At 36.2% G+C, this 130,639-nt stretch overlaps 1 protein-coding gene and 1 non-coding gene across 3 annotated transcripts; both read left to right on the top strand.

Moving 5' to 3' along the window:
* The first annotated feature begins 12,771 nt into the window (after positions 1-12,771).
* Positions 12,772-12,877, top strand: LOC128247151 (U6 spliceosomal RNA). The gene has a single exon (XR_008263564.2). It is a non-coding gene; the product is annotated as a U6 spliceosomal RNA (small nuclear RNA).
* Positions 12,878-26,104: 13,227 nt separating this feature from the next.
* On the top strand, positions 26,105-112,471 carry LOC106875975 (ribonuclease H2 subunit A). Of its 2 annotated transcripts, none has more exons than XM_089347357.1 (8): positions 26,105-27,027; positions 89,159-89,230; positions 91,582-91,711; positions 99,402-99,489; positions 105,109-105,246; positions 108,742-108,829; positions 110,746-110,869; positions 112,215-112,471. In XM_089347357.1, exons 2-8 carry the CDS (start codon positions 89,164-89,166, stop codon positions 112,366-112,368), a joined length of 789 nt encoding a protein of 262 aa, XP_089203483.1. In that variant the 5' UTR covers positions 26,105-27,027; positions 89,159-89,163; the 3' UTR covers positions 112,369-112,471. The 2 variants fall into 2 exon arrangements, with proteins under 2 accessions (XP_089203483.1, XP_089203482.1); XM_089347356.1 differs by lacking the exon at positions 26,105-27,027 and adding an exon at positions 29,477-29,912.
* Positions 112,472-130,639: the final 18,168 nt, after the last annotated feature.

The following is a 130,639-nucleotide window of genomic DNA, read 5'->3' on the forward strand; positions in this document are numbered from 1 at the left end:
CAGATATATGTATTTATATCTATCTATCTAAATATATATATATATATATATATATATATATATACCTGTGTGTGTGTATGTGTGTTTGTGTGCATATCTATCTATCTATCTATCTATCTATCTATCTATATATATATATATATATATATATATATATATATGCAATTTAGGAACCAATGATATAAGGTGAGCTGGCAGAATCATTAGCATGCAGGACAAAATGCTGAGCAATATTCTGTACATCTTTTATGTCCTAAGTTCAAATACCACTGTAGTCAACATGACCTTTCATCCTTTCAGGGTCAATAAAATAGGTACTAGTTGAGTACCAGGGTCAATGATCACCTTCTCTAAAATTTCAGGCTTTGAGCCTATAGTAGAAAGCATAATTCGTAAATGTTGAAGTGGTTTAGATGGGTCAAAAGAATATCTTGTTACAAGACCTTTTGCTTCAACAATTCATGTACAAAGTATAGATGCATGAAAAGAAAATAATCTCATTTATCCAACATAAATGAATAAATGAATGCCAAAACTATTAAGTATATGTGTAGGTGTATGAATGCATATGTGCATGCTTCTGAACAGGTGAACATGTCATGTGGAAACTGTTACACCTAATTCTTCCACCTTTCTGAATGTATCACATATACACTAATTTATTTTTGCAAGCCTTATCTATTCTTTGCATTCTCATGCATCATTATTATTGTCCTGTTTCTAGTCATGCATGACATTTCCTCACTCTCAACTTACAGGCAACACTATAGCCCAGTTTGTTTAGTTTGTGTCACACTAAATATACAATAATCTAAATAAAAAATTTTTTTCTTACAAATTTTTAAGTATATAAAGAAGAATATAATAGACAGGTAATAGAGGTGGGAGTATTAGCATGGGGATGTATGTGTGTCTTTGTGTCACTGCAGTTAATCAGTAGGTGGAGTGAGGTTCAGCTATGAATATGGCATATAATCAACGGTAAAACAAGTTTGATATGTAGTTACTAAAGTAGTTATTATTGTTGCAGTAGTTGTTTATTGTCAAATCAATTCTGATTGAGCAAACCTAATACTATTTAAAAATATCCAAATTGTAATGATAATAGAATTTCGAACTGAAAATCTGTCAATGTTGAAGCACCCCAGGGCAAACAATAATCATGGTGTAATTTTGTGTCGGTGTCGAAATGAATACATTGTTGCTGCTTCCAACTTGCAAGCAAGCCACATAGAGCTGGCTGTGGGACAAGCATGTAGTAGAGAGATCAAGTCCAACAATCTTGAGGGATTGACCCTGAGATTTGTTAACTGAAATACCAAAACTTAGTTTGACTGGAAACTGAAGCATCTTAAATTCAAATGGAATATTAGTAGGTTTGAGATGAATTTTTGGAATAAAGACATTTTCTCCTTTGTGACTACCTATTATGATTGTTGCTTGTAGGACATGGTGCTTCATGGAAGTAACAATTAAGTGACTTCCATTACACAGGTGAGATGGGTCAAGATTCCGAAATAACATAATGGAAGCACCTAGTTTTAGTGCCAAGTTATGTGGTGGCATTCCAGTAGGTTTAAGTGTGTTCAGAGATTCAACAAGGTATTGAACAACCTGATCTTGATCAACTGTTGTCAATTGATCAAAAAGCCATTTCTGATGTATCTGTTAACTTTTGAAGAAGTTCATGATTGAGTTTATCAACCATTTCATTAGTTGGAGCCAGTATAGCTCTTTCACACAGCCAGTTTACATCAGTATAATTGACAGATAAATTAGAAAATACTTTATCCATAAGATCCCTAAGAGAAAGTATCATATGATTGCATGTAATTTCATGTAGTTGAAGTCTTGAGTTGAATGTTAATATCCCATTACCAATCTTAAGAAGCTCGTATGATCACCTTGTAGAAGTACTCTCATGTTGCTTGTAAGATGAAGTTTTTTCAAATGTCTGCAATGGTACGATTTTTGTAAGCATGCATTGACCTCATCAGCATTTGACCCTTTGGGAATAACTGGCAACTCTTGATGAAAATCTCCTGCAAGAAGAACTGTTACTTCTCCCATGAGCATGCTATTGTTTTTTTTATGTCTTGGAGGGTACAGTCAAGTACCTCTAGAGCTCCATGATGTGACATAGTGCACTCATCCCAAACAATGAGGCAAGTTTGTTGGAGAACTGTTGCCATTGCAGAGTTTTGGGAAATGTTGCACATCTGAGATTCTTTATTGCAAGGTTCAGAGGGAGCTTGAGCATGGAATGAGCAGTTTTCTCCCACTGAGGAGGGTAGCTGCAATACCAGAAGATGCAACACTGGAAGAAGGACTGCAGGTGAAAGTAGCAAAAAGATCTGATTTTCCTCGCAAGGAATGAAGCCAGTATGCTCCGTTGGATGTGTAATGTCAATGTGAATACCCGTCAGAGTGTAAGTATCTTGAGAGAAAAGCTGAACATTAGAAGCATCAGTTGTGGCGTGCAAGAGAGACGATTGCGCTGGTATGGACATGTGGTGAGAATGGAGGAGGATAGCTGCGTGAAAAAGTGCCACACCCTAACAGTTGAGGGAACCCGTGGAAGAGGTAGGCCCAGGAAGACCTGGGCTGAGGTGGTGAGGCAAGACCTTCGTACATTGGGCCTCACCGAGGCGATGACTACGGACCGAGACCTTTGGAAATGGGCTGTGCGTGAGAAGACCCGGCAAGCCAAGTAAGATCGTTGCCAGTGCCCCTGGACTGGTTCTTGTGCGGGTGGCACATGAGATGCACCATTTTGAGCGTGGCTGTTGCCAGTACCGCCTGACTGGCTCCTGTAGGATTTTCGAGCGAGATCGTTGCCAGTGCCCCTGGACTGGCTTGTGCGGGTGGCACATAAAAGACACCATTTCGAGCGTGGCCGTTTTCGTGCGGGTGACACGTAAAAGCACCCACTACACTCTCTGAGTGGTTGGCGTTAGGAAGGGCATCCAGCTGTAGAAACTCTGCCAAATCAGACTGGAGCCTGGTGTTGCCATCCGGTTTCACCAGTCCTCAGTCAAATCGTCCAACCCATGCTAGCATGGAAAGCGGACGTTAAACGATGATGATGATGATGATGATATATGTTATAGCATCTTGTATTCATTTGTACATATAACAAGGACCATCTGTGAATGTAATGGGAGGATTAAAAGTTGCCCCATGTTTTGAATATCACTATCTGTCCTCAGAGCATCTAGGAAATGAACATAATTTTTAGCCCCTAACTTTTTGGATTGTTTCAAATGTAGAGGAGATGCTTACTCTCAACTTTAGCATACATATCAACCAGATATTGCCGAAATAGATCACGATACATGTGTAATTGATTTGATTGTTCTGGTCTCTTTAGATGTGTGAGTGTGTGTGTGTGTGTGTGCATGTGTGTGCATGTGCATGTGTGTGTGTGTGTCATCACAAAAATGTATGTATATTCACACACATATATACTCACACACATATACTTCTCAGTCATTGGCCTAAAATGTGTAATGAATGCGCAAACACACACACACACTCATGTAGAAAATGTCATGTTGTCATTGTGGTATAAAATGTTGTTTGCAATAGCTGACTTATAGAAAGATCATAATGTTAAATTTTTGTAATGCAAATATATAAATGAAAATAAAGTTTATTTGGTAGCCGAAAGATTAATCTTTTGATACCCCATATGTCACATACATATACTAATATATGTTTTTAATACATATACTAAGACAGACGCAGAGAAACATACATTCACGCACACCTCAGGTGTATCTCTGTCCCTCTGTATGTCTCTCTCTCTCTTTAGATATATGTGTGTGTGTGTGTGTGTGTGTGTCAGTCGTCACAAAAATGTATGTATACATCGTCAAACTCACACACATATACTTCTTAGTCATCAGCTTAAAGTATGTAATGAATGCACAAACACACACATTCAGAGACACATACAAAACTCATATAGAAAATGTGATATTGTCAATGTGGTATAAAATGTTGTTCACGATAGTTGACTAAAAGAAAGATTATAATGTTAAATTTTTGTAATACAAATATGTAAATGAAAATAAAGCTTATTTGGTAACTAAAAGATTACAGAACCTTTTGATACCCCATATTTCAAAATCGGCAACTAAGTTTTCGAATGCATAAGGAACATATGCACACACACACACACAAATTCTGCTTCATATTCTTTTATTCTTTTACTTGTTTCAGTCATTTGACTGCAGCCATGCTAGAGCCCCACCTTTAGTCGAACAAATCGACCCCAGGACTTATTCTTTGTAAGCCTAGTACTTATTCTATTGGTCTCTTTTGCTGAACTGCTAAGTTATGGTGAGATAAGCACACCATCATCAGTTGTCAAGTGATGGTAAGGAGACAAATACAAACACAAAAATGCATACATATGAATAAATATATAATCACTGCCAGCCGGTGTAGCACAAATTTTCAAATCAGACATGAACTTGGTACTCAAGATTTACAGACCTATCAAACCTAACAACTGAGCTAATTGTTTAGCAATTTAGATTATGTTAATTTCTGCATTGCCATAATTGAGTGTAATTATTTTTAGGTCATCTACTATGACATATCTCAAGCCGCCTGACCAATAGAAACTATTATATTTCAATTAGGATACAAATTCTTGAAGAATGTTAATTAGTTTATCAATGTTTTATGCGCAATGACTTTAGAGGGTTTGAAGTTATCTGTTTGTTTCTAATCTCACAGAGATTAAACATGTATGATTTACTACTACAAGTATCACCACCACTACCACTAGTACTACTGCTATGAGGATGCTGTATGACCAAATGGTTAACTCTTTTATTATCATATTTTTGTTGAAAAACACTGCCATTACGTCAATTTTTCAGGCAGTGAGCTGGTTAAATCATTAACATGCTGGACAAAATACCAAGCAGCATTTTGTCTGCCTTTACATTCTAATTCAAACGTCACTGAGGTTGACTTTGCTTTTCATCCTTTCAGGGCCAATGAAATAAGTACCAGTTGAACATTGAGGTCAACTAGCCCCTACCTGATAAAATATCAGGCCTTGTGCCTATAGTAAAAAGGATTATGTCAATTAAGTTTGAAAATAAGGAAGAGTTTAGTAAAATAGCATCATGATTAGCTGGTGTTGGGAATGTAAATCACAATGAAATTTTGATTGAAGGTTTTAATTTAGATCACTTAAATCAGGGGTTGCCAAACTTTTTCAACCATTGACCACCCCCTTTAGCCACTTCTTCTTCCGCATCAACCACCCTCCTCATTTAAAATATCTTAATACCCTACCCTACTGTACCATAATGATGGCAATTAATATGTTAGCTAAAATATATATGTACGACAAATTAAGAAATTCTATTGAAGATGACACACTTTTTTACGTTTAAAACTACGTGTACCAGTATACAGTATTAAACTTTCAATTTTTATGAAACTGTTTTCATGGTTAGAAAATGTGAAAAGCACATCATATTACTGGAATATCTTTTATTGAAACTGACAACATCAATGTGAGGGATGAGCATGGTGATCCTGAATCTAGGCATTGATATCAGGCTGAATGTTGGTCATTTTCAGTCTCAAATCACTTCGTTCCTCCAGGTTCAGGCAATTTCTCTGTTTGCTGAGGATTGCATTTGCACGGCTGAAGCCAGTTTCCACCATGTAAGAGCTGAGAAATGCCACAAGGAATGGCTCAGCTGCTGATCTCAAAAAAGTTTTCATCACAATATTGAAACTGAAATCAGACAGTTCACTGATAGAGAGACAACCATAGCATAAAGGACAGCATAGCATTCAAGTGATCAACATTCCTGCTTCACAAATCCAACACCTACAATGACTTACTAACAAAAACATTTATGAGATATATATTTAATATCTTATCTCTCCTAGCAGGCCTAGTCATTTCCATAAGCAAACACTTGACAGTCCGCATCCCCTCAATCACGCCTCTCAATCTTCAATTACAATACAGATTACAACATCAGGTCTCAAACGTTAGCAACAGCAGACTTCTCGCTGCAGTAAAAATTTATCATGCTTTCCTACATTTCATGGCGCTAAGTATTTCAAGCAGTTCATCTGGGTGAGCTGGTTTTTTGGAGACCAACCCCTTGGCTATCATTGACCCCTGTAATTCCTCGCCAAACTCTAGGGAGTTCCTCGGACCCCCTTTGGTGACCCCTGCTTTAAATCATGAAATTGGTACCATAGAACCAGGGGCAGTTTTGGGCAGGTTGTTATCAAATGAGTTAAGAAGTTTACTTCATAACCATGAAGTTCCAGGTTAGATTCTACTTGGTGGCATCTTGAGCAAGTTTCTTTTACCCTGGCTTCAGCTAGACTCAAGTTTTGGGTAGAAGAAAATTGAGTGGAATCCATTTGAATGGATTGATCCTGTAATTTAAGGTCTGGATTTGTCATGTGTCACATTGATCCTGCTTGAGTATTACCTTCAGAACATATGCGTCTGTAGAATGACCAACCACTTATCTGTTAATTCAATGTGCAAAAAGTACAGTTGGTTGAACAATGAAAATAATCAAAAATGATGAAGATCCATTTATTGTTGTTAGTTGTAATAGTGCAATGCAATAACAAGAGTTAGAACGCTGGACTAAATACATAGAGGTGTTTACAAAATAAATCACTGAAGGGAAATTACTCAGCAACACCAACCATTAAGTTGCGTTAACATATTTTAATACAGCGAGCATAGAAAATAGTTAATAATGATTATCATGCATAAGCAGATAGTGTCACCATCATCATTTAGCATCCACTTCTCCAAGCTTGCATGGGTCAGCTGGAATTTAACGAAGTGGATTTTCTACAGTCAGATATCCTTCCGGTTATAATATTATTTAATGCTAAACTGCTCACTTACATAACTAAAGGAGTTTTATTCAACTTTGAAAGATTATAGTATTAACATATCCTTATTATGTTCATGCTTCCTTTTGATCATCTTATTAAATCTCTGTCACTGTATTTCATATTGCCAGTGAGATAAGCTAGAGATAGCTTCCGTTATCTAGGTGACCAAGCCATTAGTGGAAGTGGATCCTCTGAGAGCATAGCTGTGAGAATAAGAATAGGCTGGGAAAAGTTCAGAGAGCCCCTACCATTGCTGGCAACAAAAGGCCTCTCTCTCAGGGTGAAAGGCAGATTGTATGATGCCTGTGTGCAAACAGCTATGCTACATGACAGTGAAACATGGGCTATGACAGCCAAGGACAGCTGTGTAAAGAAGTGCCGATCTCTAACTGTGGAGGGAACTTATGGTAGAGGTAGACCCAGGAAGACATGGGACAAGGTGGTGAAGCATGATCTTCGAACTTTGGGCCTCACAGAGGCAATGACTAGTGACCGAGACCTTTGGTGATATTCTGTGCTTGAGAAGATTTGACAAGCCAGGTGAAGTAGAAACCTTTGACATTATATTGTGCTTGAGAAGAAGACCTATCAAGCCAAGTAAAATCATAGTTGTAGCAACTACTGATGTCACGCAAATGGCACCCATGCTGGTGGCACACAAAAGCACCCATTACACTCTCAGAGTGGTTGCTGTTGGGAAGGGCATCCAGCATAGAAACCATGCCAAATCAGCCTGGAGTCTGGTGCAGCCTTCCAGCACTTGCTCAATGTGCCATGCAGCAGGAATGAACCCAGACAAATGTGGTTGGGAAATAAGCTTCTTACCACACAGTCACATATATTGTCAAGAAATATATTACTGGTTATGGCATATAGGCCTGGCCGGAATATTACTGTTCATTTTAAGCTGACTATTGCACTTGGCAATATTGATCACACACACACACATAATGAATTTGTGAGCAATAGTGTCATTAGTTATAGGTTTCCAATGAACCGATCAATGGTCCATTACATTTGGTGATGTCTGTACAATTCAGGATAAATATCAGAAAGTATTTTTTGTTCAATGCACTGATTTATTGACAATTTGTTACTGATGTGTATATCATTTATTGATATACACACATATGGATACAATGAGCTTCTACATAATTTTTAACTACCAAATTCCACTCAAAAGGCATTGGTAAGTACAAGACTATGGTATGAGGCACTTTTCCATGTCACTTTATACTGAGGCTGAGCCCAGAACAACACAGTTGCAAAACAAACTTCTTAACCACACAGCTATGCTTTCACCTAGGTATTTACTTTATTGGCAATCAAGATGTCATACTAAACTTGATTCTCAAAATAATTTACTTTATTCATTATATAAGGAGAGCATAAATGACCAAATTAATAGCGTACGAACAACCAACCAAAAAGTTAGTAATTTGTATCTTGTCGCAGCCATTGCCATGACACTTAGCATTTAACAGCAGAGTTCGTTTATCTCATAGTAAATACAGCAAAGTAATATATTGGGTCACCCCATAAATAATGCAGTTTTCTTATACTTCCTTTTATTTTTCAAAATTAAGATAAACAGTTATTTTTAAATCTAAAATATACTCTCCTTCATTTTCTACAATGTTCTTCCATCTATCTGGTAGACTTGCAAGGCCCCTCTTCCAAAATTCATTTGTCGGTGATGAAAAATACTCCTCCAGTACTGTTCTGACCTTGTCTACAGAATTCATATTTTTTCTGTCCAAATGATTCTGAAGACTGCAGAATAAATGATAATCAAATGGGGAAATGTCTGGCAAATATGGTGGGTGGGGTATCATTTCCCATTTAAACTGCTCCAGCCTTTGGAATGTCATCCTTGCTGTATGTAGTCAAGCATTATCCTGATGGAAGAACACCTTTCATCTTGAAAGCAAATATGGTCGTTTTTCTTCTAGCGCTGACTTAGGCCATTCAAGCTGCTTGCAGTAGATCTCCTTTGTTATCATTTGGTTTGGGTTTAAAAGTTCAAAGTGGACTTAACCTTTCATATCCCATCAAACAAATAACAACACCTTATGTGCTTGAATACCTTCTTTAGCTTGGGGTGCCTGTGTTTCTCCTTTTCCCTACCCACTGTCTTTGGCACTTGACATTTTTATAGAGAACTCATTTCTTGTCACCAGTCTCTATTCAGCCCAAGAAAGGTTCATTCGTGAGACGTGACAGCAAAGAAGAGCATACATTCACTCACTGTGTGCGATTAGACTTGGAAAGCTTGTGACTTTCTGATGACACACAGGTGTTGATGAAAGGGTGAATAATCAAATCCAAGCTTCTCTGCTAGTTCCTCAACAGTTACAATGGGATTTTGTTCCACGAGGGTTTACAGGACATCCTTGTTGAGTGCTACAGATCTTCCAGGACAAGGCTCATCTTCTAGGCTGTAGTTTCCAGCTCGGAATTTCTGGAACCATTGTTGACACTGGTTTATACTTATTGTCCAGTCCCCATATACTGCATATATTCCTTGCACTTTCTGTTGTTGCTTTATTGATCTCATAACGCAAAATATGCCAAATATGCTCCTTAATGATAACTAAATTCTTTGTTATATCTAAAATTAATTGAAAGAAACACAGCAGCTCAACAGAAATATGGTAACAAAAGGGTTAAAAACCAGTCTATTTGATTGTATGGACTATTTAAAATAATTTATCTCCAATTTATTTTTTCTCTTATAATGGATTGAATCCTAACATTAAAAGAAACAGTGTTTATATGTATAGAAATGTGTGTGTGTGTGAGAGAGAGAGAGAGCTTTCTGCAGTGTATTATGTTAAGGTTGAAACTTTATTTCTAAATAAACACAAGGAATATTGGTGTGACACAACTCTCCTCCAGACTAACATTATATCAACACTCCTATATCAACCATGTAACCTGCTCTAAACATGTTAAAGTTTATGCAAATAAAATATACAAATATTAGCTGAGTAGCCTGTTGTTATCAAGTTATTTTCACAATAAAATGCTTGTATTGCAATTATTTTTTTCCATACCAGACCATGTCTTTCCTGATGGATAGGTCTCTCAATCAGGATATATTTCTGCATTATTTTGTTTTTCCACTTGGTGCATAGATATAAAGATTTTTCTTGCTTCACACTTTTGAACATTCATTGTTAAGGTGACCATGGGTGAAACAGGGCTCTTCAGGGTGTAAACCGACAACCAAAAATGTTTGCCCTTGTGATTTGTTGATGGTCATGGTAAAACTAAGACTCACTGGAAATTGAAGTCGTTTGAAATGAAATGGGACAATGTCTCTTGAGTCTGTGTGATAGAGGCTTTTGTGCACTTTCCATCTAATCAACGCATCCTATGCTCAGGTCTCTTCTGTGTACATGTAATGGAGGCCCATGTTTGCATATCATCAAGTCTATTCCTTCTCTGTTCTGATATCACCTGAGCTCACCACTGATGCTTTGCAGAGGTCTTTCAACTGTCACCCTGATTTAGGTACAAAGCCAACAGTTTCAAGCGATGCACTCAGTCAATACTGGTGACCAGTACTTCATTTTATCAAATCCAAAAGGATGAAAGGCAAAATTGACTGTATTAGCATTTGAACTCAGAATGTAAAGTGCCAGAACAAATATCCAATGCATTTTTACCAACACTCTAGAAATTCTGCCAGTTCACAGCCTTGAGCCTTAATATAATGACTACAGCAAAATATTCATAATTTTACAGGTAGTAAGCAGTTTGTTTTTTAACATAAGTTAGAGGAGGAAGGGTAACTCCCATAACTTTTAACAGGGTTTTAATGATACGAGGGAAGAAGTTATCCTCATAATGGAGGCTTGATTCAAATGTTTGCAACAGGGTGGCTTCTACTAAAGGTATTTCAAAGGTCAAATGGTGGTATTAAACTAGGTAACAGATTAAGTCTATCTGTCAATCAAACTTCACTCACAAACTTGTAGTTGATTCAAAGCTATAGTAGAAAATACTTGCCCAATGTGCTATACAGTGTGATTGAACCTGAAGCCACATAGCAATAAAGCAAACTACTGAGCCATGCCTATATCCATCTTAGTCTGACAACCTTTTATCAATAAAGTTAGAAAGTATAATCAAGCAAATTATATTATGAAACTAATGAAATAATTCTTTTTTTTTTTTTATTAAATAATGTGAGTCATAGAATGTCATGAGTAAACAACTTGACAGAATACATAGGTAAATGAATAAATAAAAGAATAACTTGAGAACTGCTAAATGTTGATTTATTTTGACTAGTTACAAATACCAATTTTTGTAGGGGAAGGTATAGTTGACTTAGTAAATGTTACAGGTTATTATTTTGTTGACTCAGTGGTCAGGGGAATGAAAGACAAAGTCAATCTCAGTAGAATTTAAATTCAATAGAAAAAGAAATACATGCAATCCATTGAATGTATAATGTGGATTTATGTGGGACAAAAAAAAAAAGGCTTTAGATGATCATTTCATAGTAAAGTAATGTTATTATACTCAACATAAGTAAGCAAAAAAAAAACCAAAAAAAACCTGATTCAATTAAAATTACAAACTTAGTCATGAGACTAGTTATTTCATAATTTTTAATTCTGAAGAGGAAAAAAAGCAGAAATGGCAAGAGGACAAACCTGAAATTTTAATTAATTCTTTCAAATATTGGTACAACATTGATAATTTTAAGAGGAGGGAGTTAGTCGATTACAGTGACCTCAGTGCTTGACTGAGATTTATTAATAGCGAAAATTATAAAAGCAATGCCACTAAGTATTTTGTTTGATGTGCTAATGATTCTGCCAGCTTAACGCCTTGAAAATTCTAATTAAAATACATTAAAGAGTGAGTTTGATTTTTAGCAGTACAGTAACAATTCTGCACATGTTTTGGTCTTATTAAGTCTCATCAGTGAAGAATAACTTAACCATAACTGCTAGATCTTAGAATGACTAAAAAAAAATTGTGTGTGTGTGTGTGTGTGTGTGTGTGAATTAGCTGATGAATGCAGGATAAATGATCAGAAGTAATGAGCCTTCTTAATATTAGTTTCAAACTTTTGCACAAGTGCAGCAATTTTACGGAAGGGGCTAAGTTGATTACATTGATCCCAGTGTTCAGCTGGTACTTATTTTATTGACCTCAAAAGGATGAAAGGCAAAGTCAACTTCTGCAGAATTTGAACTCAGAACATGAAGACAAACAAAGTGCTATTAAGAAACTGTCCTTTACAAATCAGACATGATCTTGCAGTACAAGCCCATCCATCTCACACCAGTGTACAAGAGGTGAGAACATTAAAATGAGTGATGATAATAATAATTTTATAAGTAGTCAGATGCTCACAACTTGTTTTCAATTATTTCAGAAAAAATATGAGTGTCATAACTTCTTCTTTCAATTCCAATATGAAATAAGAAAAAAAATTTTTTTGCTCTAATTGTAGATTGAGAAATTGATTTCATAATAACATTTCTAAAATATTACGGAGATGTACTTGCATAGCAAGTGATTTGATCTGCGGTCGTGTGCTGAAACAAAAACAATCGCAGTGTGGAAGGTGTTTATAAGCCATTTAAAAACACACAAAAAACCGTTAGATTCACTTCAACATTTTTTTTACCTTTTACTCGATTTAGTCATAGGACTGTGGTCATGCTGGGGCATCATCCTGAAGGTTTTAGGCAAACAAACTGACCCCAGTACTTATTTCTAAAGTCAGTAACTAATTCTTTCGGTCTCTCTTTTGCCAAATTGCTAAGTTACAAGGATGTAAACAAACCAGCACAGGTTGTCAAGCGATGGGAGAGGAACAAACATAAACACTGACACACACACAAATTGCGGTACATATTCTAAAATTGGAACGATACAGAGAAGATTAGCATGGCCCCTGCGCAAGGATGACACGCAAATTCGTGAAGCGTTCCATATTTTCAAATCACGGTGGTGCACCAGCATGACCGCAGCCACTTGGCTGAAACACATAAATAAATATATATATATATATATATATATATATATATATATATATATATATATATATATATATATATATATAGGTGAGAAAGTTGGTATGTGAAAGCACGTGGTTGGATGTATAAAAGATAATAAGAGTGAAAAAACTACAGAAGGCTTGTGTTACTTGGTTAAAGTATATATCTAAATTATGTCAGAAAAATGTTAGAAAAATGTTAGAAAAAAGTTATAAAATCTTTTTGGTATATAAACATTGTATATATATATTACCCCGTCTCCATGTTTTGTCGTAAGGTCGCATTAGGTTCACCACGGGCTTCCACACAGTTTCCATTCATCAAATTCACTAACAAGGCATTGGTCAGCCTGGGGCTATAATAGAAGACACTTGCCTAAGGTACTGCAATGAAACTGAACTCGAAACCAAGTGGTTGCAAAGCGAGCTTCTTTACCACACAGCCATGGGCACTTCTTACATATGCATGATTCGCACTTTGATACCCTCATTATTACATAGCATAATGAATGACTCTGAATTCAATCCAAACCAAATCATTTTGTGTTTTAAATTTATTTGGTTATTGTTCTTTAGCCCTGAATTAAGCATTGCAGACCTATAATCAAAGATATTCTAGCGGTGACCACCCTTATAAATCTAAGCCGACATTGTCCAATGTGTTTCCTTTTTCGGATGTGATTTGAGGGAGATTTGGCTGCTATTTCTAACAGATCGAAAGTATAACAGCTCTTTCGTTGGCTCATACCTGTAAGGTATTTCAAGATGGATATCAACAGGAATAAAATCTGAATAAAAAATACAAAAGAAGTTAATAATCCAATAAATACCGAATACTTTTATAATAATTCTTTTTAAAAATATAGAAATATTTGAAACACCATAAAAACTGACAAATTCGTATTGGTGTGGGACGTTAGCCGACTAATAACTAAAAATTCATAGCGTGTTGAAATGACAGTATTAAAGATATTGATATTTTTTTCAACTATCTGTCTCACCTGTTAATACGGTTTTGGAAAAAGATATTTTCATTTTCCTTTTATATATATATATATATATATATATATATATATATATATATATATATATATATATATATATATATATATTATTTTGGAAATTATGTACGTTCTAACTTCATTTATGACAATTTTTAAAAAAATCTATCCCATACTTTAGATACTTGAAATATATAAGTAGGCATAATGATTTTGTGTTTCATGATTAAATATTGAAACTAATTATATAATTGCATAAACAATTACATGGTACGCAAATTACGCTTCAAATATTTCTTGCAATTAGACATACCGCTTTTTAGCTTAGAAGACATTTACTTTCATGTGTAATATTTTTCTAATTATAATTTGTTTTTATCTGATATTCAAAATATTTGGTCAAGGTCACTGACATGTTAAGAAGAATTGCAGTATTGCATATGTCCGAAGGGAAAAAGTAATCGATATAAAGAGAAAGTTTTAGAAATTATGTAGTAATTTTTGACGTAGGGGTGAAGTCTTAGACTTACAGAAAGAGAGGTGATAAGGAAATCGTGAAGTTTATGCCCTTGAAACATATCAACATTGATAAATTTGGTTTAGTTAAGGAAGTTAGTCGAGAAAGTCTACTTATAGATTTCGTAGTTGTCAAATTTATAACAGCAGCGCAATTGCGACATATTCCAGATTCCTTGAACAGGTGCCAATAAGTAGAGTTTCTAAGTATGAATTTCTAAATTACTGATATTTTCATTTCTTACCGTGATACATACATACATATGTATTATACACACACATATATATTATATATTACATATATGTATTTCATATATATATATATATATATATATATATATATTATACACACACACAAACATATATATATATATATATATATATATATATATATATATATATAGAGAGAGAGAGAGAGAGAGAGAGAGAGAAATATTATATATATATATATATATATATATATATATATATATATATATATATTGTGGTGCGGCCCTGAAAAGGGCTAAGTACCCGTTTCCCAGATGGAAACGGGTACTTGGCCATTTTCAGGGCTGCAGCACACGTCACATCGGTGCTAGAAACCAGAGAAACCAATCCCACCTAAGGCGTACTAAAATGGACAGCAGGTGGACTTCCGAGAGTCATGACACGGATGTGATCCGACCCCCACCTATAGTGTCAGGAGTTAGGGCCGAAACACTTTCTTAAAGGGAGTTTCTCCTCTGAGGAGCACCTGCTGTTACGCTCTCCCCGAGTTTCTTTCCACTGTAAATATTGTATTTATTTATAAATATTGTTTATATATATATATACTTTATTTAAAAGCAGCAGAAATATAACAAAAAAACCGTTACTCTGAGTTTCACGTTCCCGTTCATCGATGAACGGGAACGTGAAACTCAGAGTAACGGTTTTTTTGTTATATTTCTGCTGCTTTTAAATAAAGCATATTACTCTACCTCTGGTATTTGAGTACTCTTTTTTCCACCTTGTTGCACATTTCATGTGCTTACTCCGGTATATATATATATATATATATATATATATATATATATATATATATATATATATATAAAATACAAAATGGGACAAGAAGGCAAAACATCCGGACAGTTTGGTGATACAAAAAAACATCCAGATAGACGATACAAAGAAAACAAGGACGGCTCATTCGAAGTTTTCTTTCCTCGGTCGAGTACCAGATTATATATATAGATATCTTAAATTCACCCTTAATTTATATGGACTCGCCTAAACTGAAAAAATCAGTCACGTGTTTTTTAAGAAAATATACTAACAAACGATATTTCTAATAATAGGCAGACACATTCGTGTTTTAAATACTTGATGAAATACGTCATCTAATTATATAACGATATAAACAATTTCATTAACTTAAAAAAGCAACCCCTATTTGTTATTAAATACATATTTATTAATTAGACTGTCTTGTGTTTTAAAGAAGCCGTTAGTAATTTTTTTGTTATTAATTATTACTAATTGATTCTCTAAATATTTTGAAGTTACATAGTGCCTCTAATAAATTATACATTTACCATATGATTGTGATCAAATGTTTCACCACGTTAAATATTACCATATTTACTGAATAGCATGTCTTCAGTGATTTAACCGAAGTTTCACCTGTTACTGATAGATGTTTATCATCTACTTAAAATCACTTAATAAAATCACCTCTTATATAACGGGTTTTACTTCCGATAGTGTCTACATATTTTTCGTCGACCAACTACAGAAAATCCATTATTTTAATTTTAATCTTAATCTTTGTTTTAATCCCAGACCTTGTCATTATTATCGTAAATGTTTAGAGTCGATTTAGAAATAAACACCTATTTAAACGTATATACAATACCAATATAAATATATCACATTTTTGTAATATAATTTTATGAATGTGCGAAAAATATTTCGTAAATAATCTCTATAAAATGTAATTGCGAAACAAACGGAAAACCTGACCGTTTGGGCCTTAAGTTTTTTACATCAATTTTAAACCGGTGGAATACACTTTTGAAATACTGACAAATTGTTGGCATAACATTTATAGAAATACGGTTTCGTACATTATATAAAATCATTTAAAATTTTCGGTGTTCACAAATTTTGTTATGAAAAGCTTTATTTCTTAATCATTTGAATGTGAGTCTGCTTTTTTTAAAGTCGTTTTGGAAGAAAACTGCACCATGTAGTGTAATTACTTATTTTCGAAGCACTCTATCGACAAAAGAGAAATGAAACTGAGTCACTGACTCAGCTAAGACCCATATTGGTTATCTGAAAGAAAAAGAAAAAAACTTACACCACTTAGGGTTTGCAAGGTCACCTAGATACGAATCACATGTTACTGAGCGAAAACCGGTGTTTTCGACTTAACGAGTCGTTATTCCTAATACAAATGATTTCTTTTGACTAAGCGTACACATACATTAAAAACAATGCCTCTCATTTACGGAGATGTGAAAACAGAATGCTGTGGCATTCATGCTTTTCACAATTTCACCGAGATCTACTGCTTCCTCTATGGTGTTGTCCATCGTTGTTATTATAACACTATGTACCTCTGTTAGAAACTGATTTTGATGCTTAAAAAGTTGTGCAATACCACAAATTACATAATTACATGAAGTAATCGTTAAAGCGATATTTGGTTACTACCCTTTTGTTCCACCAGGGTGAACTTTTACCTTTTTTGAGGTCGATAAAATAAAATACCAGTCAGGTACTTGGGATCAATTTAATATTCCTATTAAGCAACCAAGATGTGAATGGAATTATAATAAAAGGTGCAAACATAATTTGTAATTAAGAAATTTGCTTCATGGAAATATAGTTTGGGGTTCAGCCTCTCTACATAGCACCTTGATCAACTGTCTTCTAATATAGCATTTCGTCGACCAAAGGCAGTGAGTAGACTTGATACATAAAAACTGCCGATCGCATACATCATACATATATACATACATCTATGTATGTATATATATGATTGTTTGTGCATGTGCGTGTCTGTGGTTGTTAATATATTTGTGCTTTTCCAAAGATTGTCTGCTGATTGTGTTCCTTCAAAGACGTGTGAAGGAAAAGATCTCTTACGTCAAAAACGAGTAAGAGTTAGTGACAGGAGTGGTTTAAAGCTACACTATCACCAGTAGTTTATTTTTATTTGGAAATCTTGAGATGTGAAATTTTAAAAAATGGCAGTTATACTTATAAGAAATAGATGATGATGACGATGATATCATTTCATGTCAGCTTTCTATGCTAGCATGAGTTGGATGGGTTGTCACACCCCTAGTCACTTTCCATTGGGAGTTACTGCTTCCAAAGTCTAGACAACCATTCATGTCATATGGGTTGGTTTCTAGAATTGGGTGTCCTTAATACCAACCACTTTATGGTGTAATGGGTGCATTTATTCATGATATAAACACTAGAGACGTTGAATAGTCCTCAACGAGAGAAAATTAGAAGGATCTCATAACTATTCTTTCTCTCCTCATACAGAAAACCATGTAACAGTATGAACTGTGGAAGGATCAATGATAACAGAAATGAACAACTGAAAAGGGAAAAGCAATGACATTAGGAAGAAACACATGTGTATACATATTTTCTATGTTTCCTAAAATTTCACAGTCTTAAGATTTATGACTTCGGATGGTACTGCTAGTGATTATGAGGTTTTAAACTAATAGTTCTCAAACTGGCATATGTGAACCCACAGAAGTATGCATATGAAATTATTGGGGTATTCCGATGAAATTGTTGGGGTAGGCAAGGTTTGTGGAATCAACTATATGCAACTCATGTCAAAAAAAAAAAAAAATGTGCAGAGTGTCTTTTATTGTTCCCATTCGTTTATTGTTGTGAATAGGGGCTTTTTGCAGTTTTTATAATGAAAAACAAATTTTGTTCAAGACTATCAATTGAGAATAATTTGTGTGCCACTGAAATTGTGCTGAGAATTGAATTACAAAATGACAAGGCACTTTATCCATGGTACAAGCAGTTCTGCCATTCACTGTCCTAATAATATCATGTTTCTAATTTAGGCCAGTACTTTTTTAAGAGGAGAGTGGGATGTTAGTAGACTTTATCAAGCCAAAGTAATCCTTCTTATTGAGGATATAAACTTTGAATTAAATTAAATTGGTTTCTTAAAATTGGCACAGGATTAAAAATTTTGGGTGAGTGAACAAACAATTATATCCCATTATTTTGCAGGTACTATATTTTATCCTCCTTCAAAGAAAGAAAGGCAAAGTTGACAACAGGATATGAACTTGTTAAGTTAATAAATAACACATGTTTATTGTTTGGTCTATGACGTCTGTATACTATATTATCTATATATAGTATGCTAGTGCTACAAGACATGATGAAGAGACATACCCAAAGAAAAAGTTTGACGAACCCTGGTTTAAACAAGTAGACATAATTAAGTATATAACTGTACTGAATCTATACTTTATACATACACACACACACACACACACATACATACATAAATACATACATACATACATACATATATATATATATATATATATATATATATATATATATATATATATATATATATATAATAAATAATAGGTGTGGTAAGTAGTTTCCTTACCAACCACATGGTTCCAGGTTCAATCCCACTGCGTGCACTTTGGGCAAGTGTCTTCTACTACAACCTTGGGCCAACCAAAGCCTTGTGAGTGGATTTGGTAGACAGAAACTGAAAGAAGCCTGTTGTGTGTATATATATATATATATATATATATATATATATATATATATATATGCATATGTTTGCGTGTCTGTGTTTGTCTCCCCACCATCACTTGACAACCGATGTTGGTATATTTACGTACCCGTAACTTAGTGGTTCAGCAAAAGTAGCCAATAGAATAAGTACTAGGCTTACAAAGAATAAGTCCTGGGGTTGATTTCTTTGACTAAAGGCGGTGCTCCAGCGCAACCGCAGTCAAATGACTTGGCCTTCGTAGGATTTTCGAGCGAGATCGTTGCCAGTGCCCCTGGACTGGCTCTTGTGCGGGTGGCACATAAAATACACCATTATGAGCGTGGCCATTGCCAGTACCGCCTGACTGGCCTTCGTGTGGGTGACACGTAAAAGCACCCACTACACTCTCTGAGTGGTTGGCGTTAGGAAGGGCATCCAGCTGCAGAAACTCTGCCAAATCAGATTGGAGCCTGGTGTTGCCATCTGGTTTCACCAGTCCTCAGTCAAATCGTCCAACCCATGCTAGCATGGAAAGCAGACGTTAAACGATGATGATATATATATATATATATATATGTAATACAAATAATAAATGAATATATGCATATATATGTACATGTATGTACATACTTACATCTACCTCTATATATAGATGCATATCTGGGTACAGGACATTGCAAACAAAGCGTAGACAAAATGATAAACGAGTACAGAAAACACACAGACCACATAGGGAACATCTCCTTCATCAGCTGCCCCCATTCCAACACAGGCGTTTCGAAGATATATATACATACATATATGGGTACAAGACATCACCAATGGTGCATATAACATAAAATATGCAAACAAATGAGGGGAAAATGAGTGAAATACATAAACAACAAGAAAAAAATGGAAATCAGGATGAGTAAACACAGAGAGAGGAGCCTTCATCAGTTGTCGGCTGTCTATCCTCTCCTCATTTCAAGTATTCAACAACAATATCAGTCTTTAGAGACAGTTGCTCCCATAAATTCTAAAATAGAATTTAGGATTTATGGAGGGTCAAATTTGGGAACAAAAAAAAAAAATGACAGTGGAAACATACAAGGAAACCAAATGAAAAAAAAACATGGAGAGTCATTAGACCAGAACAAGAGGAAAATAGTGAACGCTAAAGCGAAAAAATAGAAGAGAGAGAGATAAGCACGCCTGTGCAGGAAAAGAAAGATGAACAATGGTCACATGTGAGCAATGAGAGAGAGAGAGAGCTGAAGAGTCATTTCTCTGCGTTTACTTGTCCTGTTTTCCATTTTTTTCTTGTTGTTTATGTATTTCATGTTATTTGCACTGTTGGTGATGTCCTGTACTCATATATGCATGTATATATATACACACACACACACACACACATATATATATAGATATATTATTGTTAAAGAGGACAACAAATATTAAGGCAAGACAAACATTTCAAGTCATATACAATATTATTATTGGAAAAAATTCAAAGTCTTACAGCTGTTTCTGGGATATTCCGTCATCAGAGACAAATAGGGAAAAAATAGGGAAAAAAATAGGGAAACAACAGGGAAAATGAGAATAGTATATATTGAGATGACAACATAGAGGAAGGGAGTAAAAGAATAAGAAGATGGAAAGAAAGAAGAAAATAGAAGCATAAAAAGTTCATAGTTCAACTTTCTGAAGTTATAGAAACAAGAGCATGAGTCCTTAGGTGCAATCCTGTGTAGATCCATGAGCATAACTCCTTAGGTGCAATCCTGCATAGATTCATGTGGGTTAAAATTCTGATATAGTAGACATCTCGAGAAAAAAGACGTGAACATATCAACGTTCAATAACAGAATGGTAGAAGGGGTGGCTATTAAGTGGTAAAAGTAAAGAAAAGAAAAGAAATAGAAAGAGAGGTAGATAGACTGAGGGGAGGAGATTTTAAGGATTGGTTATCCGCTGCATTGGAAATCTACAATGGCTCCATAACTACCGACTTGGCTATATATATATTATATTATTCATTAGTTAATTGAACGCAACACATCCATTTCCAAGTATGTGTATGTATATATATATATAAATATATATATATATATATATATATATATATATATATATATATATATGTGTGTGTGTGTGTGTGTGTGTGTGTGTGTGTGTGTATGTATGTATGTATGTGTATATATGCATCCAACATTTTTGTGGCAACCTCTTCTGCACTATGTCTGAAACAGCTGTAAGGGTATTATATGCATAAATTTTTTGTTTCTTCTCTTTCAATTACAAGGTTTTACCTGTGAGTCTACCTGTTTATATCACAACTATTATGAACCTAACATAGTGGAACTTTCACTGATCTTCTGTAATTGATACTCCTTTATGGATTTGTTTTTTCTCTAAGTGTTGTTAATATGTCATAATCTGACCCAATATCTGATTTACCTGTCTATCCTTTTGTTCTGTTATACATACATTTATGTGTGTGTGTGCGTGTGTGTAGGTGTAGTGGGAATGGAGAGTCTTGAAGATGACCCAATGTCTGGATGACCTGCAACTGCCACTACTAAGGAAAACATTGACAACATATAGTGATGGAGGACAGGTAACAGACTATAAATCAGTCAATGCTATTTAGTATATCCCATGTGAGAGTTTAGAATATTCTGCAACATGAACTTAACATGACACAGGTTTCCGCTTGGTGGGTGCCATGGCTTCTGACACTTGATCATAAGCACTCCAGGCTGATCACATCACGGAAGAATCTGACATTGTTTGAGGCAAATCTAGCTTTTTTCTTTGAATGTTTCTTAACCCAGGATAAATGTTGGGTTTATCACTTTGAGCTACAGACAAAGAGACAATCCATGCAGTAGAAACATACCTCCTCACCTGCTCTAAAGAAGGTCATGGTCATTTAATCTGCAGCGAAGGTGCTGGCTTCAGGTTTTTATGATACAAAAGGCACAGTGTTTATTGAATATCTTCAAAAGGGCCACACAATCAATGGCGAGTACTGTACCAACTTGCTGGGGCAGTTACAAAAGCTATCAAGATCAAATGAAAGGAGTCTTGTTTCATCAGAACAATGCTCCAGCACATAAGCCCTTGGATTAAATGGTTGCTGTGCGTGACTGTGGTTTCCCAATTTTCCTGATTTGGCCCAATTTGACTATGATTTGTTCACCAACATGAAAAACACCTGGCTGGGAACCAGTATCACTGAGATAATGATGTCATATCTGCTGTTGATGACTTTTTTGACCAACAGAATGAAAGCTTCTTCACCAATGGGATTCAAGCACTGCAACACCAATGAAAGAAGTGCGTGGACCGCAAAGGGGACTATACTGAAAAATAAACCTCATTTGGTCACATTCCATGAGAGTATTGCGGTCAGCCTATGAACTTTGCAGCTAACCTGAAAGACGGAAGATGGAATATACGAGAATTTATTATTAATCATGACAATTGTTTTGACACATTATATAGATAATAATAATAAGCAGAAAATAGGTACGGCAATCAAAGACCTATAGGACATAAACACATTTCAGTAAAATGCTGAAATAATTACATAGTCAATAAATGCCTATTTATTGCAGGACACTGATGAAATGAAGATAAGATAGCATAACTCTTATGCAATTATTTTGACATTTTGCTGAAACACATGTGTGTCCTATAAAGCAATGAATCCCATGCTTATTTTCTAGTTGTTATTATTATCATTTCTATTATTTGGTTCATATTCCAAACACTAGCCTATCCTGAGGTTGATTCTCCACATTATACTACACTGGATACTGGAGTGAAATGTGGAACCCACTATTGAGGTTGATCTTTGACTATGTGTTGCACTTTACTGTGCCTTTTTATATGTGTGTGTGTGTGTGTGCATATACACTTGGGAAAGTTTATACAGACACATACACACATATCATCCTCACCATTGTGATCATTATTTAATGACTATCTTCCACGCTGGAATGGGGTTGATGGTTTGGTAGAATTCAATAAGTCAGCATTGAATTCCAATGTTTACTCTGGCATGGTTTCTACATTTGGATGTCTGTCTTAAGCCAACCACTTTCACACTATGAATATATATATATATATATATATATATATATATATATATATATATATATATATATATATATATGTATGTATATATATATATATATATATATATATATATATATGTATATATATATATATATATATATATATATATATATATATATATATATATATATATATATATATATGTATATATATATATATATGTATGTAGGGGAGAATTCACGAAAAAAACAACACACGAAGACAGGTGGTGTAAACAACAAATAGATGTATTAGTTTAACGCTCAGGAATAGAGAAAGTCTTTGACATTTCGAGCTACGCTCTTCAACTGAAAGGAACATAAAGAAATAAGGAGAGAAACAAGGAGAAAAAAATATAAATGTAGTGGTCAGCAATCTATCATGGTGAAAAATATATATGTATGTATATGTTTATAAATGAAATGTTTTAAGAGGAAAATTAGGTGTAAGAAGCATCAGATGTTGTATGCAAGAGAGATGACTGTGCTGGTATGGCTATGTGGTGTGTATGGAGGACAGCTGCTTAAAAAAATGCCGATCTCTAATTGTGGAAAGAGTAGACCCAGGAAGATGTGGAACGAAGTGGTGAGAAAGGATCTTCAGAAGCTGGGCTTCACTGAGGAAATGACAAGGGAGTTGTAGTGATTTGCTGTACTGGAGAAGACACATCAAGCTAAATAAAATAGTGGCCATTCCTACATATAGACATGTCCTTTGCAGGTGCTGGTACCATGTAAAATACACTCATGTCAGTGTTATGTAAATGCACCTGTACCAGTGGCACATATGAAGCACCCGGCACATTCTGTAAAGTGGTTGAGGGCATCCAGCTGTAGAAACCATGCCAAAACAGACAATTCTCCAGTTAGCCATCTCCTGTCAAACTACCCAACACATATCATGATGATAATGATGATCTGTATATATATTTATTAATTCATAAAAGAATATAAGGATAAAAAATCATGATTTTTATCAAGTAGTCAGCATGCTCTGTGTATTGTGTTGATAAAAGAAAAAAGTTTATTTTTTGCTTTAATCCAGAAATTAGAACCAATTCACAATTAATGTGTGGTCTTTTTAATTTTCTCTCACTAGCCCGCTTTCAGCCATGTGTATATTTAGCTGGAGTTTTTGAAGGTATTGGCACTTCAAGCATGCTGGAGACAGGTCGTTTTCACACTATCTCCCTTGATATAATTAAATAAATAAATATATATATATATATATATATATATATATATATATATATAATAAATGCTTGTTCTTGTGTATAGTTATATATAAAACAGTAAAACATTAACCTTTTTCTTCCTATATTTCTATTGAAATACAGTACTTCATTTCAACTAATTTTGAAAAATAATGAAGTATGTTGTAAAACAGTTCAAATGCTTTTGATCTGTGTCAGCATAATATAATAAAGTATTCCCCTGAAAAATCATTGCGGATCTGTACCTAACATCCACTGCAGCAGATGCAAATATCCACAATAATAAAACATGTAGGGAACAAGTGATATAAATTGCACCTTATGTTTATATTTTTTCTTATATTTGCTTTGAATACCATAACTGGTAATACTACTAAGCACAGTAGTAGCTACACCACTTTGCTTAAAGTGAGCTGGATGATGATACTCTACACAGAGCTCTTTGATTTGGTTCTGTTTGATCAAATATACTAGCTTGGTGCTCTTAAATTGGATTAAGTGTACTATCCAAGAGTTCAGACCATAGAGAACTAGAACAAATACATGCGGCATCTTTTCCAATTCTGCCAATCACTCTAGATCTTAAATTTGATACAGTATACTGTCTTTAAGTAGAATGAAGAACTATAACATGATTATAAACTTGCATTACATTGGCAAACTTTTGGATCATGCACTAGCCTATTATTATTAATATTATTATTATTATTATTATTATTATTATTATTATTATTATTATTATTATTATACTGCATTTCATTTTATGATTAGTTTTCTGATTTTTATATTTTGAACAACAGAATCTGTAAAAAAAAAATTTTGGCCAAAACGTATTTCATGATATTTTCTTCAGCAAAAAAACTTTTCAAAATCTATCGTTTTGTCTGAACTGTTTTGTAACAATTCAAAATGGCTACCTAATGAATGGCAATATTAAACGAACGTTGTTATGTAGTTTTAACGACAGAATTGTATTATAGCCTAATGACAAGCTGCGTATGTGTGTGTGTGTGTTCATTTCGTCTGTCTTTACATTCTGATTTCAAATTCCGCCGAGGTCGATAAATTAAGTACTAGTTGCGTACTGGAGATCGATCTAATCGACTGACCCCTCCCCACAAATTTCAGGCCTTGTGCTTAGCGTAGAAAAGATTATTATTATTAATAATCGGCTGAAGTGATAGAGTGACTCAAGGGGGGGGGGGAGAGCTTCGTGCATTGACACTTGTTAGACACAAAGCCTGAAATTCTGCAAGGTGAGGGTAGGTCGATTACATCAACCTCAGTGCTCAACTGGTACTTATTTTATCGACCCCGAAAAAATGAAAGGCAAAGTCGACTTCGACGGAATTTGAACTCAGTACATAAAGCCGGATCACGATTATTATCTTTTTTTTTTTTTTACAGGAAAAGAGCATTATTTTATTAAACATTATTTTCTTTTCATAATTTTCTTTTATACATCGATTGTTGCATATTCAAAAGCATACTTAATTACATAAATATTCCACATTAAAATGTATATCCTAAACAGAAGAAAATGTAATCATGAACGAAGAAAGAAAAGAAAAGAAAAAAATCTCCACACTAAGTGCACGCGCACTATAAGGATCAACGAGATTTATTGAACACACTCGCGGTATTACCGTGGACGATGTAAGGTTAACGCATTGGAACAGACAAGCATTCTAACTGGTATTAATAATTAAAGAATATATTCAGTATATATAATACTCATGTTTCGGGTTATATTTTCCTGTTTGTATCATCAAACTGACGGTGTTATTAGAGATATTCTAATGGTAAAAAAAAAGACAATGTCTACAATATGCGTTTGTCTAACTCTCTAAAAATCATTCATTGTCGAGAATGGGTGTTACTCTGTCTCCCTAAATGCCATTGCCTAATAAGCAGTCGTAAATCCTCAAACCTCAATCAGCTTTTGATTAAAAAAAATTCTTCGTAGTTGCAAAAGGCTTGTTCTATAGTAAATACAAAAAAAATCAACATTTACACACAAAAAAAAAAGCTTATTTTGATTATGAAGAAATGATATTTTCCTATTATCAAATCCTGAACATAAACCGATTTGACTTGAAACGAAAATGTTTGTAGAGTTGCTGGAAGTTTATCTTATCGTGCAGTACCCACCGAATTGTTTTTTTTTCTTCAGTATGTAGTAAATATAATCAACTTCAGATGGAAAGTATACATTTGCGAATGTATGGCGGGCTTTGAACACATAAGTGTAGGCTCAAAATTAAATAGATAACTTACCCACCCCCTTAGGACATAACTTATAGGACTACGAGAGATTTATGATCCCTAATTTCTATCTCGAAAACGACTGGTAGAAATAACAGCAAAATCCCTATAAATCGCATCAAGCCGTCTAAACGAAGGACATAGATAACGAGCCTTAGACATGTCGGATAAAAGACGAAGTGGTTAGACTTGGCAGAATCAAGAAAAACACAAAAAAAAACCACATGGAAACGTAATAGATTTAATATTTTTTGTTTCATTGTTTTATTTAAAGAAGGAAACGTAATTTTTTCGCATACGAATGCCATTATGTAAATTGTATTGTCACCGTATCTAAGTCATGTATTCAAAATATCTGTTTAATGTTTGAAAAATCTAAAAGAACAATCTTTTTCCCGAATCACAAGAGTCAATCGTGGTCAGTGCTTATTCCCGGTGCTCATAATATTAAACGGATGGCAAGCATTGCTTTGTATAGGATTCTTGTCTACCACCGCTAGATTTTTTTCTGTGAAGAAGGCGGGTTTGAACTCATCAATTCTACAGAGAAATACCTATTGTTGTAACCCATTTAAGTATACTGAAAAAATTCAAGTGTCATGACCTCGGGTGATGCATTTGCGGTAACATGATCCTAATCTTTGATCTAGTTTATTTTCTCTGCTACACGAACAAATTAACTTCAAAATTTCCCCTCTAATAAAGAAACTCGAGTCTCATGCCTATACAGAATAGAAGGTAGTTGTAAAGCCCAGACCAAGCCTGATCGACGGATTCGTGTAAGATGAAGGCAAAAATAGTTACAAAAAGGTTAAAGAACATCGTTACATTTCATGTACATATCAAATAATGAAATAATTAATTTACCGTAAATTATTGTATGAGTAGTTATAAATATATACGGAAATTTTACGGCAAACTATTATTTGTTTAATTATTTCATTATTTGACATGTATATGAAATGTAACGATTTTCTCTAACCCGTATTATGCCTTTTTGTAACATTATTTTTGCCTTCGTCCAACACTATCTGCTTGATCAGGGGTTTACAACTGCTTACAGGCATGAGACTCGAGTTTCTTTATTAGAGGGGGAAATGTGAAGTTAATTTGTTCATGTAGCAAAGTAAAGGAATTAGATCGAAGAGTTGTTTCACTTAACTTTTAATAGTAGTCTACTTAAATAGGTTACTACAAGAGGTATTTCTCTGCCGCAAGCAGTGATAACATTGTACAATTGATGAGTAATTCGTTAGTTTATGTACTAAGTTCAAACCCGCCACCTTCGTAGAAAAAAAAACATCTATTGGTGATAGACCAGAATCCTGTACAAAGCAATACTTGCCATCCATGTAATATTATGAGCACCGGGAATAAGCACTGACCACTATTGACTCTTGTGATTCGAGAAAAAGATTGTTCTTTTAGCAATGGAAACTGGTTTCAATCTGATAAAGTAATGAATCAAATATCTATAATTGGTTAACACAATGTAACTTCACCAATTATAGATATTCAGTTCATTACTTTAAATGAATTAAAATTCGAAATTCTTCTTATCAAACCCCAGCTTAATTGTAAACACAATATTTTGACAGACAGGTAACCGTCGAAGGGTTAAAATAATTTCTCGATGATAATTCAGAACTCGATTCCAGTTTCTGTTTGGAAATATTCTGTATCTCTTATGTCCCTGAAAAATGCAAGAATATCATTATATTCCATTCTCTTTTCCTTAAATTATTTACCCAAGCCAGGAAAAACATCTGGGTTGTCATTTCATGGATGATGGGAAAAGGCGCGATAGACTCTCACTTCGCTCTTGGGCTTGAGGCAGATGCCTAGTATGGGACACCACTTCGCTTCGTCTTGTAATGGAGGTGGGCGTCACTGCAGTCATAAATGAGCGAAAGAAAGTACTCAAATACTATAATCTGTCGATAGAACTCATAGCTTTTTAAACAATGGTGGATTTGGAGGAGGTTTTTTTTCTTTTTTTTTTGACATTGTTTTAGTGTCCGCCTCATTGAAACATCAAATGATGTCCGGAATGTGTCTGGATGTACCAGCATCTCAACGTGGCGATTACCTGCAGTTAGTTATACTGCCAGTTTTCCCTGGCGTAATGTGCAATGAATTCGAGTGTGCATGCTTCTATTTTGATCATTTATGGAGATCCTTTTTCTTTCTTTAGTTTCAGGATAATATTCATTTAATCACTTGGATCCCATTTACTTAGAACTCTTTCAGAATAAATTAAATAAATAATATTTTATATATTGTGAAAGATAAAATGTTTAACATTTTATTTTATTTGTCTTGTTAGTGTCAAATATATAAGTTTGCCTCGTCGCTTATTCCGATTGTTTACAAAATAAACCTCTCCGAAACCTCGTGGTTGATTGGCGCGAACATTAAGCCGGCGCACAATCAGCTGTCTACTATTTAGTTTGATCCTACGGTTCAAATTGATATAATTGAAATAAAAAAAAGAAAAGATTTTTAAAAATCTGTTCTTGATACAAGAGGGTACTTTGAACTGATATAGCTACAGAAATGCAACAGTATATTCTTCGATCTAGAAAGTATTTTAACTACAAGCTATGCTGATAGTTGAAATAAAAACAATATTATGAATATAGCCTGACGTAACTGGTCGATAAAAATCGTTGCGTTGGCATTAACTCCGTGCAGCTGTGCAGTTCTTATTGATATATTGAGTTGTTTTATCGTTAAAATAATATGTAATCATCAGGAGTTTGAAAAAACAGATTTAGAAATAAAATTAGTTATTTGAATTTGCTTGGATGCATTATTTTCATGTCTTTATTTAAATCCATACAAGCACAGAATTTTTTTTGTAGACAAGTTTTAAGTTTACACCGCTCTAATTTCCTCAGTTGCAATTTTCAGGCGGGAAATTGAAAAGAAAAAGTGATATTAAAACTTTAAGAATTAATTCGTCATAAGGTATTAACATACACGCAGCAATGGATCACTCTGGATTTAGAAAAAACAATCAAAAGAACTTTGTAATTAGCTCTAAAGTACCTGATGTAACGAAAGAAAAACCGTGTTGGCTTGGAATAGATGAAGCTGGGAGAGGCCCGGTTCTAGGTATGTCAGCACAACAGTTGTTTGATGTCATTCTTATTAACGTTTTCTTCGTCTTATTTGGTCATAGTTCTGTTGGAACATATATGTGTTGTGATTTAGATACTCTTTATAATATTTAGAAATTTTCTTCGTAAATTATGTGATTAAATTTTTCGTTGTATATAAATCGAATTGAGCATTGATTTATAAATTGGAGCCCTCTCCCCCCCGTTTTTACAAACTGGATAGGGGAAAAGATAAATCAATTGGTTAGACTTTTATGTATTAACGGCATTTACTTTGTTACTACAAGAGGTATTTCTCTGCTGCAAGCAGTGATAACATTGTCCAATTGATGAGTAATTCGTTAGTTTATGTGCTAAGTTCAAGCTCGCCACCTTCCTAGAAAAAAATATCTATTGGCCGTAATCAGAATCCTGTACAAAGCAATACTTGCCATCCATGTAATATTATGAGCACCGGGAATAAGCACTGACCACTATTGACTCTTGTGATTCGAGAAAAAGATTGTTCTTTTAGCAATGGAAACTGGTTTCAATCTGATAAAATTTACTTTGGAAAAGTCAATAAATAACGCATTTGTCTGGAATAAAAAGGCGAAGTAAAAACAATGTTGAAACTACAGTACGTAATGCACAAAAAACAAACAAACAAACAAAACTGTTGAAATGCATTTTCTAACTGCGAATAGATTTTCACTTAATTGCAAGTATCTGCAGTTTTTCACTCTTATTTTAATGGGTTGAAGTAAATAAGCAGAAACAGTATTTAAATATTTAAAAACAAATATATAAAATTCTTGAATACTAAGTCGCATATCCTCAATTTTTGTAAAGGTTGACCATAAAAACATGTACCTGATAAAATGAAAATTTAATTTTAATAGCGGGTGTGCGAGCGTCGTTTTGGAAAACCAAACAAGTCACTCTATCTTAGGATACTTTATGCATGGAGAACATGTAGTCAAATAGGATAATGTAGTGAGTTGAAAAATTTTGTTAAAATTATACTACGAGAAAAATAGAGAAATAATGGCTGGGGTAGTTGAGGCTGGGAACGCAGATAACCAGTTATGCCTACTGCATAAAAAGTTAATAAGAAAGTATATTTTGGCATAGTTGATGTAGTAAACTAAGAATTATAAACTTTCACTCTTAGCGACAAGAACACTTATTATCTGATTGATTCTGGTCAAAACAAGTAAGGGAGACAGGCATAACTACAGGGACATCCCGGTATATGAATTAGGCTGCTGTTGGAAGTGAGTCTTATCTTTAGCAATGTGGTGACAGTTCTAAGCCCTGTCAGCAAAGTATAATCAATCAGTTTTAATGATTAATTCTTATCAAGAAAGACAAGGGAACAACTACAAAATTCATCTTAAAAACTGAATGAAGTCCTGCTGGATGTAACAAATCTGATATCTGGTAAGTGTGGTGATAAATTCTGGACATGTTTCATCTAATCAGAGCTTCCTTCAACAAAGCATAATTTAACCAGTACTTGGCAGTTCCTGGACGACTGAGAGAATAAAGATTTTAAGTGATTAAACATTCACTGAATAGGCAATCTGAAATAATGACTGGGGGAAATTTTCCATGGATGTTTTCTGTATTAAGAACATATAGTTGGATTGGTGTAAGTAAGTACTATCTTCAGTTCTAGGACTCTTTGGGCTAGTTACCATGGTATATAAGTGACCAAGATCTCAGCATTTCCTCTGAATAGGACCCCAGTCCATTACAAGGTTATTTATTTACAGCTGAGTGGACTGGAGTAATGTGAAATGAAGTGTTTTGCTCAAGAACACAATACTCCCCAATTCAGGAAGCAAAACCATGTTCTTGTGATTGTGAGTGTAGCACCCTAACCACAAACCACATGCCTTCACTTGGGTGTTAACATACATAATTAATTTGGCACAGTAACATTAGCTAACTGTTTCAAAGATAATTCATGACTAATTTGTTAGCTTGCTGTCTTATTAGCTGTTGATGTGGTATTATAGTTTAGAGAAGAGTAGGCATTGCCACTCTGATTTGTCTTTGATATCCTGCATAGAAATGAAGTTTTGAATGATGCTTACAACCCAATGCTTTAAGTAACTCCTCACAAAAATGAAATTGATATCAAATTTATGTCTGGTAAATATTCTCTTTGAGTGAAGAAAAATGTCTTAATTTTTTTCTCTGAATCCTCAGAGTTGACTACATTTTCTAATTTGAAAACAGCAGTAGATATTTTGGTCCATAATTTTGTTTTTTCAGCAATTTGTTGCAATGATTTGAACTAGCTAAAGAATATACTTTACTGCACTATTTGTATAAGCACATCAGCACCACCACTCAGGGCTGTTTCCTGTCCCCTAAACTACTGGCAAGACACAGCTTTTTGACATCCTTAGGACTGCATCCAGGAAAACACTGGTGATTTCAATTACTCAGAGATTGATTGGGAATCCTTTCACTGGCTGCAAAGCACAAATGATTTTCTTGACATAGTACTGGATTCATACAGGTCTCAAGCAGTCACCTCCACCACAAGAGGTAACATCACTTTGGATCTGTTCACCATTGCTCCTGAAGCTGTTATCAGCATAACTGTCAGAAAACTTTTAGGCAACTCTGACTGCACTATGATCATTGCCAATCAGTCTCTTGTGGGTAGAAAGAAATCCACCATCCCTCTAGACTGCTTGCTTTTATAGGAAGCCTTAATGTACTGAATTACGCACCCAAACTGCTTGCATTTCATGATTCTAGAGATATCAGCACACCCTTAATTTAATCTGAGTCGTATGCAGAATATCTACTGCTTAAACACATTAGAGACCCCAAACATGCAATATGGGAGATCGCAGCAGTCCATCTTGACAGGAAAGAATAAAGGATGCTGAACATGAATTCAGATTACACAGAACAAGATAATAGAAGGTGCAACAGAGTGTCCAACCATATTAAGCAGGTGACTAAAAAAGGCAATACTTGAACAACATATAGCAATCTATCCAGATAATAAAGTGTTTTGGAAATGTGTGCATTCAGAAGAGAGGCCTCATTCTCTAGTTGGCCCTTTTTGTAATCCCCACACAGGTCAGATTAATGGTCCCAAAGAATGTGCAGAACTTATTGGCTGAATGTTATACTGGCATTTTTATTGTTTAAAATTCAAATTCCAAAACATTTGTTGCATTTACTCCTGCAATACTGCACAAATGTATGCACAACTATGCCTCCCCTGGTTTTGATGGGCACTTCCTGCTAACTAGCTTTCACTACTTTTCAACTTCACTTTCATAGCTGTGTTACCCTGGAACAGTGGAAAATTACCAGTATTATTTATCCCCCTGTTCTAAAACTGAGCACAAATCACCTGTTAAGTACCATCCAGTCAGTCTCACAATCTATATTGCCAAGTTAATGGAGTCCTGTATTCGGATGACTCTTGAATCTCTGGAACTCTCATAACCTTATTCATCCCTCATTGAATTTATCTCCAACTTCATCTGCTGCAGCCAACTCAACAAATTTCTTGAAAACATCACCTGAATAATAGTTGGCAGCTCATGGATGGATGTTATCTGTCTCCACTTCACCAAAACCTTATTGGGAAATTTTCTGCAGTGGGTAAGGAAGGCCAATCTTTATAACTGGTCGAAATCCTTCGTTCTAGGTTGAAAAGAGGTAGTCATTATACTAGGACGACATTCTACAGCTTTTGTGATGACATACGGTTTCCTCACAGAGTCCTGTCTCTGTTGCCTGTTATTTGTTGCATACATTAATCAAATAGATGCTGATTTGAAACATGTTACTGTGTTAAAATATGCAGATAATATTAAGCTGTACCTTGCAGCAACAAGAACAAATCTTTCCTGCTGTCTTACCTGGACACAGTGCAGCAATGAATTACTGACTGGCATCTCAAGTTCGCTGTAGTGTATAGTGCCCCACTATAGATTTTTGGAGGAAAATCCTAGAATCTACTTACTCCCTCTACAATGCCAATCTTAAACAGTCTGCTGGTGAACATGACCTAGGCATTATTATCATTAATAATCTGTGTTGGACAAACCACGTTTCTAAAATTGAGTGACTCATCAGCTGCCTATTTATCATCATCATCATTGTTGTCGTTTAACGTCCACTTTCCATGCTGGCATGGGTTGGATGGTTTGACTGAGGACTGGCAAACCAGAAGTGGGTGCTTTTTATGTGCCACTGGCATGAGGACCAGTCAGGCGATACTGGCATTAACCACACTTGAATGGTGCTTTTTATGTGCCACTGGCACGGGAGCCAGTCAAGCGGTACTGGCATCGGCCACGACAATGACTTCACTTGACTCAACAGGTCTTCGCAAGCACAGTTTATTGCCCACTGATTGAAAGGTGCTCTTAAATGGGCTGGTTATGTTGCACTGGCATATTTAAAGCTATATATTTATATATGGATATGGTACGTCCACATTTAGAATTTGCATCTCCACTCTGGAATCCTGACCTTGTGCAGAGTATTGGTCTATTTGAAGCTGTGCAACCAGATGAATACTCTCTGTCAGTCACTTAAAATATCTTGAATGTATTGCTTCTCTGTGCATTGATGTCCTAATGTTTGACATTAGCTGCTGACTTGGTAGAAGGCTATAAGATTATTCACCATCTTTCTGACAACTTTGGCCATCTTTTTGAATTCAGTATCTCTATACTTATGGACATGCTTATAAAATCCCCAAATCTCAGTACCCATGACTTTTGGAAATGTTTTTTTCTTGCTCAGAATTGTTGAAGCATGGAATAAACTACCTGTGTCAGTATTTAGCTGTCAGGACACAGCATCCATCTAAAATTCCATGCTTCCTTAAATTTGCTGGCTCTCCCCTTGACGTGCCTATGCAACCCTTTCCTCTTGTTGGCTCTTTTGCTATTCACTTTTCTGTCTTTTAGTACTTTGTTCTGTATTCAGTACATGTACTTCTGGCTTTCATTGTTGTCTTTCTTTGCTTGACTTATATGTTTACCTTCTCTCTTCTCTTTTAACCTTTTCCTACAGTTTGTAGTGCACATGAGCACAGTATACAATAAGCTCATTATTATTATTATGGTTAAGGTGGTGACCTGGCAGAATTGTCAGCATGCTGGACGAAATGCTTAGCAGTATTTCGCCTGTTGCTATATCTGAGTTCAAATTCCATTGAGGTCAGCTTTGCCTTTCATCCTTTCGGGGTTGATAAATTAAATACCATTTGAGTACTGGGGTTGATGTAATCAACTATCTCCCTCCCCCAAATTTCAGGCCTTGTGCCTATAATAGAAATGATTATTATTATGATTTAACACCACCACCACCACCATCTGTTCTAGCTCTTTGCAGTCTAATAGCTACAGTTGCATGACACTGGTGCCAATCAATATTGGCCAAAGTCAGTAGCCTTTGTCTTGAATAAACCTCAGTGTCATAGAAAGGACTGATTTGCATGCATGAGCAACTTGTCTTCTGGATTTTTTCACTTTGCCCAGGTTTGCATATTTACAGTGTTTGGGCTAAATTTGATAGTTTGCATGAAAGAAAAAGAAAACAATATTTCATCCAAAAATCAAAGTATTTTTAAAAAATCAAAAAATATCAAATACATCATGGCTGAGAATTGACAGTTTACCCAGATTAGCTACTCTTGGCCTTGGTGTTGCAGGCAGAGCAGTTGGTGTGTTTCTCAACTGTACCCCACACATAGTATTCTACAGGAATAAAATTGGGGGAATTAACAGACCAGAAATTGGGGCTGGTGAAGTCATAGAATTTCTCTATCAACCACTTCTGACTCTTTCTGGTGGTCTGGCAAGGAGCTGAATCCTGCTGCCACACATATGACTGTCCAGCAGCAACTGTCTCCAGTTAGGTTTTGATCACAATCTCCAGCAGCTTCACATAGCTATCTAACTTGAGCTTTAAGGCTCTGTACAAAGATGTGGAGTGGCATGATGCCACCCACACTGGAGACACACCCAAAAACCATCACAGTTTGGGCAAACTTGGTTTTCATATGTGGGGCAAGCCACCTGCTGTTCAAGGTGTTGTGCAACTGGTCCTGGTAGACGTTATTTCCATCTGTGAAGAACCATATCATCCTCAGCTCATCTGGATGCTTCAACTTGTTCAGGAGCTTTTTTACTTTCATAAAGCAGATCTCTTCCAAAATTCAGATGGCTTCCAGTTCTCTATGTCAGCTAACTTTTTCTCAACTATAATTTTCATCTTTATGCTCTCCAATGCCTTTGATGGTTGACCAATACATCAAGCTGTTCCTGAGAAAAAGGAGACATAAAAAAAATCTCAGACTTAACCCAAACACCCTGTATATGCAGATGCATGGTTAGTCTTGAAGTTCCCTAAGAAGACATCTGTAAATAATGTGTGAAAAAATACCCCCCCCCCCCATGAACTGTTGTGCATTTGATCTAATATTTTTGATATGCTCTCTTGTGTCTTAATCTAGTGGAAAGCAGGAAAACTAGGTGATCATTTATGACCTTTTTGTGTTGTTGAAGCCATGAGAGTGGTAAAAAAAAATATTTGATCAAAGTTGGAGCAATGTATTCTGTGAGTGTGTATAGCAAGTGCTGTGTTTAGTTTTCTGTTTTTGTTATAGTTAGTCTTTGAAACAATTACAAAGGAATTCAAGATTGGGTGCTCATGAGAATCCATGTGTGCCAATGATCTGCTTCCTACAGCAAAATCACTGAAGCTCATCATCTATAGTATTTTATGTCCACTTTTCCATGCTGGCATGGGTTGGATAGTTTCTCTGAGGTTGTGTTTTACAGCTGAATGCCCTTCCTGTCACAAACCCTTTCAGTTGATTCTTATGAAACAGGAATGTGGTGTACCTACTCTAAAACAGGGATACACATGGTAAAGTCAGTGAAGCTAATGTAGAAGAAACTTGGAAATGGCAAGAAAGAATTTGAGTCAAGGAAATATGAACAAGACTAAATATTTATTAAAAATAGGCCAACTTATGCTAGCATGGAAAAACAGACATTAAATGAGTAAAAAAAAGCCATATTTTGCAGCAGAGTTTTTGTATGTTCTTAAATATATCTCCCACCAGACATACATTATATTTATGTGCAGAGATCTTGAAGGCAATTTTCTGTGAAGGTATGATAACCTAGTTCAGGGCCATCTTCACAGCATTATAGGTCCCCAAGCAATGTATTGCACTGGGATTCTTGCATTCACAATCACAGTATACATAGATTAGCATCAGGTTCCGTAATCTTACAAGATCCCCAGTGTGTGTCTTATACTGACATAGATGCATTTAACAACATAAAAACAATCACTTTCTGTAAGTGTATCTCACCTTCCATGTTTTACACTAAATGCACTCTCTTCTCCAGAATGCAGCCCTTTAGAACAATCTGCCAAATTTTTTCCTATTTACAGATATTCAAACAGAACATACCCTGCCAATTTAACATTACCTGTTTGAGAGGACATGTAAAGACCATAAGAATTGCTTTTATTTTGCGTAATTTTCTATAAACACTAAACTTCACCGTCTTAGATGACCTTTCATAGCAATTGCACATTTATAACAATGAACACTTAATCTCAGTGATTGGGCTTCTTCAGAACAAAAAAATATTGATGCTCTGATCACTTTCTGACTTTTTACAAGGCACATATACACCCAGCATTAAGTTAGGAAGTCATGTAGCTGAGATGGTGTAGCTATTACACAAGCACACACAAATATTCTAGGTTATGAGCCCAAATGCATCTCAGTGAAAGACAAACTTTCACTGAAAACATGCTACAAACCCTACCCTCACTAATATGTTGTGAATTGGTGTTTGTTTTACTTAATTTGACTATTTCTAATTGTCTCTGGAGAGTGATATTGAAATTCTAACAGATTATATGTTTCCTTGTTTTGAAAATTTTCAGTCTTTTCCAAAGGTACTTTTCAAAGATATTTCAACAGTTGTTTTTTTCTATATAAACCTGTGCTTCTGTAATGAATTCTAGAACTGAGCTAATGCTGTATGCAAAGAGTGTGAGGTTATCCATCTTGGCATTGAGCAAAACAATGCAAAGAGTGTGAAGTTATCCGTCTTGGTATTGAGCAAAACAAGGTTAATTTTTATCCTGATTTATTTTACTTCAGTATATTCAATGCAATAGGTTTCATTTCTAGTATTAGCAATGCTGCTATTGTATAGCATTTTGTTGGTGATGATTCTTACCTATTCCTTGGTCCTTGTTTCATTGAAGGTATTTGGCCTAGTGAGTAGAGTGTTTGGCTCATGATAATAAGATTGTGGGTTCTATTCCTGGATCAGGCAACATATTGTGTCATTGAGCAAGGCATTTCATTTCATATTGCTCCAATCTACTCAGCTGAAGTGTGCTAGTGCAACCCTCTCTCCCTTCAGCTGTCACATCCCTGATGTTCTGTTGGGTCAAAAGTGAGAGGGCTCAGAGGGTATGTATCTATGTTCATACACTAGACACCGAAAGTGAGAGTATGCTACCTGCTACCAAGTCATACTTTTTTTATAAGTGAAGGCTTTGGCGTTTGGTTTTTGGCTCATTCACACTCTTAACCCTTTAGCATTCAGTTTACTCTATCAAATGTAATGCTTATTTATTCTCATTGCTTTAAATTTATCATTCATTATCTTGTAGCTTCAAGATTTTAATGATGTGATTGTTTATTTGAAGAATATCATTGTAGGTAGGGTACATGTGAGAAGCCAGATCTGGTCTGACCAAGTAGAATATTTGGGCTGGATATGGCCAGGTTAAATGCTAAATGTATAAAGACACTTGATCTTAGTGTAATGTCTTTAATACATTCCTTACTTTTACATTCTCAGAAGGGTGTTGCCTGATGGAAAGTGATGTTGCCCAGCATATATTTTCATTAGCAATGCTGCTATTCTTGTATAGCATTTTGTTGATGATTCTTACCTATTCCTTGGCCCTTGTTTCATTGAAGATATTTGGTCTAGTGAGTAGAGTGTTTGGCTCATGATGATAAGATTGTGGGTTCTATTCCTGGACCAGGCAACATATTGTGTCATTGAGCAAGGCATTTCATTCCATATTGCTCCAATCTACTCAGCTACTATCTTTTATTTTATCTTTAACCATTTAAGTGAATTTGTTGGTATTGCTGTAGTTGTTAATACATTTTCTCTTCTTGGTAAAACTTTGTATTGGATGACAATAAGTTTCTCCTTCAATGTAGCACTTGTTATAAGTTGCATTGGTAGTACACTTACACACACATGTTATTGTAAGTGGTTCAAACCATTGTGGTTCTGATGCATTATTCTTACATCTTTCTTTTATTGGATGCCCTTCCTAATACCAACCACTCCGAGAGAGTAGTGGGTGCTTTTTACTTGCCACCTGCACGGGAGCCAGTTAGACGGCACTGGCATCGACCACGCTTGAATGGTGCCTTTTATGTGTCATGGACATGGGTCCCAGTCAGGTAACACTGGCATCAGTCATGCTTGAATGAATGATGTTTTTTACGTGCCAGTCAGGCAGCACTGGCATCAGCCATGCTTGAATGGTGCTCTTTATGTGTCACCTTGCTATCATAGTTGGAGAGAGAAAGATGATGGAGATGTATGTGTGTGTATATATATATATATATATATGTGTGTGTGTGTGTCTTTTATTTCAATTATTAGCCTGCAGCCATGCTGGGGCACAGCCTTAAACTTTTAGTCAAATGAATCAACCTCAGTATTTATTTTTTAAACCTGGTACTTATTCTACCAGTCTCTTTTACAGGTACTCAAACACACCAAAATTGGTTGTCAAGTGGTGGTGGTGGGACAAACATGCATAGATATATATATACATGACAGGCTCCTTTCAGTTTCTGTCTTACCAAATCCACTCACAGCGCTTTGGTTGCATGAGACTATAGTAGAAGATACTTGTTCAAGGTGCCACATAGTGGGACTGAACCTAAAACCATGCGGTTGGGAAGCAAGCTTCTTACCTCACAACCATGCCTGCACCTTGACTTTCCATGATTTTTTGAGTTTTAATCCAAAATGGAGACGTATACCAATGTTCCATGTGATAGAGTTGATAATTGTTGAGGGACTTCTCTTAACATGAAACCAATGGTAGCCTTAATACACAAATAAAAAATCTTTATCCACCAATACGGTGTTGAGCACTCATTGTTTAATATTTATGTGTATATGTATAAATATATCTATCTTTCCATCCTCTCCACCAACTATTTCTGGGAGGTTCTTGGGTGGTACCTCTATAGAGCCCTAGTAGAAGCAACTGTCACTACACTTTGGTTGAATTCTTAAGCATGACCATCTGAGACTATGGATATTACCTAACTATTTCGTTCTTAGTTCTATCCCTTAATCTTTTGCTGGTTACCTTGGCTTGAAGAATCTGTCTTGCAACTCTTTCCTGGGGCTATAATAGAAGACACTTACCTAAGGTGCTGTGCAGTAGGACAGAAACCAGAGGTACATGATTGGGAAGCAAGCTTCTCAACCACACAGTTATAATTGTGCCCGTAGTCATCCCTGTGCCATGTGTAAAGCTCATGATTTTCAGGTCTGATGGGATCAGTCTTTAAAGGTAAAACATTCTCACAAACCTACAAATATGAATGGTTAATAAGTACCTCGATACAGTTGGTCATTGTGATGTGATAGTTTATTGGAGATAGTAGATAACTTTCCGCGTGTGTGTATATGCAAGAGTTAACGAATGGAGTCCATAAGATCCGGGCGACATATGCTTCATAGCGAGCGGAACCTCAGAAGTCTTTATGTTCTGAGTTCAAATTCCGCCGAGGTCGACTTTGCCTTTCATCCTTTCAGGGTCGAGAAATTAAGTACCAGTTACGCACTGGAGTCCATGTAATCGACTTAATCCCTTTGCCTGTCATTGTTTGTCCCCTCTATGTTTAGCTCCTTGTTGGCAATAAAGAAATAAGAATCGTTAGCGTGTCGGACAGAATGCTTCGCAACATATTTCCGAGTTATTACGTTCTTGTGTTTAAATTCCGCCGAGATAGACTCTGCCTTTCATCCTTTCGGGGTCGATAACATAAATATTAGTCGACCCCTGGAGTCGCTGTCATCATTGACTAACACCCTCCCACTAAAAGATTGCTGGCCTTGCGCCAAAATTTGGAACCATTTATTATATATAGGATATGTTCTCTAAGTTAACAATAAAAATCTGTAAGAAATTGATTTATGAAGGAAAAAGAAAACAATCCCTGTAAACAAAGATATATAATTAAAATGGTAGAAAGGGTATTTTATCTTGTATTTTGTTGTAATCCTTACCTTCTGCGTTTAGTTTTTGTTAAGATTGACTTTGCTTTTCCTCTTTCCTCAGTTGATAAAATAAGTTCCCGTCAAGCACTGGGATGTGGTGATCGATTTAATATAATCGACATCTAAATACCAATTGATAGAGTTCTGATGGTTTCCAGTGATGAACTGTTCCTATGCATGGTATCTATTATACTCTAGATCAGGGGTTTTCAAACTGTGGTCCGCGGACCACAGGGGATCCGTGGACAGCAAATACTTTTTATGGGCAATTTGATTTTATATATGGTTTTTAATCGAAATCTTTTAATTGACAATAAACCTATTTGTTAAATACTGTTAAATAAATAAATGTAAAAATATGTTATTTTAAGCAAATATTTATGTATAAATTTCATAAGTGTTTATAAGGGTAAAGCCTGAAATATAAGGTAAAGCCTGAAATATAAAGGGGTCCGCAGGTCAAAAAGTTTGAAAACCCCTGCTCTAGATGAATCGAGTCAAAGAAAGTTAAGTGCTTTAGCCACAACCACAATACAGCATTAATAACACAATATTAGACGTTTACCATTTAATTAGTAGGATGTTTACACCAGTTTAAAACTGATAATGCACGTAACATCATACGTAGTGAAACGAAAACCTGTAGAAACTCTTCCGAAAACCAGGATGCTGAAACTGAAACAAAATTACCACGAAACAATAAATGATATGTCGTGGTTGTACGAAAAGGTTCTAGTGCTTCTTCCTGAAAAATATTCCCCCCCCCCCCCCCCAATCTAGTTTTTAAAAGGAGTTATTCAACTTTTATGTACACATTCAGAATAGCTTTCATTTCATTTTCTGCTGTATTGTAGCTACATAACATTACACTTAAATTTCAGTATATCATATAATAAAAACAGAAACTTTAAGTGGAAAAATAATATGTACATGTAAATTAATTTTTTAGGGTTTTTTTAATACGCATATCAGTAGAGGGTTTTGTTTACATCTAATCGGCTAACCCTAACCCTAACAGGCCGTTAGATGTAAACAAAACCCATGTGCCTTTACCTGACGTTTCTTCACATCAAATCGAAACAGCCCAGTAGAATGACATGTCAATTTAAACTATAATCTACTTTTATTGTTTTGGACAGTAATCGTTGAGCAGCCCTTGCTTTTACGCCTTTTAGTACTTACTTTTTCGTGTAATCTGATTAATATTTGTGATTAGAATCGGATATTCAGAAGAAAGTCATTAGTTATATTGATAGAATTGCTTTTAGTATTTTCAGAATTTGCTAATACTTCACCTTTACACATATCTCTTGTAACGTTTGATAAAGCATTATGTACTGTTTATCATACCTAAGAAATATCTTTGTGGAAACTTTCTTTGCATCCCTACAATACAGTAACGTTCACCTTTCAAACTCTAGAAGCTAGATAGAAACCTTGTGGCCGTTCGACATGCTAGAAATAACAACCGGATCTCCTTCAGCTCATCCTAATCATTTTACAAAAGAAGCGACGTACATTTAGTGATATAATTCTGAATATTCAATACTTTAAACAGAGAGAGGATGTTCCCAGCTCGAATGCCTTCGATCATAGGTCTGCCTAATTAGGTCTTACCATGTGCTAAACAATAACTCTCCCGTTCCTCATCAACAGCATGACTCATCTTCACTGTTTTGTTGACATGATAAATCTATCTTACTTAGTTGACAATGCATTTCATTTTCAGACATGGAAGAATACAGAAAAAATTACCAAAACAAAACAAAACAAGAAACCCCATTCAACTACGAATGCATTAAGAGTTGTAACTTAATATCTTTTAAAGTCAAACCATGACCCGATTTTTTAAAAAATTCAAAACATTTTCTTAGATAATGTTTAAATGTGCCTATCTTCATCTCGGATACCTTATTTTAAAAGAGTTTATGCAGCTATTATTTCGTGCTAATCTTAGATTGGAGAACTATAATCATTTATATTATGGATATTAATGCAAAATTTTATGAAATTGGTATTTTCATAGATGGTTCCCTATTGAAATGTTAATCATTCGAACTAGGCAGACAATATTTAAAAAGGGAACTTGATAAACACTTACTCTCAGAAAGTAAAATGTTCTTAAGGTAAATTTTGACTTAATTTAAATGATAGTCTACAATATCTATAATAATATTGAAAATGTTATGTAGATACGGATTCTATGTGGCACATTTGGTCGAAAACTTAAAGTATTCCGCTACAAAATCACTATTGTCAGAGGAAAAGGGATTTCTGGTTTCAGATGCTAGGTTGTTGTTCAGTTCCAGGCCAGTCATATGACCTTTGTAGGTTTTTGTATATCCAAGGTGACATTGTCCAGCCTGTTTCCCATAATTTGAAGGTAATTTGACTGCCATTTTTAGCAAACGAGCTACTACTAAGCCGTTCCCTCAGAGTTCATTTGAATTTGAAACCTATTATTTCTTTATTAATGAGTTTATTCCTTAACCGAAGTTTTAAATGCTAGGTTGCTGTTCAGTTCCAGGTTAGTCTTCTGACCATTCCATCTTTTTGTATGCTTAAGGTGGCATTGCTCAATGTCTCCCATTTGCCAAACCAATTGGATATGATTTGAAGGTGATTTGACTGCTGTTTCTAGCAGATAAGCTACTACCTAGTTCTTCGCTCGTTGGTTCAGCTGCTAAGTTTAACATCTAGGCCATACAAATATGTTTAAATTTATACAAGACATTGTTCTCGGCGTCGGTAGCCATTTTGTTTTTTCGCTGTTATCTGTAACACTGGCATCTCAGATATATACGTGCTTCAGCGGTACATATGCCTAATAAAGTTTTAATGTCAATTCTCATTCCCCCGAATGAAAAGTTTCTAAAGTAAAATATTGTAAATTTTGTTAATTACAAAAGTGGGAAAAATAAAGGTAAAAAGAGAGAGGGAGAAATTTGACAAGATTTTAACTGTAATTTTTATTAGCACAAGTTATAAAAAAAAAATGCGTTTGTCATTTAAAGTATATTATATGACATATGTTAAACAGATTCAAGTAGATTAATAAATTGTTTATTAAAGCCAAATGTAGAAACATCACGTGTTTTCAAAAAAAAAACAACCCCACACTAACCACTCCATGGAATGTTAAATTACAAGTTGAATATATTTCAGTAAATTAATTTAGAACTAGCATATATTAATATAGATATTAAACAATTTATTTAGCATTAGACTCAGTAACTGAAGAAACGAAATATTAATGGGAATTTTACTTGTTCTTAAAGAGGCTAAGTTAATTTAAGGCGGCATGCTGGCAGAATCGTTATCACGACCAGCAAAATGCTTAGCAGTATTTCACCCGTCTTTGTCCCGAGTTCAAGTTCCGCAGAGGTCGACTTTGAAGTACCAATTCAGCACTGCGGTCGATGTAATCGACTTACCCCCACTCCTTAACTTGCTGGTATTGTGCCAAAATCTGAAACCAATATTTTTGGTTAACTAAATTCGTCTTTTTTCTCAGTAAAATTTACCACATTCGCTTCTATTTTGTTATTTTTATTGTCATGCATAAATTGTTCCTTATTTTCTATAAAGTTCATTTCCAATTCGCTTTCTTTAATAAGGTGTTGATTTTCAATACGAAATATTCTTAAACCGTTATTATAAATTTACATGACATAAATTAAGATGTTATTTCTGGGAGGTTTATTTCGAAAACTTTTTCTACTTGTCATTACAAAGTGGAAATGTTCGTTTCAAACTTTGGCACAAGGCCAGTAAGCTCGACAATGGGTGGGGGCTAAGTCGATTATATCGACTCCAGTGTTCAACTGGTACTTATTTTATCGAGCTCGAAAGTATGAAGGAAAAGTCGGCCTCGGCGGAATTTCAACTCAGAATATGAAGACGGACGCTAACGATTCCGCCTGCTTGCTGCCCCCCAAAGTGGAAATACTGACACTATTCGACAATACCTAAGTGCACATGTCGAATAGCGCCTTCTTGTATGCAACTAAAATACAAGGCCTTGTATTTTTTTTTCTCACCCCAAATTTCCTCCTGTTTTCAACAATAGAGATTTCTATAAAAAAAAAAACTTTAACAATTTTGAATTATCGCATAGAATAAAATTTTCCGAAGACAAAACAAAGAAAAAACGAAGAAAAAAGAAAATTTTGATTCGACGTTTAAAAATTCTGTGTTTCAGAATTTCAATGCCAGTTGTTTACAATAGTTTTCCACTTTGAATTTGTGATCATAAACCGAAAGAATACCCCGTATACATCAAGGTATATTTGTAGAAAATTTCACGAAAAAATATTAATTTTCCTGGAAGTTCAGAAGAATTTAAGTGGACTCTGTTGGAATTTCCGAAAATTGTCCCCCACCCCCATTCCAAAACACTTTCGGATTCTACATAGTAAATACTATATGCATAGAAAATTTCATTAAAAAATATTCATTTTTCTGAAAGTTATGACCTCCCAAAGTCTGGGGGGTAAAACCCTGTAGTTATGCCTTAAGATTACTTTGAAAAGCTATTTGTTTCCGTTTTGAATCAATGAAAAAAAAAAAAAAAAAAGGGGAAGATAAACCTTAAGAGTTTTAAATGCAATATAACGCATAGAAAATTCATTTTAAGACACACATTATATATACTACTATAAAAAAAAGTATTTTTAATCATTGAATTATGTCCAGCCTGTTTTTGATCGTTAGATTGTTTCGTAGTGTACTTAGCTTTTATCAGTTAACTTTATTTATACTTAAATATATTGTTGTTGTTGGCACTCCGTCGCTTACGATGTCGAGGGTTCCAGTTGATCCGATCAACGGAACAGCCTGCTCGTGAAATTAACGTGCAAGTGGCTGAGCACTCCACACGGGGATATTCAGCGTGACACAGTGTGACAAGGCTGACCCTTTGAATTACAGACACAACAGAAACAGGAAGTAAGAGTGAGAGAAAGTTGTGGTGAAAGAGTACAGCAGGGTCAGTGGTCCGGGAACAAAATTTGCTTAGGGGGTGCAAACTCAGTTTCAAAATTTGGCACTACTGGAGAAGTGTGGATCCGAGTTCTGGGAGTGTGCATGTCACAAATTTGCGCATGCGCCCGTGTTAGTCGTAAGTAGTCAAATTTAGCACACAGGTAAAAAAACGAGACGCTCGCTACTTGCTGTAAATGGAGGGTGGGTTATCCATCTAATACAAGAAGAAAATTGCAGATTAATTGAATAAAAACATGAAAAATAACAAAATGACATTTCATTGAAAAGTAAACCATTCTGAAAGATAGTTCAGAATGTTTTCAAAACATTCATCTCCAGCTTTTCCCATATTTTATTAAGGGTTAGAGGGTTTAAAGTTAGGGGAGGTGAATGTTTTTTCAGTATTCAATGATTATTTTTCACTTTTATATTCAACTTATTTGCAATTTTCTTTTTGTATTACATGGATAACCTCGCTCCTTTTACAACAAGTAGCACGCGTCCGTGCGTCTCGTTGTTTACCTCTGTGTTAAAATCAACTAGTAGCGCGAATCCGCGCGTCTCGTCATTTGCCTTGTGAGCTAAAATCGACTACTTACAACTAATGCGCGTGCACGCGCAAATTTGTGATATGCGCACTCTCAGAACGCAGGTCCACACTTCTCCTGTAGTACCCAAAATTTTTACAAACAAGGTGAAGTTTTCTAATTTGGGTATCAAAACAAACAAATGTTCAATAATAATAACTTTTATTATTATGCGGATCGACTGGAAAGTTAACAGGCTGACCATTATATTGTCATAGAATGTGACCAAATGAAGTTCATTTTTAAATATTAGGATCTTTTCTGCTTGATTTCACCTTCTGAAATTTTAAAATTAAGCGAAAATTTTCAAATTTGATATATTGGTGTAATTTTTCCCGTTGAATCTGATGCTATTCACTTATTCCAGAAAAACTTTAGAAAACTGTAACAGAGGTTTAAAGTTTGATCATTTTCCCCTCCATCAGAGAACAGGATGTGGAAGCTGGTATTTTGTACAAGGTGACAACATTACAATGTTAAAACATTCAACGATGGAAGTTTTAATAAAGTTTTGGTTTAGTTCATGTGAACAATACACATTTTTGAAATTGGAATAAAATTGACGCAATTGAAAAGTGAAAATCAAACAGAAAGGATCATCTGCATACTTCTTTCAGCGATTCATTGCTTCGATTGCCTTGGAAAAGAAGCTATCCTGTTAGTTAAACAAGTTTTCAACAGCTGATAAGACATCATCACTATGATATTGGTTCCAAACCGAGGATTTTTTTTTATATATGTAGGGAATATAGATAATAAGATGAGGTCAAATCACTAAAGTAGGGAGGGTGGCTTAGCAGTCCAAAGCCAATCACACACAGCAGCCATCGAAACCAATTACTTGTGCACTGGAGTATTTGTTTCGATGAAAGAACAACATACTCGACAGTTTTCCTTGCGTTTGGCCTTGATAACCTTTCGCAACTGCCTTAGAAAGGTGGCACAGTACAGCACTCTCCATTGATGGTAGCCTTTGAAAGTAGTCAATAAACACGATGCTTTTTGCAATCCAAAATACTGAGGCCATCACCTTCCCTGCAGATTAAACGATCTTGATGACCTTCTTTAGAGTAAGTGTTGAGGAGTGTCTCCACTGTTAGATTATCTCTTATTCTCTAACTCAAAATGATAAACCCAACACATTTAAGGAAACTGGATTTGCCTCAAGCAATGTCAGATATCATCGAAATGTGATCAGCCTGGTGCCCTTTTAATCAGGTGTCAGAAGAAGCAACATCCACCAAGCAGAAACTTTCATCATGCCAAATTTATTGTGTAGAATATTCTCAGCTCTCACACGTGATATGCTAATAACATTGGCAATTTATTATTTTTTTTTTGTCCAGTGGAGGCAGTTGCAGACTGTTCAGATCATTAGTCTTCTCAAAATTATCTCTGCTCAAATCAGTTAATCAGTTTTGCACTGTTGATAAAACTGGAGCATCATCCTCCGATATATCAACATGTTCTTGGGGACTAAATCCTTTTTCTGCAGGTACTTGATAACAGCATGATGTCAAATTTTGTTCATCTTGAAGAGAAGTCACTAATAGTTACTTTTGAAGTTTTCTCTGAACATTCAAATGTCAGTTTACCAAGAAAGAAATAATAAAGCTATAAGTAGTGTTAAAATGGAAGTAAGCTGAGTTTTTGCATCACTCCATAATTCACACGTATATGAAAAAAACTGTATCAACATATTCCAAAAGTTTTCCTACGCTCACACGTTTTGTTAATGAAACGTTTCATGAGGATGTGCAAAGTGTTTTCATTGTATATTTTTTTATGTACATGCATTATGGCACAATGTGTAAGACGGTGCTGTGTCATTGTGGTACGGAGCCAGGTCTTCAAACGGCGAAGTGCACTGAATGTTCTTTCGCTTGATGCAACAGATACAGGTGAAGACAAGACAAGCTGCATTAACGCCAACACTTGTGGCATACTAGAACGAAAAATAGCATCAGACGCTCTCCATTTTTCAACTATGTCATTAAATGATTTAGGCAAATTTTCCCTTTCCGTCCATAGGCCAGCAAGAAGTTTGATTTGAGATGACAGTAAGAGCAAATCAAAAGAAGCAGGTAGATGTGCATTTTCAAAGTTAAATACTCCACATTTGACTGCTGACAATAGCAACTCCTCTTGCTCAGAGCATACACATATTCCCTGTTGCTGAAACCGGCGAGTCAATTCTTTTTCAATGACAGCCACTATAGAGAAAAATTGCCGATGCCAGAAAGAGCAACTTCTTCAGTAGTTGTTGTGTGCCTAAAGCGCAGTGATGTATTTTTAGATCGCGAAATGTTGGGCATTTTCACCAAGTCAGAAGAGGATACTTCATCAAAATATTTTTCAAAAACCTTCTCACTTCTCATTTTTGAAAGAGAGTTTTTCAACTTTTCAATCAATTTCAAGCAATCACCGGCTGTCGTGCCTGGACGCTGTAAGCTACGTGCCACTGGCTCACATACCCCAAATATATCCCCAGCGATTTTAATGCCGAACAAAATGGAAGCTTTGCCAGATTGTTTTAGCAGCCCTTTAACAGTAGCCTTTGTTGTTGCTCTTAACGACAAGTCATTAAGAAAGTCAAGCAAAACAATTTTGAATATTCTTATAATTGTTTTCTGCTTGTTTCAGTGCTGTTGCTCTAATGCACCACCGAGTTGGACACACTGCTTGCAACACAAAGATTTTTCCATTGTGCTTTTCTTTTTGGTGACTCTTTTACAAGAATGGCGCATTGATGAACAAAGTTCAGTGCATCAGCTACAAAGGTAACCTTAAAACTAACTTCTTGGAGGACAAGGTCGAGAGAGTGGTTTCCACAGTGTACAAAATATGTACCTGGGAACAAATTTTTCAATCGCATTTGTACACCTGAAATGTTTCCACTCATGGTACTTGTACCATCAAATGAAAAACAGCATAACTTTGAGCCAAGTGAAATGTTTAGGTGACAAAAAACATCTAGAATAATCTTAGTCAGTGTCTTCGAAGAGCAGTCAGGGGGATTATAAAAACCTAGAAAATCCTCATTGACATTCAGGTCTTCAGAAATGTACCGGACAGTGATTGATACTTGTTCCATGCCAGAGCAATTAGTGGTACCATCACATATAATGCCAATAAATCTGGAATTTTCTACTTTTATTTTGATCTCATGTAAAATGTTATGAGCATATGCCTCTAAAATTTCATTTTGAATTGTATCAGAGAGGAAATTGTTCCGACGCTTAAACCACTGGCTTACTTCTGCACTGCATTCTTCAGCAAGTTCCCTTACAAGATTTACGAAGTTTCCCATAAGATTTTGAATTTCTGTTGAATACAATATGGCAGATGATTAAAAAGGGCAGACACAAGAAAGAAAAAATAAGTAAAGAACCACGTATAAGGCCACTGAATTGTAACGAAAGAACTCTGGTCGAACAAAAACCTGAAAAACAAATAGCGAACATCACATAAATAGTGCTTGTTTTTATTGGCAAAACCAGCAACATGACCTCCCATCCAATATGCTTCAAAAGACGATAGGCCATACTAGAGCACCGTCTTTTATTTGAAGAAATCAACGCCAGGAATTATTCTTTGGAAGCCTCGTATTAATTCTATCGCCTCTTTTTTCAAACTGCCAAGTTACAGGGGCATAATCGCATCAACATCAGTTATCAGTCGATGGTGGGGTGACATACAGACACACAAATACATACATTTGTATGTATATGCATGCGTGTATGTGTGCTTGCATATGTACCTACCTAACTCTCTCTCTCTCTCTTTTCTCTCTCTCTCTCTCTCTCTCTATATATATATATATATATATATATATATATATATACACACACACACATTGTGATAATATACGGTAAAACTATATAACCGGAGGAGAGCTTACTCTACAAGTAGAGAAGTGGGTAAATATAAATAGACCTCGTAACGATACCAGCTACCAAATGGTTTCACGGCGAACTGGGGCCCCAAGTGACCTTTGTAAAGTCATTGGGGAGAATCCCGAGCCGATTATCGAGGTCTATTTATATTTATATATATATCGTATATTTATAAAGAGGGCAAATTTAGCCATTTCTCCGTAGATTGAAAAAAAAAGATGAACAACTTTAATTGATTTCCGAACATTATTGGATTCTCATCAGAGGCGTAGTGGTTCAAACAAGAAAAATAGAACTTATGTTGAGTCAGTCTCAATAAGTATAGATTTATTCATTAGAGAAAGTTACATAGTGACTGAAGGTTTGAGAGTTTCGTGCAGAGGCACTTATCAAACTAATTAAATCAATGTTTTCTATATAAAACGAAAAAGCAGGACACTATCGGAAACAGATATGACGCAGATACTATTTTATATATAGGCAGGAAGACTTTTGGTTAATAATATGACAGAATTAAGGCAAGATAAAAAAATGAAAGTCATCTATATATAAGGCATTCTGCCTAAACTACGTCTTTAAGATATGATTTGTTAGTAGTAACGCTAAAAAGAAACTATTTCCTAAGGAACTCAAGAGAAGGATAAAAAGAGCAGATAGAGAGGAATAAAGACAAAAAGGACAGTAAAGATTGACTGTAAAGGTGAATCAAGACTAAAGTTGGAGTTGAAAAAAAAGGCACTTACCCAGGCAGTGGTCAAGCAAATAATGGTCGTTTTGTATTAAAAGAATTCTGAAGGGGCTTTATTTTTAGACTGGGGTCGAATCTATTCAACCATGTTTTAAGTCTTTAGCAACACCAATTACAAAGAACTTGGGAGTGGTACTAAAAGATGGAGAGAAGTATTGACAGGCAGAAACTGGGTGGGAGCTGTCTTCAATAATTCAAGTAATGCTATATGTTCAAAATTAACCATACATGCTGGTTTTGTTGTTATTGTTGCTGCTACTGTTGTTATTGTCACTTACTTTTTTGTATTTTGACGCTACTTGCCTTCAGAACTCCATAGGGAATTTTATGCTAGCTTCATCACTTTTATTTATTTATATATTTATTTTTTTCTTTGTTTTGAAACGAGATCGAACTTCAGCATTTTATACCGATAGATTTTAGACACTTTTTTTCTGCAACTGGTAAGATTATGTAGGGGGTGCAAATTTTGATCTTGCACCCCCTGAAAATTCTAGTGGGGTGCGGGTGCACCCCCTGTTCCCGGGCCCTTGAACAGGGTTCGCCACTATCTCTTGCCGAAGCCTCGTGGAGCTTTAGGTGTTTTCGCTCAATAAACACTCACAACGCCCGGTCTGGGAATCGAAACCGCGATCCTATGACCGCGAGTCCGCAGCCCTAACCACTGGGCCATTACGCCTCCACACTTAAATATATACATAAGAGTGAGCAGGAAAAAAGAAAAAAAAAATTCACCACCTTAGGTTGAAAATTCAGTCAGAAAAATAATTACGTTTCAATATCATTTGGAATGAAATAATATTTTACGCATTGACGCTTTATTCAGTATCTCCGAACGATGAATAGAAATAAATCTATTCTATAACTAGGTTTTCTTTTTTTTAACCTCAATGGCGGGAGATTTTCATTACATAACTTGCACTTTGAATAAACAAATTTAATTGAGCGTTATGTAATAAATTTTGCTATGAAACGTCAACAAAAGATTATTATTTAGTCATATTTTGCTTTTCATTATATAAATGGCTATTTCTTTTCATGTTATACACGAAACCTCCTTAACGAAATTTTATTTAACATTTTAAAAAAACTTTGGGAACATGGCTGTTTCTGCGTCTCAGCAATGTCATCGTTCGCGGTAATCACCTCATCTCTTGGCTTCTCGTTGATAAAGTGGAAAAAGAAAAATAATGTAAAAATATATTTACGAGTAATTCTATGCAGTTTAATAAATAACATTGATTTCCAACGACTAATGAATTCGATCTCAAGAAGGACACTAACTGTAACTACACACATACACATATATATATATATATATATATATATATATATATATATATATATATATATATATATATATATACGTCTCTTTTGAATATATATATATACGTCTCTTTTGAATATGAAAATATAAAAGTTTAAAAACCTTATGATACTTTTATATATATATATATATATATATATATATATATATATATATATATATATATATAATGTATTTATATATATGTATTTATATATATATATATATATATATGTATTTATATATATATATATATATGTATTTATATATATATATATATATGTATTTATATATATATATATATGTATTTATATATATATATATATGTATTTATATATATATATATATATATATATGTATTTATATATATATATATATATATATATATGTATTTATATATATATATATATATATATATGTATTTATATATATATATATATATATATATATATGTATTTATATATATATATATATATATATATGTATTTATATATATATATATATATATGTATTTATATATATATATATATATATGTATTTATATATATATATATATATATATATGTATTTATATATATATATATATATATATATGTATTTATATATATATATATATATATATATATATATATATATATATATATATGTATATATATATATATATATATGGTTTGTAGACAATTTGGTATACAAGGTTTAACACCACCTGCCCCCACCCCGGTCCCTTAGCGGAGTTCAACGCTTTTGCAAGTATTCGTTCGGGTCAGGGCTTCGGTTTAAGGGCGCTTTCCTCCCTCCCACCCACACACCATGCTGGATGATTACTTTTGATTAAGCAAATCACACAGCCACTGAGTACATCTTAATTATTTAGAGTACATAGTGTGTAGCGCTTCTTGCTTACTAAAAACTGGTTGTAATCAATGTTATGAACCAGTTCATCTTAAAAAATAGTGGGTGTCCTACGCAATGATTAAAAATAAATATTCGGACTTACTCTTTTACTCGTTTCAAGTATTTTGACTGCGGCCATGCTGGAACACCGCCTTTAGTCGAGCAAATCGACCCCAGGACTTATTCTTTCTAAGCCTAGTACTTATTTTATCGATATATTTTGCCGAACCGCTAAGTTACGGGGACGTAAACACACCAACATCGGTTGTCAAGCGATGTTGAAGGGACAAACGCACACACATATATATACATATACATATATGCGACTTGTATGTTTTAAACATAAAACATCATGATTATACCCCCCCCCCCCCCCAATAATAAACGCTTTAAATTTTGTTCTTCATAAATTTTCCATTTGGCATTTGGTTTTAAACTTCGGAAATTAAATATACGGAAATATTTTTTTGTTTTACAAATTCGGTTATTTGACCGAGTTTCATTGCGAATTTTTTTCTCAAAGAAGTTTCTTAGCAAAATGCCTGACGAAGAAATGTATTGAAAGAATTTTTTTTCGGACTATTTTGTAGAGTAAAATTATCAAGTCATAATTAATGTATAGTCTACGTTTCGAATTTAGGCGTAAGGCCAGCAGTTTTAAGAAGGGAAGAGAGTCGGTTACATCGACTTCAGCACTAGTCTCATACTTTACTTTATCGACCTCCAGAGGGATAAAATGTAATGTTGACCTCTGCAGATTTTGAACTCAGAAAGTAAAGAGCCAGAACAAATACAATACCCATAATGTATATTAAAAAAATGAAAGCATAGTACGGTCTTTGACTTCCTGTAATGAAAGTAATCTTATAATGTTTATCACAAATATATTTTTCAAAAATAAACTTTAAAAAATTAATTTTCGCGTAGGAGTGGCTGTGTTGGTAAGTAAGCTTGCTTACCAACCACATGGTATATATATATATATACGACGGGCTTCTTTCAGTTTCGGTCTACCAAATTCACTCACAAGGCTTTGGTCGCCCCGACTATAATAAAAGACACTTGCCCAAGGTGCCACGCAGTAGGACTGAACCCGGAACCATGTGGTTGGTAAGCAAGCTTACTTACCAACACAGCCACTCCTACGCGAAAATTAATTTTTTAAAGTTTATTTTTGAAAAAAAAAAAAAAAAAATATATATATATATGAGTGTGTGTGTGTGTTTATGTGTCTGTTTGTCCTCATACCCTCGCTTGAAAACCGATGTTGGTGTGTTTGTCTCCGTAACTTTGCGGTTCGGCAAAATTTACCGATAGAATAAGTACTAGGCTTACAAAGAAGGAGTCCTGGGGTCGATTTGTTCGACTAAAGGCGGTGCTCCAGCATGACCGCAGTCAAATGATTGAAACGATCGTAAACTCCGATATTCTTAAAAGAAAAAAAACAACAAAAAAATGTAGAAGTTACGGAATGAGAGGGAGGGGAAAATCTCTTTTCAGAATAGTAATCTCCGATAATTAAGACATACAATTCCAAAGAAATTACAGATTTTGCCCCCCATCTCATCCCGATAATTTCCGACGCTATTGTATAAGATTACCTTTTATTATTTACAAACCACCTGCTTGTTCTATTTATTCTTATTTTAATTATTGTAATGTAACAGGATATAAAGAGGTCATGGATTGGCGGAATCAGTGGAGTGACTGACAAAAGGTCTTATATTTTTGTTGCATATTTTTGCGTTCAAAGTTCGAATCCTGCTGAGGTTGACCTTTATCCTTTCGGAGTAGATAAAATAAGAATACTTACTCGTTTAAGCCTGTCTCCCCCTTTTGCATAAGAAAAGCATGAGTTGTTGTATAAATGTATTTATAAATAATCTGAATGAAGAACATGAACATTTTGTACTTGCTGTGTTTTCAAAATAATGCGTATGGATTAAACAATCCTTTCAAATTTGGGCACAAGACCAGAATTTTAGGGGAGAGTCAACTGGTCAATGAAACTTCGGCGGCATTTGATCTCAGAACGTCAAGACAGAAGAAATACCTAAATGTTTTTATTCAAATTTAAAATGCCCTTGTTTCAAATTACTAAGGGCAAAAAGTATATATATTTATACGAAAAGGTGATTTATTTTGTAATCCATTAACCATAGTTAGTTTTTGGCTAAAAGAAAAAATATGCAAATTCCGAGTTAAAAAAAAATCCTCAGAATTAAGTTCAAATCAAAAACTCGAAGTGCGTTTTAAAAAATAGCGTGATAAGAAAATAGATTTCATCGACTTTGACTTGTACCCTTCTAAAATAAAATCAATATTTAATGAACAAACTTCAAATTTGCAAGAAAACCGTGCTTGGTTAATATTTTTTTTCTCGATAATGTTAGCAATCGTTGCGTCTTTGATTTTCTTTTTTGTAGCTGGTTCTTCTTTTCTGCTTCAGTTGCTACCCGTGCTTTCATAAATTGTATTTAATTTGTTTCACTCATTGATAGACTGATCCTTTTAAGACGGTATTCCATGTTAGGATACCGTCTTAAAGGGATCAGTCTATCAAACCGTCCCAGTGCTATTTTTTAAAAGCCTAGTACTTATTCTATCTGTTACATTTTCTGGACTGCTAAGTTACGGGGGACGTAAACAAACCAACACCATCTGCCAAGCAGTTGTGGGTGGAGGGCAAACACAAATTATAGGTCATACATACATAAATGCATGCATTCATGCATACATGAATGTCCAGCTCAGTATGGTGTCTTTATTATAGCATTTCGTTAAAAAAAAAGGCTTTGTTTTAAATGATTCGTTTTTATAATTTTCAATTTACATTTTATAAATTCATTTACAACTCTTTCTGTGAGAAAATAATCAGTACTTATTGTTTTAATAAATACATAGTCATATAATAACACTCTACGTAAATAACCCTTAATAAGACTCAACTGTTACTGACTCTTGCAAATACTTCTCTATTCACCTGTAGAAATAATTTGATGGTTGCGTGCCCAAAGGAATAGTATTTCAAGCTTTACGGTTTCTTGAAGTAATAAAGACATAGAGAATCGAGAATCCCCTAAACGATTCAAATCTTTCAAATGACATTTTTTCTGAAATATAGACGTATTTATTGGTTTCAGATTTTGGCACGAGGCCAGAAATTTCGGGGGACGGGTAAGTCGATTACATTGACCTTAGTGCTCAACTGGTATTTATTTTATCAACCCCCGAAACTATGAAAGGCAAATTCGACCTCAGAACTTAACGACAGACGAAATGTTGCTAAACATTTTGCCCGGCGTGCTAACGAGTTTGCCAGTTCGCCGCCTTAAGGCATATTTATTACTCCTGTTTACCCATCATTAACAAGTTTGATGAAACGACTTTTTCAAATTCCCGGCTAGTATCAGTATTTACAGCTAGGATCTATTTAATTTCCTATTACAATAAACAATGTAAAATATATTAGCGTTTTTTATTTTATTTTGATTTAATAGTTTTCATCTTTTACCAAAGTTCTAAATCTTCGAAAAAGTATTAATAAACTTATTGTCAATTAAGCCCAGTATGTATTTCGCCATATTTGTTCAAGCTATGGCCAATATTTTTTATTACGTTTGTAGATGGAGCCGGTCATTTAGTTGAAATGACTTCCACTTTTAAATTAAGGGGTGTGTGTAACTCCAGGAAAAACCTATCTACGTCACTGCTTCCTGTTATTACTTCTCTTGAAAAAATTGAGTTTAATATCAGTCTCAAATTCAACGGGAAATTCACGCCATCGAAAATTTCCCCTTGAAACAATGACATCAACGAACTGCGTCTTCAAATTCTTTTGACCAAATTTGCGGAAATGAATGAAAAGAGAAAGTGAAATAAAAATAAAAAGGAACAAAAAAAAAATCAAGGAGAGGATTCCCCCCACCTCCGTAGTAGTTTGAAATTGCTCTTCTGTTGTTTCAAATACTTGCTTCTTTTAATTTTGGTACAATATTGGACTTTTTGAAATCGGCTCCTCTGGATAGATGATGATGCTGATGACTGCCATTTGGGTAAATTTTTACAAGTGCTCCCCCCACCATGCGGTTAGGTGGGGGAGAATGGCCGAGGAAATTGAGTCAGCGTATAAATGATTTTTTTTTATCTAATTGCAAATCAGTTTCGAAGTTTAAAAACATTTATCTTATATATTTCAAAAAAATTATTACCAACACTACGTCATCGAATACTGCGCATTTTGGGGTTAGTTTGTACCTCATTACTGGCAATGACATTTGCTCATAAAGAGGTATTATATAATATTACAAGTAGATGAAATTCCCAGACATTCTGACTGTAGATAGGATTGCTGTGTGTGTGTGTGTGTAACTTTTACGTTTAAAATATGAAGCCTTTCTGAGGAGTTTTGCTGTCAGTTCTTGTATTGTCTCAGGTCAGCTATTATCAAGCAGATCTATAATTAAAAGCGTTCCAGCCGCGACCATCCCAACATCTTTGTACGTTAGGGACAATTTATCGTGATTAATGTATTCTTCAGCATACCTGTGTCCCCCTCCTACAAACTTTGTTTCTTTATGACTTTCAGAAAACTTGGTATTTTTCTATGAAATTTTCTTTAAGTTCCTTTCAGATGGTGTAGATTATTATATTGGATTTTGTTACACTATATATATATATATATATATATATATATATATATATGGTGGGCACACACACATACATACTGATTGACATGGATCACAATTTTAACATAATTTCAGGTTTCATTATGTATGTGCGAGAGTCTACCATTTTTTCCACGTTAAATTTCGATATAATCGTAATCTACACCATTTGAAAAGTATTAACTCAAAATTTCATTAAAAAATATCCACTTTTCCTAAAGTTACGGGGAAACGAATTTTGGGGTGGGGTACATTTGTGTATGTATGCCTATCCTTCTTTATTTGAAATAATAGCGTGTAATTTGAAAGAGATTTGGTTACTATTGCAGACAAACAGACGGCTTGACCGCGTAGAGATTCCCTCGCTGACTCATGTTTCCCATTCTTGAATACGTTACGTATTGAATGTAAAACGTGTCAATTGTCCCAATTATTTTATTCCACACGTGTTTAGATGAGTTGTCTTAAACATACTGCGTAGAAATATATATTTACGACTTCTCTTTTGGAATTCCCAGTCAACGCTCGTTTTATTCCACTTTCTATTTTCATTTCTCATATTCCTCTCCCCTACCATGATAATTCTTTAAGATCACTATGAGCCGAACCCTTTCTTTACAAAACAATAGCTCTCGAAAACGATTAGATAAAGATTATGATAAAAAGAAAATGTACTTAGATACATATATATTTGATATATATATATATATATATATATATATATATATATATACTCTTTTACTTGTTTCAGTCATTTGACTGTGGCCATGCTGGAGCACCGCCTTTAGTCGAGCAAATCGATCCCAGGACTTATTCTTTGGAAGCCTAGTACTTATTCTATTGGTCTCTTTTGCCGAACCGCTACGTTACGGGGATATAAACATACCAGCATCGGTTGTCAAGTGATGTTTGGGGGGGGGGGGAAACACAGACTCACAAACATACACACACACACACATATATATATAGGTACTACTAAAGCAGCATAGTCCCGAACGCGCAGTCGCACGTCCGCGCTAGCTAGTCGTGAGTGGTCGATCGTAACCCTAACCCTAACCCTAAACACGTATTCATTTGCACATGCGGGTTAGAGATAGGGTTAGGGAGAGGGACAGGGACAGGGATAGGGTTAGGATCGACCACTCATGACTAGCTATCGCGGACGCGCGACTGCGTGTTCGGGGACCATGCTGCTTTAGTAGTACCATATATATAGGCGTAGGAGTGACTGTGTGGTAAGTAGCTTGCTTACCAACCACATGGTTCCGGGTTCAGTCCCACTGCGTGGCACCTTGGGCAAGTGTCTTCTACTATAACCTCGGGCCAACTAAAGCTTTGTGAGTGGATTTGGTAGACGGAAACTGAAAGAAGCCCGTCGTATATACATGTATATGTATATATATTTGAGTGTGTGTGTTTTGTATTTGTGTTTGTCTCCCCAACATCACTTGACAACTGATGCTGGTGTATTTACGTTCCTGTAACTTAGCTGTTCAGCATAAGAGACCGTTAGAATAAGTACTTGGCTTATTTGCTCGACTAAAGGTGGTACTCCATCATGGCCAAATGACTGAAACAAGTAAAAGAGAGTAAAGAGAATATCATATATATATATATGTGATATAATATATATGTATATACATACATATATATATATATATATATATATATATATATGTATATGTTTGCTTTCCATGCTAGCATGGGTTGGACGATTTGACTGATGACTGACGAACCAGGCTACAATCTGATTTGACAGAGTTTCTACAGCTGGATGCCCTTCCTAACGCCAACCACTTCGAGAGTGTAGTGAGTGCTTTTACATGCCACCGGCATGAGGGCCAGTCTCGCGGTACTGGCAATGGTCACGCTCAAATGGTGTTTTTTATGTGCCACCTGCACGGGAGTCAGTCCAGCGGCACTGGCAACGACCTCGCTCGAATGCTTTGTGCCAGTAAGGCGATGCTGGTAACGATCATGCTCGAATGGTACTTTTTACGTGCCACCAGCATGGAAGCCAGACGGCTGCTCTGGCAGTGATCCCACTCAGATGGTGCTGTTTGTGCTCCACTGGTGTGTTTACGTTCCCGTAACTTAGCAGTTCAGCAAACGAGACCGATAGAATAAGTCCTGGGGTTGATTTGTTCGACTAAACGCGGTGCCCCAGCATGGCCGCAGTCAAATGACTGAAACAAGTAAAAGAGTATATATACACACACACACACACACACACACACACACACACACACATGATATCATCAGCATTTCTACTTGGAGAGTTTAAATGTAGTTATAAAAATATGTCCTTCTGTTGAAATGAAAATTCAGTAAATTTCTATATCTTTCTGCAGCTGAGGATTGCTCTGCATTTTACATTTGATATAATGTTCACATTGCTTAAATAAATGAAGTCGCATGAAACAATCGTACTGCATTAACTTTGGATATCCTTGTTGCTTGATGATTTGCTACACTAACTTCAGGAAATCAGCCAGCCTGTTAGCTGATCAATTATCTATATGGTGGGCACACAAGCCAGATAGACTGCTTTCCCACTATAAAATGGAACAGACTGATGCTTGTAAATGCAAAGTTATTCTCATGGGAAGAATGTACAACTCAACATAGGTTAGTGATTAGTGGCTTCAGAATAGAAGGACTTAGAGAAACAAGCCAGTTTGGAAAAGGAAGATATGGAAGTTTAAAGACTCAGCAAACAGCGTGAAATTTAAAGAAATTCTGATTAAAACATTTGATAAAAAAGTGGAGATGTATACTGTAGTGGACAACTGGAGTTTTCTATATGGCAATCTACTGAGGGTTACAGACCATGTTTGTAGCTAGTGCTAAGTCCTGGCCAGATTGAGGGTGATGTGATAGTAGAACAGCTAGTAGATAGTGTATAAAAGCAGAAAGACAGACCTGGAAAGACTGGATAAATGGAAGTAGCTGAGATCTATATCGGAAGAGAAACTAAGTGACAGGTTTACATAGCAAAGAGAGAATCAGAAAGTAGATTTGCCAATGTACAACAGTATGAGGATCAAAGGCATGAGGTGATCTGAATTGCAAGACAGTTGTGGGTGAACGTGTGTGCAGATGGATAATGATACACTTGCACTTAGTGATTCTGAAAGGAAAGAGGCATGGAAGTGTTACTATTAAATGTGGAGAATGCATGGGAGAAAATTGATTTTCTCAATGTGGGACCAGTTATCCTAGTTGGTAGCAATTAAGGATATGAAAGCAGGTAAAGCTCCTGGCCCATCAGGAATCACCACTAAAATACTTAAAATATCTGGCAAAGCAGGATGTGGCTTGTGAGAGCCATGTACAGGGTGTTGTTGTTAACGTGAAAGTTAGCCACAAGCACAGCGAGAAACTTAGAGTACAGGATGGAGTTCACCAGGTTGGTTCTTAGTCCCCTTTATTCATCATAGTCCTCCAGGCCATAATAGGAATTTAAGACTGGCTACTTTTGGGAACTACTATATGCTTGGGTAAGAGTAAAGATCCCTTTCAGTCATGAATGACCATGAGATTGCACCTAGAAAGTTACCCTCCAAGGCATAAGTCTGGGCAAGGTTGTTTACAGAAGACCAGCAGTTGCCCATGCATACTAGTTACCCCTCTTCATGCCACCGATGTTATCCAAGGGAAAGGCAAAGGTCAATACAGCTTAGCACCAGTGATATCACAACTCATTTCTACAGCTGAGTATCAGCAAAACCTCAAATCAGCTGTGTATCAGCAAAACCTTGAATCAAAGGGTTTTTAAGTTAACTTAGAAAAGACTAAAGTTCTAGTAAGCAGAAAATAAACAGGACTCTACCCGCTTCTGGTAAATGACCATGCTTGATATGTGGGAAATGTGTAGGGAGGAATTCTATATAGTGTACTCAGTGCAAATTATGCACACACAAGAGTTGCAATAGAATCACAGAAAAGTTAACACAGAAAGTACTGTTTGTATGTGAAAGATGCACAAGTGCCATAAAATTTAAGGATGCATGGGAAATTGATTTTTTTCAAATACTCTGGAGGATTCCTAGAGGTAGTAGATAATTTCTATTACCTAGGCAACCTACGAGGTAGTATCACACAGTTCTTGGACTAGTTCAGTAGCATGCCAACTGATGGCAGCACATGGTTGCATGTGTAGTAAGAGCTAGCAGCGAACTTCATGAGGCAGTGTGCTGAGTGACATTGCTGTGTTTACTTTGCAAGTTGTAAAATTTGTGTTTTTGTTATCATGTGTATGCTGTAGTCTATGATTTTGTCATGGACAGGAAGTTGGAACAAAGAGCCAAGGTGAAATTTTGCATTAAACTTGGGAAGTTTGCTACAGAGACATTGAGCATACTTTGGCAAGCTTACAGCAATGAGGCAATGAGTTGTACACAATGTTTAGAGTGGCACAGGTGCTTCAAAAGCAGAAAAATGTCCTTGGAAGACAATGAGCAATCTGGAAGACAATGAGCAATCTGGAAGACCTGTCACGCATGCATCACCCCTGGAAATGTGTAGAAAATTCCTCAGCTTGTGCATGAGGATTGTTTGAGGACAACCAATGACATTGCTGATGTTGCTGGTTTGTGATATGGGTCCATGCAGACAATCCTAATGTCTGAATTGAACATGCGGTGTGTTTCTGCCAAGTTTGTCCTCCACCTGCTGGCCACTTAGCAGAAAGAACATCACTTTGAAGTCTGTCAAAATCTCTGTCAGCATGCTGCTGATGATCCATCCTTCATGTCAGTGATCATCACTGGTGATGAGTGTTGGGTCTACAGGTATGACCCTGAGATGATGCAGCAGTTTTCACAGTAGAAGAGCCCTTCATCTCCATGACCAAAGAAAGTTTGACAGAGCCACAGCTCAATCAAAAATATGATCGTCATTTTTTCGACATCTGTAATATTGTGCATTGATAATTCGTTCCCTAGGGCCAGACCCTCAATCGAGAGTTCTGTGACATTTTGAAGTGTTTGATGGAAGATGTTCATCAAAAGTGACCAGATCTGTGGAGTGCAAAGAATTGGATTCTTCACAACAACAGTGCACCATCACTGAGCTCTCCTCACTCGTGAGCTTCTTGTCAAAAACAATGTGATGTTGCTTCTGCACCCACCCTATTTGCCAGATTTAGCACCTGTGGACTTACATTTCTTTCCCAAAATGAAAAGGCAGTTCAGAGGTCACCATTTTAACACTGTTGTCAAGATCCAGAGTGAATCGCAGAAGGTCCTTGACTTGCTTACGGAAAACAACTTCTAGGCTGGATTCCAAAAGTGGTAGAAATGCTGGGACTGGTGTATTGCTGCACAAGATGACTATTTTGAAGGAGATGATGTTAATTATTATTTTATAACTACAAAACATTTCATGAAACATTTTGGGTCACAGCTCATTTCTTCATTGTTATAATATTTTGTGGTGAATTGTTAGTTCATGCATTAATAAAGTTTCTTTTCAAAAATTTAACAGATAGTTATATTTTGAGGCTTACTTCAGGTATAATGCTTGCTCTATGATGAATAACTCTGGTTCCTTTTGAATAAGCTAAAATTACTTTCTCCTATATTATGGGAGATGGAGAGAAAAAATGTGATGCTTATGCTTTTCTCAAGTTATTTCTTTACTACCCACAAGGGGCTACACACAGAGGGGACAAACAAGGACAGACAAACGGATTAAGTTGATTATATCGACCCCAGTGCGTACCTGGTACTTATTTAATTGACCCCGAAAGGACGAAAGGCAAAATCAACCTCGGCGGAATTAGAACTCAGAACGTAGTGGCAGACGAAATACTGCTAAGCATTTCGCCTGGCGTGCTAACGTTTCTGCCAGCTCGCCGCCTTTAACCATTCAAGTAATGAGTGCCAAATAAAATGCCTTAAATCACAAATGTTTTTTAAAAGTTAGAGATGGAAGGGCAACCATTGAAGCATAATGTCCATTGTTGAAAATCTGGAAAGTGAAGGCAGCAAGGGTCTGGTTTCCAATGCTTACAATAAAATGAACTTGTGCTAAACAGCCCAGAATGGATGTTAATGTTAAACCATTTGATACCAAGCCGGCTGAAACTACCTCTGGCTCTAGTAAAAATGTCTTGTTTTCAAAAGTTCTGAATTAAAATCTTCCACCAAACTTTATTCACTATTTATGTTCTTAACACTAACTTAATGATGACTAAGTTATTTTACTAAATTCTTTGTTATATTTAAAATTAATTGAAAGAAATACGGAGCATGTCTTGATAAGTTTCAATCTGTAATTGAAACCGTATCTAAGTCTTAACATGGTTATTGTTTACCTCCTATTCTGTGATGTTTGTCACTTTACAGTGAATGATTTTGTACAAACATGTTTTCTCTCATTAAAAATTAATAATAGAAAATATAAAAATATATTAGATATGCTATTTTCATATTAGTAGTTGTCAAACCTGCATCATAGAATTCAAATTTGCTGTTACATAACAATTTAACCCTGTCTAACAATTATGTCCACACACAATACACTTACACAGATGCAATTGTACATTCTCATGTATGTATACACATAAACACAGACACACATGCACAGACAGACACACACACACAGACAGACACACACACACAGACACACAGACAGACACACACACACACACTTGTAATACTGCTTTCGAATTTTGACACAAGGCCAGCAATTTTGGGGAAATGGGTAAGTGGATTACATTGACGCTAGTGCTCAACATACATTTATAATATCACTGTATTCCTGTACTCTCTACTCCCATATACAGTGTGTGTGTGTGTGTGTGTGTGTGTGTGTGTGTGCGCGTGTGTGTATGTGTGTGTGTGTGTGGTTTCCCCATAATTTTCTCAGCCTGTCTGCCTGTTTTTCTGTTTGTCAATCTCCATGCCCTAAACATCCACATGTTATGTTAATATATTGTCCAACATCATATGGATTTAATAATAACTAGTTGTATCTGGCCTTTCTTAGGTTTATTAATACCTAAAAGACATACAATCATATGGATTTACTATATTTTAGATAAATTGCTTTAAAAAAACGCTGATAGGTACAGGTTTATCTATGTGGTAAGATGTTTACTTCCCAACTACTTGGTTCAAGGCTCAGTGTTCAGTCCCACAGTGCAGCAGTTTGTGCAAGTGTCTTCTACAATAGCCCTAGGCCTACAAAAGCCTTGTGAGTGGATTTGATAGACAGAAACTGGAAGAAGCCTGTTGTGTGTGTAAGTGCATGTGTGAATGCATATGTGTGTGTATGTATCTATGTTTGTGCTGGTTTGTTTATACCCCTATAACTTAGCTGTTCAGCAAAAGATACCAATAGAATAAGTACCAGGCTTTGAAAACATTTGTACTGAGTTGATTGGTTTGACTAAAATACTTCAAAGCAGTGCCCCAGCATGGCTGCAGTCCAATGAGTGAAATATGTAAACGATAAAAAACAATCTTTAGTTGGTCTGGGAATGTCAGTTTACTCAGAACTGTTTGCATCCAAGCAATTCAGAAGAATGTTCAAGTTGAGCTTTATAAAACATAAATATTAAACAAAATAATAAACAGTCATCATCATCATCATCATCATCATCATCATCATCATCATCATCATCATCATCATCATCATCATTTAATGTCTGTTTTCAATGCTGGTATGGGTTGGATGGCTTGACAGGAATTGGCAATGCCAGGGGCCACACCAGGTTCTATTGTCTGTTTTGGTTTGGTTTTAACTGCTGGATACCCTTCCTAATGTCAAGCACTTCACAGAGTGTTTTGGGTGCTTTTTTATGTGTCACCATCCCCAGTTTTTTTTAAGGGGCACCAGCACTAGTGCTTTTTACATGGCACCAGTACCCACACCAATGCTTTTAATGTGGCACCTTGGTTTTAGGATCTAAGTCTGTTGTGATGGGTAGGTCTTCTTGAGTACAGCAATATAGAAATTAAAAATCGATACAGTTTCTGACCTTCTCCTTGGAAAGATGTGCCTTTCTCCCAATGCTAAATTTCAGTTACCTAGGTGGAAAACTGGCCCTAAAACACAGAATTTACAAACATTCATCACTATCATCAGTTATTATCCACTTTTCCATGCATACATGGGTCAGAATTGTAGTGACGTCATTTTGAGGGTCTCCAGCAAGCATGTGCAGAGTTGGAACTTTCTGGAAGGCCTGCCGAAAGGTCCTTGGATGACGTCAATTTTATTGGGACAGATTTTCTACAGTTGAATGTTCGTCCTGTCAGCAATCCTCACCTGTTTCCATCATCATCATCGTTTAACATCCGCTTTCCATGCTTGCATGGGTTGGACGATTTGACTGAGGACTGGTGAAACCAGATGGCTACACCAGGCTCCAATCTGATTTGGCAGAGTTTCTACAGCTGGATGCCCTTCCTAACGCCAACCACTCCGAGAGTGAGGTAATATTTCTCATGGCTTGATATGCTTTTTTATAAATGACAATAATTGCTTGTATGATGGCGATGCTTGTTCTGACAACCACATGGTGGTGTCAGAACAAGGGTACTCACATATACACCCACACATATTTATATGCACATGTATGTGTATATATATTATCATCATCCTTTAACATCCATTTTCCATATTGGCATGGGTTAGATGGTTTGACTGGAATTGGTAAGCTGGAGAGCTTGACCAGGCTCCAGTCTGTTTTGGCCTGGGTTCTATAGCTGGATGCCCTTCCTAACACCAACTGCTCTACAAAGTGCACTGCATGTCTTTTACTTGTCACCGGCATGGGTACTTTTTATGTGTCAGTGATACAAGCGCCAGTCTTCTTTCAGTTCCTGAACAACAGGCTTCTTTCAGTTTCTGTCTACCAAATCCACTCACAAGGTTTTAATTAACCCAGGTCTGTAGTAGAAGACACTTGCTAAAGGTAGCACATTGTAGGACTGAACCCTAAATAACACAGTTGGGAAGCAAGCTTTTTAACCACACAGCCACTTTTCTATAATCAGATTACATACACTTGTTTTGCTACAATGCATATATCCACCATGTTTATTCTTTAGTCTGTTTCAGTTACCATGGCCAAAGCCATGCTGGTGCACTGCCTTTGTGTATCTGTATATGCAATGTTAAGCTGGGTAGCTAGTGAAAGCATGCTGTGTATTTGGATTGAGATTTGAGAGGTGTTTCAACCAGAATTCTCACAGGCAAATAATACAAGTAGAAATTCTAGGTGGGTAACAACTATAGCATAGGTGTAGAGCAGAGGTTCTCAGCCAGCGTCCCTATGGCCCCTGAGGGTCCACATAAGATTTTTGGGGGTCTACGCAACAAAATAGTAAATTGTGAATCCATAATAGTATTTCAAGGGCCTCTGAAAAATTTTGTTTTAGATGTATGCATTGGTATGTACTGCAAGAAACTGCTTGGTTTCTTTCTCTAACATTTTACATAGTTCAACTTATGCAAGTTAATGTGTGAAAAACAAAATAGGAATTTTGAAATAAATTTCTATAAAACTAGTTTTTAAACATCAAATGGTTGTTGGGGGTCAACCTGAATAAAATAGTAATGAAAGGGGTCCGTAGGTAAAAAATGGATGAGAACCCCTGGAGTAGTTTACTTTTTGTAAAGAATGGATGGATGAGCAATGTAGAGGCTTCCTCATTGATTTGGAGTAGGTTGTTGTTTAGCCTCAGGTATGATCAAAAATATTCCAGACATGACCAACTTCTCATTTTATGTCTAGGCACATGAAAGGTGCAGGCATATCCTGTGGTTAAGAAGTTTGCTTGTTTCATGGTTTTGAGTTCAGCCCCCCCTGTTTGGCACCCCAGGCTGTTCAATGCCTTGTGAGTGGATTTGGTTGACAAAAACTGAAAGAAGTCTGTCTTACACACACCATGATGTATTTGCATTAAGTATGATATACAGTTGGCTATACATATATAGATACTCATATATATATATATATATATATATATATATATATATATAACGGTTATAAGATTGTACGATGAAGATCATTTTTTATAAGAAAATATTTATTTATGCCGTTACATTCAATGTTGCCATACCACGACAGGTAGGCCAGTGTAATAGTATATAAAACATGCAAGGTTGAGAATTTAGGCCTGTATCTGTATGTTCCTTTTTTTATAGCAGTAATTGTATAGAGGGAGAGATGGTAGGGTTATAATGTGGGCGCCGTTGTCTGACAGTGGCTGACAGTAAAGTTATTTCTCCCTCTGCCAAGTTGTAGCTGATCAGCCAGGCATCATTCTCCATGAGAGACTACTGGTCACTAGAAAGAGAAAAAAGGAAGTTTTCTTGGAGTGTCCTGTTTATATAGCCATGAAGCAGGGCAGTGAGTGCAAAGGATTTAGCTTGTTTACCTCTATTCTAGATGGAGTAGAAGAGGTCAGAAAAGTGTCAAGTGGTGGAGACCGCTTTGGCCTAGCTATTCAAATATGGGTAAAGTGAATCAATCCACTTCACGCCTGCCAGGTTCCTATATATATATATATATATATATATATATATATATATATATATATATATATATATATATATATATATATATATATATTTATATAAGGGCATTACTATACAAGAATGCCTCATGCTAAGAGGTAAAAATGTGTTTATTATGGTAGTTTGACCTTAGAGTCCCTTTTAGCGTGAGGCATTCTTGTATAGTAATGCCCTTATATAAATAAATATATTTTGGGGAATAAATGATGGATTTTTTCCCTTATGAGGTTTTTTTCACGCTAGCTACTTGATAAATTCTTATAAAAGAATTCATCCTATTATTGAAATTAAATATATATATATATATACATACATACACATATGTATGTATTTATGAGTGAGATTTTTTTCCTTGTGTTTATGTGTATTTGCTGGTTGTTAACAGTGGCATTACTCAGAATGTTGTTATCTAGCTGTCTGTTGTGTAAACATATATGGGTTTCTTGACTTGTTTTGGCATGTTGCATGACCTTTGTAAAGAAAAGTCCAATTTGTTTTATGTTGCTTATTTCCGTTTCTCCATGTAAACATGTCCAAACTGTTTGTTTAGTCAATGGACTGACTGATTATTATCTTGCGTGGAAGCAAATGAGAACTCATGATAGGAAGGTCTAAAGAAAACTCATCTGACTCATGCAAGCATGGAAAAGAGGATGTATCCTTTTTTTATAAGATTGTGGAGTGTGATTTGAGAGAATTTGGTTTCTATTTCAAGCAAGTTGAGCCCCTACATAGAGCTTTTATTGAGAAGGTTCTCTCTCTCTCTCACACACACACACACATACATACATACATACATACATACATACATACATACATATATATATATATATATAATCTGTGTATGTGCATCCTTGTGTTTACTCTCCACCCCCATCATTTAATAACTAGTATTAGTTTGTTTATGTTCCCTTGATTTAGTGGTTCAGCAAAAAATAATGGAAAAGTACCAGACTTCAAAATAATATATATATTGCTGGAGTTGATTTGTTTGACTTAACCTTTGAAGGTGGTGCCCAAGTCCAGTGACTGAAACAAATAAATGAAGAAATTGAAAGAAATCATTTGCTACACAAACTTCAGGAAGTCAATCAGTGACTTGGTTTCCTATCACTCAAGTGGACAAGAGAGTCAGATTGATTTGTATTTCAAAGCAAATTAAACAATCTGGTTCTGAATAAAACCCTTTCCTGATGAGAAATGTACTTTTTCAGCATAGGTTACACATTAGTGACTTTAGGTTGAGGGAGAAAGGAATTGGAAACACAAAGCAATTAGGGGAGTATGGATGTAACAGCATGTTTTACTCTAGTGCAGGAGAAAATTGAGAACTATAACATGGAAAATAGTTGGGCATTCCTAAGGCGTACTCTGCTGAAAGCTGCTATCTGATCTTTTGGATGGAGCAATATCTAAGGTAGTCAGCCAGTAATATGGTGATGGAATGAATACTGCATTGTGCTCCAGTGTCTGTTCTGGCATGGTTTCTATTACTAGATTCCTTCCTAATACTAACCACTTTACAAAGTGTACTTAAGTGCTTTTTCATGGAATTAGCACTAGTGAGGTTGTTATGCTGCTTGCAAGACTAAAATCTTCATCATCATCATTTAGCATCTGATACACAATGTTTTTGGTTTTGCCATTGGGTGCATAAATGAATAAATTTTCCGGATTTCCAACTCTAGAGCGTCAGACAAGAGCTGTCCGTGAGACAAAGCAGATTCTGCAAGATTAAGGCCTACCACTTCCAATGTCTGATCCTGTGCTTTGTTGATGCTCATTGCAAAGCTCAATCTCAGTGGGAATTGTAGCTTTTTGAAATCAATTTGTGTGTCGGAAGGAATCAGAGGAATCTTTGGAATGAAAACATCTTCACCACTTACTCTCCAAGTCAGTATTGTTGCCTCCAACACTGTCTGCACCAATTTTTGTAATAATAAGTCTCGTGCTGTTGCATAATTTTGTGGGATTAAGGTTTCTTAAAAGCATAACTGGGGCTCCAACCTTTAGATGCAATTCATGTGATGGTAGACCTGAAGGTGCAAGGCTATTGAGGAATTCAACGGGGTAATGAACAGTGTGATTGTTGTGGAGCACAGTATCAATTGACTTGTATGTCTGACGATCACCAAGCATTTGTTCCAGAAGGTGATTGTTTATGCCATTGAGTGTGACATTTTTGGCACCAAAATTGCACGTTTTCTCAGCCAACAATGCTCTCTGAATTGTGTGTTCAGATTGGGGAAAATTCTCGCCAATAGTTCGTGTATATCTGACACCAAATTGCCAAAGGGTAAACACATCTTCCCATCCTGCTCAACAATTACAGCACCGTTTCCAATATCCATTAATTACCTGCAGAACTTCTCCATGTGCGCATCACCACCTAACTGCACTCTCATGTTTGTTGTGAGTTACAACTTTTTAACTTTGCTCCAAAAGTATGAAGATCTGATGCTCGCATTTACGTCATCTGCTCTTGTTCCCTTTGGAATGACTGGGAGCGTTTGTCGAAAGTCACCTGCAAGGAGTACTGTTAGGCCACCCATTAGGCTTGTGTTGCACCTCAGATCTTGAAGTAATCTGTCAAGAGCCTCAATAGCTCCCTTATGACTCATTGTCGCTTCATCCCAAGTGATCAGTTTGCACTCGGTGAGAATTTTTGATTTTGTAGTGCCACGACTGATATTGCAGGTTACTATCTCTTTTTTCACAAGGTCCAGAGGCAATTTGAAACATGAATGAGCTGTGTGTCCGCTTTTTAACAGAGTTGCAGCTATTCCACTTGATGTCACGGCAAGGGCTATCTGTTTATTTTGTCACAGTTTCGCCAAAATAAGATTGATAATGAATGTTTTGCTAGTTCCACCTGGAGAATCGAGAAAGAAGAGATTACCAGTCTTGCTATGAGTGGATGAAATAATGGATTTGAAGGCAGTTTTTTGATCTTCGTTCAATTTGTGTTCGTTGTCAGCCACAAACACTGCCATTTCTTCAACGTCATAATTGATCTCCCTTACATATTCGATTTCAAGGGTTTTAGGTGATATATCTGGTTGAGGCAGACCAAAAGCAGCAACTCCACTGCCACCCACGGATTTCACTCGGTTGTGTAGGTCATTGAATGCCTCATTGAATTCAACAGTTTCTGATGGGTTCTGCCTTTGAATTCTGCATAGTATATCTTCTGACATGCTTTCTCTGTAATTCTCCAAAAGCATTACAGGATCACTGAAGGTTTATGTCATAAGCATGATGGAGTTGAGTTGGCATTTTAGCGACAGAAGCCTCATCAAGTGTTTGGTGCCAGTGAGCATCATCTTCAAGTAGTCCATGTTTGGCACAGAGCTCTCCATTAAACATTCGCAGATCTTCAAAATATGTGGGACCTCTGTAGGAGGAGACATAAAAAGATGCACTCTTGTTGATTTGGATGAACTGTGTAAACTCTCCCAATAGCGTTGCTTTTAAATATCTTTTCTGCCTCATAGGCGATAACTGGAATTCCATGTATACGTTTTACCCATTTTTTCCTGACCAGGTGTAATGGACAGGTACTTCAAAGCAGGGATCGGGCAAAATTGTCTGTTTTGCATAGGTCAAAGAAAGCTGTAAGAGTTGTTTTTGGGGGATATTGAAATTGCTGTTGAGCATTATCTTCCGTGAAATAGACATGCTCTCCGTTTTCAAGATGAACAGCTAGATTCACAACTGTTAGATACTGTCTGTGAAGTGGGATGCCAAATATACGCCAAATTGCCTTGTTTGATGATATATATCTTCCCAATAGATAGGGGTAATTTCCCTTGGGTGTTTAAATGAAAAATATTAGTTATATGTAGTAGATGTAAGGATCCCTTCTAGGGGCCCTATTATCGATTTTGTTCAACAATCTAAGTATGTCACGAGGTTTCCAGACATGAGTTCTACTCACGTGTCAAGTTTCATCAAAATAGATAAAACGATGTAGGAGGTGTTTGGTAACAAACCCATAAACAAACACACCCACAGACAGAATTTTCCACATTTGTAGTGGATATATATATATATATATATATATATATATATATATATATGTGTGAGAAAGGTGGAGTCCAATTTCATCCTTTTACTTGGGGGGGGGGTTCCAAAGTTAGATTTCTAATAAAATTCTTCATATTAAATTTGTAGCTTACTATTGTAAGTATTTTAAAAGAAAATATGAAAATTTTACAAGTATAAGGTGTGTTTTGAGCATTTATAGAACACGTATCCTATATAAACAATTCAAGATGGAGAAGAGAAGATGTTAAAAGTTTTATAAAATTTTAATCTATGCATATGATTGTTTCGAATGGTAACACCAACATGTAAGAAACATGGAAAAAAATTAAATTAATTATAATTAAATTAATATAATTACATATTGCCATTCTCCTCACTGCAAAAATAATACATCTGGAAAGTAGTATCAGAAGAATATTATGTTGTTACAGAAGACTATATGGAGTCCATGTCGCATAACTCATTCGGATATTTAAACCATTTTCATTGTATACCACTCATAACTATCAAATCACATATAAATTTAAATACAGCTATGATGTCCCATTGGACGCTTATTTTTTTATATGTATACACATATGTATATGTGCATATGTATGCACATTGTGTGGGTATGTGCATGTATGTGTATATGTATATGCGTGTATATATTTGTTTGTATATATGTATATATATGTGTGTGTGTGTGTGTGTGTGTTTGTGTTTGGTAGCCCGAGGGTATAGTAGACAACACTTGCCCAAGGTGTCATGTGGTTGGGAAGCATGCTTCTTACCACAGCCATGTCTGTACCTATATGTGTATGTATGTGTGTGTGTGTTTGTGTGCTGGTGCTTGTGCCTCCCTCTTTTGATATCACATGATAATTGTAAACAAGTGGTGTCATTTGTTTCTAATCTCGTATAACAGCATGTTTGGTCATGAGGGAATATTACCTTGCTTGGAAACAAGTGGGTTGGAAACAGGAAGGGCATCTGGTCATAGAAAACGTACCTTAACCCTTTAGCATTCAGATTATTCTGTCAAATGTGATGCTTATTTATTCATATTGTTTTGAATTAATTATGCATTATGTTGTAGCTTTGAGATTTTGATGGTGTGTTCGTTTAGCTTTAGAATGACATTGTAGGGTAGGTGTAAGAGGCTGAATCTTGCCAGTTTGAACATAAAACAGTTGGAATATTTGAGCCGGATATAGCCGGTTTAAACATTAAAAGGTTAAGAAATTCCATCTGACACCAGCAAGCATAGAAATATGGATGTTAAAATGATGATGATGATGACGACAATGAGTGGTGTGATGTTTGGTGGAGGTGATTGCTATTTTTAGTAGCTTCAATTCTCACATAGAAGTTCCCTTGTTGTTTCGGAGTAAATGAAAGTACCATTCTCATTGACTAGTATAACAGTATCCTTGCCAAACGCTATTGGAGGAACCCTTTTAAAAATAAGCTTTAAACTAAGGAGTTAGTTTTCTGGAGGATGTAGTTTGGAATTGTGCTGGTTGCAGAACCACATGTGGCATATTTCTAGCAAGACAACTATAAGAGAAATTTGTAGCTAAGAATAAACTACTATACTTCGTATTTATTAATCTAGAGAATGCCTTTGACGAGCATCCTTGCCCTTGAAAGTGTTGGGTATTATAGAAACAAAATTTAGATGAATGGCTTGTGAGAGTCTTGTATGAAAACAATGTTGTTGAGAATTGTCTGAGTTTAGTAGGAAATACAAATAGGCTTTCACAAGGGTCTTATCTTCAACCACTTCCATCCATTATAATTTTTGAGGCTATAATCTAAAGGCTCCAGAGAAAATTCTTTTATTTTTATGGCACCCTCATGACATTGATAGCATAATCTGTTTAAGGGCTCTAGTCTGGAAAATGATTTAGCATGTGAGGTTTAATCCTGTAGCATTCAGATATTCTTTGTCAAATATAATGCTAGTTTATTCACATTGTTTTGTAGCTTTGAGTTTTGAGATTTGAGCTCATAGCTTTGAGATTTCGATGATGTGATTATGTATTTCTAGAATGACATTGTAGGGTAGGTGGGAGAAGTTGGATCTGGTCAGTTTAAACATGAAGCAGGTAGACTATTTGGGCCAGATATGGCCGGTTTAAATGCTAAAGGGTTAAAGGACATTTTGCTGCTCTATCTAGCTGGTCAAATAAATGCTTAGCGGTTTCTTCATTGGTTCATCAAGTGTGTATGTATTGGCACCAAACTGCTTCCCATGTAAAAATAGACTGAATGAAGCATGCATAAGAAGAGTGATATATGGTTATGAGACATAGGTTGTATTGACTGTTGAGGACGTTGGAGTGAATAAGTTAAGTATCATCTTTTACAGTGGTTCTTCCATGGATGGTAATGTCCCCTTAGGAGGTTGAGTTCACAGGGAGATGGAAAATATCATGGGAATACAATGGTATTTAGAGAGGTCATGATTTTTTTTCCAGAGAAAATGTATTTAATTCAGGTATAACTCTTTTACTTTGTTTCAGTCATTTGACTTTGGCCATGCTGGAGCATCTCCTTCAAGGGTTTTTAGTGAACAAATTAACCCTAGGATTTATTTCTTAGGCCTACTACTTATTCTATCAGTCTCTTTTGCTAGACTGCTACTTTCAGTTTCTGTCTACCAAATCTACTCACAAGGCTTTGGTTGGCCCGAGGCTATAGTTGAAGACTTACCCCAGGTTCCACACAGTGAGACTGAACCCGGAATCATGTGATTGGGAATCAAGGTTCTTAGCACACAGCCATGCTTGCACCTGATATTTTAATCTTTTAGTATTCAAACTGACCATATTAGGTCCAAATATTCTATGTGTTTTATGTTCAAACTGATGAGATTAGGTCTCTCACACTTGCCCTACAATGTCATTCTAGAAATAAACATTCACATCCACTGAAATCTCAAAGCTAAAGATAATGTATTATAAATTCAAAGCAATGTAGATAAATAAACATTACCATATGACAGAGTAATCTGATTGCTAAAGGGTTAAATACTTATTGAAAGATATCTTTGTCAGGATTAAGATATGAAGAGGACATTATGTTATCTATGAGCAGAAACATGGGTGATAATATGCCAAGGTCCAGTATAATTTTATTATATAAATTCTTGCCTTCTTTAGCAATTTCTGTAAAAATTTATTGTACAGGGGTTACTAGTGCATGCGATTATCACTTTGGATGGAACAATAAATCACTGTAAAATTAGCTTCTGTTTGATGTAAAAAAATTTTTGTGTGCAAAAAAATCTATAAAATGCAATTCCATGAAAAGGGGACACTGAACTTCAAAAAATTGAGAGGCTTAGGTCTGTCATGAACTTTAAGACTCATAAGGCCAGAGCTTAATCCAGTTTCCATGTTATATACGTGACTGAAGTTACAACATTCTCCTTTAATGGGATGCCAGACTGTCACAGGGTTAACTTCCCAGCTGTTGTGGGAACTCATATATGGCTGAGTGGACTAGAACAACATGAAATGAAGCGTTTTGCTCAAGAACATTGCACGCCGCTCGGTCTAGGAACTGAAACTATGATCTTATGATTGTGAGTGCAACACCCCAAACACTAGGCCATGTATTTTCACACAAAAGGTTAAGAGCTATCGATGAATTGCATGTTTAATGTTAGCTCGAGAAACAGAGCACAACTAGATAGATAGTTAGGAAGATAGGAATAACTAGCTAGATAGATAGATAAAGAGGGAAAGAGAGAGGCTGGGTATGAAAGCCATCATCCTGAGGTATACAGGAGAGGTGCTTGCTCTGGTATGCGATGCAAGTGGGTGTATTGGAATGTACTAGTGGAATGGTCTGATTTTAGAATGCTGAAATCAGACCATTCAGCTTGTCTTAACATTGCAAACAACATTAAAAAGATGATAATGCGATTAATATTTTTTTGTAAACAAGTCCTATTCTGTCCTTTATAATCAACATAAGCAATTACTTTCGTTTTCTTACTTTATGACCTTTCTTTTTACATTATACAACTGTTACTCCTGGTCAGGCAGGTTTCTTTTTTTCACTTGAAAAATTTATGCTAATATGAAACATGTTTATGTGGCATAGGATTTGAAAATTGTACAATTTAAAACTGATACCTTTTGTGATTAAGGTTATATAATAATAAGTGAATGCATAAGGAAAAGTGGAGAGATTTTCCTTCTCAGTTGCATTAGCAGCAGAGCAAGTGTATAATTAGTTCTAATTGCATTATCTGCACTAACCAGAACTAAGCCTATTTTGTACTGAGTGACTTACCTAACTTTGTAGTAACCAGCTACCATAAACATCAACTTGAACATTGATAGTATATCTCAGGATTTGAACATTATCCAAAGGGCTCTTTATCTGTAGATAGTAATTTGCAATGTTATTGAAAAACAATTACAGCAGTAATGTAGTTTACTTCTCCCCTTTTTTATGAATATAACACAAACCATCGAACTCTATATATGATAAGGCCAGTCAGTCTCCAACAACTTCATATAGAGACCTTATTGTGTATTCTGTGCAGATCAGTCTCCATTAACTTCATATAGAGACCCTACATAGTTTATAGCTGAAATTACACAATAATTTATATATACATATATATATATATATTTTATTATATGTATTTATTTTCTCTTAATTAACAATTAACTTCGACAAAATAAATTGGTTAATAGATACCAGGGTAGCAAAGATCACAAAATGAATGTAGTGTAACTACTGTTTACGAGGTAGAAACTCCCTGTTATTTTGGGTATTTGAGTAAATATAAAATTTAATAAATGGAGTAATACGCATATGTTAAATGAATTCTTTTATTTCCGACATATGTTTCGAAGATTACAAATGGTTCCTTCCAAAGGAATAAGTGATGCTGATCTTTATCAACATCACCTATTCTTTGGAAGGAACCATTTGTAATCTTCGAAACATATGTCGGAAATAAAAGAATTCATTTAACATATGTGTATTACTCCATTTATAAAATTATATATATATATATATATATATATATATACACACACATACATATACAAGGTGCAGTGAATAAATTGTCATCTAAATTACACAAAAATGAAAATAACACTAACACCTAATTTTATCAGGTATATTTACCAAAATTACACAAAAATATCTTGAGATACTAAAGAGTAAATTTATTCAATAAAATCGCCATTGGCTTCAACTACAGCCTCAGGACAACTTAGGAATCTCCTGCAACTCTTCTGGACAGTCTCCTTATTTAAGTTGGTGAATGCTGCCATAATCCTTGCCTTCACTTCAACTTTGGTGTTACAAGGAGTTTTGTTGGTCTCTCGCTCAACTGTGTCCCACATATAATAATCAAGGGGGTTGCAGTCTGAGGAGTTAGGTGGCCAGATTTTAGGGGTGATGTGGTTTCAGAAATTGTCTGACAGCCATGACTGGGTTCTTCTACTTGTGCAGCATGATGCAAAGTCCTGTTGCCAGACATAAGGTCTTTCAGCAGCCACCCTGTTGACCCAGGACAGCACTACCGCCAGGCACTTGGTGTAGGCCTCCATGTTGAGTCTGAGGCTGTGTAGGAAGATGAATGGAGGCATAACGTCACCATCACTAGTGATCACTCCAAACACCATGATGTTGACTGGATGTTTGATTTTTATCACTCTTGGTACACGTTTTGGGGACATGGCAAGCCAACGGTTGTTCTGTGAGTTCACCATCTGATCCTGGCAGAAATTTTTCTCGTCTGAGAAAAATCAAAGCATGTTAAGTTGGAGGGCATGCTTGAGTTTGTTTAAAAGCTTTGTAGCACAGTCTTTCCTCTTGTCCTTGATGGCTTGGGATAAAAATTGGCCCATTCTCATCTTGTATAAGGAATACCAAATGTCTTCATGTACTACCTGCCTGATAAGAAACTCAGACACTCACATGTTCCTGGCAATGGACCTGATTGACTTGGAGGAATCGTTGTCAATCATGGCCTGGATCTCACCAACAAATTTAGGAGTTCTTTTCTTATCAGAACAATCAGAGTGAGTTTTCCACCATTAGACTCATCCAACTCTTTTGGAATCCTCTGCACTATCCTCAGATTGACTCCCAGACATTCTAAAATGTTCATATTGGAGCTTCTGGTGCGAATGCCAAGCACTACAGGATGTTGTTTCCAAATTTCTGGCAGAGTGAATTGTGTCATGATGCTGTTTTTCTCAAAGACAGTGCCCAACTGACCCTACTATACTATGTAGTCAGCAAAATCAAAAACATATAATGTGCATGTGTGAAATTAAAAATATAAAATGGCGACAATTTACCCATTGCACCCTATCTATATATATTATTGTGCTGCCAGGTGGAGGAGGGTGCATCTTTGATCTAGAAAAGGAAACAACATTAATGTTGGATTCCTAAATTCTCATTAATCTTAATTACTGCTACCATCATGTAGTCTAAACTCCATATCATTACATACAATTATCGCTTAGCTTTATATACATGTTTGTTTTTACTAATCTATGCTGATTAATGCATAACATCTATTATACTTTCCAATTGTGTTTCCCTTCAGTGAGTAATGGAGCACATATACTACACAGTTTTATTTATTACTACATTGCTATCATACTCAGAGTAAAAGGCAGACTGTATGACGCATGCGTACGAACAACCATGCTACATGGCAGTGAAACATGGGCTGTAACTGCTGAGGACATACGTAAGCTCGCAAGGAATGAAGCCAGTATGCTCCGTTGGATGTGTAATGTCAATGTGAATACCCGTCAGAGTGTAAGTATCTTGAGAGAAAAGCTGAACATTAGAAGCATCAGTTGTGGCGTGCAAGAGAGACGATTGCGCTGGTATGGACATGTGGTGAGAATGGAGGAGGATAGCTGCGTGAAAAAGTGCCACACCCTAACAGTTGAGGGAACCCGTGGAAGAGGTAGGCCCAGGAAGACCTGGGCTGAGGTGGTGAGGCAAGACCTTCGTACATTGGGCCTCACCGAGGCGATGACTACGGACCGAGACCTTTGGAAATGGGCTGTGCGTGAGAAGACCCGGCAAGCCAAGTAAGATCGTTGCCAGTGCCCCTGGACTGGTTCTTGTGCGGGTGGCACATGAGATGCACCATTTTGAGCGTGGCCGTTGCCAGTACCGCCTGACTGGCTCCTGTAGGATTTTCGAGCGAGATCGTTGCCAGTGCCCCTGGACTGGCTTGTGCGGGTGGCACATAAAAGACACCATTTCGAGCGTGGCCGTTTTCGTGCGGGTGACACGTAAAAGCACCCACTACACTCTCTGAGTGGTTGGCGTTAGGAAGGGCATCCAGCTGTAGAAACTCTGCCAAATCAGACTGGAGCCTGGTGTTGCCATCCGGTTTCACCAGTCCTCAGTCAAATCGTCCAACCCATGCTAGCATGGAAAGCGGACGTTAAACGATGATGATGATGATGATGATTTTAATCCTTTAGCATTTAAACCAGCCATACCCAGCCAAAATATTCTACCTGTTTTATGTTCAAACTGTCACAGTCCAGCCTCTTACACTTACCCTACAATGTCATTCTAAAAATATAATCATATCATTGAAATTCCAAATGTATGGGATAATACATGATTAATTCAAAGCAGTGTAAATAAATGAGTATCATATTTGACAGGAGTAATCTGAATGATAAAGGGTTATCTTAGATAAGCAGTAATCAATCATGATCTAATATATAATTAATCAGTTTATGCTCAAGTGTTCTTACAGAAGAAACAGGGAAATCAAACCAAATTTTTTTCTTTGTTAAATTGCCCTCCATTTCTTATTTATACACACACACACACACACACACACACACACACACACACACACACACACACACACACACACACAATAGAGGTATAGGCTTGGTTGTGTTAAGTTTGCTTCCCAACCATGTGGTCTTGAGTTCAGTCTTGCTGTGTGGTATCTTGAATGTCTTCCACTATAGCTTTGAGTTGACCAAAGACCAAAGACTTGTGAGTGAATTTGGTAGAAGAAAATTGTGTGGATGCCCTTTGTGTGAGTGTGTGCATGTGTGCACATGTACATATGTTTGTGTTTGCTACCCCACACTACTGGATAATGAGTGTTAGTTTGTTTATGTCTCTGTAAATGCTTCAGCAAAAAAAGAGACCGATAGAATAAATATCAAACTTAAAGATAAGTACTGGGGTTATTTTGTATGATTTCAAGGCAGAGTGCACCAGCATGGCTGCAACCCAATGACTAAAACCAGTAAAAGGTATCTATCTATCTGCCTGCCCACCTGGATTTTCTGTACTTGATGACCTGGAACTTATATTCTGCACTAATTTACAGAAATGTACAGGTTCTTGGGGGATGAAATAAATAAATTTCACAGCACCAACGTGAAGCAGGGTGGGGTTGCAACACTCCACCCTATGCATGTAAATAAAAGCAATTGATTTACCTAATTACCGTTGCTATTTCTAGCTGGTTGGACAGCTGTATAGCAGCTCCCTGCTTGGTAGTGGCAGTAGTGTTGTCATTAGCTTCCAAGTCAGCCTTATGATCAAAGGTGGTCCAGTTAAGATGCTCCTCTCATTTTTTTTAAAAAGAAAGATTGTGTCATTTAACAAAGATTTTTGCTTTTAGTTTTAGATCAAGTCGTCACGAAGAAGCGGTTTCATGTGTTGTGTGATTTTAGTCCAGCTTTTTTGTAGTCAGAAATATTCTAGCTGCAACTATCCCATATACAGACTAGGGGCATTTGGCTGCTGTTTTTTAGTGACTGTAGAAGCTGACTGTGCTGATTATTGTAAAAGTTATTTAAATTTCATGATTTTTGTGATAAGTAAAGTTAAAGTTGCTTAGTTCTTTTTGTTAGTTTTATTGTAATTGGACTTGCAACCTTGCCAGAACACTGTCAGTATGTGGATGGCATTTGTTTTAATATCAATCACAGAATACCCCTAATACACTGTAAAGTCATTGGTGTTAGGAAGGGTATCCAGCCATAGAAACCTATCCTAAATAGAATGGGAGCATATCATGATTCCATGACCTGTCTAGAGTGGGAGCCAACTCAGAGTGTAGCAACTCATCTAACCCATGCCAGCATGGAAAGCAGACATCAAACAAATCACAATTTCATGAAAGCTCTATTTAATCACATGACTTAAATAGCAGCTGAATTGTATTTCCATCATGATTATAGGAGGAACACATTTGGATTATGTTGTCCTAGATAAGTTTCTAAAATATGGCCTAGAAAGATTTATACTTCATCACTTTGTATAAAACTGTTGTGGTTGGCTCACAAAGTACAAAACAAGGGCTTTTCCTCTACAGAAAGTGTATAGTGTGTTCATTAATTCAATGTTGGGTGTTGGTAGATGTTCTGGTGTCATGTAAAAAAAAAAAAGCACCCAGTACACTCTGTAAAACAGTTGGTATTAGGAAGGGTATCCAGCTGTAGAAAACAGGCCAAAACAGACAACTGGAGCCTGGTGCATCCCTCTGGTTTGCCAACTCCTGTCAAACTGTCCAACCCATGCTAGCATGGAAAATGAACATTAAATGATGATGATAATATATATTAAAAGTCTACTCTGACTGACAAATAGACATTGGCCTACACTTACCAGAACACTATTGTGTTCCTTTTTTTTTTATTGCTACTCTATATTACCTCCTCCTTACGACTTTTAAATTCTTTGTCTCTTCTCATAACTGTCTGACAATACCTTGCCTCCACTAAACCTTGTACTAAGCACTCATCCTCCTTCATCACTGCCTTCCTTTGTTTTCTTTCTAACACCCAACAACTATACTGATCTAACTTACCTTACTCAGTTGTTCTGATCTTTAAGACTAGGGAAGTCTAAAAGAGCTGTGGGCATTGTCCATGCTTCTCAATTGCTATTGTTTGAATCACGTTTTCTATATGTAGATAACTTCTTCAACCATTGTTGTTGTTAAGTCCCAGGTTAAGTCAAGCAGACCTTGTAATCAAAGATAATACAGCCATTAAAATCCTGTCTGTTTGGCTTTCACTTTAAAAAATTTTTTAATTAAGTGAAAATCTTCAAATTTGGTATATTGATGTAATTTTTCACACTGAATCTGATGTCATTCACTTGTTCCAGAAAATTTTAGAACAATATTGCAGAGGTTTAAAGTTTGATAATTTTTACCCGATCAGAAAACAGGATTTGGAAGCTGGCATTTGTTGTGTAATAACTTTTATTAAACAAAATGAAAGCAATAGATTATGACAATGAAAGTTATAAGAAATTTTGATGTTTTAATAAGTGTAAATGAATAGTCATGTGAAAGATCAAATATTTAATTTTGGTCTTTGAAAATTCGACTTAACACACACTCACACCTACAAACAGAAAACACACACACACATGACAGACTTCTTTCAGTTTCTGTCAACCAAATTCTCACACAGGACATTAATTGGCCTGGGACTCTAATAGAAGGTGCCCAAGTGTCTGAACACAAACCACATATTCATGTCTGAACAAAACTGGAAAATTCAGACAATAGAAGTATTATAGTTCAGCTGACAAAGTGGCCTTTGAAGTTTTCTGTGAAATTCAGATATAGTGAACGTAACAGCTTTGATAACTGATGTGAAATAGAAAAACTGACCGATCAATCAGACCAATCCCAGGAATACAACTGAATATGAGAAAGCATTTTGTCTATCTGTGAGAATAATTGCTTGTTGATTTTTGATCTTGTTTTAATCTTCTAAAAGCATTACTTAGGGTGAAACAGAGAATTTGTGTTGTCGCGTAGATGTAGTTTTGAAATCCTCTTCAACAAGAGAGAGAGAGAGAGAGAGAGAGAGAGAGACACACACACACACACTCACCAGTGCCCTTACATATCTACTGCAACCCCATGCCCCTGAGCCTTGGTGAGACGATTAGTGCTATTACCACATAAAAAAGCAGCCAGTACACTCTGTAAAGTGGTTGATATTAGGAAGAGCATCCAGCTGTAGAAACCATGCCAAAATAGACAATAGAACCTGGTGTGACGTCTGGCCTTGCCAGCTCCTGTCAAACTGTCCAACCCTTACCAACATGGGAAACAGGCATTAAATGATAATGATGATGATATATGTTAGTTTTTTTATTATAATCAGTAGAAGTTACAGAGTAACTCTAGGGCTGAGAGTTCATTTTATTGGTCCTTATCAAAAGATGTACAACACATGATACTTTTGGTGTATGAGTCACTCTGTAACTTTTGCCAATTATTAGTAAAAGTGTATATATATATACTCATGTTTTGAGTTCTGTTTTCCTATTTACCCGTTTTTATCACCAAACATGCATGTATGTGCGCGAGTTTGCACGCGCGCACACGCACACGCACACACCTACCTTTATCCCTCATGTAGATTTGAAGACTCTTCACCACTTTGCCACTGTGATCAGAATTCTAAACCCTTGCTTTACAAATGAATGTTTTGGCTACAAACTCAGCATTGAGAAATGTATTCATATTCAAATAGGCCAACCAGAATTGACTGATATCTGGAAGGAAAAACATGTTTAACACTAACACATGAAAAATGAGATAGTCCAGAAAATTTATTTTACCATCACAGTCTTATTACTGTGATGATAATTATTATCTTTAAAGAATAAAAGTTTAGAATGGTACAACAATGCACTATAAAACAAAAAATGGACTATATACCTGTTGTAATTTGGTTATCTATAGTCCGATGATATTTCGGAATTACAATTCCTTCTTCAGATCTTCTTAGCTGGAGTCTCTGCTATAAACTGTTTTCCAACGGTTTTCTTTTTTTGGAAGCGTCTCAGTAGTGGTCTCACGAAGCTTCTTCCGGAATTCCTTATGAGAAGTGCGTGAGGTCTGTTATGTTTCAATCTCGTTATTAAGAATGAACCTACACACATCCAGATGTAGCTAAATAATATATTGATTACCAACTTCTATCCTGTTGTTAATTTGGGGTCCTAGTCTGTCTATGAGGATAGCTTCCTTAATTCTTAGATTATCCAAATTTCCTTCATTGGCCTCAATTGTGACTGTTATGCCTTTGTCAGTGTTCCAGCATCTGTCTAGATGTTTTCTGAAGGAGGAGGCTCTCGTGTTCAGATGTTCTTTGATGCAGACGTGTAACGGTCTTGTTGTGCTACCCACATAGAACTTGTTGCATTATCTTTAAAATTAAGACTTGTTTAAACATTGTAAATATCAAAGATTCTTGTCTCAGAGTTATGAGACTGGCCACAATTAGAGTGCTGCTAACAATTTTGTTCCAAGTTGTTTCATTCAGAACAAATTAAAGCTACTTAATGTGATCTAATCTATACATAGTTGATGTTTGGCCCCAAATCAATGCTTTGATCAAAGGTCTTCTAGTTGTGACCACATATCATTATTTTCTAGGCGAAACTTGTCTTTTTTTAAAGATAGTGTGGTGTGGTTTGAGGAAGATTTGGCTGCTATTTCTAGCTTGATTTGATTTATATATTATGGTCTTTATATGTTATTGTATCCTGGTATATCTATATATATATATAAAACTGAGAATGTCTATGTCTATGTGTGCATCACTAAAACACGACTTAGGAAATAGAGGGTAACTTAGTCACTCATACAGTGGATGACATGCAATTACTCATGAATTGTATTTCTGCTTCTTGCAAGGTGTTTGGACTCAATATTAGCCTGGACAAGACTGTTGTAATGTTCCAACCTGCACCAGGAAATCCGTATGTGGAACCAGCTATCTTGGTTGAAGGAACAATTCTGAAGGTGGTAGACATGTTTGTCTACCTGGGCAGCACACTCAGCCGTTCTCGCTCCTGGATGATGAAATATCTTTCAGGCTGCAGAAAGCAACTAATTCCTTCCAATCTCTTCAGTCTCGTATCTGGTCCCTACTTGTGTACTGACATCACCCCTTTACTCATGGCAGACACGAACCCATTACAAACGTCATATAAGGGTCCTTGAACGCTTTCATCAGAGATGTCTCAGACACATTCTGAATGTTGGCTGGACCTTAAAAATTCCAAACACACAGGTCCTGAGGACAGCTGATATCTTGAGTATTGAGGTGACAAGCACCGCTTACGTTGGACTGGACACCTTATTAGAATGAAGGATAGCAGGTTCCCTAAGCAGATGCTATATGGGGAACTTGTGAATGGAAAGCGACCCCGGCAGAAACTAAGGCTGCGATGTACTGTGTCAAGTCCTCATTAAAGGCCTGTGATATGCAAGAGACTGACTGGGAGAACAATGCATGTCACCAACACAGATGGAGGAAGCAGGTTAAGGGGAGGGCCAACACTTGTGAGAGAGCAGATATTCAACATAAAGAATTTAAGTGTGCTGCTCAAAAGTGCACTGCTGGTGTAGTGAATGTGGAATGTATATATATGTGTATATATATTTATATCTGTGTGTGTGTATATATATATATATATATATATATATATATATATAGGGTGATAAATTGAATATTAATTCAATTTAAAACCAAGTGGCCTAGCATATAAAAAATCTGAAAATTCAGAAAAATTGTATTACATGTGTATAAGAAGGGATGACCACTAAGTGGACATCTGATATGCTAGAAAGAGGTCATCAACGACCCAACCACAAAGAAAAATAATGTTCTCCAGAAAAAATTTCACAAAACACCAGAACATAAGCGGGCAAGACAAAATGAAAAATATACAGAAGAAAGAATTAATTGTGTACTGGTTTCGAACATAACGTTTTACTTACGTAACAACATACGTGTTCTCTTCAGCACAATCGTTCTAGAATCATACACGAATTGTCTTCATAAAATAAGACTTGCGTAAAGTTCCACCGATTACATAGAACTGTAAAAATTTCATCTTCTTACAAGTTATAAAGACCCCTCCATGGGGACTTAACACCCACAATTTAGTCATTTTTCCTAAGCAAAGACGAATACAGTTGTACTATTGGAAGCTATAGGGTCACCCGAACATAACAGATGAGCATTATTTCTAATTCAACGGTACAACAGTGTAAGACTATCCTTTCAGATATAGTTACATTGTGATTTCTGCAATGTGGTGCATAAATTGTCAAGTAAATGAGACTTATCTTTGCCTCCACTGATTCACTTGCAAAGTGTTGAGTAAAATTATTTTGTTGCAGACCTCCTTTGAGTCTTTTTATTATCACTGGGTCACACATAGTCTCTGGTTGGTAACATTGATTTCAAGGCCTTCCCATATGAGTGACTGGTTGTTCTAAGACATTTATTGATTGTAAATTTTTCTGCCCAGTTACCTATCGGTATAGTGGTCATTTGCAAACTCCAGAGGCGACACTTTCATTTCCCTTTACTCCAAGCGTCACACGTTATTTCAATTGGGTCATGCCCTTCCAATTGCTATACACCCGTAATGCATCTTACAGCTGTGCCTGTCACCTGTAGGTGAGGAATCCTACATTGGGGAGTAGTAACGACTAGGCTAGGGTAGCTGACTGATTATCGTGATCATTCGTCTTTTGGTTTCCTGTAGCTTTGCTCTCTTTTACAAACCCAGTGAACATTCATATATTTCCTATTTCAAAGAAATTCAAACAATACATATTACACCCAAGTTAAAAAAATTCCCAACAATTCAACTTCTATGGTTGACATTAACACACTCACCCCCAATAGGGCCTTACATCCCACATTTTTCAGCTTCATGAGCTCCATTTTTCAGGAGCAAAATCCTTTTTATAGGGTCCATAACACTGGAATTTTGGAATGTGCGCATAAATATCAGATATATAAAGATGAGAATGTGTGTCTGTGTGAATCCCTAAAACTCAAGAACTACACAACCAATTTCATTCCAAATTAATACATGCCTTACTTAGGGTCCATGTAGTGTCTTAGGCCAAACATTTTTTTAACTTCTTGCCTAGTGCAAGCCCACAGCAATATCATATCTCCTCCACTATTTCAGTATTACGTGTCAAAACTGAAACAATAGCATCACTCTACTGTAATGTCAGATACTTTCACTTTAATACTTTCAATTTCATACTGAAACTATTAAAATGAAACTATACTCTCACATATATACAGGTATACTATAAGACCCAAGTTAAAAACATTCCCAACAATTCAACTTCTCTGGTTGACATTAACACCCCCACCCCCAATAGGAGCCTTCATTCCCACATTTTAGAGCTCCATTTTTCAGGAGCAAAATCCTTTTTACAGGTTCCAGAAGACTGAAATTTTGGAATATGCACATAAAGATCAATAGTATGGGATATAGGTCTCATGTTTAGAATTTTCTTAGGGTGTGTAAAGAGGGAAAGAACCCTCATGTGCAATTTTGATGAAATTCGAATCATATGTATTCCAGTTCCTTACACAAAATATAAGAGAAAAGTCTCATCCTTCATTTGCATGTAACACAGGCAACGCCGGGTATCTCTGCTAGTACATATATATATGTATATGTATATGTGTGTGTATGTGCGTGTGTTGTGTGTCTGTGTTTGTACCCCCAGCATCGCCTGACAACCGATGTTGCTATGTTTATGTCCCTTTAACTTAGGCATTTGGCAAAACACAGTGACAGAACAAGTAGTAGGCTCACAAAGAATAAATCTTGGGATCAATTTCTTCGACTATAGGTGGTGCTCTGGTATGACAGCACTCACAAGATTGAAACAAATATGACAATAAAAAACTATGCCATTTTAATCCTGAGCAATGCCGGCTCTCTCTGCTAGTTATATACTATAATGGATTCTCATAGTGAGGTTAAATTGGTGTGGCAAGAGGAAATGGATACATTTGGTGGTGGTGGGCATCATGTTATTGTATACATTCATATATCATACATACCTTCACTATAGTGTACATGTTTTATTTTGCTTGATTTTACTCCAAATATTTCAATATATTTTTGTTATATGCTGGAATGTTTGGTGTAGTTCTAGGTCAGCTTTGATCAAGCAAACCTATAATCAAACCTTTGATGGTCAAGACATTCCAGGCATGGCTGTCCTATCTTTTGTGAATCCAATGTATTTTAGAACAAATAATCCGATGTGTCCTCCTTCTTGGCTGCCATTTCTAGTAAGCCAGATGAATACATAGAGGCTGGCTTGTTGAAATGTTAGATGTTAAAATTATTGGTGAATATTTATTTAAAAATATTTTCGTCTGTTTATTTCTTTACAGGGCCAATGGTTTATGGAACATGTTATAGTCCTCTTGAAGAGAAAGATCATTTGAAACATCTTGGCTTGGCAGGTGAGCTTTATTTATAGAATTTTAATGCCAGTAGTGGTGTTTGTAAAGGTAATGATGACGATAATGATAATTTGTATTTAAATTAGACGAGTTCTTTCAGTCATTCACTTATTAACAGTATCTTAGGTAAATACACTGATTTCTTTCTCTCTTCCCAACTTTTCTTTTACATAAGCGCAGGTGTGGCTGTGTGGTAAGAAGTTTGCTTTCCAACCATATGGTTCCAGATTCAGTCCCACTGTGTGGCACCTTGATAAGTGCCTTCCACTCTAGCCTCAGGTTGACCAAAGCCTTGTGAGTGGATATGGTAAATGGAAACTGAAAGAAACATGCCATATGTATGTGTGTGTGTGTATATATATATATATATATATATATAGTGAGAATTGACAAAAAAACAAAAGACGAAGACGGGTGTGTAAACAACAAACAGATTTATTAGTTTAATGCTTGGGAAGTGAGAAAGTCTTTTACATTTCGAGCCTTCACTCTTCAACAGAAAGGAATATATATATATATATATATATATATATATATATATATCTCAATCAATCAATTTGTGTGTGTGTTTATGTTTGTTTCCCACCACTACTTGACAGCCCGTGTTGGTGTGTTCATGTCCCCGTAACTTAGTGTTTCGGCCGAATATACCAATAGAATAGGTGCCAGGCTTAGAAAAAAGAAGTACTGTGATCGATTCATTTGACTAAAAACTCTTCCAAGGCAGTGCCTTAGCATGGTTGCAGTCTAATGACTGAAACAAGTAAAACATAAACGATAGCTGTAAACCCCCACCACAAAAGTCAACAGTCAAATCTATGGGAAACCTTTATTGCACATACAGGGCTCACATTTACTATGTTAATGCTGTGTATGGTAGTGTTGTTGTCAGATGAGAGCATCTGGCTATGAGTTAGAACTCTTTGACTGTCATCAAAGGATTACACAAACCTTTTTCCTCTCAGACCTCAAACAACTGATCCATCACCAGAAATTCAACTCATGTTCTCACGTCCATCACTGTTTCCAACCCACCCCAGCAACTAATGATCTCTGAGTCTTATCTATATTCCTTTATTGCTTTACTTGTTTCAGTCATTTGATTATAGTCATGCTGGAGCACCATCTTTGGAAGGTTTTAATTGAACAAATCAACTTCAGGACTTATTTTTTGAGCCTAATACTCATTCTGTCAGTTTCTTTTGCTGAACTGCTGAGTTACATGGGTGTAAACATACCAACACCTGATGTCAAGCAGTGATAGAGGTGTGTGTGTGTGGGGGGGGTCAAGCACACGCTCACACACACACACACTCACACACACACACACTCACACACACACACACTCACACACACACACACACACACACATTGAACTTCTTTCAGTTTCTGTTTACCAAATCCACTCACAAGGCTTTTGGTTAGCCCAAGGCTATAGTAGAAGATACTTGCCCAAGGTGCCACACAGTGGGACTGAACCTGGAACCATCTATATCATCACATGACCATAGCTGTGCAGTTTTGACATTACCCACCGAGCAGAGCAAGCTGGCTTCATTTCTTTCAAGCCTTTGCATGTCCTCTATACTCATAGTCCATGTTTCACTGCCATGTCGCATAGCTGTATGTACACAGGCATCATACATTCTGTCTTTCACTCTTAGGGAAATGCCCTTTGACCTTTTGACCCATTGTTACCAACAAAGATAGTAGCTCTCTGAACTGTTCTTATTCTCGCAACTATGCTTTCAGAACTTCTCCACTGTTAACCTGGTCGCCTAGGCAATGGAAGCTACTACTTACATTCTTAGTGCTTATTGTACCTGCACATCTGCCACACAAAAAGACATCTTTCTCTGTTAACCTTTCCGTGACAACACTGTACATCTTATGTGTCCATAGCTTGCACTGGGCACACTGTATGGAGTATCAACCAGACTATTGGTTGTTGTTACACACTGATGTTCTCGATACACTTCCTTGCATTGTTGTAACTTTCAAATGATGCCACCCTGCTGCTAGGCTGATAGGTCAACATTTTCCCTGAATAGAATGCCATTCCATCTCAAGGTTACTCATTTATAGCTGAGTGGTCTTGGGCATTGTGAAATGAAATGTTTTGCTCAAGATCACAATGCACTGCCTGTCTGGAAATTGAAACCACAATCTCGCAATCATAAATGCACTACCATAATCACAAGACCATGCATCTTCTCCTCCCTCTCTCTTTCTCTCTCTCTCTCTCTCTCTCTCTCTCTCACACACACACACATATTTATTTACTATAATCATTGACAGATTATGTAATTTTGTCTCTATTTTGAAATCTTTATCCATTTTGGTGTTTTCAGATTCAAAAACCTTAACAGAAGAAAAGAGAGAGAGTATTCTGGAAAAAATGACAACTGATTCTGTTGACAAGATAGGCTGGATGGTTCATATTCTTTCTCCAACTTTTATTTCTAACAGTATGTTGAAAAGGTCAGTTATTGAAATATTTCACTTTCATTTTAGACCCATATTTCTTTGAATAAATAAGTGGATATAAATTCTCATGAATCATAGTATGAGAAAAATGTCAAGTGTGAACAATCCTCATGATTATCATCTTAAGGTATTTCAGGACATTAGTGTACGTGCGAGTGTTTGTTTGTGTTTGTAGGCCAGTTTTTGTTGCTATTTTCTCTTTTTGTTTGTTGGTTACTGGATTTTGTAAAAATCTCTTTTCCTAATTTGGTATAGGGCAATGATTCTCAAAATGAAAGTGCCAACCCCACCACACCTGAAATTTTTTTGTTGCCACTCCTCACTGGTTATTAAGGAAGAGACAAAATAGACTCATAAGTATGGTTGTGTGATTAAAAAGGTTGCTTCCCAACCACATGGTTTTCAGGTTCAGTCCCACTGTGTGGCACCTTGGGTAAGTGTCTTCTACAATAGCCCTAGGCCAAACATAGCCTTGTGAATGGATTTGGTTGATGGAAACGGAAAGAAGTTTGTTGTGTGTGTATGTGAGGAATACTGAAAAGTTTCTGGGTTTATGGGTATTGTGGAAGGCCTGATTGGAGACCCAACATTCCAAGTTCTTTTACAGGGCTTAGAAAAAATTGTAGGATCACTGTAATAAGTGTGAATCTGAGAGGGGAATATGTTGAATAAAACCATAATTAACTGATCCTCTTGTATTTTCTTTTACTCAAAGCCAGGAACTATTCAGCAATCCCCTCATACGTATATACAAATGAGGGGTTGCTGAAAAGTTCCTGGCTTTAAGGGTATCTTGAAAGGCCTGATTGGAGGCCTAACCTTCCGAGTTCTTTTATAAGGCTTAGAAAAACTGAAGGTTCATTGCAATAAGTGTGTGAATCTGAGAGGAGAATATGTTCAATAAAAACATAATTAATTGATCCTTGAGTATTTTCTTTTATCCAAAGCCAGGAACTTTTCAGCACCCCCTTGTATGTAATTGTGCAAGGAGGGGTTGCAGGTGCATGAGTTGTGTATATGCATGTGTTTGGGTGGGTCTCTGTTTTGACATTGAGCAGTAGCTGTAAATGAATATTGCCATCATTCAGGTGGTAACCTTCTTTCTTCTTATTTCTTTATTGCCCACAAGGGGCTAAACATAGAGGGGACAAACAAGGACAGACAAACGGATTAAGTCGATTATATCGACCTCAGTGCATAACTGGTAAAACTTGTGAAAACTTGCATCTAGCTATGGAGAAATATTTCTTATTTCTTTACTGCCTACAAGGGGCTACACACAGAGGGGACAAATAAGGACAGACAAATGGATTAAGTCGACTATATCGACCCCAGTGCGTAACTGGTACTTATTTAATTGACCCTGAAAGGATGAAAGGCAAAGTTGACCTCGGTGGAATTTGAACTCAGAACGTAGCGGCAGACGAAATACCGCTAAGCATTTCGCCCGGCGTGCTAACGTTTCTGCCAGCTCGCTGCCTTAGAATATTTAAAATATTAAAATACGGAGAAATTTTTCTTTGCTTTGAAGCAAGTGAAGGTTGGCAACAAGAAGAGCATCTAGTTGTAGAAAATTCGCCTCAACAAATTCCACCCTGCCTATGTGAGCAAGGAAAAGTGGAAATTAATCTGATGGTGATGACGATGATTTATGTCTTCTTTTGAATCCCCTTGACTCCCCTGTTCCTGCCATGAGAAACATTGGTATACTCAGCAGCTGAGTTAATAGTAGTGTTGTACAATAGAGGGCTAGATATTAGGAAGATGAGTTGTAGAGAAGGTTTGACAGAGACAAATGCATAGCAAGTGACATTATCTGAGATCATGTGCTGAAACAAAAATAATTACAGCGTGGAAAGCGTTTATAAGCCAAACACAGAATTTTGTCAGTGAACAGGTTGTGGTTTCAAAGAGACGAAAATATTTTGACAAATTAAATTTAAATGTTGAAGTGAATCTAGCGTTTTTTTGTGTGTTTTCAAATGGCTTATAAACACCCTCCATGCTGCAATTGTGTGTGTGTGTGTGTGTGTGTGTGTGTATATATATATATATATATATATATATATATATAAAAAGATGAGAATGTGTGTGTGACTGTCTGTCTGTCTGTCTGAATCTCTAAAACTTCAGAACTACACAACCAATTTCATTCAAATTTTACACATGCCTTACTTAGGGTCCATGTAGTGTCATAGGCCAAAATTTTTTTTAACTTCTTGCCTAGTGCAAGCCCAGAGCAATATCATATCTTTTCCACTATTTCAGTATTACGTGTCGGAAGTGAAACAATAAGTTTCACTTTTATACTGAAACTATTAAAGTGAAACTATTATCTCACATATATACAGGCATACATACATATATAAATACATATATATAATATATATATATATATTATGTATACGTATAGATGTATATGTATAGATGTATATATATATATGTATATATATATATATATATATATATATATATATATGCATATATATATATATATATATATATATATATATACACACTCACACACACACAGGGTGGGGAAGTAAAATTTACAATGAACGTTAAGTTGTTTTTTCTCAGCAGGCACTAAGTCAATTGTTTTGAAACCTAGCATATATTGATGTCAGAATCATACCTGACACTATTATCCTTACCTTTTCATAAACTTTTGCCCATGTGAGTAATCAGGAAAGCAAATGTCAAAGAGTATGTGATTTGCTGAATGCACTCGTTACACCAAAGGAGATTTCAAGAATAGTTGGAGTGCCCATAAAGGCTGATTATAATGTAAAGAATAGAATGGCTATAAGCAAAACTATTACGAGAAAGTCTGGAAATGGAGGAATCAACAAAAAACGTACCAAAGCTTTTATTAAAGCTCTCAAATCCCAAATCCTAAAAGATGCAACCAATTCCATGAGAAAAATGGCAATTGGACATGAGGTAGACAACAAGACCATTCGAAATGCAATAAAATATGATTTGAAGTTAAAATCGTACACAAGAACACCAAAACACTTGTTGACAACAGCTATGAAGGACAAGAGATTGGAAAGGTGCAAGAAAATTATTACATGGTTCAAGAAAAAGTCCTCCATTGTAACGATCTTTTCAGATGAAAAGATCTTCACTGTCGATGCTTTTCTGAACCACTGAAATGACAGATTTATCGCAAAACCGACAGCTGAGATTAAGGGGACATTCAAAACAAAACATCCTGCTCAAGTTATGGCATTTGGTGTTGTGGCTTCCGATGGAAAGAAAATGCCTATAAAATTCTACAAAGCTGATGAAATGATCAATGTTAATACTTACTAGAAGACTCTGAGATACCAGGTATTGCCATGGCTTAAAGCAAACTACCCAGATGGTAATTATGTATGGACACAGGATGGTACTCCAGCCCACACAGCTAGAAAAATACATTTCTGCAAGTCCAACTTCAGCAATTTTTTGGAATCATGTTTATGGTCGCCTTCTAGCCCAGATCTAAACCCTCTGGATTATGCTATTTGTGGCGTTTTAGAACATGCTAACAATAGAACATCACACAGCAATGTCGACTCTCTTAAAGATACTATTAAAGAAGAATGGGAGAAGTTGTCTCCCAAATATTTGAGGAACACTTACGCAAGTTTCAGGAAGCGTGTGAAGGCAGTTATTGAAAAAGAAGGAGGACACATGGAATAAAAACATTTTCTATGATGTAAATTTTCTTGTGGGAAATAAATTCTCATGACCTTCAATAAACTAATTGGTCATACACTGTCTTTCAATCCCTGCCTCAAAATATTGTAAATTTTGCTTCCCCGCCCTGTATATATATATATATATATATATATATATATATATAACATAATAGGGTAAAAATTTGATATTAATTAATATCAATTTAATACCAGGAAACCAGCACATTAAAAGAATCAGAAGGTTCAGAAAAAAATTTTCCGAGATCCTAAAAGGATTATAGTACTTACAGATAACCGAGGTATTTATAATTTTCACTGGTCTCGCCCGCCTGTTTTTGCTCCGCTGAATCTTTCTTTGAGAATTTTTTAAGTGATCTTTTTCTAGCACATTAACAGACCACTTAGTGGTCTCTTTTATATATATATATATAGATGTATATATATACATGTATATATATATATATATATATATATATATATATAGATGTACATGTAATATGTACTCATATATATATACACATATATATACAGGCATACATATATATACCCATACACACACACATAGGTGCAGGTATGGCTGTGTGGTAAGAAATTTAGTTCCAAAACACATGGTCCTGGGTTCAGTCCCACTGTGTGGTGACTTGGCATGTGAGTTCTGCTCTAGTCTCAGACCAACCAAAGCCTTGTGAGTGGATTTCGTAGACAGAAACTGAAAGAAATCAGTTGTATATATATGTATGTATTTATGTAAGTGTATGTGTGTGTCTTTGTCGCTGTGTTTCTCCCTCATCACTGCTTCACAACTGCTGTTCGTTTATTTACATCCCCATAACTTACTGGTTTGACAAGAAGAAACTGATAGAATAAGTATTAGGCATATCAAAATATATATATAAAAAAAGCACTAGGCAGTGTCTCACTTTTGTTTGTCCACTCAGTTGTATCTATCAATCTATCTTTGTGTGTGTGTGTGTGTGTGTGTATATATATATATATATATATATATATATATAATACACACGCACACAAAAAATTTATGTCTGTATATGTGCATATTCATATCTTTTATATAAAAGTCAATGTCTTTATGTGTGTTCGTTATGTTACTTATACATTTGAAAACTGCTGCACCGATCCTAATGAAATTTGGAACACAAAATCCAAGCCTAGGGAGAAGGGTAATGCTGTGTGTTTCATACAATTTCATGGACCAAAATTACTGAATGGATCCTTATGATATTTGGAACTTAGATTCAATGCATAAGGGCGGGTATAATGTAATATGTTTGGTTTGAATTTGAGATGGCTTAAAGGGGGCAGAACCCCCATGAAAATTCATAAATTTTCGATGTTGATGAAATTTCAACCATGGGTAATTGACACACATCAAGAAGTATACTCAAAGTTTCGACTTCTCGTGTGGATTCTAAGACCCACTAATGGGGGACTTAACTCCCAAATTTTAGTCATTTTTCTATGATCCAAACCTAGGTCAAAAGTACTGAATGGATCTTTATGAAATTTGGAAAATATATTCCATGCATAAGGGCCATAACCCCATGAAAATTCATATATTTTTGCTGTCGATGAAATTTTAACCAAAGATATTAGACACAAATGAAGTAATATTTCTAAAATTTCATCTTCTTAGAAGTTAGAAAGACCCCTTCATGGGGACTTAACACCCACAATTTATCTAAGCAAAGACAAATACAGTTGTACTCTTGGAAGCTGTAGGGTCACATGAGTATAAAAGATGAGCATTATTTGTAATTCAACGGTACAACAGTGTAAGACTATCCTTTCAGATATACTTACATTGTGATTTCTGCAATGTGGTGCATAAATTGTCAAGTAAATGAGAGGCATCTTTGCCTCCACTGATTCAGTTGCAAAGTGTTGAGTAAAGTTATTTGGTTGCAGACCTCCTTTGAGTCTTTTTATTATCACTGGGTCACACATAGTCCCCAGATGGTAACATTTATTTCAAGACCTTCCCAGATGAGTGACTGGTTATTCAAAGACATTTATAGCTTGCAAATTTATTCTGTGCAGTTACCTATCGGTATAGTGGTCATTTGCAAACTCCAGAGGTGACACTTTAATTTTCCTTAGCCCTCACGCCACACAGTTGTTAATGTTTATTTGAGTTGGGTCACACCCTTCCAATTGCTATAGATCCATAATGCATCTTACGGCTGTGCTTGTCACCTGTATGGTGAGGAATCCTACATTGGGAGTGGTAACGACAAGGATAGAGTAGCTGACTGCTTATTGTGATCATTTATCTTTTGGTTTCCTGTAGCTTTGCTCTCTTTAACAAACCCAGTGAACATACATATATTTCCTATTTCAAAGAAATTCAAACAATAGATATAAGACCCAAGTTAAAAGGACTCTCAACAATTCAACTTCTCTGGTTGACATTAAGACACCGACCCCCAATAGGGGCTTTAACTCTCACATTTTAGAGCTCCATGACCTCCATTTTTCAGGAGCAAAATCCTTTTAACAGGTTCCATAAGACTGGAATTTTGGAATCTGCGCATAAAGCTCAGTAGTATGGGATACATGTGTCATGATTAGAATTTTTGTAGGGTGTGTAAAGAGGGAAAGAACCCTCACCTGCAATTTCAATGAAATTCGAATCATAGGTATTCCAGTTCATTAGAGAAAATATAACAGAAAAGTCTAATTCTTCAGTTGCATGTAACACGGGTAACGCCAGGTATCTCTGCTAGTATATATATATAGATTGAAATTGAACCAAATTCGACGACTGGCACCCATGCCAACCTTCCTTCATTGGACACTAAACTCAGCTTGCGAAGACCTTTTGAGGCAAGTGAGATCGAAACTGAACCAAATTTGATGACTGGCACCTGTGCCAGTGGAGCGCTAACAGCACCATCCAAGCGGTGTCGTTTCCGTGCCAGTGGCACGTAAAATGCACCATTTGAGTGTGATTGTTTCCAGCTTCGCCTTACTGGCACTTGTGCTGGTGGCATGTGAACAAAACATTGGACTGACTCCTGTGCAGGTGGCACATAAAAAGACACCATTTGAGCATGGCCGTTGCCAGTACCGCCGGACTGGCCTTCGTGCCAGTGGCATGTAAAAAGCACCCACTACACTCTCAGAGTGGTTGGCGTTAGGAAGGGCATCCAGCTGTAGAAACTCGCCAGATCAGATTGGAGTCTGGTGTAGCCATCTGGTTCGCCAGTCCCCAGTTAAATCATCCAACCGATGCTAGCATGGAAAGCGGACGTTAAATGATGATGATGATTTAGCCAATGCACACTGTTAGGGTACACACTTTGATGCAAGTCCAAGGAAGTGCCACTAGTGTTTAAAAGTGCAAATATTACGTAACTTCTCACATTGAAATTTTGGTCAACATAGATGTGCTAAACTCTTTCTTTCCTTTCTTATTTGGATTGTGTGTGTTATGTATGTATAAAATGAAGCAAAATAGGAAATGTGGAATTTTTTGGTATTATTTATTCACCATTACATGTTTCATTTGCTAATAGGAATTACAAAGTTTTACATATTAGATAGACATGTAAGGAATTTCCTATTAGAAGTTCTTCAGACAGAGAAATTAAACGATGTATTATTTAAATTAAATAATGTATTATTTAATTTCTCGGTCTGAAGAATTTCTAATAGGGAAAATCTGTCTAACTAATATGTAAAACTTTGTAATTCCTGTTAGCAAATGACATGTAATGGTGAATAAATAATACCAAAAAATTTCCAATGTCCTGTTTTGTTATTCAATAAATCTGCAAATAATATTTCTATAATTCTCAATTTTAACATGTATTTCAAAGTAACATACAACAGCAACTGAGACTACATATTGGATTGTAGTAATGGAATAAGCAGATGTGCTTCAAGAGGAAACATCTGGGATTTACCCTAACTACCTATCTACGCACACACACAAAATAAATTCTCTCATGTTTATTGTAATTTTTTCCTTATTACAGAACAAAGTACAACCTCAATGCTCTTTCCCATGACAGTGCTATTGGATTAATTACAAAAGTTTTGGCACTTGGAGTCAATGTTACTGAAGTAGGTTGTTCTACTTACTACAATTCTTATGTGGACCAACTATTGATTATATTGATTGCCTTACTAATCTATTATTAATTGTCTTTATTTCCATCCATCCATGTATCTCACAATTTAATCTTTTATTTACTTCATAGGGATGTTATGTGTTGTCTTCTTTGAGATGATCAATTTGTAAATTCTTTCTAAAGTTGTGTGTTAACCTTTTGCCTGTCCTGCGTATCACATGATGTCCATACTTGTCTTGTTTATCACACGGTTGTTGTTGTTGGCACTCCGTCGCTTACGACGTCGAGGGTTCCAGTTGATCCGATCAACGGAACAGCCTGCTCGTGAAATTAACGTGCAAGTGGCTGAGCACTCCACAGACACGTGTACCCTTAACGTAGTTCTCGGGGATATTCAGCGTGACACAGTGTGACAAGGTTGGCCCTTTGAAATACAAGTACAACAGAAACAGGAAGAAAGAGTGAGAGAAAGTTGTGGTGGAAGAGTACAGCAGGGTTCGCCACCATCCCCTGCCGGAGCCTCGTGGAGCTTTAGGTGTTTTCGCTCAATAAACACTCACAACGCCCAGTCTTGGAATAGAAACCATGATCCTATGACCGCGAGTCCGCTGCCCTAACCACTGGGCCATTGCGCCTCCACTTTTTGGAATTTATAATTTCTGTTAAGGGAACTTAGAAACGACTAAGTAGGAAATGTTTATTTTTTGCTATTCTGTGGTCAGAGGAAGGAGTTGTTCCTTATCTTACTTTTTACTTGCTTTAATCAATGGGGTGTAGCTATGCTGGGGCACTGCCTTGAAGGGTTTAGTTGAACAAATTGACCCCAATATTTATTTGTAAGTCTGGTATTTATTCTGTTGATCTCTTTCGCCTAACTGCTAAGTTACAGCGACATAAACCAGTTGTCAAATGCTAGTGGGGTGGGAGATAAACATAAACACACGCATACATACATGATGGGCTTCTACACAGTTTCCATCTATCAGATTTACTCATGTGACATTGGTCAACCTAGGGTTATAGTAGAAGACTCTTGCCTAAGGTGCTGCACAGTGGGATTGAACCTGAAACTGTGCTTGCAAAATAAGCTTCTTAACTACTCAGCTGTATAGTAAAAAACTGAGTGTTGAAATTACTGTGTTGTACTTTAGTAGCAAGTAACTTGATCTGAGACCGTGTATTGAAACTGTAGTAGTTACATCACAGAAGAACTATTTTCACATTTAATAATACACAAATTTAGTTGGAATGCTGGAAACTTCTTTAAAAGTGGTGAGTTGGCAGAATCGTTAGCACACTAGGCAAAATGCTTAGTGGCATTTCATCTGGCTTTTGTTCTGAGTTCAAATTCTGCTGAGGTTGACTTTGCCTTTCATCCTTTCTGGGTCGATAAAACAAGTACCAGTTGAGCACTGAGGTCGATGTAATCAGCTTACTCCTCTTCCTGAAATTGGTGGCCTTGTGCCAAAATCTGAAACCAATAATGCATGAAGCTGTTTAATTCTTTAGCATTCAAACAAGCCATGTCTGATCAAAATATTTAACTTGTTTTATGTTGAAACTGGCCAAATCTGGCCTCTCACCTCAACCCTGTAATGTCATTCTAAGATTAAACAGTCACAACATCAGAATCTCTAAACTACAAGACTGCATGTTAAATTCAAAACAATATAAATAAACATTATATTTGACAGAGTAACCTGAATACTAAAGGTTAATTTACTTGAAGTGTCAGAATTTTCGTCACACAGCTGCAACCTGGGTACTGTTACAGTCCCTCTGAGTGGGACCAGTGACCAAGTTGCAAGAAATTTAATGACTTTGTGTTTCATTAAATGATTAGAATGGGTCTTCCATAACCGAATTGTTAAGTGTTAAACATTTATTGCTTATGCTGTTATTGATGCAATGTACCATAACACCTGACACAGAACAGGACCAGTTAATGAAAGTATTTTTATTGCCGTAATTTGTTAATTTTCTTCAATTCCAGATTCACGAGTCACTCTTTTTAAAGACATGGATATTTATGTAAAACTATCATTTAGAAATTTTTTTAATTTTTTGTTCATTAGTTTGGTCCGAAGGAAAGAGTTGTACCCATAGCCTTCACAGAGCCTTCAAGGCCACTGAGACTAACACTGTTAACATATTAACAAGCTGCTTAACCCTGTAGCATTATATTCATTGATTTGAATATATCCAGCATTATTGTGTAACTTCGACATTTTGATGATGTGTTGTTTATTTTTAGAATGACATTGTAGGATAGGTGCGAGAGGCAAGATCTGGCTGGTTTGAATATAGAACAGGTTGAATATCTGGACGAGATGCAGTCAGTTTAAATGCTAAGGGGTTAAACTGTTTCAGGTTGATATCTGAAAGACGTTTACAGGGACGGAGTTCCAGAAGGTTGACATTCTGGGAAGAAAGGACTGAGTGCTTGTTTAGGGCTGGGATGTAGCAGGGTTAGACACTATATAAGTGGTAAAAAGAAGGGTCACAAATAAATCAAGAGTGCCTGAGTGAAGGTGACACAAGATGAGGCAGATTAGAGGAGAGAGAGAGAGAGAGAGAGAGAGAGAGAGAGAGAGAGAGAGAGAGAGAGAGAGAGAAGAGAGAGAGAGAGAGAGGGTTGAGGGTGGGGCGAGGAACCATATGTATGTGTGACAGAGTTTAGTATATATTTGTGAGTAACTTTATACCAATAGGTCCTGTGACCTTTATTAGGATGTGGTTTAGGAGCGCAATGCCAAATGTAGAAGCAATGTTTCATTGTGGATATTACCTGAGCTTTGTAGAGTTAGTATTTGTATGGTAGGTGAGTTGCTGAAGTATTTCCTAATTCTGAAGAGGAAAGCCAGTCTTTGTAATGCAGTTTTGACTCTGCAGATTTGGTATGAGATGTATGGGTTACATACTGATGAGTAGTGTTGTTGATTCACAGGAGGAAGAGTGTGGAGGTCAAAACCAAACCTTAGAGCACACTAGAGCTGATAGAGTGTGAATCAGAGAGAACCCAATCAGTACATGCCTTGATCTGACAGGAAGCCATCTATCCAAAAGTTTGGAAGCAGATGGAACTAATAGGCAGCTGGTTTTGACAGGAGATTTGTGTGCCAGATATAATCAAGTTTTTCGTTGATGTTTGGGGCAACAACACTACTTCCACCAAATTTCTTGAGAATAAGAACCCAGCAGTGAGTGCCACAGGAGGGTAGGTCTCCCATAGATCTGGCTTTATGATAGCTGTACTAAGTGTCACAAAAGAAGGAGAGAGATTTAAGGCATTGAAGAAATTTACCATGTTAATGTCTGACTCCATCATGGTTGAAATATAGTGAGATATTGGAAGTAAGTGTGATAGGATGATAATTAGCAGGGTCAGAAGGATTGCTTTTTGGGGGAATCTCTGGGATGCATTATATAAGGGTAATGGAAATGACAGTGCCAATATTGATAGCCCTGTTGGTTTGAAGTAATTGGAGATATTTTCATGCCTAGCATGTGTGTATGTATGGTGGTGAGCCTGGTTGAATGAAAAGAATAGCTATGAAAGCATTATTTATCTAATGTGGAGTTTGATGCAAAATGGAGGCAAGGGCACTGGCCACAGAGCCATCATGGTTGAGACATGAAAGGAGGATTCTTAAAGTTGGTGAAAATCCTTTTGGGAAGTGATGAAAGGATCAACTGCATTTTGAGGAGGGAACACCTTGGAGTTTGTGTGATACAAAGACACACCATTTGTGGTTTGGATCATGGTCTTCCAGGAATTGAAGTGTTGGATTAGAACTGGTTAGTTTGTAACTGGGTAATTTTTTTCCTAAATATTGTAGCTTGTATTCTTTTATAAAGCTGTCACAACATAGATACGAATGAACCAGTTTTGGGACTTTAGGCTGTTTTTGATGGCGGCCAGTGTTGAAGTAAATGTACTGCAGAAAATAGATTGCATAGAAGTGGCAGGGCTCCAAATAAATGTTGTAGGGCTTAGAAAGTGGAAAAGGTGTTGTATGTGAGTGTGTGGTAGGGGTGAGAAGAAAAAGTCAAGGATACTTGGAGTATCTGTATTGGTCAGTTTTTTTTCTATATAGACATAGCTGTGTAATTAAGAAGCTTGTTTTGCAACCACATGGTTTCAGGTTCAGTCCTACTGTGCAGCACCTTAGGCAAGTGTCTTTTACTATAACTTCAGGTTGACCAATGTCTTGTGAGTAAATCTGGTTGATGGAAATTGTGTGGAAGCCCATCATATAAGTATTGAAGGTTGCAGAAGATTTTGTTTCTGCACAGGCAGCATCAGTATAGGACGAATATGAGAGCCAAGAAAAGTGAATATTGAAGTCCCTGAGAACAATAATTTCAAAAGAGAGGTGAGGAAGCAATATCGTTGAAGACATGTTGGTGGTTGGAAGAGTTTAGGGTGAGGTTGAGGAAGCAGATTTGTTTAGATGGGAGGGAAAGGGAAACTTTGAGCCAGAGTAGCTGGAAGTCTTCTTTGTTGCTGATATTAAGATGAAAGAAGTGAGTGACAAGAAGAGTGGAGTTTACATATGCTCAGTGTTCACTTTTTCAAGTGAATGGTACATAAAGAGGAATGTAGAGATGGGTGATAGGTAACATTTGAGAGGTTTATATCTTGAATACGAATAGATTTGCACAACTCTACACATATATATTTCTGTAAAAATAAACACATACATACATATGCATATCAATAAAATTGCCATTTAATTACACTGTATAACACGATTTTTGTCCCTGGATAGCAACTATTATTTCCTATTTATTTACCCTGAGAAAGTATGAAAAATGGCTAATATTTTCTTCAAACTTTGCTTTAGTTACATTTATTCAAATCCTAAAGAACCCCTCTCAACATATGGCCATGATGCTACCCTACGACTTGTGCTCATGATCAGAGATGCACATATTGTCAGCCACTAAGGGACATGCTCATGGTTAAGGTCAAGCAACTGAAAAGTAAATCTGGTATTGAGCAGAATATTCCTTTCTACTCTAGGCACAAGGCTTGAAATTTTGGGGTAGGGGGTCACTTAATTAGATTGACCCCAGTATGCAACTGGTACTTAATTTATCGATCCCGAAAGGATGAAAGGCAAAGTTGACCTTGGCGGAATTTGAACTCAGAATTGAGAAGAATATTTGCTATAATGATATTTCTGCTTTTAGTAACTCAGTGCTGAATCTGTCTAAAATGCATTGGAAAATAGGTCAGTTTCAAACATTGATATCCAGGTCTCAAAAGCAAAGTTTGAAGGGAATAGTAGTAATTTCCTTTGATTGCTAGACAGAAGCAAATCGGAAATAACACTTACTGATCAAAGGCTAAAAAAGAAAAAAAAATTGTTGCAGTGTTATGTATGAAATATGTATTTCATTATATATATATATATATATATATATATAATGAAATATGTATTTCATTATATATATATATATATATATATATATATAATGAAATATGTATTTCATTATATATATATATATATATATATATATATATATATATATATAAAAACCAACATGTTTTCCTAAACCATTTCTCCAAAACACTAACACTATTATTAATATTGTGTACTTCAAGATTTATGTTGACACAGTTGGTGATGCCACTAAGTACCAGCAGAAGCTAGAGAAACAGTTCCCTGGTATAGACATTACTGTTGCAAAGAAAGCTGATGCCACATATTCAATAGTTAGTGGTGCCAGTATATTTGCTAAGGTAAGTATTTTTAGTTTTTGTTAGCTGTAATTACTGCCAAAGTTGGTCCTACCCCATATTAAAATAAATTTCTTTGAAATTTTAAGGTGTTTCCGTTATTTTGTCCAACTTCTGTGTGTGTGTGTGTGTATATATATATATATATATATATAAATAATATTAGGGATAAAATCCAAAATTACAGGTAAAAACTCAAAATCAATTTATTCAAAATTAAATTAAGTTTCACAGTATAGAATATATATGTGACAGTGGATTTTCATCGATGAGTTCAAGTACAAGCTAGTTTGTGGCATTTCTGGAGTAGAGCTGGAACACAGTTTGATTATGGAGCTGAGTTTGAGTGAAGATAGCTTATTGATTGTCCTGTTCTGTTAAGTTCTGTGTTTGGTTGTGAGAAATTGTCTGATAGAATATATCAGTGGTATGCCTCAATGACTCTGGGAACTATTCCAGTGGAGCACAAGCTCCTGATAGGACCTTCCATGCTAGACAAGTCAAAGAACAGAAGCTAGTGTAATATGGACCATGTCTTCTCGGAGGTAAAAATAGGCTTGCATATGGCCAACATCCCTACCTAGAAAAAAATAAACAAAAGTGCAGAAGCACTGGTGACAGCTCAGGACCAACAAGACCTGGGAGAGGAAGCTCATCCCTCGTAGACCTGGAATCCACAAGGGGCACGAATGAGTGGACACCCTAAAAATAGCTGGAGGTGCGATACTGAGTTGAAAAAGCAGAGATCCAACTGAAAATAAGTAGAAAATGACAGCCTAGAGTTGAGAACTTTAAGAGAAGTTATTGATGGCCTGACCTGTGCTGTCATGAAAAGTGAAGAGCTTAAAGGCAAAGAATATGTCAGCAAATTCAATATGTTTCTCTTTCTTTGGCCTGGAATTGTTGATTTTTGTATTGTTTTGAGCAGATATCAGTGTTATGGATTATGATGTTGAACCAGTTTCATGTAAGATTATGATGTTGGACCAGTTTCATGTAGGATTATGGTGTTGAAACAGTTTCATGTAGGATTATGGCGTTGAAACAGTTTCATGTCGGATTATGGTGTTGAAAAAGTTTAATGTAGGATTATGGTGTTGAAACAGTTTCATGTAGGATTATGGTGTTGAAACAGTTTCATGTAGAATTATGGTGTTGAAACAGTTTCATGTAGGATTATGGTGTTGAAACAGTTTCATGTAGGATTATGGTGTTGAAACAGTTTCATGTAGGATTATGGTGTTGAAACAGTTTCATGTAGGATTATGGTGTTGGACCAGTTTCATGTAGGATTATGGTGTTGAAACAGTTTCATGTAGGATTATGGTGTTGAAACAGTTTCATGTAGGATTATGGTGTTGAAACAGTTTCATGTAGGATTATGACATTGGAGCCAGTTTTGTGTAGGATTATGATAATCCAGTTTCATATAGGATTATGACATTGAACCAACTTCATGTTGAGCCAGTTTCATGTTGGATTATGATGTCAGACCAAGTTGATTTTTGAATTCAAGACAGGAGATTCAGTTTCATAGTAGAAGAAATTCCTTAGAGTCGACTATCTATTTAGCTGCCAAGAGTTCTTCCTTTGTTCTGTCTTCTGAGGAACATACCACTAGCATTGCTTCCATAATTTTTATTTTGATTTTCTTTTCTTATTTTATGAGAGATCTGGATTGTTGAAATCTTTAGTAATATTTGAGTATTTTCTCTTAAGGATTTGTCTTGATATTTTCAGTGTTTTTTTTTATTGATTGAGAATAATCTTGAAGGTAGGGGGTCATGTCAATTATAGGAGGAGGATAATGGCATTTAGGCTTTGTTCTATTAAGGATGATGATGTCAGTTGTTTTAATCCTCCTCCTCCTCCTTAAACTCATCATCATTGTCGATGTTACTATCATTATCATTATCGATGTTGCTATCATCAATATATTGTTCCCATGTCATAACGACCACTACTATTATAACAAGAATCAACATGACGACGACGATCACCACCACCACCACCACCACCACCACCACCACGATGACGACGGGTATAACCAAATCCCGTCTAGATCCGGTTTTTGTTGTAATCATAAATGCTATCCCGTCTAAATCAGGTTTTCTTTTGTAATCATAAATGCTAAGGTCAACGACACTTACGTCAGTGTGTAACTTCAGTGTAACACCGGGATCTCTCACCCTCTATAGTATAAAAATAGTCTGTCATTACGTACAGTTGCAGTCGCTCGTATGTTTTTCAGAACAGATTGAACAATCATGGGATTGGTTCAAGGGAAGTAACTCTACAATTATTTTTGATGGTTTTTTTTGGCTTTACAATTGACTTGAACATTAAATTCAAAGGAACGAAACTAAATATTAGTACTTTAAATTGTTTAATCTGATATTCCCGCAACTTATCACTTTCGCAAGCCAGTAAAAGAACCTCTACGATGTCTCTCAGCTTGTCTGAAATAGCAACCAAATTTCCCTTAAAAATTCGTCTTATTTAATATGAGGGAATTGTACATTGGGTTAATGTCTGGTATGCACTGTCTGAATAAAAGATGGGTCAGTCGGTCAGTCACAGCTGGAACGCCTTTGATCATAGATCTGTTCAAGCAAGGTCGACTTGAGCTTAAACAACTCCTTTCCACTCTGCATGTCTAAATTATCTCACTGAATCTTGCAATTAACCAATCCAATTAAACACAAGATAGTGTCAGGGTGCAGTTTAGCTTTCCACTTGGTTGAAGTACGGTGTATCTGGAGTACCACTTCTGTGGATTGTACCTATGTGCTATAAGTCTGTTCAAATTAGATCTTATTGGAGTCTTTATAATGACATTTAGCATGACATCATCAGCTTGTGTCTCGTTTGATAGTTTGATAAACAATCACATTTTCAAAATCTTGAAGCTACAAGATAATAATACATGATTGATTTAAAAAAATGTGAAGCTGTTGACAAGTGATCAAGACCTTTGACAATTTGATGTACTTGAGAAGACTTTTTAAGCCTGTGCCAGCAACACATAAAAGCATCCATGCCAGTGACATGTGAATGTACCCGTGCTGGTAACATGTAAAAGTATTTGTGCTGATGACATGTGAAAACACCTGTGCTGGTGACTTGTAAAAAATGCCCAGTGGAGTGGTTGACATGAGGAAGGGCATCCTGCTATAGAAACCAAGCTAAAATCAGACTGGAACTTGGTACAGATCTCTGGTTTACCAGTTCCAGTCAAACTTATGCCAACATGGAAACTGGGTGCTAAATGGTGATGATGGTATATTTGAGAGAGTAATCTGAATGCTAAAGGGTTAAACACACCTCACTTCCTGCAGTTCATATCCAGGAAAAAGTTTTTTTATTGTATTAAAGCATCTGGTATTTAAAGCAGTTTTGTATATAGGACCCTGGGTGATTTTTTGGGGAGACTCTTTTTCTAGGGAAAGTGTACCTTATATGCCATGAAATAGAATGTCAATCTTTCTTTGTATAAAGGTTGCACGTGATCGAATACTGAAGGATTGGGAGTTTGTGGAAGGTATTGATATTTCTGCTGCTGAGTGTGGTTCTGGTTACCCAAATGGTAAGCATTGCTCGTATATTGATATCATTATGGTTGTGTGTTAAAACTGACTGTGAGACAATGTATATAATGTGATGTTTAAACTGGTTAGGATAATATTCAGAAGACAATGTGTTTTTGTATGTATTTTGTGTGGATGAGAATCTGTGTGTGTATTAATGTAGGACTGTGTTTCAATGTATTAACTCTTTAGTATTCACGTTATTCTGTCAAATGTAATGCTTATTTATTCACATTGTTTTAATTAATCATGCATTATCTTGTAGCTTTGAGATTTTGATGAGGTAGCTGTTAATTTTTACAAAGATATTGTCGAGTTGGTGTGAAAGGCCACATCTGGTCAGTTTGAACATAAAACAGGTAGAATATTTTGGCTAGACATGGCCAGTTTAAATGCTAAATGGTTAATGTTAGTGAGATGGTGTATATCTATATGTAATTAATGTTAATGAGAATGTGTGGGTAAATTAATGTTAGTGAGACTGTATAATAAATATGAATGTGACAATGTGTATTAGTTATTGTCAGTTTTGCATTTTGGTTGTTCCTGTAGAGTAATGATTTGATGTTTGTAGCATCATCTGTGGTGTGCCTTGAGATTGTATGATGCCTGTGACAATGTGTGTGTAATTTGCTGACAATGCAACAATATTTATGGTATGTAGTACAATGACAATGAGATCATACATGTAGTGTGATGGCAGTGTATATGTAATGATAAAAGTGTGAAAGACTGCAAGATGATAATAATATGATTCAAAATGATTGTAAAATGGTGACATGAACGTTTTCAGTAAAAAAAAATTACTCAAATATAGCCTTATACACATTGTTCATTCTGAGATAGTCCAGTGCACCAAATTATACCTCTGTTTATATACTACAGTACCATGCCTATCATCAGACATCACAAAACTACACTTTTACAATCTTCACACAACTGCCAATTCAGTTACAGGTAACACCATTGATTTTCTGAAATCTTTGGTTCCAAAGCCTTTCTAGATTACTGATTTTTTTCAAACCAGGAATGGTTTCCTCTAAATTAAACAAATATTAAATTTTCTTAAACAATTAAATGTCGTACTGATAATTGTACCATAGTACAAGTGATTAAAGTTTATCAATATTGCACTGTGTAACATAGTGTGAAACAGGGCCACCTATGTAACATGCTGTGAAACAGGGCCACCTGTGTAATGTTCTGTGAAACAGAGTCACCTGTGTAACATAGTGTGAAACAGGGCTACCTGTGTAACATGCTGTGAAACAGGGCCACCTGTGTAATGTTCTGTGAAACAGGGTCACCTGTGTAACATAGTGTGAAACAGGGCCACCTATGTAACATGCTGTGAAACAGGGCCACCTGTGTAATGTACTGTGAAACAGGGCCACTAGTCTGGTGGCTGCAGGAATTTGGACTTCCTGTTTGTAAATTAGTGTGGATTAGAAGAGTTTCTGGGCCATCAGTGTCTGGAAAGTTGTTGTATCTCTAGTATCTGTTTGTGACAGTAGTCATACATTTACTTAGATCATTCTTCCTTCAGTATATCTAGATACAGCAGTATTGTAGTACTACATAACTGTTGTATTTTCATACATCATGATATCACACACCTACAGTATTTTCATGCAGTACAATATTACATACACTGCTTCTATACAATATCTTAAGTAGCTCCCACCACAATATTGCACACACGCGCGCGCGCGTACACACACACACACACACACACACACACACATCAGACATCAGACATCACACAGAATACAGCATTCACACACCATTACAATAACATATACCTTTATGATTGTATTCCTGTATTGCATATTTAGTATTACAATTTTATATCTTTAAATTCCCAGTTCACCACACACTTACTATGTATTGTATGATCTTCTAAACTACTTTACAGATCCACTCACCAAGAAGTTTTTAAGACATCACATGGACAAAGTGTTTGGTTTCCCACAAATTGTACGCTTCAGTTGGTCTACAGCATCAAGTATTTTGGATAAAGATGCAGCACTGGTTGAATGGTAATTTACATAAAACATGCTAATATTGTGAATGAATTAACTAAGATTTCCAGTTTAAAGTCGTATTAGATATTATATACATTGATTTTGGACTGAAAAGGGTCACAGGCCCACTTGTTGCTTGTTTCTGTCTCTAATTAGTATTTATAATATCATTTTACATATAGATATCAGTATCTTATTTAACTTCAAGTTCACAGATTTACAAAGACAGGGAAGATGAAATTGCTTGATGTTCATGTCTCTTCTAAGATTATTAGAACTAGTTTCAACCAGCAATTATAACTTTGAAACTTTATTACTTATTCTGCTGCACTTAACCACTCAAGATATGTTTACATTGATTTTTCGGACTGGTACAAAGTAACACATTTGTAGAGGTGATACGTAAAAGGTGCTCGTGCTAGTGACATATCAAAGGCACCTGTACCAGTGACACATGAGAGGCACCCATGTCGGTGACACGTGAGAGGCATCCATGCTGGTGACATGTAAAAGGATCTAGTACATTCTGTGGAGTGGTTGACTTCAGGAAAGGCATCCAGCCATAGAAATCACGCCAAAACAGACTGGGACCTGGTGTAGCTCTCTATCTTACTAGTTCCAGTCAAACTGTGTAACCTATGCCAACATGGACAACAGACACTAAATGATGATAATAGGGTATAGGTTATTGAATTGCTCTTGATATATAACAAGTATTATTTTTTTCCCATCCTGTTGGGTTAAAAAATAAAGAAATAAGATTGAAAAGTAATTAGTTTGGTGGTCTACTATTTCTGTTACCCTCTTTGAGAGGAGGGATAAGCAATGCTCATGACTTTATACAGGTCCTCTGAAATTAGTAGGAAGGAAGGTAAAAGGTATCCTCAAACCAAAGAATTGGTCGAAATGTTTACAACAGAGTGAACATTGTTAAAGGTGGCCAAGGGTGGTGTTAGCCTGAACAATGGATTAAGAAGGCCATAACAGAATTTGAATTCAGAATGCAGTGAACTGAAACGAATATTACAAATTGTGACTGATAGTGTAATGCCATTACCAGTCCATAGTCCCAGAAAGATGAAGGCAAAATCAATGTTGGTGGGACTTGAATTCAGAAAGCAAAGTGACAGAATAAATAGTGGGCAGTATTTTGTATGACCCTAATAATTCTGCCAATTTGCTGCCTACAGGTTAGGCATAGGCATTGTGTAAAGAAATGTGACAGCTTGGACAAGTCTCTTTTGCTATAGTGGACACTAAGCAATGATGATGATGATGGTTAAACCATGTTAATGTTAGCAATGCATTTGTATATTAATGATATATTTTCTTTATTTTCTTCAATTTCTGTCACCATTAGGGAAGACGATGATGAAGCAGACGACAAGGAAAATCCTGGAGCTGGGTCAGCCTCGTTGCTTACATTTTTCTCTCCCAAAGCAGATAAAGGACTCAAACATAAACGGCATAGATTCTTTACAGAGAGAAATCTGTATTCTGTTTCTCAACTCTAGCTGATGTACATTTTAGTTTAAACTATTTTCTTCTTGGTATTATTATTAAAAAACAAAAATAATTTTTTTTTTTTGTATTCAATAAACCTCCTTTACTCTTAAACTGGCTTTTAACTCTTTGGACTGGGGCTGTAGATCATAAACCCCCTGTATTTATTTCACTCTGATAGTTATTTTATCAGTCTCTGTTTGCCATACTTCTGAGAATTGTTTCTGGCGGTATTCACCAATGCTGTTGAGTCAAAAACACAGACCACCTCCAGCATTGTGTGTGTGTATGTGTGCACGTGTGTGCATGCGCATATACACATACACACACAAACATATACTATATCTGTACATCACTTCAACCCTCCCCTCTCTCTATACATATACATATATATCTTTTATCTTTTATTGGTTTCAGTGTTTCAGTCCAAGGCTGAGGTCATGCTAGTGTACCTCCTGTAGTTACTCAGTGTTCTTTGCAGCATTGTTTTTGGTGAAGTAGCAAGTTGGATGGAGCTGCTCTTGTTTGTATCTCCTGCTGTGATGTGGGTTCATCTGGTATCTCAGATAGAAACCTGTCCAGACGTACCTTGAAAACTTCCACATCAACTCCATATAGATCTCTAAGGTTGCCTGGCAGGATGTTGAACAATTGCAGGCCCTTTGAAACCCAAACTATTGCAGTACTGTGTCCTTATTTTAGATGGGGAAGACAGGATCTTTGTTATGATGCAGTGCTGTCCAGTTTGGGGATTGGTATAGCTGTCAATTCCAAAATTAGGAGCTGAACCCTCCAAGATCTTCCAAATGTATATCACTGCATATCTCTCTTGTCTTCTCACGAGGGATATATATATATATATATATATATATATATATATATATATATATATATCACTGAGTAATATAGCCTGCTGAGTCTAGATATAACTGAGTAATACAGCCTGTTGAGTATAGATGTGATTGAGCAGTACAGCTAGCTGAACACTGAGGGGATTCAATAATACAGCCTGCTGAGTATACTACACATCTATATACTCAGCAGGCTGTATTATTGAATCCCCTCAGTGTTCAGCTAGCTGTATTGCTCAATCGCATCTATACTCAACAGGCTGTATTACTCAGTTATATCTAGACTCAGCAGGCTATATTATTCAGTGACATCTATACTCAACTGCCTGCATTGCTTAGCTACTCAGCAGATTGTATTACTCGGCTGGCTGTGTTACTCAATGGCATCTATTCTGTCATACCGGCCATGACGAAGGGAAATAGCCCTGAAACTCGAGTCGCCTTTATATATATATATTTATATTTATATATTTATATATTTGATCCTTTATATTGAACACTCAATATTTCATCTACATTCAATACTTTCTTTCATGGTGCCATCCATTTTTATTTTATTTTATTTTATATTGTATATTGTATATTCCATATTCTATACCCCACATTAGTTCTGCAGGAATATAAATAAAACATAAAAAACAGACAGTGTTGGAACTCTTTTAAGCAAAATAATATATATATATATATATATGAATGATAGGTTTTAAAATTTGTAAGGTACTGGTCAACCTGACTAATTTTTAAATATTTCTTATCTAATTTATTCTTCAGTGGGAAAATTTGTTTCTCTGGAATTCTTGATTTCCTATGTTTCCATATCTGATATATGGATTTTATGGTACCAAATGAGCAAAACAAATAGAATATTGTATTAGAATTAGTTTAGTTATTCCCTTGTACATTCTGAGATCAAAATTCTTTTAATTGTACTGAATTCTTCCAAAAGATATATACAAGGACGGTACAAGTATAGGTTAAATAACAAATACAAAAGTATTTTGTCATGTTCTACAGTTTGTTATCCGCTCCCCTCAAAGCTGCGAGCTGGCAGAATTGTTAGCATGCTTGGCTAATTGCTTCGTGGCATTTCATTCGTCTTTACATTCTGAGCTTAAATTTTGCTGAGGTTGACTTTGCCTTTCATCCTTTTGGGATCGATAAAATAAGTACCAGTTGAGTACTGGGGTTGATATAATCGACTTATCGCCTCTCCTGAAATTGCTGGCCTTGTGCCAGAAATCGCAATCAATATTTGGAACAGTTGTCTCTAACATAGACATAACACCAGAAATGAAGGGGAGGGAGATAGTCAATTAAAACCACTCCAGTACATGACTGATACTCTTTATTCTGTCGATTCTGAAAGGATGAAAGGCAGAGCCAACCTCAGTGGGATTTGAACTTAGAACACAAAGGGTCAGAATATATAGGACAGGGAATTTTTGTTTGACTCTTGTGTGACTTTGTCAGGTGGAGGCGCAATGGCCAAGTGGTTAGGGCAGCGGACTCGCGGTCATAGGATCGCGGTTTCGATTCCCAGACTGGACGTTGTGAGTGTTTATTGAGCGAAAACACCTAAAGCTCCACGAGGCTCCGGCAGGGGATGGTAGCGAACCCTGCTGTACTCTTTCACCACAACTTTCTCTCACTGTTACTTCCTGTTTCTGTTGTGCCTGTAATTCAAAGGGTCAGCCTTGTCACACTGTGTCACGCTGAATATCCCCGAGAACTACGTTAAGGGTACACGTGTCTGTGGAGTGCTCAGCCACTTGCACGTTAATTTCACGAGCAGGCTGTTCCGTTGATCGGATCAATTGGAACCCTCGACGTCGTAAGCGACGGAGTGCCAACAACGAGTTTGTCAGATAAAAAACTGGTTTCAAATTTTGGCACAAGCCCGGCAGTTTTAGGGGAGAAGGTTAATTGATTATGTTGATCTCAGTACTTGACTGGTACCTATTCTATCAATCCTGAAAGAATGAAAAACAAAGTTGACCTCAGTGGAATTTGAACTCAGAACGTAAAGCTGAAAAAAATGCTGCTAAGCATTTTGTCGAGCGTGATAACAATTCTGTCAGCTTGCTACCTGAGTTTGTCAGATAATAATGATTTCTTACATCGGTACAAGGCTGGGTGGGGCGGGGGTACTCAATTAAATTGACTTCAGTACTTGATCACTACTTTATTTTATTGATCTCAGAAGGATGCAAGTGCAAAGTTGACCTTATCAAATTTTTTTCTACCATTGGCAACAAGGCCATAAATTTCAGTTACATGTTGCTAATTCAAGAAACTCCAACTCAGGACTGTTATATATGTTGAGAACACTGAATAATTAATGATGACACATAAAAAACACCCAGTACACTCTGCAGACTGGTTGGTGTTAGGAAGGGCATCCAACTATAGAAACCAAGTCAAAACAGATGACAAGCCTATTCAAACCGTCTAACGCATGCCAGCATGGAAAACAGATGTAAAATGATGATGATGACGATCCCGACAGGAAGCAGACTTAGAAATTAAAGGAGTGAAACCAAAAATTGCTCAACCATCCAATAGTTCTACAATCCACTGTTCCCCTCTTGGTCACAGTTTTGTAGAAAGGAAGAGAATGTCCTGGAAACTACGACTGGTATTTACTCATCGAAGAAGGAATGAAGATAAAATCTGTCATTGGCTGTGGTCAAGTTTGGAACGCAGTAAAACGAAATGTAATTCACCACTAAATCGCTTTCCCAGTGAAGGGGAACAACTTAGTTTCTTTAAAAAAAAGCAAAAAACATAACTTGTAATTTTTTTTAATTATTTATGAATACGAGAAAGAAAAGGTAAAAAAACGTGTAAGACCGTTTAGAAAATGCCCCGGAGAAGATGTTTTATCATTATTAACGATATTCCTTCATTATATTATATAAAAAAGAAATGATATATTTTGTTTTTCGGAGGGTCACTTTGCCAATCATAAACACATGCACTGCTTCTGTTTCACCCCTTTATTATTTGTCAGTTGATAAACTGTTTAATCAATGAACTAATTAATTGTTTGATTAATCATCCGGTTAATCAAGCAATCAGATATACTTGTCAAAATCCTTTCACTGCCATTCGCGACCTCTTCAATGACATACTTTCTTTACTAGTCAGTATCAGGTTTGTAATTAGTTTTGGGGTTATGCATGCATCCATCCATAATAACATGTAAATATAGGGTTCAAAAATAATGGAAGGGCACCCGTGAGACCAGAAGCCACATCTCTTGAATACACGACAAGTGTTCTAACATTGGTAGTTGTATTGGATGTGAGAATGACCCTTCTGAGATACAACAAAATCCGTAGAAATGAGTTCATATCATAAACCTTGGAAACCAAGATAAAAACATCCATCCATCCATCCATTATTATTATTATTATTGAGTGAGAGAGCAGTGCATGCCATCAAAGTGACACTGAGGTAAAATATACGAAGCCCAGTATACCCATCATGACTACCCGTCTGATAAGGGTACACCAGGCACATGCATCACAACCATATGTGCGTAACATGGTGAGCTCATATCAAGATAAACAGCACATGATCTCGCAGGTGGGGCCCAGTTAGAATTTTCTTCAGGTCGAGTAGCCCATCCTGCTCAAAAGGTCCCTGAATAAAGTTTGTTTAAGGATGTTGAGCAAAACACCCATGTTTCTAAAGGTGAATTATTCAAACCCCAAAGAATTCCTCTCGACACATGGCTATGATGCTCCCCCACTACTTCTGCTCATGATCAGAGATGCACATATCGTCAGCTACCAAGGGATATGCTCAACTTGTTAAGGTCAAACAGCTGACAAGTAAATCTGTGGTATTGAGCAGAATATTTGCTGTAGCCCATCTTTTTATACCAAGACAAAACAATGTAGATGATAACACTTCCAACCAATTAAGATCTGAAGCCATGAGAGCCACTGCCTGGTACTGCATCCGGGCATTATTATTATTATTATGTTGTTTTTTTCCTTCTTTCTTCTAATTTTCTTCCATTTCTCGCTGAGTGTTTTCCGTACACCTAGGGCAGAGAAACTCGTATGCAATCCCAGTTTACACACGCAAATTCACAGGTAAACCATGTATTTAAAAAAAAAAAAAAAAAAAAAAAAAAATCATGAATGGATGTTGTTTTCACAGCGATAATGCTCTTCTCAGTACATGAGTCGTTCCAGTTAGCACGATTTTTTGCACTTCCTGTAGGGATGGTAAGCCTGGTATCATTTTCAAATAGGTTTCAGTACCTTTTTTTATCATTCCTAGAGATCCTACAATAACTGGTATGGTAGTCGCCTTGAGGTGCCACATTTTTTCAATTTCTAGTAGCAAGTCTTTATATTTACTGATCTTGTCAAATTCTTTCGCCGCTATATTATGATCAGAGGGAATACTCATGTCAATTAATAAACACATCTTCTTTGTCTGATCTTTTATGATGATATCTGGTTTATTAGCTTTTATAGCCTTGTCAGTATGTACGGGGAAGTCCCAGAGAATCGATACATTTTCTCCTTCAGTCACAGCTTCAGGATGGTGTTTATACCATTTGTCAGCGGTTTTGATTTTATAATGCTGACATATTGTCCAGTGTAAATACTGGCCAACTCTGTCATGTCTTGCTTTATATTCTACAGGTGCTAACACTCTACACTCTGAGATTATTATTATTATTATTATTATTATCATTATCATTATTTACCTCTGCCTTAGCGAAGGTGGAGGTATTATTTTCAGTCATGTTTGTTTGTCTGTGAACAAGATATCTCAAGAACCGCTGGATGGATTCGGATGAAACTTTTAGGGATATTTGGCTCCGTGACTGGCATGAATTGCTTAGATTTTTTACTTAATTTTTGAGAGCAGTCGGTCGGGTTTATTTTTAGTATTCTTGTTTGTGAGAGCAGTCGAGTTTATTTCAGATATTCTCATTTTAAAAATCATCTCTGGCTAATCGTTGAGAGGACGTTAGTGTTGCCTTGGCGGAGGTTTGCGCTCTCTGAGTGCTCTTATTATTATTGGGAGGAAGAGGAAAAAGATAAAGATCTAGCCAGCCCATCAAAGTTGTCCAGTGTTTTATATTAATTTCTGGTTACTTATCCTATTGTGGATAAATCAATTAGTGTATATTCAAACGTTAATTTGAAGTTATTACTCTAAAACTAGTTTAAGAATAACAACGGAACATTACTGATAAGGTGAGTGAATACTGATATAGAGTAAAATTTATTGTTACGATCGCGTTGTCTAGGACTTCAAATTTTGCGTAACAGTCGATTCAAAATCACTGGTTGAATTTATTTATCTTCACTGCCCTACATTTATGGGGGAAATGGTACAAACTGTTGCATAATCAAAATAGTTAATTTTTTAATATGAAGAAACCATTGGTGTGAAGTAAAATTTTATTCGACTAAACTTGTATGACTATTAGACATACTCATCTACAGAATACAATGTTAGTGTCGATATACACATCTAGTAAAGATCTTAATTCTGTAAATTTATTCCATCCTTTCTAGATCTCTGCAAAGGGTTTTTTTTTTTATTATCCTCCATCCGTGTTAAATTTTTAGATATGGGAAACAGAGAGCTGTGACGTTTACACTTTTGGTAAAGGCATTAATTACTTGAGTGATATACTTTCAATCAGGAAAACAAAACCGATATAAGGACAATGTAGCACTTGTTCTCGAATACTCCATATGATTAAATGGTGCCCCACTCACCATAACAGCAGACTTACAGCATAAAATTCATGATTTCATTTCAGTTAAGTGTTGGCTTTAATGCAGGAAAATTATAAAAAGAGATCTGTAACCAAGTCAACAGCTATTTTCTGGGGCAGATTTTAAAATGTATGCGACTTAAATTATATGGCTAGAGTCAGCAGATTGTTGTCATATGTAGACAATATTTATTAGACATTAATTAAATTTAAAAAAAAATCAAGTAATTGCGGCTAGTCTTAGGTTTTAATTTTCTTTCAAATCAGTTTGTATTTCAAGAGTTATTCCCCTTCAACAAAGTTTTCCTTTTTGATTCGCAGTTACCGGCTGCTTTCATTGTGAACGTCAGAATATCCTTTGACTTTAGTTACATCAGTTCATTTAGTTCTAAATCGACATAAAGAAAAACAAAATTATAGGTTTGCAGTCGCACTGTATTTGAAAACTTTGCAATACTTTTATATAATCTGAATATAGCTTAATGTAGTGAGAACCGTTGGCATCTTGGGTGTGATGAATTAAATGAGGAATACACTCTCGTTTCTGCCCTCTCTCTCATACACACAGACTCACTCGTACGTGCGCGCACGCTCACTCACGCACACACACACACACACACACACACACACACACACACACACACACACACACACACACACACACACACACACACACACACACACACACACACACACACACACACACAGCCTACAATCTGGTTTCGAATCTGGATCCAATAGCTAGGCGAGCGGAGATGATTGAGACACATAAGTCTTTAAAAATGCTTTCTTTTATAGCCACAGTAATAATTAAAATAAACATTGTACAAGGACGAACTACTCCTCAATTTTACAGTATTGTAGTTATTTACAGTGGTCAGATGTTCAAATTTTGCACTATTTTCAATAAGGCGTATATAACTTACTGATTAGAATGTTAGGCTGACGATCATAAGGTCGTGGATTCGATTCCTAAACTGGACAGCGCATTCTGTTAGTGTGCAAGGCACTTCGTTTTAAGTTACTCCAGATTACTCAAATTTCTCCCATTTCATCCTTAGTGTTCCGTTGATGTCTCTGTCCAAGTATGTTGATGCATGTTATTGCAAATCTACTTAGAAGATTCATGGCCAGATATTTTGGACATTATATAATTCTACAGTTCATTCAACCATCCTAATAAGATTAAAGTGTCATGTGTGAATACAATTTAATTACAGTCATTTTAATATAGGCACATGTATGGCTGTGTGGTGAGACGTTTTGCTTCCCAACCACATGGTTGGGAAGGAACTTTTCACTACCCCCTCGTATGTATATATAAAACAGAATATGTGTGCATCGCTAAAACTCGAGAACTACCCAACAGATTTCATTCAAATTTTACACATGCCTTATATAGGGTCCATGGAGTGTCATATATATATATATATATATATATATATATATATATATATATATATATCATCGTTTAACGTCCGCTTTCCATGCTGGCGTGGGTTGGATGATTTGGCTGAGGACTGGCAAACCAGATGGCTGCACCGGGCTCCAATCTGATCTGGCAAATTTTCTATAGCTGGATGCCCTTCCTAACGCCAACCTAGAGTGTAGTCGGTGCTTTTATGTGGCACCTGCACGAAGGTCACTCAAGTGGTACTGGCAATAGCCACGCTCAAATGGTGTTTTTTATGTGCCACCTGCACAGGGGCCAGTCTAGTGGCACTAGCAATGACCTCGCTGGAATATTATTTCACATGCCACTGGTACAAGTGCCAGTAAGGCGACGCTGGTAACGATCACGCTCGAATAGTGCTTTTTACATGCCACCAGCACAGAAGCCAGTCAACTGCTCTGGCAACGATCATGCTCAGATGGTGCTCTTAGCGCTCCACTAGCACGGATGCCAGTCATATATTTATGTGTGTATATATATATATATATATACAAGTGTATATGTATATATGTGTGTGTATGTATATATATATATATATATATATATATATATATATATATATATATATATATATATATATATATATATATATATATATACATATGTATAAATGTATATACATATGTATAAATGTATATACATATGTATAAATGTATATATTATATATATATATATATATATATATATATATATATATATATATACACATGTATAAATGTATATATATATATATATATGTATAGAAGTGTATATATATAATGTATATATGTATCTATATACGTATAAATATATGTATATATAATATACACGTGTATATCTATGTGTGTATATATATAATGTGTATATGTATATATATATGTGTATATATATAAATGTATATATATGCATATATATATATATATAGGAAAGTATTGTAGTTCGCTTGAAGCATTGGGTATTGTCTGTAAAGAATAAAATGTTTTGAATGACACAACAATGCACTATAATACAAGAAATGGACTATAATAACTGTTGTAATTTAATCATCCATAGTCTGATATGATATTTTGGAATAAAAATTCTGTCTTCAGATATCCCCTGGAATTGATGGAGTCGCCGCTATAATCAGTTTTCCAACGCCTTTTCTGTGTTTTTGTTTTCTGGAAGCGTCTCAGCAGTGGTCTCACGAAGCTCCTTCCGGAATTCCTCATGAGAAGTGCGTGAGGTCGGCCATGTCTCAATCTGGTGTGTGCTGGCACATCTGTAGCGCTGCTTCTAAGTTATGGCATATGTGCAGCTTCCTTTTTACTTCTTTTTTTTTCTCTTTATTTTTTGTTATAAACAATACATGAACATGTTATCAAAAATGAACCTACACGCATCCAGTTGTAACTAAATACTATATTGATTACTAACCTCCAGCATGTCATTAATTTGGGGCCCTAGTCTGTGTATGAGTATAGCTTCCTTAATTCTTAAATTACCCTGGGTGTTGAGGCAGTTACTCAACTCAAATGTGGACGTAATATACCTTGATTTTGCAAAAGCTTTTGACAAAGTGGATTATGGTATGATATGCCACAAACTGCGTGATCTTGGCATAGCTGGAAAACTTGGAGAGTGGTTACATGACTTTCTGAAAGATAGAAGTCAGGCAGTAGTGGCTAATGGAGCCACCTCTATGAAAACACAAATAGTGAGCGGTGTTCCACAGGGCACTGTCTTGGGACCACTGCTTTTTATAGTGGCCTTCTCAGATATGCCCTCAAGCCACCCATGCAAGCTACGCAGACGATACAAAAGTCTTGCAAAAAGTACAGAACCCCAGTGATGTTGCACATCTGCAGCAGGAGTTGGACTCAATTTACAGATGGGCTGGGGATAATAATATGCAGTTTAATGCTGAAAAATTCCAAGCCCTGCGCTACCAACGTCCAAAACTGAATATGAAACTTACTGAGTACACTGGTCCGCAGAGAATTTCAATTCCAGAGCCTAAATCAGTGAGAGACCTGGGTATCGACATGAGTGATGATACCTCTTTCCAAGTGCACATTACCAGGATGACGACAAAGTGCAGATGACTGGCTGGGTGGATCCTGAGAACATTCAGAACCAGAGATAAGGAAACCATGATGGTCCTCTGTAGGACATTCGTCCTCAGCCGCCTGGATTACTGCTTGCAGCTATGGTCACCCACCAGTGTGAAATTAACAGTGGACCTTGAAGCAATCCAGAGAAGATTCACAAAGAAGATTGTCTCTTTGCAACTGCTCAGCTACTGGGAAAGGCTGAAACAGCTAAGACTCTACTCCCTGGAGAGGTATGCAGTAATGTACATCTGGAAGATCCTGGAAGGAATTGTGCCAAATTTTGGCATTGAAAGCTACACCAATGCCAGAACGGGACGACACTGCATAGATCCCAGCAATGCCATCGCACTTCAGGACCAGTTACTGCAACAGTTTGGGTTTCAGGGGCCCACAGCTTTTTAATATTCTCCCAAAGAGCCTGAGGAACCTGCACAAAGTAGATGTAGAGGTTTTTAAATCAAAGCTGGACCTCTTCCTGTCGAGAGTCCCAGATGAACCTACCTCACGGCAAGAGGTGCAAATGAGGGTAGCTACATCAAACTCCACCAAGCACCACATATTGGAGGAGGCCCTCAGTAATAACAGTGTAACAAAACAGCGGTGCATCAGCATGGCCGCAGCTCTGAGCTGAAACTATAGAAAATATATATATATATATATATATATATATATATATATATATATATATATATATATATATACATATATACATATGTATATATACATATATATATATATATATATATATATATATATATATATATATATATATATATATATATGTGTGTGTGCATCAGCATGGCCGCAGCTCTAAGCTGAAACTTAAAAAAAAAAAAATATATATATATATATATATATATATATGTATATATACGTATATATATATATGTGTGTGTATATATATATATATATATATATATATATATATATATATATATATATATTATATATATATATGTGTGTGTGTGTGTATATATATGTATATATATACGTATATATATATATATATATATATATATATATATATATATATATATATATGTATATATATATATATATGTATATATATATATATGTGTATATATGGGAGAATTTATGAAAAAAACAACAACAGACGAGGACAGGTGGTGTAAACAACAAAAGGATGTGTTAGTTTAACGCTCGGGAATAGAGAAAGTCTTTAACGTTTCAAGATACGCTCTTCAACAGAAAGAATAAGGAGAAAACAAGGAGAAAAACACGGAGAAAAAAAAAATGTATATATATATATATATATATATATACACATTTGGGTATGGTAGATGAGTTCAGCAAAAATTTAGATTCAGATGAATATGGTACTTAAATTGAGGCACCAGTATTATATCCATACAATTTCAAAGTAAGATGATTAAAATCAAAATAAGCAATAAGGATATCCAGAGGTATTTTAGAAAGTAGCATTTCACTGATCTAGTGATTCAAAACCTATAGTGTATCTCTTAGTTTATAATCAGTGCCCTACAGCATTAATTTTCCTTTAGTTAACACAGGGTATCAGTCATTATAGATACAAACTAATTAAGTAAATAAACAATTTTTAGTTTTAAATACTTAAATTATTACACATTTTCTATAAATCTTCTCTATTGAAGTTACTAAGCTGTATATATACTTCATCATGATTTTAGTGATTAAGCTATTTTATATCCTTTTCTATGGTGTTCTACCCTACCTGATCATTTTAATATTTTATAATTGCCTTTAGATAAACCTAAATTTTTGCTTATGAAAAACAATATGGGTATCTTCGCATCTTGAAATTAAACTGCTTAAATTAGAATTTAACTAATTTATAGTAAATTTGTTCTCTCATCTCAATAATAAATCTTCCTGTTAACCCTAAATTTTAACTTTATACAATATGGATATATTGTTTAAAATAGCTTTAGTAACTAAGTTTTTTATCCCTTTCTTAAAGTGTTCCGTCCTCCTGATTTTGGTATTTATATTGGCTTTATACAAGCAGCCCTTTGAATTAAATACCCCTAAGAAACTGTAATATCATTGTGCATACTCAACAGAGTGTAAGTACCTTGAGAGAAAAGTTGAACCTAAGAAGCATCAGTTGTGGTGTGCAAGAGAGACGATTGCACTGGTATGGTCATTTGGTGAGAATGGATGAGGATAGCTGTGTGAAAAAGTGCTACAGCCTAGCAGTTGAGGGTACCTGTGGAAGAGGTAGACCCAGGAAAACCTGGGATGAGGTGTTGAAGCACGACCTTTGAACATTAGGCCTCACCGAGGCAATGACAAGTGACTGACACCTTTGGAAATATGCTGTGCATGAGAAGACCCGGCAAGATAAGTGAGACCATAACCCGTGGCCGTTGCCAGGGGTGTAGCCAGCCCACTTATGCGTACCTTTCCTTCTTTGGACACAAAACCCTGCTTGCGAAGATCTGTTGAGGCAAGTGAAATCGAAATCAAACCAAATTCGACAACAGGCACCCATGCCAACCTTCCTTCATTGGACACTAAACTCTGCTTGCGAAGACCTGTTGGGGTAAGTGAAATCGAAATTGAACCAAATTCGATGACTGGTACCCGTGCCAGTGGAGTGCTAACAGCACCATCCAAGCGGGATCACTGCCAGAGCAGCTGTCTGGCTTCCGTGCCGGTGGAACGTAAAAAGCACCATTTGAGTGTGATTGTTACCAGCGTTGCCTTACTGGCACTTGTGCCTGTGGCACGTGAACAACACATACGAGCGAGGTCGTTGCGAGTACCGCTGGACTGACTCCTGTGCAGGTGGCACGTAAAAAACACCATTTGAGTGTGGCTGTTGCCAGTACCGCCAGACTGGCCCTCGTGCCAGTGGCACGTAAAAGCACCCACTACACTCTCGGAGTGGTTGGCATTAGGAAGGGTGTCCAGCTGTAGAAACTCTGCCAGATCAGATTGGAGCCTGGTGCAGCCATCTGGTTCGCCAGTCCTCAGTCAATTCGTCCAACCCATGCCAGCATGGAAAGCGGACGTTAAACAATGATGATGATAATGAATTAGCATGTCCTTTTAACAATTATTCTTTTAACCAATACCAGGTCTCAGTCCTGATTATAATAAGCTAAATAAGTGAATTAACAATTTTTAGCTCATAATACTTAAATTATTATACATTTTCTATAAATCTTTGCTATTGAAGTTAATAAGGTATGGATATTCTATTATGGTTTTTAGTGATTAGGCTGTCTTTATTCCTTTTCTATGGTGCTTTACCCTAATTCATCATTTCATTATTATTATCATTATTATTTTATAGGAGCCTTAAATAAATCTAATCTTTGTACTCCTATTAATTCATACTCAGCTTATAAAAGGTAATACCGGTATCTCCATAACTTAAAATATTTCAATTTAATGAAATTAGTATATAGTTAACGTGTTCTTTAACCTCAGTGCTCCATTATTAAAAACCAGTTAAATCCAATTAATCAATCTCCATAGAAACCATCTAATAAGTTAATATTTAGATAAATAATAATTAAAAAAATATTAAATGATTTCTTTGTAATTTTCTTTTCCTCCCTCTATTGTGGTAAAATTTGGTATATACTCAAAATATTCAAAGAAGTTTTATCCTTTTGTTACATCATTCTTAATAATCATGGTGAAGGACTAATCTAATCTTAAGTATTCTATCGCATTCATACCATTAACGTAGTTCTCAGGGAAATTCGACGTGACACAAAATGTGACAAGACTTGGCTCCATGAAATACAGGTTCAGCTCAGTTTTGTAAGTCTGAGTGGACAGTAGCAACGTGAAACAAAGTGTCATGTTCAAGGACACGACGCGTCGCTGGGTATCGAACTCATGACTTTATGATTGTGAGCCGAATACCATAACCACTAAGACAGGTACCTACACATATACACGCGTGCGCTCACACATGTGTGTGTGTGTGTTTGTTTGCACTCCTCCCCCACCATTTAACAACCAGTGTCGGTGTGTTTGCGTCCCTGTTACGTAGCGGTTCAGCATAAGAGACCGGTAGAATAATTTCAAGGCTTAAAAATAATTCTTGTGTGGATTTGTTCGACTATAATTCCTCAAGGCGGTGCCCCAGCATGACCTCAGTCTAATGACTGAAACAAGTAAAAAACAAAAAAAAAAAAGATAAAAGACACTGGTTCTTATGAATGTATATAAAGTTTGAATAATCTTAGGAGAGAGGAAATGTTACCTCTTTATACATTTTCTTAAAACATAATATATTCGAGAAGTGAGAACCTTGTGCCATAAAACAAAACTATGTTGAGAAAATTTCCTCAGAAGAGTAAAACATTTCTGATTAACAAGCTACATGTTCTCATTCAATAAATAATGTATTGGTAGACATTTTGTTAATAAAAAGTATTCACTCTATTTTCTTTAAACATTAAGTTTGTAAAGCAAGATTTTAATCAAGCGAAGAAAGTTCGTTACAAGAATTGTCTGGTTTCCGTTAAAGTGAGATTAACAACAAAAAAGTACTCTATCTAGTGAGAGACATATACTTTGCTGTATAAATGACTCATTCAGACTCAAATGGCTGGAAGCATATAACCTCTCTACAAATAGAAAGGAGAAAATGTCACGGTCAGTTTTGTAAACAAAAAATATATATACATCCAGAATGACCCTGTAGGTAAAGTTTCAGGTGGGACGGGGTCAATATCTCTACAACCGGCCACAACACCCAACCTTCTATAAAGGGTTTGGCCTGCATGCAGGTGAGCTCGGGAATGTATTGTATGAGGATAATGGAAGAGCTATCATCGAAACCGCTACCTTTGTTAGTTTGAAACGATTTTAGATATTGATATTTTCTCACTTAGCGTATATGTGGGATCTTTCTGATTTGGCGGGCGCCATTCTTTATTTATGTTTTATTTAGTGTGTTTTCTACCGAAACACTTTAAAACTTCGTATACTTGTATATTTTGTCTTATAGAACAGAGAAAACTTTTTATATTCGAAGTTATTTCATGTTAAAAGTTGTCGTATTTCGGTAATTTCAACCAATCACTGACGTCTATTGAGGTGAAAACAATTACTGCTGTGGAATGTAAAAAACACGTTCCCATTACACCACTAGAACGTGTTGTTTACATTCCACAGCAGTAATTGTTTTCACCTCAAGAGACATCAGTGATTGGTTGAAATTACTGAAATACGACAACTTTTAACACGAAATAACTTTAAAAAGAGAAAATTTTCTCCATAACACTAAGAGTAAAAGATGTTTTATATGACACATTCTACCAGTGTCCCAAGTTTGAAAGTGTTTCGTTAAGAAAACAAGTGGCGCCCGCCAAATCAGAAAGATCCTATATGTGTGTGCTTGGAGGTAGGTTTGGTTGAGTGGAATGGGGTTGGTTTGAAAGTGGTTTATATAATGTATGCACTCTGGAGGTTGATGCAAAATAAGTTGCAAAGCTGAAGGCTTTCTCAGTAGGAGTACTGGTTTACAGAACCATCATGACATTCATGGTTGAGAAATGGAGTAAATGGAGGATTCTGGAAAGTTGGTGGAGATACTTTTGGCAAGGCAAAAAAATCGGCTGCAGTTTGAGGAGTGCTTGATGGTTGAGCGATGAACGGATGCATCCTTCTCGTATCAGATGATGGTGATATTGTAAGAGATATGAATGGACATGCCTAAAAGGATGGTTTCATTCATCTGCTGGAGCGCAGCATTAAAAAAAAAAAAAAGGTCCTATAGCAGCGAGTTGTACTTCTTTTATATTTTCCTTGTTTCAGTCATAGGATTGCAGTCACGGAATTGAAGGGTTAGTTGAAGAAATTGACCCCTGCCAGGTATTTATCATATCGGTCTCTTTTGCTGAACCGCTATATTATGGGGCCGTGTTCTAACCCAACATCCGCTTTTAAGTGGGGATAGATATTACCTTCCGAATATACAGTATCTACTCGTGTATAATGCGAGAAATTTAACACAAAACTTTAGGATCAAAATTGGTGGGAGTAGCACTATACTCGAGGATAATAATGAATAAGATAAAATATATTTAAATTTTATTCTTTTCTTGTTTTAGTCATTGGATTGCGGCCATGCTGGGGCACCGTAGAAATCAACCCTATTTTTACTTATTCTGGTCGATATCTTTTGCCGAATCGCTTGATTATAGGGATATAAACAAACCAAAACTGATTGTCAAGCAAAGGGTACAAACACAAAGCTATACATACATACCAACACACACACATACACACATACACACACACACACACACACACACACACAATAATCTACTCATGAAGGCGTATGGCTCAGTGGTTAGGGTATCGGGCTCACAATTATGAGGTAGTGAGTTCGATTCCTGGACCGGGCTGTGTCGTGTGTTCTTGAGCATGACACTTTATTTCATGTTGCTCCAATTCACTCAACTGTAGAAATGAGCTGCAACGTCACTGGTGCCAAGCTGTATCGGTTGTTGGGGAGGCTGGTATGCATGGGCGACTGCTGGTCTTTCATAAACAACCTTGCCCGGACTTCTACCTTGGAGGGGAACTTTCATGACCGAAGGGGGTCATTATCCTTCTACTCATTTTCCGTTTACCAAACTTACTTGCAAGGCATTGGTCAGCATGGGACTAGAATACTTGTGTCGATTTGTCAACTAAACCTTTGAAGGCGATTCCCCGGCATGGCTGCAGTCCAATGATTAAAAAAAGTAAAAGATAAAAATGTACATACACATGCCTGCATATCTGTCTGTCTGCTGGCTTACCAGACCGACCGTCTGTCCGTCTGTTTTATACTTTGATTCTGTCTCTCACCTTTGTTTACTATTACCCTTGTAGTGAAGTCATTTTTGAGAGTTTTCAGGAGGCATGCGCGGGTCGGAATCTTCTGGAAGGCCTACAGAAGTTGCCTCAAGAGCATGCGCTGAAAACTGGCAGGAAAAATTTCATCGCGTTCCTCGCTAGCGTCTCGGACTTGAGACGCAGCCGCTGAACTGTGCAGACGTGTTTTTACTAGAGTTCGCCTACGCTCTTGTCCCGGACGCATGGGATTTGACCAGCTCTGTTTGCTGCTGGAGTTTCTGTGAGATTGTTTCTCACAGGTGTTTGATCAACTCTAGTTTTGCTGTTTTGGTTGCCAATTCATAAATTCGAGATGTTTCAAGATATATATTTCAATTGTTGTTGACTGTACTAACGAACATTTGTTATATATTCGTGATAGAAGTCTATTTTGAATGTACCAGGATTTGTGCCAAACGGAAGAATGTTGTGTGTGTAACGTTCCGTTGAAGATTGACTAAATTGTACATAAACGATAAAGAGTATTATTATTAACAATGTTAAATCTCTGAACGGGGTATTAACAGTAACTGCACGACAAGGTGAAATATATTTGCCACTTAAATGTGGCTGACCCCTAAGGGTGGATGTTACTGTTGCTGTTAGCCCCAGGAGAACATCTCCTCCAGCTGGTTATTGACACACATCTGTGTCCTGTCTGTATTTGCAAAGGGAAGTCATCCTTCCCATCCTGATCTGCGATACGTACGGACTCGAGTTTCTGGTTATTTTCCCGTCCTCAGCGTACGACAATCGCCGACCTTCGATGCGAAAGATATCCCTTTGCAAATATATATAACTTTTTCCAGTGAAATTATTCGGACGCTTTTCTTATTTCAAAACAAATTGATGTAGGGAAATTGTGTGGCACCCACTCAGTGCAAGAAATACACAAGCAAGAACATTTCCTACACCCTAACCCTGCACTATTCTCCCGTTGCCGCAATCCGTATGTGAAACAGAAGGAAGTAATAACTCTGAGGCTAAGATCGTAAACGTTGAATTATTGACCCGACCAAGAGTATTCCATTTCATCTCCGACTTACTTATCAGCAACAAAGCAGGTGAACAAACTGAAATTCAAACTATCTGAACCAAAACAGAATATACCCACCACGGCTGGATTATACTTACACCAGTTTAAGTAATCGCTCTACTACTCATACATCTTCAATATCTTCTAAGAATCCAACAATCTTTCCTATTTACTCCTTAAGTCTTTCGATGATGGGGATGACTTTTTGGATCTATATCTTTCAGCTGTCAACACTGCAACTGTGATATAAATACGTAAATGGG

The sequence above is a fragment of the Octopus bimaculoides genome, chromosome 2 (genome assembly GCF_046866305.1).
Source record: "Octopus bimaculoides isolate indiv1 chromosome 2, ASM4686630v1, whole genome shotgun sequence".
Classification (NCBI taxonomy): domain Eukaryota; kingdom Metazoa; phylum Mollusca; class Cephalopoda; order Octopoda; family Octopodidae; genus Octopus; species Octopus bimaculoides.

Excerpts from the sequence above, each read along its gene's own strand:
- LOC106875975 (XM_089347356.1), top strand. The coding sequence starts at position 29,786 with ATGGATCACTCTGGATTTAGAAAAAACAATCAAAAGAACTTTGTAATT. Across the intron at positions 91,712-99,401 it reads TCTAACAGTATGTTGAAAAG|AACAAAGTACAACCTCAATG; the intron begins GTCAGTTATTGA and ends TCCTTATTACAG. Across the intron at positions 110,870-112,214 it reads GATGCAGCACTGGTTGAATG|GGAAGACGATGATGAAGCAG; the intron begins GTAATTTACATA and ends TGTCACCATTAG.